We start from the raw sequence: 144,179 nt of genomic DNA, 5'->3' as shown, positions 1-144,179 counted from the left end.
CACACACACACAATGATGTACACACACACAAAGACAATGATGTACACACACACACAATGATGTACACACACACACACAGAGACAATGATGTACACACACACACACACAATGATGTACACACACACAAAGACAATGATGTACACACACACACACAATGATGTACACACACACACACAGAGACAATGATGTACACACACACACAATGATGTACACACACACAAAGACAATGATGTACACACACACACAATGATGTACACACACACACAATGATGTACACACACACACACAACGATGTACACACATACACACAAAGACAATGATGTACACACACACAATGATGTACACACACACAATGATGTACACACACACAAAGACGATGATGTACACACACACACAGAGACAATGATATACACACACAATGATGTACACACACAAAGACGATGATGTACACACACACACAATGATGTACACACACACAATGATGTACACACACACACAAAGACGATGATGTACACACACACACAAAGATGTACACACACACAAAGACCCCCGTGAAGGACCACACAGGCTGTTGGGGCAAGTGCTGTTAGCGAGTCGCACCTATGAGGCCCCGGGAACGAGGTATAATGGGGTAGGTGTGGACAGCGCTACTCCAGGCCGTCTTTATATCCCCTGTGCCGATGTTTACACACCGAAAATTTCGGCTGAGTCGATCTAGGGCAATCCCATAGCACGCGCCAACGGGTGTGAACTCAGGTCGCCGGGTTCGTAGCGCGGCGAGCACACCACCTGCACTAACACACGCCTACGCAGTACAAAGACAAAGACCCCCCCGTATAGCCTTAACAGACTGTAGGGGCAAGTGCTGTTCGCGAGCACCTATGAAAGGCGGAACGGCACACGAATGAGGTGGGTGGTCAGCACCACGCCCGACCGCCTTTGTCTCCCCAGTGGCGATGTTTACAAATCGCACCGGGTACTCATTTGAGGCTGAGTCGACCTAGGGGAGGCCCAGGCCGTGAGTGGGAATCGAACTCGGGTCGCCGGGTTCGTAGCGCTAACCGCTACACTACCGCTCCCCATTACGCAAACACAATAACACAATACAAAGACCCCCCGTGTAGCCCACACAGACTGTAGGGGCAAGTGCTGTTAGCGTGGGCCTATTAAAGCCAGAACGGCACACGATGGGGGTGGGCAAAACCACGCCTGGCCGTCTTTGTCTCCCCGGTGCTGATGTTTGCACGCCGTGCCGAGCACTCATTACGGGCTGGATGGACACTGTGAGCTAACCGCTGCGCCACCGTTCTCCACCTAGACTCACGCATGTACACCTCCACTAACACACCTGCACCAACAAAGATAAAAATCCCCCGTCTAACCTAAACAGACTGTTGAGGCAAGTGCTGTCAGCGAGACAGCATGGGATGGCAAGCATCACACCCGACCGCCTTTGTCTCCCCAGTGGCAACGTGTTTTTTTACACACCGCACCAGGTACCCATTTGCGTCTGAGTTGACCTCAGGGAGGCCCGAGACCGGTTCAGATAATCGTCACCGGTATTGGTTGTGAGCGGGAATCGAACTCGGGTCGCCGGGTTCGTAGCACAGCGCTCTACACTACCGCTCCCCATCAACACACCTACACGAACACCACTACGCTAACACACCTACACTAACACACCTACACACACAATGTGGCGGTATTGAAGGGCACTGTCACAACACCCATATATCATTTAGGATAAGCGGATCGGCAGCACCCTCCCCCCCACTTTCATCTCCTTCCCCACCCACCCACCCTCCACTTCTCCCAGCAACACACACCCCCCCCCCACCATCTCCACCACGTGTGAATACGGGAAGACAAAGGCGGCCGGACGTTCACGCGCAGCGCCGTTTCCCCGTGCAAACACGGAGGTGGCGTGAAAACACGCGGCCACACACAGAGAGGCACACGACGGTTGCTAAGCGCGAGAATGCAGGTGGCAGATCAACGCCGCTGCGCACACACAGGCAAAGACAAAGGTTCCTCCACCCCCCCCCGCCCGTATAGTCTCGCCAGTCTGAGAGGGGCAAGTGCTGTTTTCGAGAAAGCTGTGAGAGCCAACAAGGTCCATGGGGGGGGGGGGGGGTGGTTAGCGCGATCGCGACAGGTGCTCACTTGAGGCTGAGTCGACCTAGAGGAGGCCCCAGGACCTGTACAGATCATCGTGACTGGTGTTGGCCATGAGCGGGAATGGAACTCTGGATCTCCCCGGGTTCGTAGTGCCAGCGCGCTAACCGCTGCGCCACAGCTCCCCCCCACACACTCTACAAACATTACCCCGTTACAGCCCGAACAGACTTTATGGGCAAGTTTCTGTTCGCGAGCACGTGTGAATGCCGCCACGGTACTCGAGTGGATGGGTGTCACACACTCTCCTGGCACACACACAAACACTGCCCCACGTGCGTCGTGCCTCTGGCTTGCGTGCGTGTGAGTGTGTAGTGGACTTGCCGATGACTGGTACCAGGGGTGTCAAGATCGGCCTCAGTGGAGGAGGCTCGTGAAGGACGCTGCTACTGGGCAGTTGGAGGCAGTCGCCCTCCAACAACAACGGAGGGCGGAGGACGACGCTCACAACAACGAGCGGAGCGCCGGGTGGCTAAAGCACAGCAAGTTGGCACAGTAAGGGGGGCACAGATGGTGCATCAGCCAGTCATCTCGGTCATCTCAGTCAGTCGACCCGTGGCACCTGCTGGGTCTGCCTCGTGACCTCCTGCCAGCGGGCGTTCGACACTTCACGTGGCCTTAAGGTGCACATGGCCTGGCACAAGCGTCGTGGTGACGTCACCGCCACTTAGTTGTTGTGTGTAGTGGGGAGCGGTGGTGTAGCGGTTAGCACGCTGCGCTACGAACCTGGCGACCCAGTGACGATTATCTGAACCGGTCCTGGGTCTCATCTAGGTCGACTCAGCCTCAAATGAGTACCTGGATGCGGTGTGTAAACATCGCCACTGGGGAGACAAAGGCGGTCGGGCGTGGTGCTGACCACCCTCTCGCGTGCCGTGGCGGCCTTCATAGGTGCTCGCTAACAGCACTTGCCCCAACAGTCTGTTAAGGATATACGGGGGATCTTTGTCTTTGTGAGTGATGTGTGTGAGTGTGTAGTGGGGAGCGGTGGGGTTGCGGTTAGCACTACGCTGCGCTACGAACCCGGCGACCCGTGTTCGATTCTCGCTCACGGCCACCACCAGTGACCATTGTCCGAACCGGTCCTGAGCCTCCTCTAGGTCGACGCAGCCTCAAATGAACATCTGTTGCAGTGTTTAAAAATCGCCACTGGGGAGACAAAGGCGGCCGAGCGTGGTGCTGGCCTTCATAGGTGCTCGCTAACAGAAACAGCCCCAACAGTCTGTTTAATGCGATATGGGGGATCTTTGTCTTTTGAGTTTGTATGAGCGTGTGCCAACAGAACTTGTCCCAACAGGCTAGCCGGGGAACCTTTACTTTTCGAGTGATTTGTATGAGTGTGTTACGTCTGTGAGTGACGATGAGAGTGAATGTAAGTTTGTGTGCCTGTGCATTTAATGCGTGAGTTTGTGATTATTTTTTTCATGATTCTTATTTTTATGACGACGCTTGTTTACCCAGGGAAACCTCGCAGACTCTCAATCCTGTAATCTTTTTCATGATTGTGTGTGTGATGATTGTGTGTGAGTGTGTGTGTGTGATCTGGGGAGCGGTAGTGTAGTGGTTAGCGCGCTGCGCTATGAACCTGGCGACCTCGGTTCGATTCCCGCTCACGGCTAACACCCAGTGACGATTATCTGGGGAGACAAAGGCGGTCGGGCGTGGTGCTGGCCACCCACCCCCTCGTGTATCGTTCCGAACCTTCATAGGTGCTCGCTAACAGCACTTGCCCCTACAGTCTGTTAAGGCTATACGGGGGATCTTTATCTTCGTGCTCTGCCAACCCAAGTTCGATTCCATCACTGATGAATGGATATCTGAACCGGTCCTGGGACTCCGCTAAGTCGACTCGGTCTTAAATAAGTACCACGTGTGGTGTGTAGAACATCAGCGCTGAGGAGAGACAAAGGCGGCCGGGCGCGGTGTTGGCAATCCACCCCCTCCTTGGTTCTTTCGATAAAGTCACATAAAATGAAAATAATAAAATAATGTTATTGTTGTATTCCATTTTGTCCATGATGACAGTGGCATTGCCTTTGTCGGCTGAGAGGATGACAATGTCATCCCTCTTTTAGGGGACAAAATAGAATACAGCGTCTGACGCTGTCTTTCCGACAGCCCTGTTCTTCACCTGAAGAAGGCTGCTTGCGTTGTGGCCGAAACGTCGTGAGAATTATTTTATTATTTCCCTTCTACGTGACTTTATAGAAAGAACCAAGAAGATGAATCCCTGCAGTCGCGAAAGCTTTAAATCGAAACAACAACAACATTATTGTATTATTTCCCTTCTACGTGACTTTACCGAAAGAACCAAGAAGCCCTGCAGTCACGAAAGCTTTACATCGAAACCCACCCCCTCGTTAACAGCACTTGCCCCAACAGTCTATTGAAGGCTACAGGGGGAATCTTTGTCTTTGATGTTGCTAACTGCACTCCACACACACAGCCAACGTGATTTTCGACGCGTGTGTGGGCGTGTGTTTGAACTTGTGTGTGTGTGGTGTCTGTGTGTGTGTGTGCGTGAATGTGTGGGGAGCGGTGGCGCAGCGGTTAGCGCGCTGCGCTTCGATCCCGACCACCCGAGTTGGAAATCCGCTCACGGCCAACATCAGTGGCGTTTAATCACGAACCAATTTTGGGCTTCCCATATGTCGACCCAGCCTTAAATGAGCATTTGGTACGGTGGCTAAGCATCAGCACGGGGGAGACAAAGGCGGTCGGGCGCTGGGCAATACCGCGCACTCGTGCACTGTCCTGCTCGCTAGCAGAGACTTGCCCCAAAAGCCCGTGTGGGCTATACGGGGGAACTGCGTCTTTGTCTATTGCCTGCGTGTGAAAACAGTTTATCAGCCGAAAAAATGCGACTTTCTTCGACGTGTTCATCATGTTCATCAGCCAGGGCCAATCCACCGCTGGATGAAGACCTCTCCATCACATCGCTCCATCTCCGGATTGGATGTAATCCCCCACTCGCCCCCCCCCCTCACTCCCCCCCCCACTCCCTCCCCCACTCCCCCCACCTCCCCCCAAACCGCTCGCCCGCCCGCCCGCCCACCCACACGCCCCCTCGTTCCCTTTGAATCCGACATATTTGAAGGTTTCAATGTACAATAGATTTCTTTTTTGCTTTCAGACAAAAATTACAGCAAAGCAACAACAAAAAAATAGAAACACGTCAAAGCTTAACCAATGTGAAAAGTATATCGATTGTTTGTTACGTAAAATATTTTTTATTACAATATAGCACACAGTGAGTCCCCTCCGTTAACGTGTCGTGTTCCGCGACTTTGCAATTCTCTGCACGGATCGGAGAGGGGGGGGGGGTACAAAACATTCACCTTTCGAGGCTCTACCCTCTTTGGTAGCGATTAAAGCCGCACCACCTCTACATAATAATAGGCTCAGTCAACCATTCTACACAACAAAGACTCATTTCCTGACAGCGATTTCAGCCGCATCATCTCTACATAACAAAAAGGCTCAGTCCCTTTGACACGCACCTTTACATCATCCGCACCTAGTTTACACAACAAAGGCTCATTCCTAACAGCGTGCTTCAGCCGCACAGAACCTCACAAAAATAATATTCAGGGCCTACCTTGGCTCCTCCCACCCTCAACCAGTATATATACAAATACTGTGTTCTTGGAATTTCTCTCACTTGATACAGCTATCGTGCTGTGACGGTTCCACCTGAAGACGGAAGCTTGTGTTGCCTCCGAAACGTCGTGATTTTTATGTTATTTTTATTTTACTTTTATTAATTTTAATTTTTTACCTACGTGACTTTACCGAAAAAACCTAAGAATACTCATTGGTATATTTCGGTAAAGTCACGTAGGTCGAGAAACAATGCTGCTGCGGTGGTCCACTTTACCCCAGTGACCCGGGTGTTGCTACGGGGTCCACTTTCTACCCCAATTATTGCCCCCCCCCCCCACTTCGCTCTCCACCCCCCCCTACTGCCGAGGCCGATATAACCTCGTGTCACGGCAGATCTCTCGCCTACTTCAACACTATACACTACACTATACACTACACTACTATACACTACACTATACACTACACTATACACTACACACCTATACACTACACTATACACTACACTATACTATACACTACACTATACACTACACTATACTATACACTATACTATACACTACACTATACACTATACGCTACACTATAGACTACACTATACACTACACTATACACTACATTATACTACTATACACTACACTATACACTACACTACTATACACTACACTATACACTACTATACACTACACTATACACTACTATACACTACACTATACACTAAACACCTATACACTACTATACACTACACTATACACTACACACCTATACACTACTATACACTACACTATACACTAAACACCTATACACTACACTATACACTACACTACTATACACTACACTATACACTACACTATAAACTACACTATACACTAAACTATACACTATACACTACTACTTCACCCTCTCATATGTAGCGATTTTTGCTACGAGGATAATCCCGCACTTGACCTCTGCGGTGTGCCCGGCAGGATCCTCTTGACAACGACGCTTCAGGCTCAATGACTCCCCTCCCCCGGGGTACCAAATAATACAAAAGGGGCCGAGGCAATTAAATGTGTTATTTCTGGGACACTTTTTTCCCCAGGGCTGTACTTAACTCCGCGACTGGGGTAACCAATCAATCCGAAATCGGTGGTGCCACTCCACGATATCGAAACGCAGCGAGGACGATTGCGCTGAAACCCTGAATGCTCGCGGCACGCACCGTAGTGGTGCCTCATCGTGTACATCTCGTCGAGATGAGTCGATTGCCGCATCGCCGAACATCAACAGACTAAAAATGACTGCATCACGGACATAAGGTTCGTGTATTTGTTTGTCTTGCAGTCGCCAGCGCAACCCGTAATAGATCCGCGTCTGCGCGCTCCCACAGTCGCGCATTGCGAATACAAAACGACGGAGCGATACATTTCGATTTAAAGCTTTCGTGACTGCAGGGATTCATCTTCTTGGTTCTTTCGGTAAAGTCACGTAGAATGGAAATAATAAAATAATAAAAATATAAGACAGACCTGTTCTTCACCCGAGGACGGCTGCTTGCGTTGTGGCCGAAACGTCGTGAGAATTATTTTATTATGTTTTATGTTTTATTATTTTATTATTTCCATTATACGTGACTTTACCGAAAGAACCAAGAAGACGGAGCGATAGTCACACACACGCGCACGAGACTTTGCAAATATCGACGTGGGGGAGGGGGGGAGTAGCGGTTCGGTAACTCCATCTCTCTCAGGCGCAGCACTTGAAACAACGGGGGCGAGTTTCTTAAAATCCACCCAGCCCCCACCCTTTCGCCCCCCCCCCGGCCCCCCAACCGGCCACGATCTACTACCGCTTTTGTTCCACCAGCATTGAGTAAAAATTGTTTCACGGTTACATCGATCGGCAGGTCGCGTGCGGTGTGCTAACGAGTGGGTATTCGACCACGTCTTCCAAGACGGTTTTTTTGTTTTCTTGGTCGTTGGCCGGCGTGGAAGTGAAAAAGTGATTTTGTCTGGCTCAAGAGATAATCCAATTCTGTTTACATTCTCGAAGCCCCGTGGTGGGAGTTCCTCTCGCCTATGGTACTCAAAACTTAACTAAACAATTTTTTTTGCCAGGTCAAACCCACTGAGCTATGTATCTATTTTTTTCTGAATCGACCTGGCTCTATCACAAATGATAGCTCAACGAAGTGGCTTATCATCATCATCATCATCACCACGTGGAAATGTACAGCAGTTGACTCTAAATCGTGGAGGGAAATACAGGAGGACCCGGAGAAAATCCACGTGACCACGGGGAGAACACGCAAACTCCAAATATACAGCAGCAGGCGTCAGGGTCGGGATCGAACCCACGACCTCCTGTATACCAGGCGAGGTAGTTAACATCTCCTAGCCACCGTGATGATGATGATAGAGAGAGACACGCAAACTCCAAATATACAGCAGCAGGCGTCAGGGTCGGGATCGAACCCATGACCTCCTGTTTACCAGGCGAGGTAGTTAACATCTCCTAGCCACCGTGATGATGATGATGAGAGAGAGAGACACCGCAAACTCCAAATATACAGCAGACGTCAGGGTCGGGATCGAACCCACGACCTCCTGTACACCAGGCGAGGTAGTTAACATCTCCTAGTCACCGTGGCGCTCGTTTCATTAACCGGAGGCACGATGGCCTCTCAACTTCCAACCAGGATTTGAACTCGCAACGCTTCCGATTGATAGCCGCTCGCCCTACAGCCCGATATGACTCGCGGTAGCGTGGGAAGAGTAGGCCATATTTCTCCCTTAGAGGCGCACTGCAGAGTTGCCTACGGTGGAGGCCTCTATCCGCCAGCAGGGACGCGAGCGAGTAATTGCAGGCCTTGCGCCTTTAGCTGTGTACCATTTTTGTCGTCCGAGTCATTGCTTCGTGATGTCAGCCGAAGCTTCGCCCCCTCCATTGACTTCCCTTTGTACGTTTGACTTTTCAATCTCTCGTCTGTGTGTGTGTTCCTGTGTGTGTTCATGTGCCTGTGTGTGAAATTCAGTTATTCTCTGTGTGACTGTGCGTGACCCGTATCATAGCCAGGCTCGCGTGGCAGCTGGCTAGCACAATTCTTCCGTCCGCACACAATATAGTTTTGGTTTGAAATGACTTTTAAAAACGATGTTGTTATTTCTTGACGTTTTTTTCCTTCGCATTTCTCCCCTCTCCATGACGTTTTTGAACAAAATGAGCACGAGTCTATGAATAACTTCTACACGTGCGTGTGTGTGTGTGTGCGCCTGGGGCAATTGTCCAAAGTCCGTGCAAGGCTATACGGGGGATCTTTGCCTTTGTTTTGGGTGTGTTACATGTGCATGCTTGTCCGTGCAATTACTGCCTATTGTACATGTGTATGATGATAATAATATTGATTATCGTCTTCCTCTAACCCGCGGCACACCACGAAGGGGAGACGAGTCAATGATGTAATGCAATGGAGAACGAGAGAGAGAGGGGGACGGAAGAGAGAGAAGTTAAACGAACGAGAGAGAGAGAGACAGAGAGAGAGACAGAGAGAGAGAGATAATGATGAATACGAGGGAGGGGTGGAGAAGGAACCTAGAAACGGGAGCAGAGCGGGTCAGGAGGAGATACGAGGAGAGGGAGGAGGAGGAGGAGGAACCAAATACAGAGAATTTGCGTGGCACCCTTGTGCAGGGGCCATGCTAATCTTATCCGTACCAATTTTAGTAGAAGTACTGCCGGAGCAAGTGCCCAAGACAGAGAGGGTAGGGCACGGCTCAACAACCAACGCAAGAAGATCCCCGGGGGTTTTGATCTTTCCCGAAAAAAATCACGGTCCACTCTAAAACCGAATTCACTGCACAAACCGTTGCAGCAGCGGATTGGGATGATACCCCGAGATGCTGCAACGAATGGAAACGTTAAAAACTCTCCCCCGGGTAGTGGTGCGACTGTGGCGGTCTTCCGGAACAGACGGCGGACAACCGCGTAACGACGCAGTGCGCCGATCCACAAATACGAATGAGAAATCACGGCGACGGTAATGCACGACGCCGCTGTTCCTGACGCGGTTGTCTGGCTTGACCACCCGAATGTGGCGTTGTTGTTGTTGTTGCTCTGCATCCACATGGGCCGTACGGAAGAAGAAGCAGAAGGCGGCGGCTCAAGATGAGCAGCGGGAAGGAGGAAGGAGGAGAAGGAACGACGGGGCCAAGATTTTAGGGATGATGAGAAGGTGGTGATGGTGGTGATGATTAGAGGGGGGTGATGATTATGATGATGAGAGAGTGGTGATGGTGATGAGAGAGTGGTGATGATGATGAGATGGGGGTGATGATGATGAGAGGGTGAAGATGATGATGAGCGAGTGGTGATGGTGATGAGAGAGTGGTTATGATGATGAGAGAGTGGTTATGATGATGAGAGGGGGGGTGATGATGATGAGAGTGGGGTGATGATGATGAGATCGTGGTGATGATGATGAGAGGGGGGTGATGATGATGAGAGTGGGGTGATGATGATGAGATCGTGGTGATGATGATGAGAGGGGGGTGATGATGATGAAAGAGTGGTTATGATGATGAGAGAGGGGTGATGATGATGATGAGAGGGTGAAGATGATGTTGAGCGAGTGGTGATGGTGATGAGAGGGTGAAGATGATGAAGATGATGATGAGCGAGTGGTGATGGTGATGAGAGGGTGAAGATGATGATGAGCGAGTGGTGATGAGAGCGTGGTTATGATGATGAGCAGGGAAGAGAGCAGAGGTGTGGACTCGAGTCATGTGACTTGGACTCGAGTCAGACTCGAGTCATGAATTTGATGACTTGCGACTCGACTTGGACTTGCATAACAATGACTTTGTCCCACCTATGAGATGTGGACTCGAGTCATGTGACTTGGACTCGAGTCAGACTCGAGTCATGAATTTGATGACTTGCGACTCGACTTTGACTTGCATAACAATGACTTTGTCCCACCTCTGGAAGAGAGTGAGCGAGAAGGGAGAATGAAGGTGCGAGAGAATGTGAGCTGCACGATGGAGCGTCTCTCTTCACAGTGAGCCGCCAGGGAGATGGAAATGGATTCAGATTGACGGGGGCGGGGGGGGCTACAGAGAAGTCACGTGATTTACAGAAGGCTTGAGCTGATTTAAATAACAATATCACTATTGTGTGATGATTATGATAATCATTACGTGCGAAAAGGCTTCGGCGAGTCTCTGGGACGTATTTTAATGAGGGTTCCCCGTCACGTGCTCGCACCCCTTTCCACGAAGACGTTTCGCCAGCCCCAGGAGGGAGCCTCTGTGGGGGAAGAGCGAGCGAGTTTCACGAGCCCTGGTCGGGTGTCAAACTCAGCCGTGCATCCCTCCCGCGCTCCCACACTTACCCCCCCCACCACCACACGCGAAATGACCACGCTGATAATTGTGGTGCGGCTACCCATGTGTAATAAACGACTGGACCACGATGTCTGGCTCAGTGTCCTTTATTATTCGGTTCGTGCTGTACACCCACACGGCTGTCTTTACTCTGTAGCTTCTCCACGGTGCTGACTCCAATGTCGGCCCGATCCACAACAGCAGCTCCGCTGCTGTTTCTCTCACACAGCCCCCCTTGGCTGTACTCGCTGCTGCTCTTCTCCCTCCGCAGCTCTGACAGCTTCTTGCTCTCTCTCTCTCTCTCCGCAGCTCCTCCTGGCAGCCACACCGCTGCCTCTAACAAGCAGCCCCCTCTCTCTCTCTCTCCGCAGCTCCTCCTGGCAGCCACACCGCTGCCTCTAACACGCAGCCCTCCTGGCTGTCTCCTCTGCAGCTGCACACCACTCCGCAGCTTCCTCTTATCTTCGGGGTTGGCTCCCGATGGCCGTCGGCGCCCCCCCTCTCCACACTCGCCCGCGTGGCCTCACTCTTTTCCGCTCACACCCCGACTGCCTTCCCCTTCCGGTTTACCCGCTTAAGGCCCCGAACCTTCCCCCCACGTCACATGACTCCACCCCCCGTGACGTCACATCCGGAAGGTCGCTTACGCCCGCATTACACCACCCTCCCCCGTAGAAAAATCCCAGCCGACCTCGGCTGACCAATAGCAAATCGTAATGCGGCGAACCGAGCTTCCCCCCCTAAAGGACACTAAGCATACAATGTAACAGCAAGAACAACAACAACGCAATTAACATCAACGAACGTACAAAAAGCATGCAATAAATACAACTGTAAGAAGAAAATAACAAGACAACAACAATCAACGAAACGTAAGCGATTTGGAACGTGTGCGGGTCGCCGGCCCGTCCCGGACGGTCGGCGGCCCACTCGCAGAACGGGAACGCGATGAAAGTCGAGGAACGACAGGGGGTAATCCCCCTGTCGCAGCTGGAAGTCCACCGCCGTCCCGTGTCTCTAAAGAGTTAGTCTTGGGCTTGTCCTGTGACCGTGCCCGCAGCTGGGTCGGAAGGGCTGCAGGGCTCGAAGGTCCCGCAGACCTGGCAGGCGTCCTCCGAGCAGGGCCCCTCGTCCCCCGCAATGTCACGGCCGGCCTGTCTGGAACAGGTACGACAGGCGCTCTAGCAAAATCAATGGACGCAGGCAGGGGAGAGTCAGCAGCAACAGACCCCGGCAAGGCAACATTGGGGGATGACGCATCATGTAAGGGAGCAACATATGGTTTCAAGCGCGACGTATGCACAACCCAGCGACGAGACCCAATCTGGACGCGTGCTGACTGTGGGTTGGGAACCGCAATGAGGCGTACGGGACCATGCCAGGGTTTGTGCAATTTCGGCGAGGTCCCCGGACGTACCTGTGGACAATGAAGCCAGGCTAGGTCCCCAACCTTCCAAGGGCACTCCCCCTCAGACCGTCGCGCATATCGCTCGTTCCGGGCCTGGGCTTTGGCCGTAGCCACGCGGGCATTCTCCCGCGCCTCCGTGACTCGGCGAACCGTGTCCTGAATGTATTCAGGAAGTGGTTTCCGAGGTCCCTTCACCCCAGTTCCCAATTGCACATCCACCGGCGGCACGTTTTCCCGACCATACATAAGGTAAAACGGCGAATATCCTGTAGCCGCATGAGGCGTCATCCTGTACGCCGAAAGCACCCCGGGGATGTGCAAATCCCAATCTGATTGTTGTTCACTCACGGTATGGCAAAGCATGGCAGACAATGTCCTGTTCAGCCGTTCAACCATACCATCCGTCTGCGGATGGTATGGGGATGTCCGTACTTTCTTAGTCCCAAGGCCCGCGCACACTTCCGCCAATAATTTAGAAGAGAAATTCCTGCCCTGGTCCGTGAGGAGTCTCTCAGGCGCCCCCTTATCCATAATATACCCAAACAAAAAGGCGTCGGTAATGGCCGCGGCCGACTGATCGGGCAACGGCCAGGCCATCGGCCAACGGGAGAGGTACTCAACCCCTACCAGCAAATATTTATTACCCCTCGCCGATGGTGGAAAAGGTCCCAATATGTCCAGTGCCACCAATTCATTGACTCGAGACACCTGAATCGACTGGAGAGGCGGCACGTAAGGATGTTTCGGCGGCTTACGTTGTGCACACGCAGGGCACGCGCGCACGTGCCCTACGACATCTGTCGCCATGCCGTGCCAAAAATAATGACGTTGCAACGTCAACAAGGTCTTCTGCACCCCTAAATGTAAGAGAGTGTCACAATGGAGGGTTCTAATCAACTCGAACCGCAAGGACGTTGGTACCACCAGGCGCCAACGTTCCTGGAACCCCTCCCGCCACATAAGCAGACCATCTCGGAGAGCGGTTTGCGGCCCCACAGCCGTACTCGGACTCCCATTGTCCTTAGCAGACCGCTTCCGCAAGGACACCAATGACTCATCCATCATCTGTTCCCGGATCCAGACAGACCGCGGCAGATTCAAAACCCCGTCAGCCGGTCCCGGTTCCATCGGAGTGTCCGACTTCTCGACGGCCAACGTGAGCGGCTGAGGGGGGTTTGGAATCGGCGAACACCTATGCGTCCCCGACTCACATTTACAAGGGGCGCGCCGCGGTAATCTGGAAAGTGCGTCAGCGTTCGCATGGCGCACTCCCTTCCGATGTTGAATTTGGAAGGAAAATTCCTGTAGCGTGTCCAACCAACGTGCCAACTGTCCGGATGGCTGGTCAATTTTAAGGGCATATTGCAAGGCCGCATGATCCGTACGCACAATAAAAGAACGACCGTAGAGGTATGGTCGAAATTGCCGTAGGAAAAAAACAACCGCCAATAGTTCTCTGCGAGTGACACAGTAGCGGGTTTCCGCAGGAGACAAGACTCGGCTACCATACACCACGACACGCTCTACACCCCCTTTAGACTGTGATAACACCGCCCCAATACCTGTGTCACTCGCGTCCGTATCAAGAATGAATGGGTGATCGAAATCGGGATAATCCAATGTTGGGGCCGTGGCCAATAGATCACGCAGACTCCGAAAGGCCGCCTCCTCCGGCTGTCCCCAAACAAACTTCCGTCCTTTACCCGTAAGGAGATGCAAAGGCCTCGCAATCGTCGCAAAACCCGGCACGAATCTTCGGTAATACGAGGCAAATCCCAAAAACCGCCGAACATCCCCCACGGTGGCCGGAGTCGGCCAATCCCGGACGCACGCCGTCTTTTCCGGATCCGTGGACACTCCCTCAGCGCTCACAATGTGCCCCAAATAGCGGACGGACCGTTGCAGTAGGTGACATTTCTTTGGTTTGAATTTCAATTTGGCAGAACGCATCCTCGTGAACACTGTCTCCAGCCGCGTCAAATGTTCATCGAATGTGCGGCTGAAGACAATGATATCGTCCAAATATATAAGACATGTCTCCCACTGCAACCCCGTCAAAACGAGCTCCATCAATCTTTGAAATGTAGCAGGGGCCGCATTCAATCCCATCGGGAGACAGTTGAATTGAAATAACCCCTGCGGCGTACGGAATGCGGTTTTCTCCCGTGAGGACTCGTCAAGGGGAAGCTGCCAAAATCCCGAAGAGAGGTCCAGTGTGGAAAAGAACTTAGCCCCCGACAATGCGTCGAGGGAGTCATCCATACGCGGCAGGGGGTACGCATCTGCCACCGATATCTTATTCAATTTGCGGAAATCAACACAAAATCGCAATTTGCCATCCTTCTTCTTAACCAAGACGACTGGAGCGCCCCATGGGCTGTTAGATGGCGATATAATGTCCGCAGCCAACATGTCTTCTACTGCCCCCCGTACGTGTTCTCGCTCCGCAGGACTCATCCGATGCGAATTTAATCGAATAGGGGCAGCATCGCCCATCTCAATGTGATGGTAAAGCAAGGAAGTGCGGCCCAAATCCAAATCATCGGAGCTGAACACATCGGAATATGTCAACAACAATTTACGCAGCGCACCACGTTGCTCCATGGACAGGGAAGAATTTTCGTCACATAAATGAGCAACCCAACGATCATCCGAACTCCTTGGCTCGGAAACCCCAGCAACAACTCCCCGGCTATGTGGACAATCATGGGTCGCAAACGCCGTAGTGGCATGTGCCACAACCGTACCGGCCGGGACACGGACGTTTTCTCCCCCCACGTTAAGCACCTGTAAAAACGGTAATTGATCCGGCCGGACGATGGTCTGTGCCCCCACTAACGCCAACCCGGTTGTTATCGTGGCGGACGGTGACAACAAGACCCCTACTGCTCCTAGCCGATCAGGCAGGGGCTTCCGATACCGCAAGGGTATAAGCATCTGTGTACCAGGTGGGATGTCCACAGATGCGACGGACAGCGCCTGCACTTGTACGGCCGAAGCAGGTCGCCCCCAGGGCGACGGCAGAAACGAGATTTGACGGCCCCCCGGCAGTTCAATACAATTCTCATTGATTTTGATCAAAATGGGCATCTTAGCCAAAAAATCGGTGCCTAACAACAAGGAACCGCCAAAGATCTCGATATCAACACAACACCCGAGGCCGACACATCCCCAATAGATATCTTAGCATCCACCTGACCCACGATACCCATGCTACCCCCGTTCGCAGCGACGCACGACCCATAAACCGGACGCACAGCCCCCGACGGAATGCCCAACAGATGGAAAATGACATCCGATATAATAGTCGCAGACGCCCCCGAGTCGACCAAAATGCGCACGTCCACACCTTGTATGGACCCCGGTACAGTGGACGAACCCGTAGCGGCCGCGACAACTCTCCGTGCCAATTTGCGCCACTGCGTAACTGAATGACAAGGCCCCGTCGATGGCCTTTCTTTAACAACAACAATAGGATCGCGCAACACAGGTGGTGGGTGAGGTGGAAAGCCTTGCCGAGTGTCTGGTGCGTGCCGACATGCCTGTTTCGGAGGATCTTTAGCCGACTTGACCGGTGCCGAGGCCTCCTGCTGCGGCGGAGCCGGGAAGCGGGCCCAGCAGTCTCTGGCGTAGTGGCCCCTACGCCCGCAGCGGAAACATTCGGCCTCGTTGCGCCGAAGCGCAGGCCTCGCCTCCTGACGGCCCCGTTCTGGTAGCACCGCGCGCGGTCTCGGCCCGCCGCGTCCCGTCCATGGAGCGGAGGCGGCCGTCAGTTGTTGAGGGCCCCGGTCATCCGGAACATAGACGGCCTGCGCAGGGTTCCACCCCAGCGCATCCCCTTCTTTGACGGGCCCCCCCGTCCACGCCGTCACTTGTTTCCAGCGACGGAGGTTGAATTGCGCATCGAGACACTTAGCAGCCGTCCGGGAAGTTAGCTTCTCATGCCCACACACAGGCATGGGGATCCCTAGATCCCGAGACAGCTCCAACATTTTCCCTAATATGAGAGGCTCGAGCAGGTCCTGTGGCGTCTCAGGATAAGCTGCCATGGCCAGCTCCAGCACCGCACCCCTGAACGCCACGGGCGACTCCTCTGGTGCTCGTTGTCGTTGAGCGAATCGCCGATGCGCATCATCTGGTGGCTCATAAGCATCGGCCATTTCTTGAAAAACACCACATAAAGTTGCCTTCTTATCGGTCGTTATGGAACGGAAGAATCGGACAGATTCGTCGTCCAGGAGAGTCGGCAACACCTCCAAAGCCTCCGCATCGGTCCATCTTGCTGTGCGTACCGCCGCCAAGAAGCGGCAGGCGAACGCGCTCCAGTCCCCACCGACGGAAAATTCTCTAACCGTTGTAAGGTGGCGACTCCGACTCCTCTTCCCGCCGTCTTCCAATGGTGGTGGTTGTGATGGCAAATTCAAAATGGCGTCGGCCCGCGGCGTGGCCAAGATGGCGGTTTGGCGCCACGGAGCGCGCAAAATGGCGGCCTCTTGCCGCGTGGGCAATGGCGGCGGCAGGACAGGCAACGTGGCGGCCCGCGGAGCACCACTTGCATCATCCATCGTCCCTGGCGCGACGAGATGGCATAGATGCGCCAGGACGTCCTTAAGTGCCTCCAGTTGTACCGCCATCGCTTGCCATCGTTGATCCGCGTCTGATGATGTCGACGGACCCGCCACCGCGCCAACATCCTCCACTCCCGTTCCCGTGGTCGCCTCAGCCGGGCTCTCCTCCACCACCCCAACAGGATCCGCGGTTGGAGGGAGTTCGTCGTCGTCGGACGAAGAAGCCGATGCAGGCGCCGGATTAACTTTCTTCCTCACTTGTTTCGACATGCCGTTGCACTTCCGACACCAGTGTAATAAACGACTGGACCACGATGTCTGGCTCAGTGTCCTTTATTATTCGGTTCGTGCTGTACACCCACACGGCTGTCTTTACTCTGTAGCTTCTCCACGGTGCTGACTCCAATGTCGGCCCGATCCACAACAGCAGCTCCGCTGCTGTTTCTCTCACACAGCCCCCCTTGGCTGTACTCGCTGCTGCTCTTCTCCCTCCGCAGCTCTGACAGCTTCTTGCTCTCTCTCTCTCTCTCCGCAGCTCCTCCTGGCAGCCACACCGCTGCCTCTAACAAGCAGCCCCCTCTCTCTCTCTCTCCGCAGCTCCTCCTGGCAGCCACACCGCTGCCTCTAACACGCAGCCCTCCTGGCTGTCTCCTCTGCAGCTGCACACCACTCCGCAGCTTCCTCTTATCTTCGGGGTTGGCTCCCGATGGCCGTCGGCGCCCCCCCTCTCCACACTCGCCCGCGTGGCCTCACTCTTTTCCGCTCACACCCCGACTGCCTTCCCCTTCCGGTTTACCCGCTTAAGGCCCCGAACCTTCCCCCCACGTCACATGACTCCACCCCCCGTGACGTCACATCCGGAAGGTCGCTTACGCCCGCATTACACATGTAATGACATTTGTTTAAAAAAAAACCACGAGCTTTGTAGCTCATCGGATTCCTCCAGTATAAATAAATGTTCTGATTCTGATGCATGCCGGCTGGGTGGAGAGGAGGGAGGTGGGGGGGAGGCGGCTGGGGGAGGCAGATAGTAGGCATGACCGCTACGGGAGGAGGACTTCAGGATGACATCTTCACAATTCTGGCTAATCGCCTGATGAAGCTGGCTGTAATCACCAGCGAAACGTCGTACTCGAGTTGTACGTGTTGTGGGTTCACTCTCACAACGCGCAGGTGTGCAGAGGTAGCAGCAACTCATTCTGCACGTTCTTGTTTACGTGATAAACACTACCAGTTGGCCATATCGGGTGGTGGCGGGTTTAACGACACGTTCATATTTACATGATGTAACCCATATTTTGTATGGATAATATTGTTTCGCGAAAGCTTACGTGTTAAACAGGCATGCATACAGGTAGGTAGGCAGGGGAGGGGGGTGTATAGACAGGAAGGTAGGTGAGTAGGTACGCAGGCAGGCAGGCAGATAGACATTTGTATGGGTATAGGTAGTCACGCGTGCAATTAACAGGGTGCTTCAAAAAAATGTGAACACTTTTGATAATTTGCAACAACAACCACGAGAAATATGCGGCCTCGGGGCTCTGGAGACCACCTGGAGAAGATGCCAGGCACGCGTTGACGATGATGGCGAACAAGCGGAGAGACCCTTGGACTTTTTGAAGCTAATAACATCACATTTGTTATCACGTTGCAGCGTGTTATCCGTTCTTTGTCCATTAAAAACGAAAGTCCCATTTCAGTGCCAACATTTGTTTGGAAGCATCCTGTATATATATAGGAAGGTATCTGGGTAGGTAGGTAGGTAGGTGGACGAGCATACAGGTAGCTAGACAGACAAATGCATAAACACCCACCGGGCAGAGACACGCGGAGCACTGTGGAGGGCTGGGAGCCGATGGGTCCCGCGGCGAGCAGCGAGACCCCGAGACGAAGGGCGATCGGCGGCTCCCTGCCCCGGGCACCGCGTGCCCAACGCCGCAGATGCCGGGCCACGTCTCGAGCCAGGAGGCCCGACCCGCGTGGCCCGCACGCCGCGTCCACCTCGTGCCGCGGGAACGAGAGGTCGAGGTCGAGACCCGGAGTCGAACCGTTCCGACCTTCCCCGAGGGCCGGCTCTCCGGTCAGGTCGTGAAGCAAGGCCGTGCCGGCTAGCGGAGACCTCCAAACGTATGATGATGCTGCTGATGCTGCTGCTGATGATGCTGCTGCTGATGCTGATGATGATGCTGCTGCTGATGATGCTGTTGTTGATGATGCTGCTGCTGCTGATGATAATGATGTTGTTGATGATGCTGCTGCTGCTGATGACGATGCTGCTGATGATGCTGCTGCTGATGCTGCCGCTGATGATAATGATGCTGCTGATGCTGCTGCTGCTGATGATGCTGCCGATGATAACGCTGCTGATGATGATGTTGTTGTTGATGATGATGACGGGCAGCTGACTGCGAGCTGAGCCGCAATGAGCTCGGACGCATCTGCCGCAAGGCGATCGCGCAGCTCCGCGGAAACGGTGAACTCCATCGCCATCGTCACCATCAGCGAGTCGCCACTGATGCCATCACCGCCGGCATTCGACAGCGATGTCGATGACGACTCTGACGATGCCGAAGATGATGCCGCTGCTCCTGCTGACGCTGCTGATGCTGTTGCTGTTGATGTCCTTGACGCAGACGACGGTGATGATTGTGACGGCGCTGCTGCTGGTGCCTCCGACGACGCTGCTGCTGCTGATGATGATGTTGATACTGTTGCTGCTGTTGCTGCTGCCGATGATGATGAGTGGGGAGCAGCGGTGTAGTCGAGACCAACGAAACTGCGGGCCACGAGGAGTTGCGCGCAAAGGCACGCGCATCCGAAGAAGAGTTGCAGAGAACCCATCGTCCCTCCTTCGCCTCTTCCCATCGTCATCTTCATCATCCTCCACCTCCTCCACCACCACCTCCTCGTCGTCGTCAATGCGTCCGAGATCACCGAGGCTCGCGGAGCTTGCAGTTCGATACCCGGCCGAGGTCGGTCTAGGCGCGTGTGTGTGTGTGCGTGTAGGTGTGTGCGTGTAGGTGTGTGCGTGTGTGTGTACGCGTGTGTGTGTACGCGTGTGTGCTCGCGTGTGTGTACGCGTGTGTGTGTACGCGTGTGTGAAAATCAATATGTAACAGGCGTGTGTGTGTGAGGTGCTCGCTAACAGCACTTGCCCCTACAGTCTTTTAAGGCTATACGGGGGATCTATGTGTGCGCATGTGTGTGCGTGTGTGTGTGTGCGTGTGTGTGTGCGTGTGTGTGTGCGTGCGTGTGTGTGTGTGCGTGTGTGCGTGTGTGTGTGCGCGTGTGTGTGTGTGCGTGTGTGTGTGTGCGTGTGTGTGTGCGTGTGTGCGTGCGTGTGTGCGTGTGTGCGTGTGTGTGTGCGTGTGTGCGCGTGTGTGTGCGTGTGCCCCCGACCGCGTCGCACAAGTCCGTAGGCGAACGATAAAACTCAGCGCGTTCGTCAATGACGCTCTTGCTTGCGGCTTTGCAAAATGGAAAGTCTATATGTAACAGGCGACGTTTCGGGCACTGGCCCTTGTGTGTCGCGCATACATGCAATGTTTTATAAGATTATTGATCTACCCCCCCCCACCCTCCTATAATAAGGAATGTTTAGTGCTGAGCTGCGATTGTGAGTGGTTGCTGCTGCTGTTGTTGCTACAGGTGGCGTTGCTTAATGACTCAGCGTTGACTAATTAACTCATTAATTGGTGCGTCATGCTTTGAAATCGATCTGTTTTACATAAAATGATAAAATCGTGGTTTTCTGAACGCATTCGCCCGAAACTGGTCTCAAAAACGCCAAGCGGTCAGCAACAAACGTCGCTGCCAAATTGTGCAATATAAGTGACGATTGTGTTAAGATGTTTAGATGTAAGATATATCAATTCGTTAAGTAAGGGAATGCTGATGGTGATTAAGTTATTGTCGGTCTCGTGTGTTGTGTTATTGTTGCTGTGTTGTTGTGGGTGTGTTGTTGTGTTGTTGTGTTGCTATTGCTGGGTTGTTTTTAGTTGTTGTGTTGTTTTGCTTAAGACAATGGGAAGCTGACACGTTTACCCACGCAGGAACCTCCTGCGTGGGAGTCTTGAGACTCGGGCAAATCTTGCGTTGATCCACACAACACGAATGCTCTCATTATAATCACCAAATATGTATCGATATTCACTTAAGCATTTGTTTTAATTAATAACAGGGAACTAGGCCTGCTGTCATCATCATCCGTAATGATGATAATAATCGATTAATGATAATGATCATCATCATCCCCCGATACAGCTGCGACGCTAACACGTGTGCCGTGGTGACGATGTCGATCGGCGCTGCTACGCACGGAACATAAAACCCGAACGGCACTCAAGAAGAAGACATCACCTTGCTCGCCCAAAGTGACGCTGATGGCGATGCTGCTGCTGCTGGCGGTGGTGGTGGAGGTGGCGGTGCCGCTGCTGCTGCTGATGGAGACCACCGGGTCACGTGTGTCATCGTCTCGGCGCTGGAAACGCAAATAGTCCCAGAGTCGCACCTGCAGGTTGTCCCACGCGACGCTTCTGTAGCTCACGCCTTTCTACCCCCTCCTCCTCTCTCCTCCTTCCTCCCCCCGCCTCCTCCCTCCTCTTCCCTCCTCCTCCCCTCCTCCTCCTCTCACCCCCCCTCCCCCTCCGCCCTCCTCGACTTCCTCACTCCCTCCGTCTGTCCCGACCTCCTCACTCCCTCCGTCTGTCCCTCCCTCCCTTCGTCCTCCCTCCCTCCCTCCCTCCCACCAATTGACCATTAATTATTTACACACACACGCGCACACGGTCAAAGTCACACACGCGCACACAGTCCCATGCGCGCATACGAACGCGCGCGCGCGCAGTCACGCGGAGGCACACACGCACACACACGGTCATAGACACACACACACACAGTCATCGTCACACACACGCACGCACGCACGGTCATCGTCACACACACACACAGTCATCGTCACACACACGCACGCAGACAAGACAAACATCACCCCCCCCTCCACCCGTCTTGTCTGAACGCACTTTTGGGGCAAGTGCTGTTAGCGAGCAACGCCTTTGAAGGCCGGCACGGCACACGAGGGGGTGGGTGGCCAACACCACGTCCGGCCGCCTTTGTCTCCCTCGTGGCGATGTTTACACATCGCACCAGGTACTCATTTGAGGCTGAGTCGACCTAGGGAAGGCCCAGGACCGGTTCAGATATAATCGTCACCGGTGTTGGCCGTGAGCGGGAATCGAACTCGGGTCGCCGGGTTCGCAGCACAGCGCGCTAACCGCTACACACACACACATACGCACTCGCGTACACACAGACGCACACACGGGCCAATGTCGGCTTTTGTGGAGTGTTACGGGTCTGTGTGTATTGGTATGTATACGTGGGAGTGTATGGGTCTGTGTGTGTGTTGGTCTGAATGTATGTATGTGTGTATGGGTCTGTATGTGTGTTGGTCTGAATGTGTGTGTGTATGTGTGAGTGTATGGGTCTGAATGTGTGTGTGTATGTGTGAGTGTATGGGTCTGAATGTGTGTGTGTATGTGTGAGTGTATGGGTCTGAATGTGTGTATGTATGTGTGAGTGTATGGGTCTGAATGTGTGTGTGTATGTGTGAGTGTATGGGTCTGAATGTGTGTGTGTATGTGTGAGTGTATGGGTCTGAATGTGTGTATGTATGTGTGCGAGTGTGTGCGTGAGTTGTTTCACGTGGAGTGCCTCAGTAAACCCTCGTGTTGACACGGATACGGGTCAGTTCCGGGATCGCGTTTCCATTGAATTACCCCCCCCCGTGTCACCACACCACAACCATCACAATCATCATCATCATCATCACAACAGCAATCACAACAATCACAACCATCACACACCCACCTTACAAACCATCCTCACCAACCACAAGCACATATTTGATGCTTACGCACCGCACCGGTTAAAGTACACATTTTCGGCTGAGACGACGTAGAGGCGTCCCGTGCCCCAGGACCGGTGTTGGCCGTGAGCGGAAATCGAACCTCGGGTCGCCGGGTTCGTAGCGCAATGGTAGCGCTAACCGCTGCACCACCGCTCGCTCACTCTCTCTTTCGCGCGCTCTTCCATGCGAGTGGAGTCGTAAAATGCGACACGAGCTACGCGCGGAGATGGAGGCGAGAGGGGCTTGAAAGATTACAGTTTTTTTTATTCCAAACAAATCGGATTGGAGTTGTGAGGTCAAGAGACAGAGTGCGAGAGAGAGAGAGGTCGATAGGCACGCAGAGGGAGACACGAGAGATAGGGAGAAACAGATAAAAAAAGCAATAGACAGTGGACAGATAAATAAGAGACAGAAGAGGCCGGAAAGAGACTTTGACTTTTAAGCAACTTTTATTGCCGCCAGCAGTAACAGCACTGGAGGCGATCTCGATATGAAATACACAAAGTCACCAGCAAACAAATGAAAATAAACGCTACAAATCCACGCGCTGTGGCGCTAAAAGCACCGCGCACAACACGAAAGAAGTCACGTGGTGGTGGTGGTGGTCATCGCGCACGCCACGGTGACGAGTGAGCGCTTCAGAAGGTGAACACGAGGTTGCCGTCCACGCTGGTGCAGAGAGAAAGAATTGAGATGGATAAGAGAGACAGAGTTGCAGAGAGAAGGGATATAGATAGTATACAGACAGAGAGACAAAGATAAAGAGAGATTTTAACACGTAACAGGCTTTCGCGACCAATATTAATAATAACGTTTTTTTGGGGTTCGATCGAGTAAGTATAAATGTGTCGTAACCCTCCACCACCCGACACAGCCAATTAGCAAGGGATTTGTCACGTAAACAAAACGTCAATTAGTTGCTGCTTCAGCCCCCCGGTGTGTTGGAGAGTAAATCCACAACATTTACAATTTGAGTAGTAAGACGTTTCGGGGCAAATCGCCCGATGATGCTGGATTTGCATGGCTGATGATGATGGTAATGACGGCGATGATGATGATGATGAAATTTCCAACCATATTTCGCGAGTTGCGGAGTTCCAAGTAGGGGAGTGGGGGGGGGCACACTCACCTTGAAGGACCTATCCAGGAGTTAGGGGCTCCCCCAAATAATTTGTTTGTAAAGTATTCCGTCAATTCAGCAAAATGTGTGGTTGTCATTTATTCATGTTAGAAGGATATGAACGCGTGCGCGTGTGCATTCATGCCAGCCTGCGCGTAAAACACAAAACAAAGCGCACACAGACACACATACACACACACACAAACAACGCAGTCTGAATTGAAAATCAAAATTGCAATCTCAGACGCCGGAACGCAAATGTTGCGAGACAGCTGCCAGCATAATTTATTGCGGGGCTGTCCGAGCGCGCCTGTGTGTGTGTGTGCGTGATGGCACAGCAGTGCTTGGCAGCCGTTTCGAATGTCAGCCAAGGAGCAGTGGGTTTAAAGTAAGTGACAGGCGGAGATTCGACAAAGGTCCCACACCGTGGCCCGTTCGAATCACGCGAAATAATTTTTTTTCGCAGGAGAAATCCGATGAGCTACGAAGCTCAGTGTTTTTTTTTTCACAGACATCCAGCAGGAGCGGGTAGGGATGTTATGACAATTTAAAAAACACATTGTAGGAGTGCAGAGTATAGTAAAGGTAAGCCAAAAAAAATCACAAAAAATATATATACAAGTAAAACTAAACTATCGATTGTTTCTTCTTGGTTCTTTCGGTAAAGTCACGTAGAATGGCCGAAACGTCGTGAGAATTATTTTATTCTGTTTTATTTTTATTATTTTATTATTTCCATTCTACGTGACTTTACCGAAAGAACCAAGAAGATGAATCCCTGCAGTCACGAAAGCTTTAAATCGAAATTTATAGATTTTTTTTTTATCCTGCCAGGCTAAAGCCCACGGAGGTATTAACTTATTTTCCAGAAGCGACCTGGCCACAAATGATAGCTCAACAAAGTGGCCCATCATGTGGCAATTTATAGCAGCAAAATAATCTTAATAATTTCAATGCACGTTTCTAAATGTGGAGGGGAAAACCGGAGGACCCGGAGATTAAAAAAAAGTATCCACGCGACCACGGGGGGGGAGAGAGAGAGAGAGACGCGAGTTCCCAATATACAACAGGCGTTATGGTTGGGATCGAACCCCCGACCTCCTGCATACCAGGCGAGGAAGTTAACATCACACGACCTTTATGAATGCGCAGCCCCTGTAATTGCTCAGCAACTAGAGCGCTGTATGGCCGCGAGAGGGGAGCTTCAGACGTTGGGATATTTTCCATTAATGAGAGGTTTGGCTTTGTGTGTGTGGGAGGATGAGGAGAATATCAAAGACCCTGGAGAAATCCCAGTACCGCGCTGCTGAACAGTAAGTAGAATAGACGAGTTCCTGAAAAATTCCGCGCTCGGCGACAAACGCGTTAAGCGAAAACAATTTCTCCATAAATAACGTCACAATAACGATGAAGTTCGGCGAGATACGATGTACTACTACGCACACGCACGGTGAGATGGCGCTACAAATGAACGAGCGTACGCGGCCGCGTTACTGTATCATTCCGAGTACTGAATCGTACCGCTGAGCCGCGCAGGTCAAGAAAGTAGTTCGTCGTCGACCGCTCAGTAACCGCGTTATAACGGCGCGCGTTCCCCGTTATAACTGGCGCGTTATGGCGAAAACGCGTTGTGCGAACACGCGTTAAGCGAGGACTTACCCTCTTCAGTGGGGCGGGTGACAGACACTCAGCACCGTTGTCACCTCGTGCTTGCTGCGTTGCCCTCCCCTGGCCACCACCACCACCACCACCACCTTCTTACAGGGCTCGCAGCGAGTTATGAAAGTTTCACAAACGTCGACCCTGATCCACCAACCCCTTGTCTGCAGAGCGCGAGAAGAGACGGCGCGTGCGTGCGCCACGAGACCGCCGGTGCCCGGACCCGGTCTCAAAGGCCGGACACACAAGGCGACGCACGCGCGCGGAAGCTCCCATCCCGTGCAGCGAAACGTCGGACACCGTGCCGAACAACACGTGGGAGAGCTTTGTCGTGAGTTTTGTCCAACATTTTGCAGGCGTCTCTTAGCCATTAAAAAAAAACGAAATCCGGAAACTCACGACCCCCAACTTGGCTGTGCCCCCCCCCCCTATCGCCCTCTTGCTCCCCCCCTCCCCCCAGAGCCGAGAGTTGGGGTCGGGTCGAGAGTTCATGTCCTGCGAGCGCTCCCTGCTGCATGCCTCTGCGTCTCTCCCCGTTTCCTTCTCTCTCTCTCTCTCTCCTCGTCCTCCGTCCCCTGTCTCTTCCCGTCCCCTGTCTCTTCCCGTCCCCTGTCTCTTCCCTGCCTCCGTCTCTCCCCGTCTCCCTTCTCTCTCTCTCTCTCTCCTCGTCCCCTGTCTCTTCCCGTCCCCTGTCTCTTCCCTGCCTCCGTCTCTCCCCGTCTCCCTTCTCTCTCTCTCTCCTCGTCCCCTGTCTCTTCCCGTCCCCTGTCTCTTCCCTGCCTCCGTCTCTCCCCGTCTCCCTTCTCTCTCTCTCTCCTCGTCCCCTGTCTCTTCCCGTCCCCTGTCTCTTCCCTGCCTCCGTCTCTCCCCGTCTCCCTTCTCTCTCTCTCTCCTCGTCCTCCGTCCCCTGTCTCTCCTCGTCCCCTGTCTCTTCCCGTCCCCTGTCTCTTCCCTGCCTCCGTCTCTCCCCGTCTCTCCGGGGAGACTCGAGGAGGCGGGGGCGACAATTCGGAAGCGCTCGGGCGGCGTTCCGCGGATTGGGATGAATATTTGATGTCTTAAAAGGTGCAGCATCCGGGGGAAGCTGTTTGCCACATCCGTCGTGTTTGTGCGTTTGTGTGTTTGTTGTTTTGGTCCCGTTGTTGTCTACGTTGTCGTTGTTTGTTGCTGATTTCACAAAAAAATGATGATGACTTTGGACCCGAATGTCGCTTTCTGTATTTTTTTTGTCTTGGTGCGTTGCGCTTTCCCGCACAGGCAAACACACATGTCAACCCCTTATCAGTGCCGACCTTATTACAGACCAATTAAGACCTTATTGGCCACTCCGTGTCCTTATGAATCTCAACGTTCTTCCTACAAAGCCCAATCACAAGGGAGATACGTAAACAAAGAGTCACATTTTTGTGTGTGCCCGTATTGAAACGGCTGTATGCCGTACGGCCCTGAAAACCCAATTTACCTGTACAAGAATACGGGGTAAACCGTATGGGTTGACAGCTATGGGTAAAACGCGTTAACGCACAGAGGACAAGCTTCCATTGGCGGGGTGTCCCCTCGGCTAAAAGACGATTCGCTACAGTTACGGGCTCGATATACATGCGCGTGTTATCGCTTTGTACGTATGTTTGTTGAACTTCTTTCGCACCGTACGTAGCCAAACGTGCAAATCGGAGGTGCCGGGGAAGGACAACAAACTGAACACGAAAAGCAGTTTGTTTGTAACTCTGTCTCAAATATTGGACACTTTGCAACGGTCGTGGAGATGATCCGATCCGAATTCAACTTTAGTGTCGAGTTGTGTTGCCCGTCGGGTCTAGCCTGATAGAAATTTTCAAAGATTACACTCGTAATCTTAAAAAAGTCCTAAATTAATTTAAAAAGATATATAATGCATTGATGTTAATGGAATGTCAATTTAAACGTTCATTTAAATATATTTAATAGCCCTATTTGATTTGCTAAAATAAATACAATAACCCTATGTGTCCTGACATTTGGGCCACCCTGTATACAAATAATAATAATCACACTCTTAGGTTTTTTTCGGTAAAGTCACGTAAGTAAAAAAAAGAATAATAATGAAATTTTCTCAATTTTTACCTACGTGACTTTACGGAAAAAACATAAGAGTATGAATCCTTGCAGTCACGAAAGCTTCAAATCTAGAAATAATAATCACACCACCAGTTCATAGAGAATGATGTGCAACAGTGCATGAATCACCCTATCATGAAGAGCAGCAGTCATTAACTACTAAATAAAAAAAATCTTAATTCTCTATCACCTCCTGGATGAATCATCAGCATCAGCAATTGCTACCTAATGATGACAATAGTAGTAATAATAATACATTTAAAAGCAATGTGCGCCTGGCAGACTGATGCTATCCTGGCCTTGCGAGTTCTCTCACTCTTTTGTTGAAAAACTAAAAATAATCTCGATGCTGAGCGACGTCGCTTAAAAACGACGTTCTCGAAGGGCGAAAGAGCTGAACGTTGGCACGAGTCTGTTGCTTGAAACTCAAATAAAGAATAAAACCACATTCGTCGAACTTGGGACACCCCCCACCACCACGCACATAAATTATGGCGTGCAGGTTAAACCGCTTTTACTCTGGGGTCAGGAACATCTCAATTATTCATAACAGAGGCTTTTTTGGTTATATCGCGTAAATATAAACCGGCCACCCACCACCCGCCACAACCAATTAGTAGATGTGTCGCGTGAACAGAACGTGCCAATTCGTGACGAGTACAGCCACACACAGGTTGTGTGTCGGAGAGTAAATCCACAACATGTACATGTACTGTTTGGTTCTTTCGGTAAAGTCACGTAGGTAGAAAAAGAATAGATCACGACGTTTCGATCGCAACACAAGCAATCGTCTTGCTGCGGTTGTCCCACCTGATGACGATTGCTTGTGTTGCGATCGAAACGTCGTGATCTATTAATTTTATATCTTAGTGAATTTACCGAAAGAACCAAAGAGTATGGATTCCTGCAGTCACGAAAGCTTCAAATCAACATTTACATGTGTTGGGTGGTGGCGGGTTTTAACGACACATTCATATTTACGCGATCGAACCCCCAAGCCTATATTATTGATAATATTGGTCGTGAAAGCCCGACTGCGTGTTCATCTCAACGGTCATGAATCGGTTCAAAAAATTAATCGCACCTCCCCCTGGCTTTGACATTCCTCCTCCGCGGTGTAACGATCAACAGCATCGGAACGTCTTCGACAAGCCGACGCTGCACCGCAGATCCTTTACGATATGAAAACTCCGTACAGACACAAGCCACGTGAGTGCGATCTTGGCCCGTGTCACCAAAACTATGGGACCATATCGTTGACCAAATAGAGACCCGTAGATTTGCACAGAGACTCACGGAGATAAATAGAGTTACATCGAAGACAAGCTGAAGCAGGAAGGTGACCAACACAAGCTGTGGCCCACACAGTCAACCCACGGCGGTTTGCGCTCTCCTTCAACGGGGGAGGAGGAACAGCAGCTACACGACACGAACTCTGGCTGCAGAGTTTGGTAGTACATGTTGTTTAAGACGTTTATTGTGAAAATTCGGTCACAGTTCCTATGACGACTGTTTAATTCCTTTTATGGCTTTATTTTGGTGATTTTCGAAAAGTTTTTTGGTTTGGCCATGTTTGTTTGTTCTAGTACAGAGTTAGACTGATGGCCTTAATCTAAGTTGTCTTGTGGTTGTTGTTGTTGTTTGACTTGCATCCCACTGGGATATTTGCACAGGGTTGGTGTACGGTGATTTTTTCTGCAATATTTTGCTGTCTTTACTTGGGTTTTCTGTTTGCACTCAGTCACTTTAAGATGTTTTCTTGTTCATGTTTTAGTTTTTTGTTTTTTGTTTGTTGCGATTGCACCCGATTCAAGAGCCGAATGGCTCACAGGGCTATACCTAATCAATTAACTTTGAACTCTCTGTCCGCCGCCGCCGTCTCGTCGTGGCAGCAGCAGCAGCACCTCGACATTGGGGATCGAGCTCCTGAACTTATCGCCGCCACGCTCAAGAAAACAAAGAGAAAAACCGCCGTACGCAGCCGCTGAAGCGGCAACATCACGCATTTTGGTTCAACACTGGTGGGGTGGGTGGGTGAGCTTCGTTTGCGCTGCTTGCAATACGCAATCTGTCTGCCAGAGGGCGCCGCCACACCTGCCTATCCGATGCTTTCTACCAGAAGTCCGAACGATGTTATTAACCAGGTGATTTGGTGGTGCTGCTGCAGCTCAAACAACAACAACAACTCAACACGGAATGCCGGTATTCAAGCGTGCTGCACTAACCACGGCGCCACCGCTCGGTAAAAAAAAACGTTAACTAAACTTTTTACAAATTTTACCAGGTAAGGCTCACTGAGCTGCATAGCTCTTTTTGAGAATTGAACTGGCAACAAATGACGGCTCAACGAAGCTGGCTTGTATTCATGTGGAAATGTAAAGCAGCCAAATACTCCAAACGCACGTTTTTAAATGTGGAGAGAAAAACGGCAGGACCCGGAGAAAAATCCACGCGACCACGGGAAGAGAGAGACACACATATTCCACATGATGTACAGCAGGCGTCACGGCCTGTATCAAACCCACTACCTCTTGTGTACCAGGCGAGGTAGTTGACATCTCGCCACCGCGGTGCCCATATCATAACGCTCTGGATGAATTAAGTTCTGTCTCCTTGTGAAGTAGACATTAAGGGTCGCCTTCTCGCTGGGTTGAGACATAGAGGCAAGAGAGAGGGAGACCGCTGATTATGATGGTGGTTGACGATGGTTCCACTGATGAAGATGGTCTTGACCACGGCGAGGACAATTCTTTAAAAAAACAATAACCCACACCAAGACATGCAGTGTTGGTGACGAGATGTTAACTACCTCGCCTGGTGTACAGGAGGTCGTGGGTTAGATCCCGACCCTGACACCTGCTGTATATTTGGAGTTTGCGTGTCTCTCTTTCCGTGGTCGCGTGAATTTTTCTCCGGGTCCTCCGGATTTTCCCTCCACATTTAGAATCAACATCACGCGTTTAGAGTATTTGGCTGCTGTAAATTTCCACATGATGATGATAAGCCATTTCGTTGAGCTATCATTTGTGGCCAGGTCGCTTCTGAAAAAGAGCTGTATAGCTCAGTGGGCCTTACCTGATAAGAAATAAAACATAAATTTCGATTTAAAGCTTTCGTGACTGCAGGGATTCATCTTCTTGGTTCTTTCGGTAAAGTCACGTAGAATAAAAATAAAACATAATAAAATAATTATTTTATTTTTATTGTTTTATTATTTCCATTCTACGTGACTTTACCGAAAGAACCAAGAAAATAAAACATAGTTGTTCGTATTTTTTTGTACACGTACAGCCCCGTTGTCAATCCACTGCTGGATGAGGGCCTCTCCGTGCCGAGTCAGTCCCGGGGGTTTATTTGAGCGAACTTCTCGCTTGTCAGTGCGCATTGGTGAAGGGGGGGGGCATAGACGCAGGGGCATAGTACAGGACAACAATGGATATTTTTTTCTGCACTGCCCTCTGCTGACAACGTAACTCCTACACATGTTTAAAACAACAACTTTTGCGTTGAGGAAGAGCGTCTGACTCGAGTTATATATTTGCGCTGCTAAATGGACACCCAGTACGGTAATATACCTTTACAAGGCTGTTGCGAAAAGCGCCGTTTGGGAGTAGCATCCGTGAAGGCCGGAACGGCACACGAGGGGTTGGGTGGCCAGCACAAAGCCCGACCGCCTTTGTCTCCCCTATACTGGCTACTCATTTCAGGGTGAGCCGACCGTGAGTGGGAATCGAACTCGGGTTGCCGGGCTCGTAACGCAGCCACACAATGACACGCTGACATAACAACAGCAGCCGACATTCGTCACGAAGTGGCGGTGATGTTACCAGAGCGATTGTGCCAGGCTAGGTGCACTTTGAGGCCACGTGAAGTGCCGAAAGCTCGCTGGCAGGTCACAGAACAGACCCAGGTGCCCCATGGGTTGACTGACTGAGATGACGGGCAGATGCACCAGCTTCGCCCTCCACTGTCGCAACTTGCTGCGTTTTATCCACCCTGTGATCCGCCAATTGTTGTGAGCATGGCTCCTCTGCCCTCCGTTGTTGTTTGAGGGCGACTGCCTCCAACCGCCTGGTGGCATCCTTCACGAGCCTCCTCTACAGAGGCCGATCCTGACCCCGCTGGTACCATTCATCAGATAGTCCACTCTGACCCATATCCTCCTGTACCACATCAGCTCCATCTCCTCCCCAGCCCGTGCCGCGACCGTTTAGCCCCCTCAACCCGGCCAAACAGAAGCTGCTTGGGCATGCGGTGGCTGGGTACAGGGGGGTTACAATGACCCAGCCAACGCAGCATACCTAGCGCGTCCGAGTAGCTATAACTGATGGGACTCTGACCACACACAACAACAACAACAACCACCATTCGCCACTAAGTGGCGGTGACGTCACCACGACGCTTGTGCCAGGCCAAGTGCACCTTGAGGCCACGTGAAGTGTCGAACGCCCGCTGGCAGGAGGTCACGGGGCAGACCCAGGTGCCACGGGTCAACTGACTGAGATGACTGAGACGACTGGCTGATGCACCACCTGTGCCCCCTACTGTGACAACTTGCTGTGCTTTAGCCACCCGGCGCTCCGCTCGTTGTTGTGAGCGTCGCTCCTCCGCCCTCCGTTGTTGTTGGAGGGCGACTGCCTCCAACTGCCCAGTAGCGACCACACACACACACGCACTGACACATACCGTACACACACATTGACCCTTCCACTGACCCCCCCACCACCCTTCCCAGCCCCTCCCCCTCCCTCCTTGCCAAAGCTCAGTACCAAATACAACCTGTGGTGACGTTTCGATCCGCCCCCCCATATAAGGAATCTCCCCCCAACGTTCCTCGCTTTCTCACTCTCGCCCCCCCCGCCACCGCCGCCTTGCCCTAAGCGCACTAACAAATCCAACTCCATCGCTTACCCCCCCCACCACCTCTGTCACTCTCGCCGCCTTTGTCTAAGCGCACTGCGAAATACAATCGTCAGTGACGTCACGCTCAACACCCCCCTCCCCCCTATATAAGAGACCTCCCCCACCCCAGACGCGGCCGCCCGCGACGATGGCGGAGCATTGGCAGAGCGCAGAGAGACGTGAGGATCCGTGACCCCTTCCCCACGCACATCGCCTCCCTCCCGTCTTTCGCCTCGTCCTCGCAGGTAACCACGCAATGCCGGTCGCGGCGGTGCGGGCGGGCAGGAGGTCTCGCGGCCCTCCTCGTACGTGAAATTATCGCCACAACCGCCCCCCCCCCTACCCCCCTCTCCGACTGGGCGGGGTGGGCGTGGGCCACCCCGGTTGGACGGCTCTCCGCGGAGCCAGAGCCCGCCGAACGTTTAGGAAAGGCGTAAGGCTGCGGCTGAGGCCTGCTTTCTTCGGTCTTCGGTTTTCGAAGGCGGCGGCCGCTGTGTTTGAGAGTCGTCGCCGATATCGAAGCTCGCTGCGTTTGTGCGCGAAAGGGAAACTGTTAACTGGCCGTGCCCCACCGCGGGATAATGGTTTATTAGCTTTGACGAAGCGGCTCTAAAAGAAGGGATTTGTGCGGAGGGGGTACGCGATGGAGGTGGTTCGGCGGCTACTGTACCAGTTAATGATCGTCTTGCGTCCGTCGGCGTGCCGGCTCTTGGCCACCACGACGGAATGTATCAAGCTCGCTGGGTTGTGTTGCTGTTGGCAAACGATACGATGGACACTGACGTTTGTTGAGACGCACAAACACCCCCCCGCCCCCCCCCCCCGTACGACGATTTGCACGTACGGCATAAACGACCATGCCGCGCCCGTCTGGGCTACGGTCTCTCTCGATGCCGCCTCGCCGCCGCACGTGTTGTGAGCCCGCACAGTCCCCCCTCCGCACGTGTTGCGAGCCCAGTCCCCCCTCCGCACGTGTTGTGAGCCCGCACAGTCCCCTCCGCACGTGCTGCGAGCCCGCACAGTCCCCCCTCCGCACGTGTTGTGAGCCCGCACAGTCCCCTCCGCACGTGCGCAGCAGCCTCCAGGATTTCTAGCAAAGCTTCTAGTCGTGGCACCACCACGACTCGCGACTCCCACACTACTGCAGCGATACATTCGTCATTACCACGCGCGGCGATCGATTCTTATGAATATCGATGGACGTCTGCGGTTTTTTTTTCTTCATAAAATCGTTGAAGTTGCGTTAAAGATCACGGATGACGATCCGAGCCGGTAAGTTTTGTTCGGAGGCTCGCGGTATTTCTAGTGACGGCTGTGGCGGGCTTGCAGCATCACCAAACCTCCACCCCATTTGCTTCACGGTTGCACTATCGCCTGTACGTAACGAAGTGTGCATGCAGATTTTTTTTCTTCTTTTTTAAGAACCCCCTCCCCTAGGTCTACTCCGCCTTGATTGAGTGCCTGGCACAGTAGGGGGGGGGGGCACAGGTGGTGCATCGGCCAGTCCATCTCAGTCGGTCAACCCATGGCACCTGGGTCTGTCCCGTGACCTCCTGCCAGCGGGCGTTCGATACTTCGTGGCACTTAAAGGGCACCTAGCCTGGCACAAGCGCCGTGGTGACGTCACCGCTAACTAGTGGCGACTGGCGGCTGTTGTTTGTGTGTTAACATCAACATCTGGGGAGACGGAGGCGGCCGGGCATGAATATGAAGGGGTGGGGGTCTTATGTTCTATGTATGTCATTTGTGCAATGTGTCTGTTTCGCGTGTTGTGTGGAATGTGGTGAACCTTGGGCAGAGGGGAGAGATTGTACACAAGTTACGCTACAAGTTGCCTGTGTGTGTGTGGGTTAACGTGAGTGTGCAAAGTTTGCAGAGGTGGTGTAAAAAAAAGTGTCTCGGTGTGGGGTTTCCTTTTTTGAAGGTTGAGGACAACGGTCTGTCTATTACGGGGACGTCCACGTTTTTTAACACGCTAAGATACAACAACGATGACAACACACCTCTTACACTTGTCAATAAAACTGCGACCCTTAAAATAAAAAAAGTAGATGATGGTCGACGTTTCGGGCAGTTGCCCTCGTGCGTGGCGCAAAAGTATGAATGGTGTGAGAAGACGGAGGGATAAGTGCCAAGTGTGCGCATTTTAAATCTGTGTGGCTATCATTGTTTTATGAGATAAGTAAAGGTTGCATGCGGGGAGTGCAGAAAAATAAATAATTTGGTTCCATAAGATAAATGTGGCGACAAAACGTGTGTGTGTACGAGGGTACGTGAGACGTTTGGAAGTGCCCAGATGTCAACTTTGCACGTGGTGGGTTCCTCCGTGTGTTTATGGGGAGCGGTAGTGGAGCAGTTGATGCGCTGCAATGCGAACCCGGCGACCAGAGTTCGGTTCCCGCTCACGGCGAACACCGGTGACCATCTGACTCTGTCCTGGGCCTCCCCGAGGTCGAGTCTGCCTCGAGTACCTGGCACGGTGTGTAAACATCGCCACTAGGGAGACAAAGGCCGTCTGTGTGTGGTGCTGGCCTCCCACACCCCCTCGTGAGCCGTGCCGGCCTTCAGAGGTGCTCGCTAACAGAACTTGCCCCAACAGTTTGTTAAGGCTACACGGGGGGATCATTACGGGAAAGTTCGAACAGATTAATTTTTAATAAGAGACCATGTCGGTATAATAACCTCCTACAGAGGTTGTCTGATAGAAGTGTCCACAAGTGTGTGTTGCAGGTATACAATTTATGGGACGCCTTGATTTTTATAAGGTACACTTACGAAGTGTACCTTAAGACACATTTTGATCCGTACATGTGTGGAAATATATTTATTTCCTTAATGAAGTGGGAAAAAATGCAAATGCTCTAATCAAATATCTCAGAAGCCAAGGAGAGGGGGGGGGGTTGAACCTGGATTAGATGGGGGGGGGGGGGGGATGGCCACAGTCCACAACAGGTTGCTTGTTGGGCTACTTGGTGGGGCAATACAAGGCAGTGCAGCAAAGACCATTGTTGTAATGTACTATACCCCCCCCCTCCACGTTTCTACTCCCCACCTTGAACCTCAACTCACCAGCCCAGCGTCGTGAAGTATGGTTTAATAAATCCCACGACCCGCTAGATTGTGTGGAGAAGGCCCTTTGTCCAACAAGTGTGTGACATGGGGTGCTGTGGTGGGGGTAAGCCTAGTTAAGGCAGTGCTCCAGTGACCTGGGTTCAATTCCTGGCAACGATGCAACAACATCCGTGGCAGGTGATATCTTGAACCTGTGCTGGGTCTCCACAAAGTCTTCGGCCTTGAATGAGTAACCCCCCCCCCCTGGTGCATCGTCAACGGCAGCGCTGGGCATGTATGGTGCTGGGCGCGCCACTGGCCCTGTGTGCACTCCTGAGTAGGTGCTCGCTTGACATCATTGTCCTCTGCATCCTGGTAATGTCGAATGGTGCTAGTTTGTGTGCAAATGTAATGTTTATTCATGCATGCAGATTATGACACTACACATTCAAGCTTTTGCATTCTGCTTTGCATAAAGTTGTGCCATCAGTGAACATATGCAATGAATAACAGATTAATGAAAACACCTACGATAGTTACATTCTGAAGGTCCATTTTTGAAAATGTCTTTGCAATTAAACTGAATAAATTTTAACGATGTTGATTTGCATTCAGGAAAAGCTGCTTCACGCGTTCACTAGACAGATTCTAAAAAAACAGATGCATACACGGGGACCCACCGGTCAAAACCCCGGGTTCACATCTAGCTTCCTACAGCTGCCTGTTTTAAACCAGCATCTCAGAATATGTTATGCTGTAGAAATCCGATGAGCTATAAAGATGTCCAGTAGGACTTCTCATGTCTACGGAGCAGATGGCTTCAGCCCAATCACCAATGATGACACCAAAATGAAGAATATTGCAATAAAGTTGGTCCTGCGCTTTTATTTTTAAATAAAATTCCAGCTGTAAAAATATCGGCTTTTATTGTAGTGCGCTCTTGTACCAGGGTAGGTGTGAAAGTGCCGCTCAATATCATGTCGACTCAAGGTTGTCTTGAAGAGACCTCGGGCGGTAGCTCTGTGATGTCCACTTCCACGAGCAGTGATCTAACAGACTTGCTCTGCGACCGTTCCGAATGGGGTTCTTCGTCTCCTTGACGTGACGCCAACGGCAACCTCTCGCTAAAATTGGTGGAAAATTACAAACTGAAAAAAAAAGTTCTGGAACACAGCTCTAAGCAATACTGCCTGTTACCATATCGCTCAAATCTTGTCTTGTCTGCACATCCTGCATCGCTCACTGTGGAGGATGTTGCTGTTTGCTGTATTCCTGTTGCTGTATGCCCCTGTTCTGCTATGTGCGCTGACGCCTACTTTATGGGTGATATTGGAACGTAAAGTAAATATGTATTGATTTTGCCCTTCCCGTCTCCAGGTTGGCAAGCGTTTGTAACGTGCCAAACGCTACCAACTCAGCACGCCACGACGGGCCGGCGCAGTTCGTGAGCGGTGACGGCGTGGGGGCAGAGCGCGGGCGCCGGCGCTCCCGCTTCTGCTGCTGTAGCGCCGGCAGCGGAGGTGGTGGGAGCAGCGGTCGCTGCTGCTGCTGCGGCGGTGGCGCCGGCGTCTGCGATGATGTTTCGCGACCAGGTCGGCGTCCTGGCGACCTGGTTCAAGGGCTGGAACGAGTGCGAGCAAACCGTGGCGCTGCTGTCGCTGCTCAAGCACGTGAGCCGCACGCAGGCGCGCTTCCTGCAGCTCTGCCTGGAGCACTCGCTCGCCGAGTGCGCCGAGATCCACGCCCTGGAGCGCGAGGCCAACGATCCGGGTAAGCGGCGCCAGCCGCCACCGTGGCCTTGGCTCGCGTTGACACCACGCGTGGGGTTGGCGCCACGTTTGTGCCCGAGCGTCCTTACGAATGACTTGTTCTATGCACAGGTTGTCCTTCCGAAAGAGGCAGTCTTTTTTGTGCGTGTAAACCGGGTCTTTGTCCGTGATTGCACATGGCAATGTCGTCCCCTACTGTGAACTTGGCAGGATCCTCTTGAAAATGAATCTTGACACTCGGTCAGTGTTTGTGTCAACAAGCATAATGGCAAAGAAGTTGTTTTGAAAACTCCGGTCCTTGCTCCTCTGGTCCACCTTTCCGTGCTTTACCACTTGTCGTCTGGTCAAATCCAAATTTGAGTTGCGCAGTACTTGTGGCGAATTGCTAATTGTGTGGATCTCAGCAATTTTATAATCCTGAAGATGGGGTTCTTAGTGGCCTTGTTGTACTTTGTGTCCCACTTGTCATCCTTGGTCAATCTACGGCTTTGTGAAGGCCAAAGGCCTCCTTGAGCCATCGCCATCTCGCAGGCTTGTGATGTAACAGTCCGACCTAGCATCTGCAAACGAGAGCCCATTTCATGGCCCCCGCACCTCCGAGTAGCCCCAAAGCTCCGATTTTTCTTTTTTGCACGATTGGCTACGTACATTGCGAAAGAAGTTTCAAATACATACACACCTCTGCAGGGGGCCAATCTTCTTTGGTGCTTTTGCTCCGTTGGCTGCCACTGCCGTTGGTCTCGAGCACGGTTGCGCAACACTCCTCCTAACTGCTTGCCGAATACGCTGCGTGCGATGCAGAGTGCTGATTTTCAAATGGAGATGAAGGCTGGGTGGGGCTGGGTGGGGCTGGGTGGGGCTATACTCAACGTTTAACCTACTCACGCCGGCTTGTGCCCGCCCTCACAGTCGGGCACATTTGCGGAATACACCACGCCGCCGTTGACCCTGGCCATTGACCGAGCAACCCAACGTTCCTACCAGCTCCCTCCGCAGCAGGACAATGTGTTTTACAAGTGCCGGTGGCAAGTTGGGCAGCGCGGCATTTTACATTGTTGGATTTCCCGGGGACGCGTGGCGGCGGCCGAGGGATTGTACGTGCAAGATAAAGAGCTCCTTTGGTTTTTGGATTCTGCCTGCATCCAAGCTGCCTCGTGAATGACGGCGAGTTCTGTTTCTCGTGTTTATAATATGATGCATCACCGCCTGGCTCGTGTGAGCGGCTTGTATTGAGAGAGGGAACACTTTGTGAATTTTCTGGAATTTTGCAACACGGCATCGGGGCCAAAAGTGACTGCAAGTGGTCTGGTCAGAACAGATTTGTTTACGTACAAATTTAATGGTAATAATTGGCTCTCACTTTAGGGTTTTCCCTATCTTGTCATGTGTTGCGACACCTTTTTTTTTTGGGCCGTGCCTCTGGTGAATACTGCCTCCCGGGTTAGAGCTACTTTACCTGGCCCATGTTTGCGTTTTGTTTAAAATGTTGAGGTGGTATTGGGCAGGCCGCATCGCTCGATGGTGATGATGGCTTGGAGGAGACTAGTGAGGGAATAACAGCCGAAGGGGGAAGAACTTGCCAGGGTACCGCCACTGCGGAGATGGAGCGGTACAACATTTCCATTTCTTATTTTGCACATAATTGCGCAGTGTGTTCACTTGAATTTAGAATTTATTTTCGCATCTCTCTCAGTATAGTTTGTTTCCATACGGCTCTCTAAAGTTAATTCCTATAAATGAACTGGCGTGCGGTGCGTGTATAAAAAAAAAACTATCGTCACCAAAACGTGAGAGCGGTCTTGTTGTTTGGGCGTTCTTTAGTTTTGCCTTTTCTTTGGTTCGTCCTGGAATAACCCTGGCGGAGCTTTAATTTTATTTTCGTGGCTTAAACGCGAGGCGGCCGCGGTCAATGTCGCTGGAGGATCCTCCCGTCGGTGGCCTGCGGTCCGCATTGGTGCCCTCCGTCACCAGCTGATAAAGAGCCGCTTTGTTTTTGCATCGCTTCCCGCCCCCCTCCCCACCCCCAAGTCGGACTAGGGCTGTTTTTTGAGCCCCTTTGCCAGCTGCTGCTCGTGGAACTGTCGTTGCTCCAAACCAGAGGGCTGAGGAATTGAACGGCAATGGCTGGTTTGTTACGGCCGCGTCGGTTTTCCGCCGTTGTGCCACGTAGCCCTCGTTGTGTACTCCTGCGGGTCGTGCCGCGTGTTCGCGATGCCCGAAGTTTCGTTCCACGTGCCGGGAGCTTCGTTCGGTTCTTGAGATGCTGATGTGTCGAAACCGCTCCAGAGTTGTATTTCTCTTTTCGGACTAACGGTTCAAGTTTGCCTTGCCCTGCTGATGAGTCACCGACTGTCGAAACCACTGCAGAGTTCGCTTTATTTGAACCAATGCTGCTAAAATGACACGCTCAACATAGGCCATGTGGCTAATTGGAATTGTTAAGTAAAATACTATTTGTATTGTGGAGGGACTTGTATGGGGAGGTGGTGGGTCTTATGCGGTTGTGGGAATGAAATTGCCAAACTGGAGAGGTAATCAATGATGAGATTCCTCCTTCAACTAATCAGGTCAATAGTGTAGCGCGTGGACCCCTGTGCCACCACCCCTCCCTCCCCTTATCGTCTGTCTTGCCTTTTAAAAAGCAACTAGTGAGCAGCTCATCAGCTTGTCTCTAATTTATCCTTGTTTGGAAAGCACTTTTAATTTAAGAATCAAAATTAGTGCACTTTGTCTACATCGCGATTCCACCCCCCCCACGGTCAGTCTAGAAACTCCCCTGGGAGGGGCTGGTGGAGGAGGGGGGGTCAAGCCGCCATGCTTGCTGCAGATTTCACAACAAAGATTTCAAACGGTCGCAGGCGGCCAAGTGGCGGTCATGGCCCCTCTCCACGCGAGAGCCGCTCGCTCGCTGCTTGCCGTGCCAATCCACGTCGCACGCCGCCAACGTAGTTTTTTTTTTGGCGTCCCGCGCCGGGCGCTTGTGTGGCAACCCCCGCGGTTGCTGCCCGAGCACGGCGGGGTTCCGCCGATTTCCAGGTGACGGCGCGCGAAGGCTGTGACCAAACACAGTGGGGTGGGGTGGGCAATTTTCGGTCAATTTTCTACCACCGGCAATAACCGCCGGCATTGTGTTTTTCGCTATGAGAAACTATGGCAACTTTGCACGGCGGTGCCCGTGTAGTTGTCTAGCAAATGAGAACTGTTACGTTTTGTTTTAACCAGGTGAGACCTCGAGACCTGGATTCTCCTTTTGCAGAAGCTACGCGCAGTCATCTGTCGTTCGTGGTGTGCGTTAGTCGTGTCAGTGGGGGGGGGGCAATGATCGCTGCTATTGGTGCATAATTCTACTTAAGTAAATTTGCAGATAATTTTCCAACTTTGCATATTTGTCCCCTGACGTTGGCACGCTGGCCTGCTCTCGCGAATGACGTCACGGGATCTTTAACATCCAGTGCGAAGCAGACTGCGCGTAGCAATGTGGTTGATACACACGCGGCGGTAATGATCGGGGAGGTCGCTCGATTCGAACCGCGAGCCTCCACACTAAGCGGCGACACCGAGACCGCTGGGCCGCGTTCAGCGGTGATTGTCGTCAAGTGTCTCCCGACCGGTGATGTTGCTCTGCATGATATAAAACTTAGGGGTATCCACACCCATTCATTGTCTGAGTCTGACGGGAGTGCCATCCCATTTGCACACGAATGGAGGCAAGGATGGAATTGGGTTTGATTCGAGCAAAAATTCTTTGAAACTTTTTATTTTGCCAGGTAAGGCCCACTGAGCTATACAGCTATTTTTCAGAAGCGACCTGGCCACAAATGATAGCTCGACGAAGTGGGTCGCTTATGTGGAAATTGTATATTGCAGCCAAATGCTCTAAACGCACGTTTCTGTAATGTGGAGGGGAAAACCCAGTGGGCCTGGAGAAAAATGCACGCGGCCACGGGGGCACGCAAGCCCCAAATATACAGCAGCCGTCCAGGGTCTGGATCGAACCAACGACCTCTGTTGTACTTTGCGCTACAATGGTGCGACCAACGGCGGTTTACGGCAGCTGCTGCCGATTGACGGTGACATGGCACGACGCGGCCTAAAGTAAATAATGACTTTTGGCCGGGAACGGGGGATTCTCCCGAAAAAGTTCCGCTGATAATCTTTTTCTATTTTGCCGCTTGTGAAAGTAGAGCGGCTTTTTTTTTATTTTAGCCCCGTGGACTTGCAGGACATTATTGCTTTTTGAGGTTTGTCTGCCTTGGACGGTCAGTCCGTAGACATTGTTTGGTCTTGAGATCACATCCTGTTCAATTTCCCTCCGAGCTTGGAGGAAAGGAAAAAAACTAGGTCAATGTTTACATGGGAAGGAGTTCGAGGAGGGCGGGGTAGAGGCTACGTCCTCAACAGCGTGTCTCCTACATACCTCCTTTCTCTCGCTACGGAATCTTGGTGTTTTTTTACTCTACACCGTGGCGTGCCTGAGGCTTGCTGTGCGTGCGTTTTGGTACTGGGAAACCCTCCTCGAATGTGGACGTACGTTTCGAATACTTTCAAGGGGTGGCTAATCCGTTTAGTTTAATCGCGAAGTGACTTATTGTGGGGGTGGGGGGGGAGGTTTTTGATAAGGTGGCAATTGGCTCGGCCCATCATCCTTCCACGGGTAGATAAAATAGCTACCACTTTGGTGTGGGGAAATCAACAGTGGTTATTCGAGTTGGACCTGCTCCTGCCATAGTAATGTGGAACTTCCATCACTGGCTTTGGGCTGTTGACGGAAGATGAGCGCCGCCTCGATGTTAATTTGAGCAGGAAATCGCTCTGACTTTTAAGAACGTCGTCCCAAATTTGTTGACGGTTCAACCAATGTGTCCACCTTTCTTCAAAGTTGAAGTGCTGGGATGGTGACGGTGCGTTCACCTGCGAGTGCACGCGCGTCCAAACTAAATGAGGAATTTCATAGTAAAGCTTTCGATGGTTACCTTTTTATTTCACCTCCACAATGTAGTATCAAAATGAGGAGTTGTACACTTTTTTTTAGTTTAAGTAAATTTGTGCTGCACGCAAACCCTACGTGATGGATAAATGACGCGGGGTAACAAGGCGTGGTATGGCATCGCCTGGGCAGGACCGACACCACCCTCCGAGCTCTCTGCTCCTTTGCCCTCCAATAATGCAGTGCAGGAAAACTTGGTGGGGGGGACTCAACATTAACCAGCGGTGGGCAACCTGCAGGTCGCATGCGTCCCACGGACCCCCCTCGCGGTGGCCTGGTCTGAACCCGGTGACCTGACGGTTCGATTCCCGCTCCATGGTCAACACCAGCGATTATTTGAACCGGTCCTGGGACTCCCCTAGGTCGACTCTGCTTCAAATGAGTACCTGGCGCGGTGTGTAAACATCGCCACTTGGAGACAAAGGCGGCTGGGCGTGGTGCTGGCCACCAACCCTCTTTGTGTGTCGTGCCGGCCTTTATCGGTGCTCGCTAACAGCACTTGCCCCAACAGTTTGTTAAGGCTACACGGGGGATCTTGTGCTTCACCTGAGAGTGAAGGAGGGGGCTGCTCATGTGGCCCGCCAGGGTTGCCCATCGCTGCATTAAACCCAATCCCATCGGATTGCTTGAATGTGAGTTAAGTGCACTTTGTGGTTACCCAAAACGGTCCCATTGTGCAAAACCCGTAACGTGTTTTGTGTGTGTATATACATATATATATAAAACAAAAATAATCTATAAATAAAATGAGTTTCATGACATTGTTAGGTTTAGGGGTGTGACTACCAAACCGGCATGGCTGAGAAACCTGCGTTTCTAAAAATAAATTGTTAGGAAGTTGATTGGCACCTCCCACTGTGACCCTGGAAAATCAAGACTTGACTTAATTTGGCAATTGGTTAACGATGATAATTTTTAAGACTATGAACTTTTGTCGTTTGTACTTATTTTTCTCCTCGGATACCCCCCCATCTATTTGAAAACAGGAGTGGTTGTTCATGCGGTGCCTGGCTCGGTTCACCGTGGGTGTCACCGGAGGTCTGCGCGAGCTACATCGCCGTGGATTCCATGGCCTTGGGTCCATGGGCCGGGCTACAAAGCGGGGTTTTCATTTGTAAAGTGAAGCAATATGGGCCCTCAGAATGCCCTTTGGCGAGTCTGGTTCCTGTGAGTACAGTGCGTATTTAGGCAGATTTTAGTGTGAATGGCTGCAGGAACCGATGGCTTAGACCGGCTTGCAGATACAAAACTACTATTTTTTACGTATGAAGCCCACTGAGCTATTAGCTCTTTGACAGGCGACCTGGTCACACACGTTGGCTCGTCAGAGGTGGCTTTTATGATCCTTGGTGGGAATTTATAGAAGCAGCCAAATAATGTAAAACCAGAGGGCAAGCAAACTCCAAATTATACAAGCATTGGTGTTGGGGTTCGACTCACGACCTCCTGCATACCAGGCGACATATCTTAGCCACCTGGCAGCCCAGTAACTTTGGGAGTTTCCTAAATCTCAACTTGATCCACCAACGTGCTGGATCAGTGTGCGCGTAGTCACCGCCACGCACCACGGTCGTTGTTTTGGTGTTGCTCAAGTCGAGGCTGACGCATTGGGATGGAGAGCTTTCTCGCCGACAAACAGTTCACCAGCATGGGTTTAAAGCAAACCCTGACCATGCTGATGAGACGCCGAATGGCGAAACCCTGTCCGGACGTATTGCTTGTAGTGAACCAAATGCTGCCGAAAGAATGCACACGCGCAAGAGAGGGGCCGTGTGTGGCTGATGGGGTCGTGAAAGAAAATCCTTTATTTACGTGGAGGGATGCATCTGTGAAGGCAGCGGGCTATTGTCTGCCTATTTATTTTGGTTACTAATTCTCCACGACGACTATCGATTTTGTCTTTTTGAAGTTTCCCACTCGTGTGGTGTCGTAGGACCCAAAACAGATTTTGTCGTTTTTGCAAACCATTCCCCCATCCTCTTTCCAAAATGGGTAAAGCAAATGTTTCTCGAGCTGCCTTATTTGGTAAAAATGGTTCGACTGCTTCCTGTTTTTTTTGGGGGGGGGGGGGAGAGTGCGAGAGGGGTCTGTCGGAATGGGAGGCAGTGGTGGTGGGGTTGTAATGTAAAATACACCCGGCCACGCATGCGCGCCCGCGCACGGCTCCGCCGACATTCCTATCCGTTGGAGTCACCCCGGGCCCTGCCTCTTCGCAGAAAAGCCCTGCTCCAAATCTCCGGCCAGTCTCTCAAGAACCAAACCTCGACGCCCTCCGCACCCAGCACGCGCGCATCGCTCTTACCCCCCCGCCAATCCCGTCATCCAGAACCACTCCCGTGTCTCTCTCACCCAGCCAAACGTTTGCCCACCTCCTTGACGCTTACTCACTCAACCACCCACTCGCCCTCCGGTCCACTCTCGTCGTCCGCCTGCTCTCTCTTGTGTTTCCAGCCGCTCGTTCAGTCGCCCACTAGCCCAAATGCCTTTTCGTTAGCCCAACGGAGCCATACATTCGCTTACCTTCTCACTCTACACCCCCCCTCCGCCTCCAACCACTTGGCCGACATTCCCATTCATTCTCTCTCTCCTCCACCCAGCCTCCCACCACTCTCTGCATCAATTCGACACCCCCTCCCCCCCCCCCGCGGCATGCGTGGGCTCGCGAACGGCACCGTGCGTCTTGCAAAGTGCTCGCCCCGCTGAGAAAATGCGTTGGAAATTAATCTTAGTGCCCGGTGGGAAAGCCAACTTAATGAATTTCTTTGGACTCGAGCACGGGGACTTGGATTCGGACTGTTTGAATGGGCCTCCCTGTTTGCAGGCAACACTCCTTAAATGCTTGTTAATTTGTTAATGATCCTTCCCGTCATTACCACCCAGGAGATGGCAATTCGGCAATGAATTCTTTAATCCATTTTGTGCCACTGGCCTTGTTATTCTAGCCCCCCCCCCATCCCTTCCTCGTGTGTGGTTGGATATTTGGTCAATTCCAATGTAGCGGGGACCCTCCTTTTGAAAAGCAGTGAGACGCATCAAGTCTCGAGTTCGTTGCCGGGTGAAGTGTGATATTATTATGATTGTGTATGAAAACATTCAAGTAATCGTAAAATACTCTGCATCTACCCTAACAGACTGCCTATGCTCGGTAGAAGACCCCCTGCGCTTAAATAACGAACAAATGAGGATGGTAATGCCTCGTATTGCCCAACAAGCCCATTCCGTTAATGTGAGATTTGGCTTCGTGTGGGGGGAGGGAGGTGGGGAACCAGAGGCTCTGGAGAACATACCCCACCTGAGTGGGTTAACGACGCAAAGCTACACATTGCTTCAAGAATCAATTTGTGTGTCCTCTCCTAGTAACCTTGTGGCCCCAAGTTGGGCATCTGCCGCCTGTTTTTTTTTCCCCGTGCAGACGGTCTCCCGTCCACGTGCGCTAATCGGGCTCGGGGCGGGCTTATTTTTCAACTGGTTGCCTGCGGGACAGACGTGGCTTACGGAGGGAAGGCTCTTATTGTGGGCCTCTCCTCCGTGAGGATGTGCAGAGATGCAGATTGGCGATGATGGCTCTACAATGGGGAGAGACGTGCGAGCTGCAGACGAGAGCTCAAGATTAGTGGGATGACAATGCCGTTGGTGAGGATGAAAGTGAGACCTCGAGGCAGATTTTTAGCGGTTTGCCAGTACCGATCTTATGACGCCGTGACCTTCCCCCCCCCCCCCCCCCTGTGTTTGTACACGTGACATACAAAGTCACGTGGCTTGCCCATGAGCACAACTTTATTATTTGTCCCCCTGCAGAACAGCTGAATGGTCCCTCGTGTACTAGATCAGAGCTGGAGCAATTGGCCAATTTAAGTCTGTAAATAATCGATGCCCTGCCAATGAATGACCTTCCTGTACAGCGGCACACGTGGGAACGCTTTTACTTGCGTAGTCAACCGATATATAATTATCGGTCGCTAGATTTCAGTAACAATGATAATTGTTACTGAAACAGGATTGCCGTGTGCCATCTGTACAATCTGGCTGCATTCGGCGGCATCTGGTTCGTAGATGACTGCCCGTGCCGTGGTTAGGCCGGTTACACAGCAGCGGTACAGCTGCTGGGACGCGTCGCCGGCCGGCCATACGCCCGCCCGCCCGTTCTGCGTGCCGATCGGTGCGGGGTGGGGAGGGGATGCCGACTCGTCATCGGCGGAGTTCGCGGCGGCGTCGCCGTTGCGGCGGCGCCATCCCCTACGGCAGCTGTGACTCGGTCTGCGGTCGCCGCACATGCCGGGGATTTGCCGTCTGCGACTAAACGCCGCGAATCCTCGTCGAAGAGCCGCCACCACCCACCACCTTTTTGGAAGCAATCTTGCGGGAGTGAGTGGGGGGGCACGGAGAGGAGGGGGCGGGGTTGCAACCACCACTCGCCGCAGTGGCGGTGGCTGCGGGCGCGATAATCGTTCCGAAATCTCCGCGTGCAGAGCATTTGAGATGTTTGGCCAATTTACTTTTCGTTGCTCACTTGCGATGTTTGAACACTTTCCCAACGCTATCCTTCCCTGCATTTTATGTTCGGCCGATTTTTTTTTTAGCATCGTGTTCTGCGACCCTTGTTTGGCCAATTCCAAGTTGATTGTGGGGGTGTTGCGTTGACATGGTTAGCCCTGTTGCATGCAAGAGTTTCTAGCAAGCGAGAGGAGAAACGTGATGGACTGGACACAACACCATACCGCGCATTGTAGGTGGGGGGAGCAGTTGGAACTCGTTCTGTGACGTCATATTCCCAGGGTCTGTTCTCCAACGCGCGGGGCGTTGTCACACGCCGCCGCCTCTTAGGAAATTTGTGAATGGAAAAAGTCGTCTGGTTCGTGCCAGCCCCGTGCCGCTGGCACGCTGGAATGTTAATTGAGGAATGAAGGAAAAACTAAACCGCGGTGGGGGAGGGGGGGGATACAATCTAGTTTGATACAAAGTGTTTGGAGGTTGTCAATCGTTCCCTTCCTGCCCCCTCTGCCATGTGGTGGTTTGGCCACGACTGATGGACTCTACCCCGTGCCACACGGGGCTCTCGGTCATCGGCGGTCAATGCAACTGAGTCTGCCCATTTTTTTTATGTAGCCCGTTGCAAGCAATGGCGTCCATTTCTAAAGAATTATAATTCCGCAGAAGTTTGTGCAGCTTTGAAACGCTGGCAGCATAAATACTTCCTCATGGCGATGTTGATGATGATGATAATAATAAAGGCAATGGTGTCTTACTGCAATTGCATCGTCGTATTTGCACATGGCTACGCACACAACATTGCCGATAAGGAAATGCCGACGGAAACACCGTCGCGTAAGAAAGATCGGGGCTCTGCTGTGGTGGGAATACCTAATGGGATTTGCTGGCGTTGACTGCGTTCTGAACGCCCCATCGTATTTGACTTGGGACGGCGCTCTTGCGTGATGAACGATTTTTCAGACTTTGCAAGTTTCGATCGGCGGTGGATAGCGGTGAGATGGTACAATGCGGGGAGTGGTGGCGTAGCGGTTTTGCGCCCTGCGCTACGAACCCACCGAATGGAGTTCGATTCCCGCTTGCAGCCAATACTAGGTGGCGTTTTTTTGTTTTAGCTGAACCGGTCCTGGGCCTCCCCTAGGGCGGCCCAGCCTAAAATGGGTTTCTGATGTGTGTAAATATCGCCACAAGGGAGACTAAGGTGGCCGGGTGCGGTGTTGGTCACTCCACTTGCTTGTGTGTCGGCCATCACTCGCCCTGACAGTGGTAAGCGTGGAAGAGTAAAATAATATACCCTCTAAGAGTTCACTTTTGCAGAAGCCCTTTCGCCAGCAGTGGCATGAGCAGAGCAATTGCAGGGCTGCACCTTTCCCATATTCTTACCTAAACTAGCTTGTTAGGACATCCTGGGACGGAAGCTGTAATATTAAAGATGTAAATTAATATTTTTCTTTGGGTCTTTCGGTAGAGCCACTTGGGTAGAATAAAAATCTAAATCATGACGTTTTGATCGCAACAAGCAATCTTTTTTTTTACCTGAAGACGATTGCTTGTGTTGCGATTGAAACGTGATTTTGATTTTTGTTATTTTTTATATCTACGTGGCTTTACCGAAAAACCCAAAGAATATTAATTGTTGCAGTCACGAACGCTTTAAGTCAAGATGTAAATTAATGCTTTATTGTGTTTTTGTTAATTTTATTAGGAAATGTAGCACGTAAAGAAAATGCTTAACTTATTAAATGAAATGGACTTTGGAAGATTTATCGGTATACGATGTTTTGTGCGAATCTCTTATCACTGTTCAAAAGGTTTCCCTGCAGTTGGCCATCCTTGATGAAAACTTTGATCCGCTGAGAATGTTTATATCTCGACAGAGCCACATGCAACTGGCCATGGGAAAATACGGGTCCATTCAGATAAATACACACATTTTCAAAAGGCTGACTCTGCGACTTGTTCATCGTCATCGCATACGCAGGAATTATCGGAATTTGTCGTCGTTTCAGTAGGAAAGGAAGAGTGACATCACTTGGAGCTGGGTTGATTCTCGGGATGAAGACGATTTCGCCTTCGTTGCAAAGGAAAACAATCTCTGTGGCTGTATAATTTGAAAAAACACGCAACTTCACTTTAGCACTGTGTTTTAAAATCGCCTGCAGCTGTTAACTGACAAATTGATCTTCACCGATGGACGCTTGATGGTGAAGGGTGAAGAAAGTAGAGTGCTGATACTGTCTGAACTAACTTGGCAAATAACGGAGACCAAAGAAAAGCATTAGAGTTACGAATAAATTGATCAGTATAATTTTATCTTGTCTAAATGTAATGGCAGGGACTATTGAAAAAAGAATGTCGTCAAACACTTCACTGCATTTCACTGTAGCACTGTATTAATGGCAGTGAATGTTGCACCAAAAGGAAGTCTTAAAACACCTCGGCATTTGACCGCAGCACTGCATTAATGGCAGTGGTTGTTGCACGCAACTGTCATAAAACCTGACGTAATGTATTTAACAGACGTTCAATTACTTGAAATTCACCGCTTTGATACTGATATATCTTCCGCTTTCGCTCGCTGGGGTTGAAAACAATTGGAATTCGATGCAATGTCTGCAAAGTAGCAGATAAATGTTTATTGTAGCATAATTTGGAAGCGTAAAGTAGACTTACCATTTTGTTGGACGTGCCGAAGGAATAAATAAAGGCACCAAATGCACACCGATGCGGCGTAGAATTGTTTGTTTCCTTCACTTTCTATGAAGATACGTAAAATCGAAAGCAAATTTGCGTTAAAAAATTATCATAGCCGCTCGACCTTCTGCGTTTGTCAAGAAATCCAGGCACACGTGAATAATAATGGGGGGGGGGGGGGGGCACATGTGGAGTGACGTCACACGCGGGACACACACACACGGCCTTGTTTGGCTCGTTATATTAGTTGCTGCATTGACTTCTTTACTAGCTTTACTTTTCATCACCTGTTTATGGTTATTAATGACGGGGGTCCATGTGGAGGACCCCACCCTCTTCGTGATTATTAATAAGGTGGGCTGGTGGACGTGGAGTGACGTCACGCGCGTTGCACACACGCATTGTTGGCTCGTTATATTAGTAATGGCGTCAATCTCACCGCCACATTTTCGCCAGTGTTGGTCGTGGTTGGGAATGGAACTCTAGCCTCCGGGTTTGTAGCGGCGTTGTGCAAGCGACCTACTGCGTTGCTGGGTTGTACTTGTAAATCGGCTTAAGGCTGAAATGTTTGTTCGTTACCCACGTACACAAATACAATTAAATCGCCGTGCCACCCCTCTCCATTACAAACGGAGACTGACGAAGGTTCCCCGTGTGGCTCAGTGCGGGCTGTGAGGGCAAGTGCTGTTCACGAGCACCCAATGAAGGTTGGTGCATGGCACACGAGGGGATAGGTGGCCAGCACCACACTCGGCCGCCTTTGTCTCCCCAGTGGCGATGCTTACACACCCGCACCAAGTACTCATTTTGAAAGCTTTAAATCGAAACTCATTTTGAGGCCGAGTCGACCTAGGGGGAGGCCCAGGATCGGGTTCAGATAATCACTGATGTCAGTGACCGTGAGCGGGAATCTAACTCTGCCACCGGGTTGGTAGCGCATCGCGCTGACCGCTCCACACGTACACGCACAGTCGCACACAAACAGGCATCTACACACAAGGTCTTTCCCTCTCTTTAAAGTCACAACCAAAATATTTGCTGCCCCCCCCCCGTCACAGACCGGAGTCGTGTTTGACTTGGCGGTGCCAGCGTTGGGTCGCCCAGCTTTGTTCAAAAGACTCTTCTGTTTTGGGGGCCGGCTCTGCTAGGGTTGTGACAGCGGTGCCGCCGTGTTTGCCCCATCTGTTTTGCGTGTGGCCCGTGTTTTTTTTCCTTGCTAGCACTGGGAGGAAAAGTCCCTGCCTGGCTGGGTCGAACTGTACAGGAGTGCGGTGCGTTGGGCTCTCGCGGTGCGTCCTCGGCATTCTCGACCAGCGTGGCGGCCGATTCCCTCTGTAGCGTCGCCACCGCGCGGCCTGTTTTTGCGATCCCGTGTCTGCTTGCCAGACACATTTGTGACAACTCCCGCTCTGCTGTGGTTTTCTTCTTTTTAATGTTGGTCATCTCCTGGTCATCGTCGCACCGTCCCCCATCGGCCACGTGGCGTGCCCTCCGACCCCGGCACTGCAGTATTTCGGCGGCCGTTGGGTTCGGCCATCCAGTGACCAGATTTGGCCCTGCTACGTCCCTCTGTCATTCGCTCCTACTTAGAGTTGTTGCCTTCACTGTTCAGGCCGTGAGGTTGCATGGGGGGGGGGGTTGCCGGTTTGGGAAACGGAGGGCGGTGGCATTTTTATGAATTTTTTTTGTTCCTTGCTGCTATTCCTACGCTGCGTTTATTTCTGACTGTCCCATGGTTTTTCGGTGACTTTATTTCTGTAGGCATTTTTGGAATAAATAAAAAAAATATTCCAGATTTGCTCGAACCCTTTTTTTAAAAAGTGACTCACTTATTGTGCCAAAACGCGTGCCTTCTCCATTCCCGGAGATGTTGCGGAGGTCGGTATTTCTAACGAGGGAAATGCTAAAAATGGAAGGATGAATGCGTGAGGCTGCGTTCGTAGATTACAGAGTTGGTGTGGCAGGGGGCGGGGAGGCGTGCTGGGGCGCTGGCTGGTGTGGTGGCGTTGCTAGCATCACTAGTTTCTAGCATCAACCGCAGTGCAAATAGTTTTTGTTTTTGAGGTGGCTCTGATTTGGGTGGGCGTGTGTAAAATGATGGTGTCGAACAACAGACCCGGGACACCTTGAGTTGCGGAGTTTAAGTCTAGTTTTTGGCTTGCTGTGATTTTTCTTTAGCAAGTTGATGGGTTTTTTTCAGCCTGGCCACTGGTTGTATCCAAGGATAAAGATCCCCCCCCCGTATCGCCTTAACAGGCTGTTGGGGGGGAAATGCTGTTCGCAAGCACCAAAAATGAAGGTGGACATGCCACACGAGTGGGTGGGTGGCCAACACCACTCCTGCCTTGGCTGCCTTTGTCTCCCAAGTGTGATGTTTAAACACTGCACCAGGTAATCATTTGAGGTGGAGTCAATCTCTTGGAGGCCTGGGACTGGTTCAAACAATCGTCGCTGGTGTTGGCCGTGAGCAAAAATGTAAACGCTGGATACCAGGTTCGTAATCCAGCGCGTGCTATAACCTCCTAGACTTCCGCTCCCCATGTGTGTGTTTTATGTACGTGCGTATAATACACTGTCAAGGTGATTTCTTGCTCGCATGAGCATTTATGTGGTGCTCATCTCCTGTTTGCAAGTAGTAGAAATGTGAAATGCCGCGAGGAAAGAAATGTGGATTTGGGGGGGGGGGCGGTAACTGAACTTTTCTTTTGTTTCTTTGCCACGGACACTTGGCGCCGATTTTTTTTTTCTTTCTTAAAAGCCACAGATTCTTCCAGGAAACTCCCTGAAAGGGACGACTAACCCGTTCCACATGTGAACAAGGCCGAGCTTTTCACGGAGCACTACCAGATCTCCCGTCGTTATTTCTCTCACTCTCGTGCTCTGATAACATTTTGTTCCTTCAGGGAGAGAGGCGAGGCCTTTGGTACGAATGGATTTCGCTGCAGCGCTGGTGTTGGCCAACGTAAGAAGCTAGTCCTTCGATTACTTTTGAATTGTATAATATAAGAAATAAAATAAAAAATTGTGAGTGGGGGCCTTTTATCCAGCAGTATATTTATCACAGATGATGAATCTTGCCATGTGGTGTAGTGGTACTCAAGTACTGTGGCTTGTAATTTGGATGGTCGTGAGATCAAATCCCTGGGCTTAGATGTTGGCTTTGCCCATCCCTAATCCAGAAGTCACTATGGGTGTTCTGGCTCCGGCCGTAGGACCGTTACCGTTGCTACCATGATGTCACGGCTGTAAACGGGAGTTAATAACTCTGCCCACACTTCGTTAGCAGGGAAACCCCGTGTGTCGACCGGTTCTTTAAGTAATAAAATTCGTGCGTGATTGCAATATTTAAATGTTATTGATGCGCATTGAACCCACTCTATTACAGCTGACGGTATTGCACGGTATTTGACATCCTATTTTCATTGGCGAACTGCACACTTTTTGTAATTTTTCCCTGGGGTAGATTTTATTGGACTGTTATCGTGTAAATTGAACTGTCGTGAACTGATGGAGCAAGGTCGTGCTTTAACCAGTCCTCTGTTGGGACTGCAAATTAAGTTTCCGAATGAAAAGGATTTCCCTCACCTCTACCTTATACCACCCCCCACAATCGGCTGTTTATAAATCAATAAGATCAAGAAAACTAAACAAATTTTTTTTTTTTTTTGCCGGGTACGGCCCACTGAGTTATATAGCTCTTTTTCGGAAGCAATTTGGCCACGAATGATAGCCCAACGAGAAGTGGCTTGTGGACAATTAGAGCAGAAAAATACTCTAAACACATGTTCATTCTAATTGGGTATAGAAAACTGGAGGAACCGGAGCGATCTATGCGACCATGGGGAAAGCAACATGCAAACTCCAAATCATACCAGGCGATTGTAATATGGCCAAAGCTTTGACACCATTGGTACCTCATTTGCCAGTAAAAAATATGATAATTGTTTTTTTACCCTTTTATCTGGCAACAAAACTGACACGTTTTTTTACGAGGAGTCATGTTTGCATAGACCACAATACCTGCAGTCCTAATGCAAACAGAAAAACATCACTGATAATGTATGCACTGTCCTTGAAGTTGATTGGTCCACACCCGAGACCGCTTTCCTTAGAGCTTAGTCTCACATGGTGTTGGACCAGATGACGCCAAAAGGCCTTTTGGCGTCAGTTTTGTTGTCAGATAAAAGGGTAAAAAAACAATTATCATGGCCAAAGCTGTTGATGCAGCCTCGTCTCGCCAACGTTTTCACCCCTCTGGAGCAGCTGCGAGATGTGACGGAGTCGACGCGCTCACCTCCAAGATTGCCCTGACACTATCTTAGCACCTGGCCCGGAGGCCTTCCTCCCCTTGGGTCCGCCGGACTCGTGGCGCTTGCTGCAGTCCCCGTCTCGGCGATGGGTCTTTACCCCCATCCATCCTTCCCGTGTGCCACCCAACACAACCGTTTCCGTCTTCTACCTACAACACTCCTCCTCTTCCTGACTTTCTGCATCGCTCATCCTGTCCTGCCACGGAATTCCCAGCATCTTTCTCGCACGCCTGGTGTCACATGGCAGCAGCTTATTTTTTGAGTTGCTTAGTTGTTTTTCTGCTCTCTCTCTCTCTGATCCATGCAGTTATGCTACGGACAGCGCCGTGGATTGTTCTCTCGGCATCTTCTTGTGAGACAAGAATCAATTTCCGACCTCTCGCAGAGCGGTGCAAGATAACGGCCAACAGAAGCGGATATCACGGCTACCACCTGAGCTCCCCTTTCCCAAGTCGCCTCTGGCCCACACAGTTGAGGGGTGGGGTGGGGGGTAGCACTTTGGCACTCGCTCTGCATGTGAGAATGTTCATTGCATTGCCGTCAAACCGATATTTGAATTCTTGGAGCAGGAATTTGGCTGAACGTCGTGCGGGAACCACTTTGTTGTGCGGTCAGTGGTGACCCGATTTGAGACTTCGGACTCGCTCTGGTTTAATCGTAATCGCACGTGGCCGAGCCCTGGATTAGAACCGATGACGGATGTCGGCAGTGCCGGATGGGCCCTCCAGAGCCACCCGGCCACTTCCAAGAATAATTTTGTCCTGAATCTTTATGCATTGCATCATCAGCCTTGGTGGTTTGACACCACACCGGTAGGTTATTGCTATATTATTAGGCTTGTTTACCCAGCAAAGCCCATCTCAAATGTCTCCCTTTAGGAGGATCTTGTCAACGGTTTGGCAGTCGGGGGGGGGGGGGGGGGGCTATGCTGCTGTGTAATCTCAATTGAGTAATTTACAGGTCATATTTCAGCATTGGGATGCATGGTCAATACGAGGTGTGTTTTTGTGTTTTCCCCCTTTTCACCTAATGGGAGGAACTGGAGAATCCGGCGGAATCCCATGCCAGAGCCAGGGGGAGAAACCTACAAACTCCGCACGCCACGCGTCTGGAATCGAACCCCAAGGCCCTTGTCGCCGTGGGGCACGAGCGGCCTGCCACCTGCGCTTGCCCCCCCCGACCCCTTCCTGCCAAAGCGCTTCTCGCGGGCGAGCGAAGAGAAGCTCCTGCGTCGTCTCTCTCCCCTCCCGTGAATATAACCATTTAAAGGGGCCGGCGTCCCTGCGACGACGGCACGATGTCGAGGTCGTATTTTTAGGTCGACCTATTCCTAGCGAGAGCCGCCCTTTTAAATTCCCCTTTTTTTTGCAGGCCGCCCCCACCCCCTCCTCTTCACTAAACATAGCCATTCCGCAAATAAAATACTCGCCGTTTGCATGCCTCTGGCTATAATAAAAGGCTGCTCGGGCGTCCTGTAAACCGGCGCACGGCAAGCGAGTGTGCTCGAGAGGCTTTGTACTGTACGCGCGCGCTCTCCTGCTACCACGTCCTCGCTCCCTCTCCTCTTCCGCCTTTGTCTCCTCCGCGGTGTTGACGATGGGGGGCGCCCCCAGAGTTTGATCCCTGTTGTGGGAGCACCGGCCTGCACATGCGGTTGTGGGTTCAACTCTGAGCCTAACACTGGACATTTTGAGTTTGCATCGTGCTCTCTCTCTCTCCCCGTGCTCGCATCCTCCGGGTTTTCCCTCCGTTTTCGAATCGACATGCCGTCTTAGAACATTTGGCTGCAGTAAATTTACACATATGCCACTTTGAGCTATTATTTGTGACTAGGTTGCTTCTGAAGAAAATAGTTACATACCTCCTGGGTCCTCCCTGGTAAAATATAAAAAAAGTAGCATGGTGTGTGGCAAAGCAGCCAAAAGACGGAGAACACGGACATTGTCATTGCCATGTGCCGATACTACGACTGGGGAGCGGTGATGCAGTGGGTGCATTGCACTCCAAGCCCGGCAACCCGCGTTCGATTCCTGCTCGCGATCAATAACGGCGGTGAAACGTTTAAACAGGTCGTGGACGCCTCCATCGTGTGTAATGTAGGTTGACTCGGCCGTTTAAATGGGTACCCGATATTGTGCGTCTGTTTTAACATCACAGCTGGGGAGATGAAGGTGGGCCGGGCTTGCGTAGCGCTGACTGCACCACTCCCTCCTGTGCCGTGCTTGGCCTTTTTAACAGTTGCTCCACCGACACCACCACCACCACTCCCCAAGCGAGTCGTCTGTTAAAGGTTGCTTGCTCTTTGTTGTTTGAGACTTGAGAGTTGCTATTCTCGAGCCGACCATTGTTACGCAAGACGAAGGGCGAGGTGATAGAGAGAAATGGGCCTGCGGTTGAGGCGTTCTGTTATTTTTTTTAACCAACGTAGCTCTCCGGGAGTGCTGTGCTGCTTCGTCGGAATCCCGTTGAATCCCGCCTGTAGGCAACGCCCCAATACAGACAGAGAGAAAGGAGAGGGCACGGTGTGAGTGTTTTGGCCAAATGTTAAATTATAATTATTTCCACAGGATTCTATGTACGTCTCCTTGCGTTCTTTTTTTTCCCCCTCCTGATTTTTTTTTCTCTCGTTTTTCAAGCGTTGCATCGTCCGCACGATGTCGGCGGCGGAGTTCCCGCTCCCGAGCTCCCACCTAGCTCCCTCGCGCTGCGCGTGTACACCACCTTTTTGTGGTCGCCGAGTAGCTCGGGAAGACGATGCCGTAAAACCACATCTGCAGTCCCGTTCACGAGGCCACTTAATCCACACTAGCTGTGCCATCTCGGATATAAAGTGCTGCCCTCTACCATGTGTGGACTCTAGGTCAATGGAAAGATCTTGACTGTAGCTCTGTTATATCTGCTTCCATTCGCCCTTCTCCAAGAGCTTCACTTTTATTATTGGAAGCGATCTAATATCTGCCACTTGCCACCGAGTGGCGACGACGTCATCATCACGGCGCTTTGCCAGGCTCGGTGCACTTTCAGGCCACGTGAAGTTGCCTGTGGCTTGCCGGCAGTAGGCCAAGGGGGACAGACCCCCAGGTCTCATTGGATGACTAAGATGTCATGATATGAAGTGTATAGCACATTAATTCCGTGATGGGCGCCAGCCCGAAGGCTTGAACTTGGCATCGCAGCAGTGGTGCTCCGGCTGCGTCGCTGGCACGACGAACCCCCTCTAATCCACGACGCCACCGTGGCAATCGAGTTTTGCAGCTCTATGGAAGTGTGCCGGCGGGTGACGGATGCGTCGTTTTCGAAGCTCGTCGCGCTTGACAACAAAAACGTATTTAAAATTCAGATTTGTCCATAGCGTCGTATGTATTTATGCTATGGGAAGCAAATGAGACTAACTAGGATTTTAGCGCGATTGGCTACGTACGGTGTCAAAAAAGTTCGTCCTACCTACAGATGAGATGACAAGTCCTTTAATGACACTGACGGTTTGGACGACGAGGCCATACCGATGACGCTGACGGCACGCAAGGTGGCACCCGGACGGTAATCAAAGCGAGACCCCCCCCCTCTCCCGGTGGTATCGACGACTCTTTCCCACTGAACGGCGATCGTGAATCGCAACGCCGAATCGAGGGTCGTCGCGGGTGATGTGTGTGTGTGTGCGTGGCGAATCGTCACGAGGCCGAATTGGACGGCCGCGGGGGCTGGGATCTGCTCCAGAGTAAATAGTTTTGTTCCTCGCGTAAAGCCGCGTGTGCGCAAAAGGGGGGGGTTGGGGGCAAATTATTCCGTCGCCGTAGGATTTTTACCGTTTGGAAATCTCTTGCGGCAACATCCTGTTATCATCCAAGGGGGGTGGGGGTAGGCGTGTACAATTTTTGCCAGAGAGCAGCCCACGCACGCGTACACAAATTGGCAGCGTGTCGTTTTGAGCTTTCCAAAAAAATACATGAAGCTTTCGAATGCACGTGCTTTATTTTGATGCACTTTATTTTTGAGGAGGTGTATTGTGGCTGTCGTTGACGTGTGATGCAATGTTTAGTGGCGAGGGGTGCGGGTGATACTATCAAAAACTAAACTTTAATTCTAGATTTGAAGCTTTCATGACTGCAAGGATTCATTTCGGTAAAGTCACATAGGTAAAAAATAATAGTAAATGAAAATAAATCTATTAAATCACGACGTTTTGGGGGCAACACAAGCTTCCTTCATCAGGTGTAAAAAAGGGCACTATTTCTATTTTACCAGGTAAGGCTCTTTGTATTCAGAAGCGATCTGGCCACATGATCGCCCAAATAAGCGGCTTGCGTGCAAATTTATCGCAGCAAAATACTCTCTAATGCATGTTTCTAACCGTGGAGGGGAATAACTAGAGGACCTGGAGGAGAATCCACGTAACCATGGAGGGAGCACACTCAACTCCAAATATACAGGCGTCAAGCTTGGGATCGAACCCACAACCTCCTGTCTACCAGGCGATGTGGTTAACATCTCGCCACCGAGCGAACCGTTTAACGAATTTCATTTTTCAACCCAAAGCATGAGGGCAATTTCCTATTCCCAGCGATTTGATTGAAAGTGTTTGTCTTTTTTTTCTGTCGCATTTGCTTTTGTGTTTGTTTGTTTGGTCTCGTTTGTCTCGATTTTTGTGTACTCCCTTTAGCCTAAAACACAAGCGTTGGCATCTCTTCAGGTGTGTGGCTGTGGTAGAGCGAGATGAGGCGAATTAACCCCCCCCCATCATCCCTCCTGGCAATTTTTTTTATCTAAACATCTCCGTTCGTATTCATTGCACGCAACGGGTTCAGTTGACCGCCCCCTCGGCCACTGGAGGTATTCGCAACAATGCATTAGCAAATGTTACCAATGGAACAAGTGTGGGGTAGATGCGAGGGAACCGTGGAAATAGGGCATGGTCTTGTTGGGAGGCCTTCACCTGTTGATCGATTGACAGTGGTTGTTCCAGAATAATAATAATAACTTTTATATATAATATTTAAATGGCCAACGCTGTTATGCCATCCCGACCCAAAATTCCACAGCACCTCCGCCGCGCGGAAATAATTCCAGGAAGCGTTTTTTGTTACGTGGGCTTATGTAAAATAAAGTAATAAAACAAAAATAAGTGAAAACTTAGCAAGTAAAAATAACAAAAACACAAAACGTTCCGTTGCGGCCGGCACGCGCAAGTCCCCATCGTCGTCATCGGCACCGCCGGTTCAATTGTTCCCGTGCCGGGGGGGTGGGGGGGGGGCTCCTTGATAACAAAGGGGGGAAGGTGTTCCCCGCTCACACCGACTCTTGGCACGGCACTCTCTCAGCTCGGGAATACTCGAGGATTCGCGATTGCCCAGAGATGGATTAACGCACTCGCCCACCCCTCGCCTGCCCCTCCCAACCGTGGCTCACGCCTCCCCTCTGATGATGATGACCGCGTGAGACTGGTGGTGGTGTTCACCGGTTGATGGTGGTGGATCCAACCAGGGAGGGTTAATCGCCTCCCCTGTTGCCCGCCCGCCCAGCACCCCTCCCACCTGCGATGTTCTTAGTCCTCACCTCCCCCCACCAACTGCACACCCCTGGCCCAAAGCTGTTGTGACCCAGGAGATGGCAGCAGGTTCAGTAAGTCGGTTCGTAAACCTGGCTGTGTAACCACCTCTTCGTTTCCAGCCACCTCCTTCCTGATGACGTCTCTATAACACGCTCCTTGCTGTACAGCGTTCACTTTCATTCTGCGCTCGTTTAGGAACGAAGGGGGGGGGGTCGGTGGGAGTGAGGCGAACGCAGGACGTTCGCAGCGCGCGATTATCCGCAGCAGTCGCTTGGCGTTGTTGAAACTTTCCGCGAATCGTTCTCTAAACATTTGTTTTATTGTTGTATTTAAGATTTTTATTTGGCCAAAAAGTGGTGTGGTGGGGGTGGGGGGGCTTCTCTTACCGTGATTTCCTATATGCCGATTTTAAGGGCCCCCATCTGGATTGTAAAAAAAATGATTCCCCTCCCCGACCTAGGTCGCATTTTTCTGTGGTTTTTCGTTTTCCTGTTTTGAGGGTTTGAGAATTGCAATGGAGTCCGCACTTCAAGTTCAAATTGTGCGTGTCCCTCGCTGGCATCCTTGGCCGCCTCCCAAAGTCTCGCTACGTCCTCTGGAATCCTGACGCGTTACTCCCCCCCCACCTCTTGCCATCTCATTTTCATTTGTGGAGGGCGAGGGCGGCGAGCCTGAGATTCCTTTACACGTGTCTGTCCATTGTAGGATTTTGAGTGGGTTTCTCGTTGCCGATGGATTCACCCACCCACCCCTCCTGCCCCTCGCCACGGTGGCTCACGCCTCCCCCGAGCGTTCCTGGGCTTGCCTCATGATGATGATGACGACGATGTGAGTGGCTTGCAAGGGGTGGGGAGGGAGGTGTTTCGTACAGCATTCTAAGCAGTGCAGGGCCAATGAGCTGAAGTATCAGGTCCTACAGGGTTTTGGTTTTATTAATTTTTAACTGCTCCATAGTCTTTCAAAAAAACGTCTGGCCATTTTGGAAGAGTAGGCCAACATACTCTCCTCGCCAGGGCTCTAAAACTCTCTCCTCGTGGTGGGGAGAAGTCTAAACTTTGAACGTCTGCATTGAATGGGAATTGCAGAAAGTGCCGGCTCCTGATATCCCATCTGGTATCCTCGGCTCTGGCGTCTTGAGCCAGGGGGGCATTTCCCAATGAATCCCAAGAATGCCGAGCCACCCACCGCCAGCTCCCACCTCTCCCCTCCCCTCCCCTCCACCCCCACCCCCGCAGCAGCACTGCTCTAGCCGCTTCCCACCAGCCAAGCCCTCCGAGCCAACCTTCGCTCCTCGCTGCCTCCCGCACCCCTCCCCCCTAACCCCGGCAGTCTTTTCCACCGAATCCATGAGTTCGACCTTTACGCTGCGCTGGGCCAGTGTGCATTTCTAACCTCGGTGCGTTTTGATTTTGAAGTCTGGTGATGACGGTTCGTGCATCGTTTGTTTTGTGTGATTGGGGAGAAGTGAGTGTCGTGCTCTGCCCATGGTGGACGTCTGTGCAAAAAAAGCTTCGTAGCTCATGGTATTCCTGTTCCAGTCTAAGATAAAATGCTGATTTGTGAAGCGGGGGGGGGCGGGTGGGGGTTCCTGCTCGCAGCCAACGCCAATTAATTCCATGCACCGGGCCCCATGGCAGCCACGCTAGGCCAACGTGTTAGTGCGTTTAGGTGTGTAAAAACTTGCGGTACACGAGACGGTGCAAGCGAGAAGTACCAACAAACTCGTTGTGCCTCCGTAACAATCGACCCAGACGGATGACGGACTTTTTACAAACGAAATGGCATTACGCCACGCGACCAAGAAACGGCAACAATAGGTTTCAAGGACTCGCACCCGAATCTTCGAGACGGAGCGTGGGAGGGGAGACGTGAATTTGCTCCTCGCTCTGCTAACGCAGAGCCCAGGCGCTGCGCAAAAACGAAACTCGCTCCACATCTGCAAACGGTTTTTGTCTCCCCCCCCGCACCCCACTCTCTCTCCTCGCTCTCTCGCTCTCTCTCCCATCGGCATTTTTTGGCAATGCCGCCGTTTCCGCCCGGCCTCTTGTCAAATGCAAAAAAAAAGAAATGGGAGCTGTGCTTTGTGGTTCTGGGGTAGGGGTAGGAGGAGGAGAGTTGTTGATGATGATGATGTTGATGGGAGGGTTGGTGGTGAAGGGAGCCGAGGTGTTACCGTTGGGTGAGCGCAAGTTGGAAAAACTGCCACGCACGTCATTAATGATGCCCTTTGCCTTTCATGATTAAAAAAGTGTATCCAGTTTATCCAAACCCTCGTGCATAAATTTGAATTGAAGGACTCTCGGCCACCTGTAGGGGCAACCATGGTCATGCGGACGTTAAAGATGCCGTGACGTTTGTTTTGATAAAGTGTAGTAGGCCACGTGTGCTGGCGTTGTGGTCTAGATTTGCTAAATTAGAAAAAAAATCGCTTGATTGAAAGAACCAATAACATCCCCTGCCGGCAGACTAATGCCCGCTTGCAGGCCAGTGCTGCGTCGCCTTGTGCCGCACAGGATGCCTGCCATGAGGGGGGGGGGTCAGTCCCTCTAGGCTAAAACGTGAGTAGATACAGTTGGGCATTGGAACCGTTAACTTGAACGGCACTTTGAAATTGTGGGGAATATTGCGGAGGCAGTAAAGTGCCCTGGTATATGCAAATCTACATTAATAAATAAAAAAAATAAAAAAATGAATCCATGTCCATGGAGAAATAATTCACAACAAAAATAAGCCCAACTCTCGCCTCTTTCACATCTGTCCCTCCGCTTAAAATACATTTATTCTCGTACGTCCCATCGGCCGCGTGGAGTATCTAATTATTTATTAGCGTGTAAAGTTGTCAATCCTCACGTGTGGTGGTGGTGGTAGGCAGGGGTGGGTAAGCGAGAGGTTTTGACAGAACAAAACCTTGCCTTCACGCCTAGCTGCTGGCTCGCAGTGGAGGTGGAGGGGGGGGATGGTCTCCCCTTCCCCCTCGACGTTCCCCTGCCACCCAGTGATGGATGGAAAATCTCGCAAGGCTCTCTCTCTCTCTCTTTTGAAGCGTACCTTGCCAAGGGTCGTCGTGTGCCGAGGCACTCGCAAGTCCGCACGGCGAATTAATCTTCTTAATAATGAATTGCGCTTTGGAATAACGTTGAGACCTGGGAAGAGGAACTCGTGAATTGGAGAACGTGCTCGCGTTAATAATACTGCTAAACTTACAGCTTTTTTTTTTCATCAGGCAAAGCCCACTCTGCCGTATAGTTCTTTTTCAGACGTGACCTGACCACAAATGATAGCGCAACGAAGTGGCTTATGTGGAAATGCTCTAAACGCATGTTGATTCTAAATGTGAGAAATCCACACCACCGCGGGGAGAACATGCAAATATGCAGGCATTCGGGGTCGATCAAACTCACGACCTCCTGTATACCACGTGAGGTAGTTGACCTCTCACCACCATGGCACCACAAGTGGCAAAATTTGGATTGTTGGGAAAGGTGGACTTGGGCAGGACCCGTGATGGCCAGAAGGGATGCTGGATGGACAAGACTAATAAAGGAGTGGCAGCCAAGGAATGTTGAACTCCTGGTGAGAGGGACGTCTATCCAGGAGAAGGAGAAGATGCTGATGAATGACAGATAATATAGTATAAGTTATCGGTTACTGAATAGGTCCCTTCGGGGCACAATGCACGAGATGACCATAAACGTACAAAAGATCGCATGTACACGCCTCTGAGGCTTTCGCGTGCGGTTGTAGTTTGGCATTTGTTTTGCAGGTTGTAGTATTTGCATTTTATGATTATTTTTTTTCCCGACAATCCCCGACACATTCAGAATTTTTCCTGCACGGTATCCATGCCGCAGCCTGCACCCCTGAGTAGTAGGTTTTTACCCTTTTAAACTGGTACAAAACTGACACCAGTTTAAAAGGGTAAAAACCTACTACTATATGTTGCCACTGGTAAAAGAGATCTCATAGTGTAAATGCTTACCCCGAGCTCTCAATACTCTGATATTGCACTGTGTTTGAGTTGTACGCCTTCTGGTGTCATCTGGTCCAACACCAATGGGGACTAGGCTCTAAAGAAAGCTGTCTCGGGTGTGGACCAATCAACTTCAAGGACAGTGCATATTATTATCATTATCAGAGTTGCTTCTTTTTGTTTGCTTTTTTGACTACTTGTGTTGTGGTTATTCCAAACATGATGCCTTGAATAAAGGTGTCAGTTTTGTACCAGTTTAAAAGGGTAAAAACCTACTACTACTGGAATTGGCCCGTTGTTTAAATGGCTGTACACACCGCCGATGTTAATGCCTTGGCCTCTAGTCGGGTGGCTAGCCCAGAAATCGATTCCGTCCCATAATAGTGCTTTCCCAAACCGACGTGTAAAAAGAATCTCGTAAAAAAACATTCCTGACGGCTCATGAATACGTTACTGTGCAAGGAGGCTCTGAGCGGCGCGGTCTCTGCCGTCCCACGGTGGAATTTGTCGCTCGAGTGGGGTCGGTGCACCCCCCTACCCCCCCCCACTAACGGCTCGTTGGCTGTGCAGGAGCACGGGATATCGCGCGGCGGTCACAGATGCCTCGGGGCTCCGTGCGCCCCCCCCCCTCGCGTTCCCGTTCTCTCGCGCGAAATCCGGAGCCTGGCAAGCCCGTGACTATAACCAGACCACGTTGGTGTTTTTTTTATCGATGTCACCGTCTGGCGGCGGTGGTGGTGGTTATTCGTAAGCTCATTTTCTGTCGTCGGCACGAATCTGAGTGCAGAGAGGGAGCGCTTTTTTTTTAAGGCGGGGGGACGCTCTGTCCGGCCCCTGTCGCCTCGCTTCTCTCGGCCTGCGAGGAATGAGCCCTTGGCATTTAGCGCACGTATGTCAAGGTGCGAAGTTCGCGGGCGAGATGGTAGCAGTAAAAGAGCCACGGGGAGGAGACCCTAAAATGATGCTGCTAAATCCACTGTAGTGACCCGGTGAAAGCAGGATCATCTGATAATGACAAGCCAATTAAACCACTGGGGCATTATCGCACACGTGAAAATGCCTTTGCAACGTTGGAGTTTTCTGTTTTTACCGTTGTCCGTGCACGCGTCCCTGTGCTCTGATTTTGTTAGCTTTTTTTTCCCGGTTATTAGTGCGTAGGGCGTTTGCCGTGCCGTCACGTTTGTGTTTTTACATGCTCGCTGCCCACCTGAATAGATGCTCTCTAGCATCACGGTTTGCCGTGAGTAGAGCCAGGCTGGAAAGAATGATGTGTGTGTGGTTATGGGTACAGATGTGAGAGCTGGTGTGGGGTCAGACTGGTGTGTGGTGCCACCACGTTGTTTGTACGCGAGGTGTTTGTGCTGCGGGGCTGGCTGGGTAGGGCAGAGGTCGTCGTGTAGCGGTTAGCGGGCTGAGATACGAACCTGAGGGTTCGATTCCCGCTCACGGCCAACACCAGGTGACCTATTTTACGTGAACTGGTCCTTGGGCCTCCCTTAGGTCGACACTGCCTCACGATGACCTGCCGTGGTGTAAAACAAAAAAATACCACGAGGGAGACAAAGGCGGCCGGGCGTGGTGCTGGCCCACCCACCCCCTCGTGTGCCGTGCCGGCCTTCATCGGTGCTCGATAACAGCACTTGCCCCAACAGTCTGTTTATGCTATATGGGTGATCTTTGTCTTTATTGTGTTTGGCTGGTAGGGTCTAAGATGGCACGAGGGGTGATGTCAGCTGCTGCTGAAAGATTTCTGATTTTGGAAAGAGGCCAGAAACCACTTTAACATTGTCAAAAGATTTCCATTTCACCTCCAGTATTTGTTTTTTTTAAATAACTATGTACATACAGGAGCGTGGCAAATGAGGAAATGGTGGTAGCACATTGTTGCCAGGCTACACACACGCGCTCGAACAAACTAGGATGAGCTTGCGTGTGTGTGTGTGCGCGTGTCGTGTGTCGTGCTTGTGTACTTTGGCGGACACTTAAGTTTAATGTTTTGTGTCACTGCTCAAGTTTATGGGCGTGAACATCGCCGTGTGTGTGTCGTGGTTGCCGCGCTGCACCTACGAACCCGGCGACCCAGAGTTCAATTCCCGCTTGCGGTCACCAATAATATTTCATGATTATCTAAACCAGTCTTGAGGCTCCCCCCTAGATCGACTCAGCCTCGACTCTCAAATGAGTACCTGGGGCGGTGTGTGTGTGTAAAACATCAGCACCTGGAGAGTCAAAGGCGGCCAGGCATGGTTGCTGGCTGCCTACCCGTTTTCAACCTTCATAGGTGCTCGCTAACAGCACTTGCCCCAATGTTCTGTTAAGGCTATACGGGGGGGGGTCTCTTTGTTTTTGTGCGTGTGCCTGTTTCCGTGCATACGAGTCTGTGCGCTCACGTTTCCACGTTTCACTTGTGTGAAGGTGAACCCCATCGAGTGCTTTGCTGATGATGGTTGTGTAGGAGGGGTGGGGGGGGGCTGTTGACAGAAAATTGCGAATGTGCGCCAGAAAAGACAAAGGATTCTTTAGCAAGTGTGTCCTTAACTCAAAGTGGTGATGCATAATATAACGGTGTGGGCGGGGGGGAGCCTGCCCCCCACCCCTCCCCCAGAAGTGGTATGGCCATCACTCACCACTGGTGTGTTAGCTGTGGTTGGTTTGAGAGTCAAATTTGAGTCACCTGGGTTAAGGGGCCGTCCATAAATGACGTCACGCACCCGGGGGGGGGGGGGGGGTTGAGAAATGTGACGTTACATCAAAATGCGCAACTTTAAATAAATAGACACGTTCTACTTAATTAAATAGACTTTTTTTATAAATGTTTTCTCCTGCAACATCAGAGTGCAGCGCCACATTAAATACGCACTACAATGACAATAGTTTAAAGCGATTGGCAGCAAGTTTTTTTTATTTTTTGGGGGGGGGGGGGCAGAGCTTTGTGACGTCTTTGGGGGGGGGGGGTCTGACTTTTTGTGACGAAGGGGGGGGGGGGTCAAAAATCTTCCAAAATCGCGTGACGTCATTTATGGACGGCCCTAAGAGAGGGCAGTGTGCTCAACCAAAGCAGCAGCACCACCACTCCGTGCGATGTCCTCATGCAAACGGGGATTTATTCTGCATTTGCCACAAATTGATTGATCGAATTCCATTTCAAAAATGGAATCTGAGTTCGATGTTGGTTCAACAGTGAGGTTTATTAGATTCGAAGCTTTTGTGACTGCAGGAATTACTTATTTAATTTAATTTATTATTTTATCTTTAGACGTGACTTAACCGAAAGAACCAAATAATAATTCCTGCAGTCACAAAAGTTCTAAAATTAAGATTGCAGGAATTACTCTTTGGTTCTTTCGGTAAGGTCACGTAGAAAGAAATGTAGTAATATTAATAGAATACGACGTTTCGATTGCAACACAAGCAACCATCGTCAGGTACAAATGAATGAGAATACAAACATGGTAAACTCATTCATTTGTACCTGGTGATTGTTGCTTGTGTTGCAATCGAAACGTCGTAATCTATTATTATTTAATTTCTATCTACGTGACTTTACCGAAATATTGTATTGCCGCAAGTTGTCATTGGCCGACAACACGAACAATTCAATATGCATCGTCCGTGAATCTGTTACACCAGTAATGCAGAGTACACACCAGGCATTTAAAAATGTATAACCGTTCATAACGTGCCTTGTAATGACCACCTGTGTGGAAGTATGACTGTCTAAAGATTGCTGCCCTTGTCTGTCTCTCTCGCAAACGCACGCGACCACACTCCTCATATGCGCGTACCCCCACCCCCGCCATGAACCTACATACCCATCCCACCTACCTGCACATGCCCACCCACATACCTGCGTGCACGCATCCAACCGCCCATGAACGCACATTCACACCCGCCCACGCATCCACCCACCCACCCACTCGCACGCCTACTCCTCGCCCACATGCGCCCCCCCCCCCCCCACGCACGCACCACTCGCCCGCCCACCGTCACCGGCGCGCGCTCAGCCTGCGTAAGCCAGTGGTGGCAGGAGCCCAAGGAGAAGGCGCTGGCGCTGCTGCTGACCCACTTCCCGCTGCTCAAGCCGCGCAACGCCGAGGCGAAGGCCGAGTACATGAAGCTGCTGCCGGGGGTGCTGGCGCACGCCATCGAGAGCGGCCACCGCGTCGAGGAGAGCCGCCAGCTGCTCTCGTTCGCGCTCATCCACCCGGCCGTCTCGCTCGAGGACCGGGGCTCGCTCGCCGGCTGGTTCTCGCACCTCGAGGAGCGGGTGGCCGTGCCGGGGCCCGTGACGTCGTACAGCGGCGGGAGCGGTGGCGGTGGCGGCGGTGGGAGTGGACACGATCATCCCGCGGTAAGTTCGCTTGTGGGTTTCCGGTTCCACGGGGGCCATCCAGCCCCCCCCCCCCCCCGGGGTGGTGGTTAAACTCGCCCCGCTTTTGTGAAGTGGCCCAATGACAAATTTGCGTTTGTGCACCACCACTGTCAACGTAGCAGTGTAACGCCAAATAAATACTCCAATAATTTATTATCGTTTCTCGCGGTTGTACGTATCTCTCTGCCCCCCCCCCTCCCCCAAGCAGTCGACGGCATCAAGCTTCACCTTCGAGCCGCACCACCAGAGGCAAAGCTCTGGTGGCAGCAAACTCAACGGGTGGCAGCAGCAACAGCAGCCGCAGCAGCAGCAGAGAGAGTTCGGCGGCGGCTGGCAGGACCACGGCGGGCTCGGTGAGAACGGGCATCACCAGGCTGCGCCGGGAACCAACTCCCCGTCGTACAACAGCCTGGGCATCAACACCACCAACCCTGGTGAGCGCCACGTGGCTGTCGGAGACAGAAGCGGAGCCGCTGATGTTGCCGTGTCGAGACGCGAGTTTGAAATCGTTTCGACCGTCGCCAGAGTGCTGTGGTTTCACTGTGTGTGTGCGTGTCCAAGGGGAGCAGTCGTGTAGTGGTTAGCGCACCGCCCTACGAACCCGTTTACCAGAGTTAAATTCCCGCTCACGGCCTACACCAGTGACGATTATCTGAACCTTTCCTGGGCCTCCCTTAGGTCGACTCGGCCTAAAAAATGAGTACCTGGAGCAGTGTGTAAACATTGCTACTAGGGAGTCAAATGCGGTTGGGCGTGGTGCTGGCCATCTCCCCCACCCCCTTGTTGTGCCGTTCCAGCCTTTATAGGTGCTCTGTAACAGCACTTTCTCCAAGTCTGTTGAGGCTAAACAGGGGGGTCTTTGTGTGTATCGCAGCTCTGTCGGGACAGACCCAGCACGGCTCCCTGAAGCGCTCCGTGTCGCTCACCCCACCCATTTCCCTGTCCACCGTGGGCCTCTCCAACGAGTGGCTCTCCCACGAAGACCTCCGGCCTCCGCGCTCGACTGGCAGCGGCATCTCTCCCTCCTCCACAATCTCGTCCTCCTCCACGCAGCAGCACTACGTCTCCTCCGACCACCACTCCCTGCCGCACCACCACCATCACCACCACCACCACCACCACCATGGGCCTCCTCCGCCGCCTCCGCCTCCTCCTCCTCCTCTGCCGCTGCCGCACGGCCACGGCCACCACCACCACGCGCCGCTCTCCCCGCAGAGCAGCGTGGCGTCGTCGGGCAGCGGAGGTAGCGAGCACCCGGAGGATCTGATCCTTCTGCCGGGGGCATCGAACAGGAACACGTTCCACGAGGAGGGCACGGGCATGAGGGGTGAGAGTGCGGGCGTGCACGGCTTTCCGCTGAACCACGCGGTGTGGACTGCTTTGGGAGGTTTGGAATGAAATGGTTAAGTGGATCTTGTTGGTGTGTGTGTGTATGCACGTAGAACTTCTTTTTCACCGTATGTAGACAGCTGTGATAATCGGAGGTGGTGGGGGGGAAGGACCACAAACTGAAAAAAGTTATGGCACGGAGGAGGCGCGCGGTACTTGATGCGTCCGGCTGAGCCAGCATCGCGGATAATCCCGAGGTTCGGGGTTTCTTTTTGGCCTTCCGTGGTTTGTACGTCCTACGGGTTCGCGTGAGACCCTTGCAGCCACTCGGCCCCCTGCGCTGACCACGTTTGCAACGATGTTGGGCAAGTGGCTCGGAGGATTAGAGCGCTTGGGCCATCACCGCGGAGAGATCCAAAATTCGAATCTGGGTTTTGTTGTCCTTCCCCCGCACCTCCGATTTTATCACGGTTGGCTTCGTACGGCGCGAAATAAGTTCTCCATGTTAACTACCTCGTCTGGTATACAGGAAGTCATGAGTTCAATCCAGACCCTGACGTCTCACCGTGGTTGCGTGGATATTTCTCCCGGGCCCTCCGATTTTTCCCATTTTTAGAAATGTTCGCTTTAAGTATTTGGCTGTTCTAAATTTTCCCAATGATGAGCCACTTGATTGAGCTTTATAGCTCGGGGTGGGCCTTACCTGGCAACAAAAATAAAATGGTTTGGTTTTTAGTTTCGTGTGCTTCGTAGGGACGGACTCCCTAACTATTGGCCGTATGGTGCCTCCCTTGTTTCTTTTGTCACAGATGTTCCCGCCTGGCTCAAGAGCCTGAGGCTGCACAAGTACGCGAGCCTCTTCTCTCAGCTCAACTACGACGAGATGATGGCCTTGTCCGAACAGCAACTCGAGTGCCAGGTGAGTTTATTTGCTGTCTTTACTGCGGTCTGGTGGGGCGGTTGGGGTGGAGGAGTTGCTGCCGATTGTGTTTTTCTGTGTCGATGTTCCCGTCCACGGGGATTTCTTTGTTTTTAAATCCTTTATATTAAGTTCGCTTGCTTGCTTGCGTGCTTACGACCGTGCAAATCTTTAGGTCGTTTTTTAACCCACTTCCCGTGATCCAATCGAGCTGACATTTTGCACACAGACTCGTTGTGCGTGACAATTTATTTTCGTGAAAAAAATTTTGCTACATTTTACACTTTTTAGGATTTTTTTTTTAATTTAATTACCAATTGCTTAATGCTGCCAGGCAATCATCTGACCCATAGGTGGCAGCCATCTCAAGCCAGAGGACGAGAGGACTCTAGCCGCCACGCATATAAATGATTTATAGTGAAAAACTTTGTTTTTACGGGTTAATTTTTTATCGTTGCGTTTCCACAGGGCCATGAGCGTGTAATGCAGTCTTCGATTTTGGTGCCCATTCCTGCCATCTGATGTACCCCGCCCTCTACCCACAATCCCACGCGTGTCGGCTAAGGCCCCACCCTTTGACCCTGATGCTTATGAAATGTGCAACAGAAAAAAATAACAATATGTGGCGGTGAAAGGACAAAGGGCATGAAACTTAATGGGAAGTGTCGATTTTAATAACGCTTGTCATGCTCTCGATACGTGCATCGGACCGCAAGTGTAAATAATTTTTTGTTTAATTCTACATCTGTGTGCGAGACTGAAGGAGGCTAGGACAAGTTGCAGGTTTGGCGTCATTTAAACCTTCTTCTTGGTTCTTTCGGTAAAGTCTACGTGACTTTACCGAAAGAACCAAAAAGATTAATCCCTGCCGTCACGAAAGCTTTAAATCGTCATTTAAACCGTTAGCAGAAGTGTGGGCTTTGGCAGTAACTCGTCATTGACCACAATCTTAAACATATCATCGATTCTTGCATGGAATCACGACCCTGGGCAGGGATGCCCCTTTGTCTTTTTGGCTCTACCCAGAAGCCTCAGCCAGCTTTCGTCTGTTAGCAATTGAATGGTGTCAAAATCTCCGTTCGCTTGACTGGGATGCTAGCAGGCTGAGTGCGCCATCTCGTGGCGATATTTAGAAATTCCGTTCGCTTGAATGAAGAGGTAGGAATTGCCATTTTCAACCGTCAAAGAATTCCCCTCCTCCCCAATTCATTCCCATGGTGGAGGGGGGGGGGGAATGTGGCAATAGTCCCATCCTTCGTAAAACTGGCAGATCACCACTGGAGGTGTACTACCCTCGCCCCTGTGAGAGTTCCCTGAGACTCGTAGCTGCCGTCCCTGTGGCTCTCCATCGTCGGTGCCGGGCCTTGGTTGCTTTGTCTCCCCCATGTTTCCCTCCCCGGAACTGCTGCCCCCTTTCCCCCAACGCCCAACTTTCTTACCCCGCTCCCATATTTATAAAGGGTCTTGAGTTGAAAACTTAAATTTGCCGCCGCCTTTCCGCGAGGAATCCCTGCGTTGCGGTCTTCAGCACGGTTGGCTACGTTCGGTGCGAAAGGGAAGATCTACCAACATACGTGTAACGTACATTGCAGAACGTGACAAAAGGAGCACGGCACAAGATCGTTCTCAGCATACAGAAGCTCAAGGACCGGCAGAACACACTGCGGGCGCTGGAGAGGGTATGTTTGTTGCCCACGTGTGTCCGTGCCAGCTGGTGCTGCCGTTCACACTTTTTTTTTTTTTTGCCGGAAGACCGCGAAACCGTCTGGGAGACTCGCGTAGAATCGGCCCATTGAGTCGCCGCGTGACGCGCCTGCCGGTGATGCCGTGGTGCTACCGACAGGATGTGGGCTACTTGGCCCCTGCCTTGACGCGTTCCTGCAGCGGGGATATGATTTTGTGTTCTGGGCAAACAAACGTCTACCTGTTTTTAAAAAGTTGTACATGTGTCTGTCCACCTTCCGGCCACCCACCAATTGATTAATTTATCTGTCCTATCCATTTGCCTGCCCTTCCATGAACACACCAGTCCACCCACCACTTTACCCACTCAATCATCCACCAATCTTCCACGTCAGCCCTTCCCCCACCCATGGTGCGTTTTAGCCGGCGTCGTCCACTATTTTAGGGCAGTGATTCGGCCCAGCAGTAGCGAGTTTGTCTCTCTTTCCAGAGGTTCACAGTTCGATTTCGGTGGTCTCCCCGAGTTTTAATACTGTGCCATCAGCTTCGCAGTAGATGGTCGGCTACGTACGGTGCGAAAAGGTCTGCGATATCATTCGTAAGAGTCGGCCATTGTGCTGGCGTGCTATGGTAGCAAATTGGCCACGAATTAATCGATGAGGATTATACACACACGGCAAATGTTGCTCCTTACTGAGAATTTGGCAGGGACCCTCCTTGGGGGGGGGAAAAAAAGTAGTGAGACTCGGCGAGGCCTTCCGACGTAAACGAGCGGAATTAATTTTCTTGGTTCTTTCGGTAAAGTCGCGTAGAAGGGAAATAATAAAGTAATATAAATAAAACATAATAAAATAATTCTCACGACGTTTCGGCCACAACGCAAGCAGACTGTCTACTCGACAGACCTGTTCTTCACCTGAGGACGGCTGCTTGCGTTGTGGCCGAAACGGCGTGAGAACTATTTAATGATGTTTTATTTTTATTATTTTATTATTTCCATTATATGTGACTTTACCGAAAGAACCAAGAAGATGAATCACTGCAGTCACGAAAGCTTTAAATCGAACGGAATTAATTCAAATAATCGTAATGACAACAACGCATTGTATTTCTGCGTGCGGGGCAGGAGGTTCTGGAGACTGGAAACCTACGCAACGCGCTGTCGGAGCTGCACCAGACGATCGTCACGCCGATCCAGCCGTTCAGGCCACACCGCGCCGACCAGGGGCCCGGCACGGCCGGTGGCCTCCTTTCCGTGGAACCGCCTGGCGACGGCAAAGAGGTGGGTGCTGTGGTGGAGGTGGGCGGAGCTACGGTTCAGTATGTGATTTATTTATTTTTATGTCTCGACCACTGTGGGTGGGCGGCTGTGATTTACACGACTGGTGACGTTAACATTTCAAAACCGTTCGTGCGTCTTGGTGGATTGCAGTTCCTTCGACTCTCAAATCTCATTAAACTTTCACGTACATTTTTTTTCCCTTTCAAATAAAACTTATTGAAGAGAAGGGGTTAATTGTTAGGCAATTTGAAATTACGTTTGGGATTTTTATTCACCTGGAGTATAATAATAATGACGATAATCGCAACCGCTGTGCGCGTAACGATTGTGCCACGCAGCCCGCGGGTGTTTTGCATGGTGGGGGGCGGTGACTGACGTGCGTGGTTGTGGCTTTGTCCGCACAGGTCCACCAGACGCCCGGGGGGGAGGTGGAGTCGGTGGCGGCCCTGATCGCCGAGGGGGACATCCCGGGACAGTTCACGCGTGTGCTCGGGAAAGGTGATGATGATGGCGGCAGTGGCTATGATGGTTCCATCTTCGGCCGTTATTGTCTTGAATTAATCGACCAGTTGGATAACGTGGATGTATAGTGTTTTTTTTATTTTGTTGCTGTGATTTTTTCACACCTGATGACGATTGCTTGTGTTGCAGTCAAAAGGTCGCGAGAATTTTATTGTTTTATATTTTTATTATTTTATTGCTTCCCTTCTACGTGACTTTACCGAAAGAACCAAGAATATGAATCCCTGCAGTCACGAAAGCTTTAAATAAAAATTTAACATGGATGTAGTTGCGCGTGAACGAGACGTACGTGTGTCTCTCCCGGCGTGCACAGTCTCGCGGTGTGTATGTACGTTGAGCTGCCTTCCCGCACCGTACGTAGCCAACCGTGGTAATCGGAGGCGCGGGGGAGGGGAAGGACAACAAACTAAACACAAAGCAGTTAAAAAGAAATGTCTCTCTCTTCCCCCCCCTCTCCCGCTGCCCCTCTCAGCTTGCACGCAGCTGCTCGTGTCTCGGCCCGACGAGGAGAACGTGAGCTCCTACCTGCAGCTCCTGGACAAGTGTCTCACCCACGCGGTGAGCGAGGGGCGGAGGGCGAGCGCCATGCCCTGCGGGCCCCCGCAGCTCTGCAGATGCCAGACGGCGACCGGACCGAGTCGTCGCGCGCGCACGCGCGCGCACCCTACCCACGCCGCAGCGGGTTTTGTCAAATCCACTGACTTTACTTCACCATGCTGGTCCGTGCATGTTGGTTAAAGTGGGTGGGACGTTGGGGGGTGTGGGTGCCCATTGGCACGGTGGGGGGGGGCACAGGTGGTGCATCTGCTCGTCATCCCAGTCGGTCAACCCATGGCACTTGGGTCTGTCCCGTGACCTGTCTGATGCCACGTGAGGTGTCGAAGGCTCTCTTAAGTGCACCTGGCGTGGCATAGGCGCCGTGGTGACAATCACCCTCGCCTTGGTGGCGAATGGCGGGTATTAGTATTGGAAGGGGGGGGGGCGTAGAATTACAGTAACAGGACCCTGCGGGGTGGGCTGGTAGGAATAATACTAATACCGGTACAGGGATATCGACCGGGTATAGAGGAGTTAAAAAGAAAATGATTTGTGCATGGGGGGTGAGCGATGACGTCCACACCCCCCTCCCCACTGACTCGCGCGCCCACAGAGCAAGGATTGCAACGGGCGATGTCATTGGCTGCGCCGGATGCGACGGCCATCTTGTTTAGTTCATGGATCGCAGGGGGAGCGGACGGCCATCTTGTCGGACGGACGGACGGACACATTAATCTATTGGTGGTCTGGTCCACTTCGTTCCTACCAGTATAACGATGTGTTTAGCTGCCCTCTGCTGATAACGTGGGCCTGCAGCAGCAGCCCGTGATGACAAACGCGTAGGTTTCCACGGCCGACGACGTCATGGTTCGTATTTGTTTTGCGAGGGTTCGATCGCTAAAAGTACAGAGCCGTTGCCTGAGCCGTTGCCTGGCTTCTTTCAGCAGAGCCGCTTTGCTGTAAACAAACACCAGTGGCCACGTGGTTTTTGTTCATGTGACCTACTAAACGCGATTTTTGTTTGGCCGTGTCGGCTAGAGGGGTGTTGTACCACACCTATTTGGCTTTGTGTGTGCTCATTCACAAGCCCATTGATTGCAAGTCGGCAGATTTTTAAAGAACCTGTCGGTCCGTGCACTGTCCCAGGCTCCAACCTGCATGGCTTCTGAGCGCATTCCGGATGATTTGGCCATGGGCTCATAGCTTGGGGGAAAAAAACACAAGTCGTGTTCCTTTGAAAAAGCACTTGATACTCCCTCCCCCAGCCCAGCCACGCGTTCATTTGCCTTGCAAAGCAATGCCACCGACTGCATTCTTCTCCGCGTGTAACGCCGCATTGCGTCACCTCGCGTCGGGGTGGAGGAGGGGGTGCTGGGGGGGGGGGGACAGAGTTGTCGCGCGGTTTGTGTTTTTGGCGGCATCGCCAGCAGCAGTGCGAACATCTTAATGGCAATACGCGCGGATGGGGGGGAGAAGGCCGCGTGCATTGGAGAGCACGCGAGAAGACGCCGCCATTTGGCTGTTGGGGAAGGAGCGCGCGCTTGCGTGATGCTTGCCGCTAGAAGGGGGGAGGGGCTATGGTTGGTAGTCAAGACGAATGGTGGCGATGTTATTTCCCTCGCCGGGTAAGCAGGAGGTCACGGGTTTGATCCCGATCCTTGCTGTATGTGGCGTTTGCATGTCTCTCTTCCCGTGGTGGGTGGGTTTTTCCTCCTGGGTCGTCCAGTTATTTCCTTCATTTAGAATCGACATGCGTTTTAGTTTATTTGGCTGCTATATAAATGATGAGCCACTTCGTAGAGCTATAATTTGTGGCAAAGTCGCTTCTGAAAAAGGTCTGTCTTGGTGGGCTTTACCTGGTGAAACATGTTTTGTTATAGTTTAGTAGTATTTTTCCCGTGCCTGTTTCCATCCATCTTTTAACACCTGTTGAACAGGACGAAGAGGGTTGACTCCACGGAGATGAAATGATGAAATTGGCTTCGTTGCCGCATTGCGCGCTTTCCGATGTGCTTCTACGGCCGTCTGGAATGCGCTTGCCTACCTTCCGATTATTAGGAAGCCACTGGAGCTATGCACTTTCAAAAATAATCTAGATTGAAAACTCTATTTAGAACTTCGTTTTGTTTAATTTGAACTTCCTCTGATTAGCAAGTTGGCTACGTGCAAACCAAGTTCAACAGAGTAAAATAATGAGGCGGTAACAGCTTGGGGAAGCCTTCACACAGCAGTGGCTAAATCGTGTCTGATGATTATGATGATGAATGTGGGTGATGAGACAATGGCATTGGGGGGAAGCTTTTGTCCAGCACCAGATGGATCATATCTGATGGTCAAAAGTCAATGCCTTAATTTTCCATTGAGGCATTGGTTTCTCATCTGTTTATGTCCCCGATGCACTGGATGGAAAATCCACATTCTCATGGCGGGGATTAATTTATCCACAGCAAAATCGCTGACCTACCCACAATGTTGCGAAGCTTAGTTACTCCAAAGGGCTGATGGACAGAGTAAACACCCACCACCCCCACACAACCAGGAGTTGAACGCGACATTCTGATTTGCGAGCTCCTTGCTCATAACCACCAATCTGCCTGGCTGCGTTTGGCCGGCGTGGTGGTAATCTATAGTTTATTTTTAAGAGGTTGGCCGACCCAATTTTGCTGATGGTCGATTTTTTTGTGTGCTTTTTAGGCCTTCACCGAGACCCAGAAGAAGAGGATTCTCTCCTGGAAGCAGCAGGTGCAGAAGCTCTTCAGAGCCTTTTCCCGGAAGCCCATCATGGAGATGCAAGCCTTCCGGCAGCAGGGACGCGGGTGGGTACCGCACACGGCGACAACGGCGGCCACCACCGAGCGACCGGTGACGTGAACCCGCCACCGTTTATCGTCATCTTCCAGGGCCGTTCTCGACACACGGGGTGATGCGCTGCTAGCCACGAGTGTTCGGAATGTGCCATGCCCCCCCTCCCACCCTTTACGTGACCCTGATACAGTCACGAGGTTGGCGTGAGACCTGGCTTAAGGAAATGAAATTGTGTGGGAGTGGGGGGGGGGGGGTACCCTATTTCCAATTTCTTTCCCTCGCCCCCTCCTTGTATGTGTAGTTGAATATTTGGCTGATTCCAATGTAGCAGGGACCATCCTTTTGCAAATGAGGTAAGACGCTCGTCAAGGTCATTGCTGGGCGAAGTGTGTTTTTATTATTGATTGCATCGAAAGATTAAATTTTTGATTTGAAGCTTTTGTGCCTGCAGGAATCCATACTCTTTGATTCTTTCGGTAAAGTCACGTAGGTAGGTATAAAATAAATCGCGACGTTACTATTGCTGCAACACAAGCAATCATCATCAGGTGGGAAAACCACAGCAAGAACATTTTTTGTTTTGCTGAAGTGGGAGAGATATGCCTTGACGGGAGGTTATATAGGCGAGAGAAGGGGGGAGGAGCAAGGGAGGGGGTGGAGGGGGAGGGGAGCGTTGCGTGGACGCTGGGGGAGAGAGTGGGCGGCGGGGCTGCAGCCTTTCCGCGGAAGCCCATCTTCTCTGACTGGCGATGCTCAGCAAGTTGTAGCCTGTCCTCCGCCACAAGCCCCGTGGGCCCCGATGCACCTGCACACTTGATAGCGGCCCACCCCACTGTGTGACACTTGGACAATTTGGAATTTAAGTTGACGAACCGTTCCCAATTCTCGTCGACCTTTTTTTTTCCCCCCCCCCCCCCCCCCACCTCGTTGCCTTCTCCCTGCAGGTGGGGAGGAGTATTTGGGCAGCCCCTGCCCCTTCCTCCTGGTGCCTTGGCCAGTGGCCTGAGTCTGCCCTGGAGGCCACAGCGCCCCTTCCCGCTGGGCGCCCGGGGCCTTCCTGCGGCGCCACAAGGGACCCGACTGGGGCTGTTGGGTCCGACGCAGAGAGGTGTGGCCGGCACCATGCTGGGAACCTCGGCCGTGCTGAGCAAAGGACGTCAGGTACTACAACGGCCGCCGCCATGACTTCTCCACGGCGCGTGTGCCAGGCTAGGTGTGCTTTGAAGCCGTCGCGTGAAATGTCGAAGGCTCTCCTGCTAGCAGGAGGTCACGGGATAGGCCTGAGGTGCCACGCGCATGCATGGCGCTTCTCTTGATCCACTTCTGGACGGTGGCTTCTCGTCACATCGTTGCAGGTCATCGGAATTGCTGTTTGGTACACGAGCAGAGAAACATCACCATTGGAACCTCATTTGCCAGTAAAAAATATGATAATTGTTTTTTTACCCTTCTATCTGGCAACCAAACTGACACCTTTTTTACAAGGAGTCATGTTTGCATTGACCACAATACCTGCAGTCAGAATGCAAACAAAAAACACAACTCTGATAATGTATGCACTGTCCTTGAAGTTGATTGGTCCAGACCCGAGACGGCTTTCCTTAGAGGCTAGTCTCACATGGTGTTGGACCAGATGACGCCAAAAGGCGCACAACTCAAAGACAATGCACCATCAGAGTATGAGAGCTCGGGGGTAAGCATTTACACCATTGGAACCTCATTTGCCAGTAAACCAAGGACAGTGCATATATTATCAGAGTTATAGTTTTTTTATGTTTGCATTATGGCTGCAGGTATTGTGGTCTCTGCAAACATGACTCGTTGTAAAAAAAGGTGTCAGTTTTGTTGCCAGATAGAAGGGTAAAAAACTATCAGAGAAACATCGTTGCATTGCAATGGGAAGTGAGAGACGGCTGGCGGTTGCATGCTCCTCTCACAATATTCCTGTACTTGGAGCGCTAAACATAATCTGCCAAATGCGCTGTGATCATGTGTATTGTGAGATGGTTTTTAAAAACTAATATTTTGTGGCAAAGTGTTCATATTAAGAACACAAATTGAAAAGTGACAGCAATGATTTTAAATGATCTGGTCCCAGTCTCCTGTATTTGTTACGCTATCTATGATGTGTGTGTGTGTGTCTCGTGGTGGCAGTGGTGTGGCCTGCAATGTGGTGCGGGATCTTTGCGTGTTGTTATTTGATGGCTGTTGTTGCTGTTTGATGCGTGTGCAGAACATCTGGTTCGGTGCCGGCGGCGGCAGTAACAGCATGCCGAGCCGCACCCACAGCTCCGTGCAGAGGACGCGATCGCTGCCCGTGCACACCTCCCCACAGGCCATGCTGCTCTTCCAGCAGCCAGGTGAGATGGGTGAGTTGGGGGGGGGGGGCATTGCTCACACACTTGAGGCCGAGTCGAACTCGTGGGTTGCCGTGTAACTGGTTAAGCCGTGGCTGGAGATTGTGGGGACCCAAGTCGGCGTTTTCCGTGGCGGTGCGGTTAACGTCGCCATTGCTGCCACGCGCCGCAACTTGTGGCAGCGCCAGCGAAAATGCCCGTCCCGTCGTTTGCCGATGAGGTGGTGGAGACGTTGTCGCGGCACGCTTGTGCCAAGCTAGGTGCACTTTGAGGCTCTCTGAAGTGTAAAAAGGCTCTGGTCGGAGGTCGTGGCACAGACCCAGGTGCTACGGGTTGACTAGCTGAGACGACTGGTACCTGTGGGTCTCCACTGTGCCCACTACACAGTGACGCATACTACACAACAACAACAACACCCGCCATTTGCCTCCTAAGCGGCGGTGACAATTCCACTGCGCTTGTACCAGGCCAGGCCACGTGAAGTTTCGAAGGCTCGTTGACGCGAGGTAACGGGACAAATCCAGATGCCATCGGTTGACTGGCAGATGCATCAGCTGTGCCCGCTGTTTGCTATACAATCGCATACACATGTAATGACGGCTTGACCCACTTCTCTTGAGATGGCACTTTGTTGACGACACATTCACTTGACATCGGGCGGAGATCCCACTGCAACAGCCCCGAGTCTCCCTCACATCTCCTCCATTGTATGTCAACACGAGGCCACGCGCCCCCCTTCTCAATCCTTCTCGCTGACTCTGGACGCTCGCTCCACTGGCAGACTCGACCCGACCTCTTCCGTCACCTGACCGCGCTCCCTGCTCGAACATTCCTGTAGCCACCAGTCCCTTAGCGCTCACAGCTGATGCCCCTGCTGTCATTAGCTCCTGTGGCCACTAGTCCCCTCACACCGCATGCAGGCTCCACTGTCATTACACACACATGCAGTGCCACATCCTCGCACACAGCACATCCCGTATACAGCTCCTGTGACCTCTTTTTGGTTCTTTCAGTAAAGTCACGTAGAAGGGAAGTAATAAAATAATAAAAATAAAACATAATAAAATAATTCTCACGACGTTTCGGCCACAACGCAAGCAGCCGTCCTCGGGTGAAGAACAGGTCTGTCGGAAAGGCAGCGTCTGTGACCTCTCCCCGCCATGCAAGTTATACCTCATAATCTAGGCGTCCGAGATGTATGAGCTTATATGTATTTCGGAATCGGCTCCAAGAGCTGAGTTCAGCGCCATGAATGATCTCCTCCTCCTGTTGCAGAGTTCCCGGTTCCCGTGACGGAGCCCGAGATCAACAACCGGCTCGAGTCGCTGTGCCTGCGCATGACGGAGCACGCTCTCGGAGGTGAGCGGCACACCCCCTTCTCAGCGTGATCCGCCAACCCCACCCCCCCAACACACGATCGATCACTACTACACGCTTGCTGCCAAACGGACTACTAATGAGCATCGTTATGTCATATGGAAATAAAGACAAAGATCCCCCGTATAGCCTTAACAAACTGTAGGGGCAAGTGCTGTTAGCGGGCGCCTATGAAGGCCGGAACGGTACACGAGGGGGGGTGGGTGGCCAGCACCACGCCCGACCGCCTTTGTCTCCCCAGTGGCGATGTTTACACGCCGCACCGGGTACTCATTTGAGGCCGAGTCGACCTCGGGGAGGCCCAGAACCGGTTCAGGTTATTAATCGTCACTGGTGTTGACCGTGAGCGGGAATCGAACTCGGGTCGCCGGGTTCGTAGCGCAGCGCACTCGCCGCTCGTACAGAAACGAGCGCGTACCGACGCGCACAAGACAAAGATCCCCCATCGCCTTAATGGACTTTGGCCAAGTGCTGTTAACAAGTGCCTGTTAACACCGCTACGAAACACCGCCTAACATTTAATACTGCTGCACTTGCGCTGCCGCACGTACTGGCACTATAACAGCCGCCACCTGCCACTAAGTGACGGTAACATCAGCCCCAGCGCTTGTGCCAGTTTGGGTGCAGTTTGAGGCCACGTGAAGTGTCAAGGCTCGCTTGGCAGGCGGTCACGGCGACATCCAGGCACACACAGACACACACGGACGCTGGCACACACTACTGCCCCCCACCGTTGTATACTCGCTATGACGCTTGCTCTCAAACGCACGCACTTATGCTCGCTATCATATCCAGATATTATCACCGTTGCATGTTTTTTTCCCCCAAATTGTAAAAATTTTTAAGTGCGAACTTATTCCATGAACATACCTCCTTGTATGTTAAAAACAACACTTGGCTTGAGATTTGTGAACGCATGGGTAGTTTGTTGTCTTTCCACTGCACCTCCTGATGAGCACGGTTAGCTACATATGGTGTAGAAGAAGTGCCACATACACACAGAACATGTTACCCGTGGCGTACTACAGGAATGGAAGTGTAGTTGGGGGATGTGGTGGTGGTGGGGCGGGGAATGGGAAGCGGAAGGAACGGGAGGAGGAGGCTGTGACTGAAGTCCACCAAGATGGATTGAGAGGAGGTGACAGGTCAAGACGAGCAGCACGGAGAGGAGAGGGGGGGGAGAAGAAATGACCAGGCCATGATGTCGGATGTTAGAGGGGGAGCGGTAGAAGCAAGGAGTGAGCTGTGCAGAGGAGCAGTCTTTTTTTTTTCAGTGGGCTGCGGGGAGAGGGCGGATTAAGAGTTGGGGTGGCCACATGCAAATCGTGGTTTTTATTTTTGTTTTATTTTAACGGGAGGATGAAGCTGATTTTTAGAATCGACACTCGTTTAGAGTCTTTGGCTGCAGCTGTAAGTTTTTGCTTGATAAGCCACTTCTATAAGCGATCATTTGTGGCCAGGTCGCTTCTAAAAAAATCTATATAGCTCCAGTAGCCCTTAACCTGCTAAAATACAAAACGGTTTAGGGTTTAGAATTGAGTTTATCTTTAAATTATTTCCTTTTGAAAGCTCGCAATTTGAATCTCCGTTTGTTTTTCATATCTCTGCCCACAGATGGAGTGGACCGGACCTCGACGATTTGAGAGCTCCGATTTTTGTTGCCGAGTTTTTACCGAGAGGGGACGGGGGCCGCCACCGCTCCCTTCCCCCCCCCCCCCACTTCCCGACCCCATCTCACTCAAACTTTCATGGCTCAGCCAGCTTGGAAAAATCAAACTTCTCTCAGAAAGGACACTAATGGGATCTTGTGTAAGCTATGGGTGGCGGCTAATGGGCCTTGAGTGGTTTGTTTGGTTTTGTTAAAGTTCTAGAATTAATATTTTGACTTTTATTCGGTTACGGCTGCGCGTGCGTTTTTTTTTTCTTTTTCAAATCGCCAGTTGTGGCTTAAGACACACCGGGGGTGTGGGCAAGGATGGTGCTTTTTGAGCCACGACTGGCGATGACGATGATGATGGCGCGCGTGCAGTAATGCCCGAATGACGTTGAAATTTGTAATCGTCGCTGCGGGGGCAACTGCTGCGAGTAGTTTTTAACGTTTTAACCTCTTATCGGGTTCGTTCCGTTCTTATCAAGATAAATGAACGCGCTCCACCATTCGGTCCACGTAATTCTCTTCTTCAGGTCTGTGTGTTAAAATTTCGTTGGTTCTCGGTAACGTTACCAATTTTACCATCTTTTTAAAAATTTTAATCGACTCGCTCTTTCGGTGGCGGGGCGCGAGTGGATTTGTGCAGAGGTTGACCGCCCCCCGTGTCGCTACATTCCACGCCGCTCCAGACGACCCGTCCTCGCTTCCTCCGCGTGGGGAGTTTCCCCTTCCGACATTGCGGGGGTCGCGCTCGTCAACTCCCACAGTGCTCGCGAAACGCAGTCGCCGCCTCCTCCGTGCTGTTTTGCGTTTCGAACACTAAATATTATTATTTTGTTTCAATATAATGTTGCTTTTCCTTCCCCTTGGCTTGGAGCTCACGTTTTGAAATATCACGGAATATTTAACGGTCACTTTACCCTCCATTGAGTGCACAGCGGTGGATTTCTCTCACGGGTGTTATTTTTCTCTGTGGTGGTGGCGTTTTTAACGTTTGCGTTTCTCTGCACGTTTGGGTGCATTTGTTGTGAATGGTTTTTTTTCACTTAGCACACCCCCCCCCCCTGCACCTCACCTTTTTTTGTTTTGGTGAAAACAGCACAAAAGGAATCGGCAACTTTATATTTTTACGTTCGACATTGAGCACAAACGGCACATAGGACGGACAAAGTTGTCTGTGAGACTGGCAGGCCTACAGCAATACCTCCCTCGCCTTTTCCACTGGCACATGTGTGCCGTGCTGGGGTTGGGACCAGCCCCAGTGTGGCTTGTATAAGGTGCCAGTGGCAACGGGGAGTTATTACTAGCCCCACCAAGCCCCCCCCCCCCCTGCTCTCTATCCGATAAATGATTAATTTGCCGGGTAAAATTTACGGGGGCAGCTGTATTTTGGTGGCCGTCTTTAACCATCCAAAACGTGGAGAAGGTTGCCAAATCTCTCCCCAATGCAAACCGGAATCAGAGATTGGCCTGGTTTTTTAAAATCTTCTCAGATTTTGTAGGCACGACTTGACAAAAGGCTGGCGACTCAAATCTACGCAACGAGCGTCATCGCGACCGCTACCTGCAGCTCGTGCGTGTGTGTGTATACACACACGCGCCGTGGTGCCGTGGTGCCCGGTTCGAGTGTTGTCCGCTTGATGCGCGACGCCGCTTGACCTTGGAGGCGATGGGGGGGGGGGTTAAAGCGAGCGACCGGTAACCGCGGCGCTCCAAATATTTTTCTACCGAAACCAAATATGGCTGTACAGGCTTGCGGGGACGTCCATCGTTTAAAATGTTTTGTAAAGATATTTAAAAGTTATCGCTTTTTTGTTTGTTTTTAAATAGTTTTATTTCTTGTCTTTAAGTTGTTGGCGAGCTTGTTTTGCGTTTTTTAAGGATGGCCCGGGAAAATGCCGGGGATCTGTGCTGGCCCGGAGTGTTTGGCTCTCCTCCTCTTCCTTCTTGTCTTGTAAAATCAAGTGGGGTTTTCCAAAAGGGGGGGCAGAGGATGGTGGGGAGTGGGGGACGGTCGCAGCAGATGGAGAGAAACCCCTGTAGAGTGGTGTGGGGGGAGTGGGGGGGAGCCTTGCGTGATCCGCGCTGGCGATTGTCGTCGTGTGGGTGCTTAAGGGAAAGTTTATAAGGAAATATCAAGAGGAGGCTGTGTTTTGAAGAAGCGAGGGATTAAGTCGTTGAACGGGGTTCTCGGTGCGTGTGGGATCTTCAGGACGTGTTTTTATGTTTTTTGCTGTTGTTTTTAAGAACGGAGGGTCCAGGGTAGCGTCGGGGTTTATTTAGACGTCCACTCTGTTTTTTTTGGTGGAGAGGGGGGAGTGAGTTTATCGTCATCCCCCTCTCCCGCACGTTTTTAAAATTAGATACATTTTTTTAAACCCGAAATTCGCTCCCATTTAATCCAAGCAAAGCCATTTTCATTTCTGATCGAATGACGTTCACGAATAACCTCCTCCTCCCTGCCTCCAATTTCTTTCCCCGCTTGAAACTTTGGAGATGGCCATAATGAAGTGTTTGTTTTCGTTGCGATGGTGGCGGTGTCACTTTGGAGAGCGATTGGCGTAGCGGCGTTGAGGGGTTGTCTTGTGGTGTGGTTGGCTGATGGGGGTGTTTGGGCATGTCGGAGTTGGCCGTGTTGCGGTAGGTTAATTCTGTTGGCGTTTGGTGTTGGAACGAGATCAGCACGTTGCCATGAGGCGCTGTGAATTTGTACAAAGATGGCAAATGAGTATTTACGTTTATTTTCAAACTTGTGCAAACAGCAGTGTTTTTTTTATTCTCTTGGCCAGCTGTGCTGTTCACTTTTGAAAAATGCAGTGTTGGATAACAAAAAAAAATTCTTAATTTTTTATTCTTTATTTTTTAAACGATGGCATCGGATTCCAAAACCGCACTTCGTGTTTCCTGGCAGATTTATTACGTTGGGGAATGTGGGTTTTTATCTAGTTTTAGGATGCGCACGTTTCAAAAATGCTAAATCGGGCATGGTATTATTGGGGGGGGTGGGAGGGGGGGAAGTGCGTGCGTGTGTGCGTGCGTGCCGGGACCTAAGCCAACAAAAGTTTGAGCAACTGCACACGCACAACAACCTCCCCGCACCGTGGCAGTTTTTTGTTCCCCCCCCGTGCGGGCGGAAGATGCGACCGGCGTGCTGCTGGCACCGACATTTTACGGATTGACAGCGGCCAAACTGGACCGTGAGCGCGGTGCCCAGCGTGGCTGAGTTTTTATCCACGAACATCTTTGCAGACCGGGATAAACTCCCGTCTCTTGCTTCAACACCGGCACGCAAATCTTCCCGCACGCTAGAGCCCCCCTCCCGCCTTCTCCCCACCGGCGGTCGGGAAGACAAAAGTGCGTGAACTTGTCCCATCTCCTCCCGTACACTTTGACGCTAAGCTTACAACTTTTTTTTAGACTAATTTTGTACGAACTAAGTTTTTTTTTTTGGTCATTTGCTTAAACCATATATATAAATATATATTTCCCCTTTACCCCAATTTTAGATTTTTATGTTCATATTTATTGCATTGTAAACACCCCAAAACCCCCCCGCGCCTTCCTGTTTTTTTCGGGCAGATTTTCGTCGTCGAATTTTTTCCATTACTATTATTATTTTCCTCTTTCTCCTGAACGACGCAGAACAATGGTAAATGGCTGGCAACCATTTGTAGTAGTTTTTGTTTTCCCCCGTTAACAAATTTTTTTTTTTACGTACGCAAGAAATAAATGCAGAAAAATGTAAGAAAATATAAAAAATCGTATTTTCATAGGAAGAAGCATAAAAAGGAATGCTACAATATAAAGTTTGTTACCCACGCAAGAGGGTCGGTCGTGCGTGTCGTCGGTGCGTTTGTACTGCGGATGCAACGTTGGGTTTATTTTTATTTTTGCAAAGCGCTGCCCCACTCTACGCCCGGTGGTTTTGTGTCCGTCGACGTTCGTACACTAAAAGCGATGAGGGGAGATGGCGTTTAAAGTATATACAAATAACCAATTGTTTTAACGTCAAGAGATTTAAACAAAACATATATTTAAAAAAATTACTTGAGCCACGGGGCAATTTTTGTTTTGTACGACTCCAAAATGCATCGGCCGATGCTCGGCCAAAGTTGTGTTCCTGCACTCCTCCTCACTCACGCGCGTCGCATACGATGGAACATTTTCAGACTTCACGTTCGTTTTTTTGTTTCTAAAAAGCTTGCAAGGACAATGGATGTACCGTGTTGAGTGCGTGTAGAAGAGTCCTCTCCTATATGAACGATACGTGTGCGTGTGTGTGTCGTAACTCGTATTTGTTAACATTACATTGGGCTGCCCTTGTCTTATGCCGTGCAGGATTTGCAGCAAGCGGCTTGTTTGTCCAGTGGGGCCGAGGGGATGGGGGCAATGTGCCTGGGGATGCCCTCACTGGCCCAGAGGATGATCGATCGATCCCTCCTAGAAGCCTTACTGACGTTTGCTGTGAAGTTTGGTTTTCACCTAAAGGGCTTTTAACTCTCTTAATAATGCTGCACTTAATTTTTCACTTATATAATTCTCTTCTCACTTGTAGTTCTACGTTATCATTTATTGTTACTATTATATAACAAAAGCGCAAGCCAACCTGTAAACGTTTCTCGGTAACGCCCTGGCGACGAAAGTTAAACGTCAAATAGTGGTGGCCGTTTTGTGGAATGGTCCTAATTCATAGCACGTGTAAACTAACCCACAACTTGTTAACTTAAAGGCCTCCCCACGGTGTTATTGACGGACGAGTTGTTGTGTTCGTACACCACTGCCAACACAGCAGTCTCACCAAATACTTTGTTTAGCCATTATTACTACCACCGTTGCTATTGTTTAACCTTTACAACAACAGCAAAAACGACTCCAATTCTTTCAGACACTTTCACAGCCGGTTTGTCGGGACGTTTTGTTTTGGATATTTCGTTTATTTTCGTCCACCCCCCCTTTTCTAATCGCACGTCTGTGCACCCAGGACCAAAATGGGCTTTTAACTCCCCTATACGGGGGGGGGGGGGGTGTTGTGTGTTGGGAGCAGCGCTCCCTGGGTCCGCCCCCCCCCCGCTCTGCGCACAGTCTTGCCCGCCACGTCTGCCCGTCCACGGTGCTTTCACAATCGGCTTGAGAGAGCCAAGGGTCCTGCCACCACCGCCGCCGCCGTGCCAGGCGTTGGCCAGGTGCCCAAGTCGCAGCGGTTTACCTCCTAATGTCGGAATCGCGTCGCCCAACCCACTGGTTATTTCTCTAAATCCAGCACCCCCCCCCTCTCCCACTTCGTCACCACTCCACCATCCATCGAGAAGCCATACCCACAAACTAAATATCGCTCCTCGAGCGTGGGGCAAACGCGTGGTTTTATTTTAATTGTAAAGATATTTTAGGGAGTGGAGGTGCGCGTACAGGATGGGTGGGACGGTGGGATTGCTCGCAAGAGCGCACGTACGTCTGGTTTATTCTTCTTAGTCCCGTTGAGTTTCTTTTCCCGGCTCCTCCCCTCTTTTTTTGTGTATCGCGACGATCTCAAAATTCAAGTGACGGGAGGAATTTCTCCCACGTACGTCCCCGTGTTGACACGACAGCGGTGATCTGCGGTGCTGTCAACATGCACGGCGGTGGTTGACGTTGGGGTTTCTTGTTGGTTTATTGGGGTGGAGGCGAGTCGGTGTGGTATTTGACGAACTATTGACAAGCTGGCAAATATAAAATTGTTGTAAAGCCTCCGATTTTTTTTTATATGCGTACTTTATCACCCAGATGTTTCCGATTTTATTTCCCAGAGGCGCGTGAAAGCAAACGGAGGCTGGTTTAAGTCAATTATAGCTTATTATTTAAAATTAATCTGCACATCTCATCGCCGATTCTAGTTACCCACTGGTGTACCGCGCCTCCTTTTACGCTTGACACGCCCAGAGCCCTCCCTTCACGATGTGGTTGAATTTTTTAAAAAGGATTTTTGCAGCATGCTTTATTTTATAGAAAAGTTTTCATAAAAATACTAAAAAAATTAAACTTGCGCAATTTGGGGTTTTCAATGAGAAAATGTGTGGGGGGGGGGTGTTGGTACCACAGCCGATTGCAGCATCATCGGCCGCAAAAATACATTTTAACAAAAGGCCTAACTTTTGGCCCGTCGCACCGTTTTTTAAAATAAAATGTTATTCTTAAAAAGCTCAAACCACAGGGTTTTGCCGACCGATATATAAAAAAAAAATATGCAGTTCTGCACATTTTTCGAATAAATCTTTACAGCATGTTATTCTTGTTTAAGTGTTTACCTTTTGGCTATTGTTTTAAACGTGTAACACGGTATTTGTTACCGAGAGAATGAATGGAGAGCGGGACATGTTGGAGATGCCGAATAAAAACCTTGTATAACCTCCGGTTTGCCAGTTTTTTTTTGTCTTTCGTACAGCAGTGATCCGTCAAACAGAGGGAAATATATTAAGAAGGTGCAGGCCTGCTATTGCATGTTACACTTCTTTTGCACCATATGTAGACAACAAACTAAACGCAGGCAGGTCCTCCACCAGATCACTTGAACCCCACTTCGTTGGCATGTCCTGTTTACTACACTCAAAACGTTCTACAAATACAATACATTGTTTATCCATGAAAGCCACACCGACCCTCTTGAACTTTTTTCAAGAGGGTCCTGCTTCATTGGGTTTTTAATTAGATAACTTTACGGGCATGTCTTCCGGTCATAACAAGTGCCGTGGCTCCCAGGTGCGAGATGCGTGTGTGTGGCAGTTTGGTGCCGGATATCATAGAGTGTGGTCGTGTCGCTACAGTTCTATGCGGTGAGTACAATGTCTTTTTAGTAACGGTGCTGCTACTGCTCTAAATAAAATTGAAGCCGAGTTGTTTTATACACGATGGGGAGGAAACCCCAGGCCTTGCACGAGGGGGGGGGGCACCAACATGCTATGCCCATAGATATTTAGTTGACTTGCCATCATACCTTTGGTGACCTCTGCACCCGTGGGAAGGATGTTTCGCAGCATTGTGTGATCCACCAGCCCTCTTCTCCACTGCTGGATCACAGGCATGTGCCATGACCAAGTCCCTCGGAAGAAGTGGGAGTAACCCAAATGCGAGCTGCCGATCGACTGGTGCACACACTTGGGTGGACAGGTCGGCAGAGGATTTGTGTATGAACTTTTGCGGCATACGTAGCCAACTGCTAATCATAGGTGCAGGGGAAGGACCACAAACTAACAAGTATAACCAGTAAAAACAAAGTTTTTCACTATAAATCCTTTATATGCGTGGCGGCTAGTCATCTCGTCCTCTGGCTTGATGTCCACCTATGGGTCAGATGATTGCATTGCACCATTAAGCAATTGGTAATTAAATATAATATTTTTGTTCTAAAAAGTGTTAAATTTTGGAAACAAATTTTCACGAACATTAATTGTCACGCACAACGAGTCTGTGTGGAAAATGTCAGCTCGATTGGATCACGGGAAGTGTGTTAAAAAACGACCGAAAGATTTGCACAGTCTTAAGCAGCAAGCAAGCGAACTTAATATAAAGGATTTAAAAAGCTGAAGCATGTCGATTTGTTCAACAGCGCTGGGAGAAGGATTGGCCTGTGGATGGCAAGCCCTGGTGTGCCGTCACCCTGTGGTAGCAGCATTTCAATTTCAGTACCCACCCCCCAATTAAAGGGATGTTTTCCCAGACAAACACAGGATGGCTTTGCATGGCTTAAAACAATTTTTATTAAACTCTCGGCACAAGTTAAAAATATAGACAGGCTTGGTATACACGAGAAACTTGAATGGTCAACTCTACATAAAAAAAAAAGTCCTAGCAATCACTCGCCCACTAAGTCGTTGACTTTGCGTAAAGTAACATCAACATTTTTTTACACCCCTCTGCTCCTTGCCAAGCACACGCCTTGCCGGCTGGTTCTGGTCACGTTCACTCGTGATGGCGCCAACACGCGCCGAGTGAGCAAGCGACCAGCCTGTGCAACAGGTCAACTGGAACCCCGAGCCCGTACGTAGCACACCGTGCTAATCGGAGGTGCGGGAAACCTTCGAGGTTTCTCTGCACCTATCCTTGCTCTGGGTGTTAATAGACCTAATGAAGGTGAACAATTTTAAGGATATGGGGCCCTTTAAGACAGTAGAAAGACCTACATAGAACTGCTTAACCCCAACTAGTAAGGCTTTGGTGGTTGCTTTGTGTGTTTGCCTCTTGGTGTCATTTGGTCGGTAGTACTTCGACCAGCTCATAAAATAAGACACTGGTCCAGGCCATACCTGTTTCAAGGACCGTGCATTGTCAACGCATATTTCTTTGCACGGTTTATCAAATGCACGTGGTTAATGCACACTCGGTGCCTTGTGACAGGTCTCCCTTGGTGGGTTGGAACATCTAAACACCTCCCTGTTTCTGCCAAAAAGGGGTAAAGCCTTTGGTTTTTCCATCATTCAATGCTTTCACGACCTGTGAAAGTATGGTGGCAACTGCATTGGCCTCTGACCGGTGATGGTTAGACGCGATCTCCTGCAATTAACCGATTTTGTTTCTAATTAAGCATTTTCCACATACGCCCTCGGAGCATGACGTGGCAACTCAACGCACGGAGGGGAAAGGGGCACCCCCCCCCAATCCCCAGAGGTGGCAGCTGTCCCTGTGCAGCACGAGGTGACTGTGCAGCAGTCTGCCAGTGGGGGGGGGGGGGGGGATGATTGCTTGCTTTGGTGTTACCCCAAATTGAGTGACAGGTGTTCACTTAATTAGTGTAGACGTCAATGAATGCGATTGGTGGTTTTCACAGTGGTGACAAATAGTTATCGATTCAATAGTGAATGTGGTCCAAATTTAATGCAGTTTTTGTTATTTATCAGCCACGCTTTATCCACTGTTGGATGAAGGCCTCCCCAACTCTTCTTGGAGGCTATGGTTAAGCATAATGGGAGCGGCCAGCCGAGGAATGGAGCGTGTCCGGAAGTACTCCTGACAAGGAGATGGAGCGTCAATCTGCTCGTGCAGGTCAGATGCTGGATGTGTCGTTACATCGCAGGACCGTCGGAGGTGGCGGCATCTTGGGGAGGAGGGGGAACCTTAATCCAGCAGTGGATCGATCATGGGCGATGCGCTGCACATTTAATGTTTATCAACACGCGTGGCGGTCTGGCCCTAGACTTTTGAAATTGAACCAACGATGACCACCATGACTACGTTGACGTTCAGACAGGAGACGTAGCTAAACTTTTTCGAATCTAAACTGCCTCCGTTTTCATTTGCAGTAGGTTAGAGGTGTTTTGTTTTTATCCTCCCAAAACGCAGTGGTTTCTGGTTAATGGCCACCACCACCTGCGTGGTGATTAGATCGTTTTTGTTAACAGTTCTGTTTCGAATAGCTGCAATCAAGATCGATGGATTGGCCACGGAACGTACTTTGCCAAAGCACGGTCAAACAACGCCATAATGACTCGCGTGACATCGAGAGGGCCCCCCCCCCCCCTCCATCCAGAAGCAGATCGAACGAAGGGGGCTGCAAGTGAATTTTAATCCAGTTCGCGAGTCGGACAGGTTTTCTTCGAAACAACCCTTCCCAACCGGTTTTCATTTTGCCCGCGACCTTTATCCAGAGCTACCCTCAATAGACTTAAAAAATGGTGAACTAGAAACCACCCTGCAACGATTGTGATGGGCTCTCCCCCCCCCCCCCCCCCCCCATTCTGACACGCGCTGTAGACGGAACGCACGTGCCGCCGTGATCCTAGCGTGTTCCAACATGGGCTGCGTTGGGCGTCGCAGCTACGCTCGATGGCGAAGCAAATCAACAATAGTCCACCGAGCCAGAGCAGAAATCGGTACCAACACCAAGTTAACAAAGCGCGAGTGGTACCCATTTACTACTCTAACGCCCACTCATTTCCAGTGGTTATCGCGCACAATTCGCCGTTACCGTTTCCACACAGAATGAAAGCAGCACCGCGAAAGTTGCGCCACCCCGGCTGGTAACGTCCGGGCTGACGGGCGGAAGGAACGGTGCGCTGTCGGGCAAGGTGTGCAGGCGGTGCGACTGCACTGCCAGGGTGCGGCTCGGCACGCCGGGGGACTCTCGGTGCCGTCAACCTGCGGATGACGGCGGCCTCTTCGTGACGACGACGATGAGGATTGTCGAGCTGCCCTTAGTTGTCGTCATCGTCGCTTGCTTCGCTGGCATCCGACCCCGCCTCGCTGCTGCTGCTGCTACTACCGCTGCTGCTGCTGCTCCCGCCGCCGCCGCCGCTGTTGTTGTTCGCTCCGCCGCCGCCGCCGCTCCTCCGAGTGTCTCCGCCGGCTCCTCCGTCGCTGTCGCTCCCTTGTCCGCTCTCAGCCCCTGTTCCGGCGCGCACGAGACGGACAGAGCGAGAGGGATTCAACGTGCTGTGCTGCCAGAGGACATGGCGACCACGACGGCCACGGGAAAGGGAATGAAGTGCAGAGGCATTCGTGACCCGTCAGCCCTTGCTGCTGGATTATAGGCCGCGTGCGTATCGATCGCACCTCCGATTGGCACGGTCAGCTGGGTACGGTGCGAAAGCAGTTGTTACCATGCACGTACAGCAACAGGACCGGCTCACGTAATTGTCAAGTGTTGGTCGTGAGCGGGAATTGAACTCGGGTCGCGGGGTTTGAAGCGCAGTGCGATCACCACTTCCATGAAGAAGGAAAATAATCCCCCGTTATAGCCTTAACAGACTGCTGGGGCAAATGCTGTTAGCGAGCACGATGAAGGCTGAAAGGCACCTGATGGAGGTGGGTGGCCAGCACCACACCCAGCCACAGTTGTCTCCCCAGTGGTAATGTTTTCACATCACGCCAAGTACTCATTTGAGGCCGAGTCGACGTAGAGGAGGCTCAGGATCGGTTCAGATAATCGTCACTGGTATTTGCTGCGAGTGCTACCATTGCACAACCGCTGCCCACACACACGCACACACATGCAGACCAGACAAAGAACCCCCTTATAGCATTAACAGACTTTCGGGGCAAGTGCCGCGAGCCAGCACTTATGAAGGCCAAGACAGTGCATGAGGGAGCGGGTGGCCAGCACCACGCCCGGCCGCCTTTGTCTCCCCTAGTGGTGATGTTTACACGCCGCACGCACGAGGTACTCATTTGAGGCCGTATCAAACCCAGCAGAGGCCAAGGACCAGTTGAGATAATCGTCACCGGCTGTAAGCGGGAATCAAACTCGGGGTCGCCAGGATTCGTAGCAGTTAGCGCGGCCGCCATTCCGCGCAACACACAGGCGCTCACGGCCTCGTGTGTCGTTCCCCCCCCACCCCCCTCCCCCACACCGACCTTCGTCGCTGTCGCTGTCGTCGATGCCGCTGCCGAAGATCTCCTCCTCGTCTCGCGCCTCCCTCGCTTGCCGGTCGTCTCCGCTCTCGCTGCTGCTGCTGCTGCTGCTCCTCGCCCGCCCCCCTTCCTCCTCCTCGCCCTTCCTGCCCCCCGCGGGGGGCGTCCCCCTGCCCGCTGCGGCCCCCTCCGCGTCATCCTCGCGGTCGCTGTCAGATTTCTCGTCGCCGCTAGCGCGATCCTCCGCGCCTGGGGAATCGCCCCCCCCACACATCATCAATATGGTTGATGTTATCATCTTGGTTGGTGTTACGAATGTTATCAACACCATGATCACAAATATAACCAATAATGTCACAACCACCATCCCCCCCACCACAACCATTATCATCATCACAATCACCATCATTACCACCATCAGCATTACAATTATCACCGTCATCATTATCACGACAATCATCATTACAATCACCACCGTCATTATCACTGTCATCATTATCACCACCACCATCATCACCACGATCACCACCATCATCATCATCACAATCACCACCATCATCATCATCACAATCACCACCATCATCACAATCACCATCATCATCACAATCACCATCATCATTATCACAATCACCACCATCATTATCACAATCACCACCATCATCATCACAATCACCACCATCATTATCATCACAATCACCACCATCATTATCATCACAATCATCACAATCACCACCATCATCATCACAATCACGACCATCATCATCATCACGGTCACGCACCTGATTCGCGATTCTCCTTGTCGGGCTCGATTTCCTCCTCGTCCTCCTCCGGCTCGTGGTTCTCCAGCTGCGCTTTGCGCGCCTCCTGCACGGAGCAAAGGGGCGCCAGCGTCAACACTCCACGTCACACCAACGCTCCACTAGAGGGCGTTCCGGAAGGTATTGTAACTCTGAACCTTATAACCCCCCTCCCCTCTCACCCCGTGTACGAATAGTTTTATTTGAATATGCAATTTAATTGAGACACCGCGTGTTGTGTTGTCTTGCTGTGGTCTTGGATTGTTGCTATTTTGCCACCTTGCCAAAATCGGCATGAAATTATGTATGACTTGCGTGCCCTTTCTCCATTTTGCACTCCAATCGTTTGTTTGTATTGTTTGTTGTTGTAACTTGCTGACCCGCCCCCACTGGACATCTGTGAATCAGAGCTGCATAGCTCATGGGATTCCTCCAGTCGAGATAAAGATTCTGATTCCGCATGCGGCCCACTTGCAACACTGGCTAGAGGTTTTGGAAGACGTGGGCGGGAATACCCCCCCACACTTTAGCCCACCACACGTGACCTACCGACCGTAGACTAACTGTGGTGTAGCAATTTATACTGCTGGGTGCGGAGACTAAAAACTTGCAATTATTGTTTCAACAGCCACGCCGGGAGAGATGGAATCGAACCGGCGACCTTTGGGGTTGCAAGTCCGCTGTGCGAACCATTACTCCCCGCAATGGCAGCGTCCCCAGGAGGTCTACTCGCGGCGATGCCGCTGCGGCGCTTGTGGTGCCAGGCATTCGCGCCGAGTGCTGAAGTGCTCACCCCGCTGTCACGAGGTCACAGGACTGACAATGACCTTGACTGACCGAGACGACCAGCAGATGGCACCACGCACAGTGAGCGCAAGAGAGCCGCTTCTCAACGACGACAACTCTCACCCCGAGCCCAAAGCCTTCACTCACCGTTCTCCCACCCCTCCCCTCCACCCACGCACCTGCCCCCACCCCTGCCCACGCACCTGCCCCCACCCCCGCCCACGCACCTGCCCCCACCCCTGCCCACGCACCTGCCCCCACCCCTGCCCACGCACCTGCCCCCACCCCTGCCCACGCACCTGTGCCTCGAGCTCCTTCTCGTTCATGTGTCGGTGCCTCACGCCGAGCACCGTGTTGGCGCTCGTCTGCGCGCTCTGCCCGGCCTTCGCCCTCCGCTTGCTCAGCCGCACTCTGCACGAAGCAACAAAGCCACACGCTTTCCATTAGCACAACCACGGAAATCCACACCCCCCACCCCACTATAGCCTGAACAGACTGTTGGGGGCAAGCGCTGTTCGCGAACACCTACGAAGGCCGGAACGGCACACGAGGGGGTGGGTGGCTAGAACCACGCCCCGGCCGCCTTTGTGATGTTTACACATCGCACTGGGTACTCGTTTGAGACTGAGTTGACCCATGGGAGGCCCAGGACCGATTCAGAAGATCATTGCTGGTGTTGGCAACGAGTGAGGAATCAAACTCGGGTCTCCCGAGTTCGTAATGCAGCGCGCTGACGGCTACACTGTGACCCCATTAACACACACACACGGACGCGTGGACAGATGAGCAGACAGGCAATTAGGCACACGTACAGAGGGATGGACAAACAGATGGGCAGGCAAGCAGACCAGACAGACAAAGGGGCAGACAGAGAAGGCAGGCAGGCAGAAGACAAATTGACGGATGTAACGGTGGACAGACAGACAACCTGGCAAACAGGCAGACGGACGGGAAGACACGCAATGGGTTTCCATGAACTGGCAGGCAGAGGGGACAGACATACGGACGCAGAGACAAACAAGACGGGGGAGGGGGGGGGGGGATTCGTGCTCGCCTGGTCTCGAGCTCGTTGTAGTAGACGCCGTCGCCCTCCCGGAAGATGAAGAAGTAGTTCTCCTCGTAGCCCTTGCTCGCCTTGTTCTTCACGTTCCAGTTGTACTCGCGCGCCATGCGGTACTCGTAACTGCGGGGACACGGCCGCGAAGAGGAGGGCGTCATTGCTACGACGACTGCCACCACGCTCGTTAAGACGTTCCGACACCAACCAGACACCTATTGCAAGGCATCATCGAGTCTGCTTTAACCGCACATCATGCTTGCGGTTAAACACGCATTGCCCTTGAGACTGATTGGGGTAGACCAGAGACGGCTCCATTTGTGGCCTTGCCTTCAACACTGTTAGAGCAGAGAACGCCAAAAGGCGAACAAGCACAAAGGCAATTTTTTCAGTTTTTAGTGGTGTTGGGGTATTTTCGTCTGTTTTTAGTTGTTTTGGGGTATTTTTTTCAGTTTTTAGCGATTTTTGGTAATTTTTTCAGTTTTTAGTGATTTTTGGTAATTTTTTCAGTTTTTAGCGATTTTTGGTAATTTTTTCAGTTTTTAGTGATTTTTGGTAATTTTTTCAGTTTTTAGTGATTTTTGGTAATTTGTTCAGTTTTTATTAATGGCCTGGAGTTTCATTCTTATCGGATCGTTTACTGAGAGTTATCATGCACTCTCCACCCTCCACCCTCCCTGCATTACAAAAAGACAGAGACGGACGGAGTTAATGCACCAACGCTTTTTAACCGTGCTTGGAAAGCACGAGTAAAAGTAAAAAAACGAAAATATCCTTACTCCTCTTCGGCCATGAAGTCCAGCTCCTCGTCCAAGTCGCGCTTGCGTTTGCGCATCGTGTCTTCCGACGGCAGGAAATACGCCACAAACTGGTTTCCCTCCTCGTCCATCATGCCCCTGGGGAGGTCAAGGCAACGGTCAAGGCACGACGGACGGCTCGACGATCAACGCTCGGCGAGAAACGCTGCCGACGGGGTTAGCGGTCGACTGCCCAATGCAGGAGATGGAGAGCGCTTCGTTACCGAGGGGCGTGTAGGAATCCACCACCCCTACTACTGCCACGACCATTACGGCCGCCACCATTATCACTTTGACCAGCCCCATCACCACCCCCCCCCCGCCACCCCGATCACATCTTCCACGACCAACAATTAACTCGCAGCCACAACTTGCTTTTGTTTTTTTTACATCTTAAACAACGAAAATTAGTATGTAGATATACATATATACACATTTTCTCATTGTTTTGAAATTTCAGATTTTGTGTTTCAGTATGAATGTGATGGCGCTTTGAGTGGCAGACTTGTGCCAGAAAGGTGGTGCATGTGTAAACAAAAATAAACTTGCTTTGACAGCATCACAACCGCCATCATCACCACCCCCACCCCGATCACATCTTCCACCGCCACGCACTACGGATCAACACGCGGCGTACCTGATCATGGCCTGCGACATCGTTTCCACGGCCGTCGTCCCGGGCATGTCCTTGGGTGCCGGGTCCGAGTCGAAGATGACCTGAGCGCACGGGTTGATCCACATCTGCAGGAGGTGGGGCGGGGGGCGGCAAACACAGACATTAATTATTGCATAAATGTATTATTGTTATAATTGTATTAAACGACCCATCTATACTGAAACGCTTTGTCTTCTTCCCTGTCACGACGATTCTTCTAGCTGTCGCGTCATAAGAAGAAGAATCCGTTGATAAATCTGGCAGAGCAAGCACGACTCCCATCGTGTTAAGAGAATGGCCCGCACAAGCGGACATCACAGAGTTACCTCTGAGATCCCGTCTTTGGGCAACCTCTGTTTCACGCATACGGGGGCAGCAGTTTACTCACCCGCCTTGCTAACAGGAATACTGTTCGCCGGACAACAGTCAAACCGGCATTTTTTGCAAGATTTATCGCAGGACCGCGCCACCGAGTCCCAGGCCATCTTTGGTGGTGGTGGTGGTGGAAGTAGTGCCGGGGCTCGTTCCCCGAGGGTCACACTGCGGGTGTGTAAACGTTCTCGCGCGGTCTCAATGCAAATTAACTCTTCCACATTCATCACGCATCGTCAGCGAAGGACCGTTTCGCCAAACGTGTGACCTCTTGCGACAGCATTCGCATCAACTGCTCTTGCTGCCTGCCATCCAGTACCGGTGTCTCAAGCGGTTTGTTTGATCCGCAGATCTCGAGGGTGGGGGGGCGGGTGGCGACCATGGGAGCGGCACCATTCCTTTGAGGGTCGCACTTCGAACGTTGACCCCGAACCAAAGTGCGCAATCTGCTGCTGGAGTTTGCGTGTCGAGACGGGGCGACGTATCCGCAATGTGACAGCCGTCTCCTCCCTCGACCGAAGCTCTCGATCGCGAGGAGACCGGTAGCAGGTGCAACCGTCACATTTCTGACCAAGTCGAACCATCGGCTGCCAACAAGGCCGTCTGTGGCATCGCTCGAAGCAACGTCCAGGCCTCCCCGCACCACCGTACAACGAAACTGACAAAACACAGCACATCTCTCTTCCACAACTTGCCTTGAAATCCGGGAATACTGGCATGACCTCCACAGGGACGACCCGCGGCTTGCTGTAATGCGCCTCGATCTGTGAGGGCGAAGGAGAAACAGGAGGGAGATCAATCTCAAATGGAACGAATGCGTTACTCCGTTAGTTTCCAAATCGCTCTCAATCGTCGCCAGCGACGTGGGGGGGTGGGGGGAGGGGGCACAGCACCTCCTTCTTGGCGTCTTCGAAGGTCTTCTCGATGGCGGAGATCTGGCTGTCGCGATCCTTGTATATGTCGTCCTCTGTGAACTGCTGCTTGACGGATACGCCGATTCTGCCGTCACGGGAGGGAGGGCAGGTTAGCATAACGCATGGATGTATGTACAGTAATCCCTCGCCACTTCGCGGTTCAAGTTTCGCGGCCTCAGTGCATCGCGGATTTTTCGAACTGATTTAAAGGCCTCATTATACCTGTGCAGTAACACCATCATCACCATCATTCATCATCACATTTATCGAACTGCACAGGTCTGTCATCATCGTCATCGTCATTGTCATCGTCGTCGTCGTCATTACTGGAGTCAAGTCTCAAGATACTACTGTCATTGGTGAGTGTAGAACACCATAATACGTATGGTATGAGAGAGAGTGAATGTATAATATTAAGGTTTTATAATTAAATAGATTTAAGTAAAATATATATATAAAGTATAAATATACATATTTTAAACATTCTGGTACCCACACACACATATACGGAAATTCCTAGGGGGCCAATCCTACTTCGCGGATTTTCACCTATCGCGAGGGGTTCCGGTCCCCATTAACCGCGATAAACGAGGGATCACTGTATGTTGAACTTCTTTCGCACCGTACATAGCCAATTGTGCTAATCTGAGGTGCGAGGGAAGGACAACAAACTAAACACAAAAAGCAGTTCTAAATAAAAACCGTTTTCAGTTTAGATTTACAAGTGCATAGCTCCAGTGGCTTCCTCATCAGAAAAGCGTTCCAGACGGCCGCAGAGGAACATCTGAAAGCACGCGATGCAGTGTCCATCTTTGTTCGACGGTTTGCCAAAAGCCGCTGCGAGGATTACCCGAGTATGCGTGATGGTTTATGCTCCTTGACGAGATCAGCCAGGTATTTTGGTTAATTTATGGCAAGCACTTTTGCGTGTAACGAGCGCGACCTTACAATGTATTCGTTCAGCAATCGGAAGCCAATGCAGCTCAAACGGAGTCGAACAAATTATCCGGCGGCATTGTTGCTGCATTGGCGGTGCGCTGCACAAAGCACGAGCAACACAAAAACTCCACACGCACGTCAAGAACAACAACAACCGCTCATCAGGATAATATTCTTAACACTGATTCTTAGGTTTTTTCGGTAAAGTCACGTAGGTAAAACATTTAAATTAATAATAATAAAAATCACGACAGCTGTATCAAGTAATACAGCTGTCGTAGCTGTGACGGTTACACCTGAAGACGGAAGCTTGTGTTGCCTCCGAAACGTCGTGATTTTTATTTTATTTTTATTAATTTTAATGTTTTACCTACGTGACTTTACCGAAAAAACCTAATAATATGAATCCTTGCAGTCACGAAAGCTTCAAATTTAGAATTAACACTGATTTCTCATCCAGGCCCAATGGTGTAAAGGGCAGTCTCCAACTGTTGTCCACTACATCTCTGGCCTCTCTAATTCATGTGCTATGAAGGGCCCTCTCTATCACTGCTATGATCACTGTTACATTGATTTTATGGCTTTATTTGGGTGATTTCGAAAAGTTTTTTGGTTTGGCCATGTTTGTTTGTTGTAGTACAGAGTTAGACTAGTGGCTTTAATCTAAGTTGTCTTGTGGTTGTTGTTGTTTGACTTGCATCCCACTGGGATTTTTGCACACAGCGTTGGTGTACGGTGCTTTTTTCTGGAAGATTTTTGCAGTTTTTTCCTGGATTTTTCTGTTTGCGCATAGTCACTTTAAGATTTTTCCTTGTTCATGTTTTTGTCTGTTGCGGTTGCACCGGATTCAAGAGCTGAATGGTTCACAGGGCTATACCAAATAAATGAAACTGAAACTTTGTTTGAAACGTCGCCTGTTCTATACTTTTCTTTTTAAGCACACAGTATCACTGACGAATGTGTCAAATAAAATAATTTAGCCCACGGGCCAAGAGTGTTGGTCGGTACCACCTGCCAGTATACAGGACATCAGACAAAAAGAGCTTCACAGCTCATCGGATTCCTCCAGGATAAAGATTCTCATTTTGATATAACTACGCGATGCTTCAGCATTTTATACGGAGGAGCAATGATCATCTTTCTAGCCCTTTCCAGAACCTTGCTGGACAAGCCACTCACTGTGTCAGTCCGTCACGACCCTCTACGTGTATCAGTGAGTTTTACGCCGGGGAGCGGTGCGCGTGTCGGTGTGTGTCAGTGTGTGTTTCGGTGTGTGTCGGTGTGTGTCGGTGTGTGTCGGTGTCTGTGTGTGAACCGAGAGCCTGTGAAGGGGCAGCAGAAACTCACTTGATCTCGGGCTTCTCGTTGCTGATGCCGTAACGGTTGAACTCGGTGGAAATGTACTCCGTCTTCCTCATCCACGGCACCACCTTCGCATGCTGCTGGGATCTGCAAAGTAGAAACAGTTCACTGCCGGGTGAAGCCATCACCATCTCTCATGAACCTGCGATGCAACGTTTAACCTAGCACCCACATGATGGAAGAAGGAATGGACTTTACCCTTTCCGGAGAAGAATACAGGTGTTAAGATGTTCAATCGCCAAATAGACACCTATCGCAAGACATCAAGTTAGCATTAAACCACACATCTCCCACCATCACCACCACCCCTATCACAGGTTCCACCAAACATGCAAACCAACGCGCTTTTCTCACGTATGCACTGTCCTGGAAAGAGCGTTTTATAAATCCGAAATAGAATAGTCCTTGAAACTGATTGGCCCACACCAGAGACGGCCTCCTTCATGGCATTGTCTTAACAATGTCAGACCAGAACACGCCAAAAGGTGAACAGCACAAAAACAATGCGAATATCAAAGCATTAATGGTTCGGGTCGAGGAGTTATATCTATGGGACCCTTGATACTGGCAAAAAAGAGTCCTATAGAAACAAGATTCTTCGCACGAGCTGATTTCACCTCGGTGGACATCCCCTCTGGCCCCCGTTCCCTCCTCCCTTGGCTGCCACACTGCCGCTAGCCTCGCCCACCGTCCATCATCCCTTTGTAACCGTGACGTGTTCTAGCCAAGCCCACACGCTGTCCTCAAGTCCCTACGATGGCTCTAACTTGTGCACGTTCTGGTAGTAGTAGTTAGCAGTCGCTAAGCCATCAACGGGGCTGTTTTGAATGTTTCTCCAGGTGTTGCGAATCCATCGTCCCTTGCCAGGCCGCCTGAATAAGCATGGTCCGCATCATCGAGTGCGATGATCCGTGGGCAGCACCAGGTTGAGCGGGGGGTGTCTCCTTGGGCGAGCCCACGTATGGCCAGGCTAAGGTCGAAGAGCTCTTATCTCGTTGCCGTGTTGCGTCTCGATACGAGTTGCATCTTACTTCACGACTTCAACAGTGGCACGCATGCTCAAACTGTGTAAATTAGATATTTAATTTCAGTCTGATTTTGTTTTTTCAGATGAATAAAGACTCCCGGGGCCTCTTTACCTCCGCGATCCCTGTGGTGTTGCGATCTCTTCCTCCAGAAGCTTCTCATCAGCTGGGTCCAGGTACGCTGCATACAGAATAGGCACACTTGCATCACGTGACCACATCTAACACACAACATGGTACACTGCTCACTTGAAAGTTTAAATGTAATTTTGGGGGAAAAGGGCAGGAAAATATGAACAAAAAATGGCATTGTCTGAGAAATATTAAAAATAACGGCTGGATTGATTTCACTATTTGTACTTATCCTAACAATTAAATCTGTTGATTTTATACAACCGCTGCATACCATTGGGGTCAATCTTGTAGGTGTCAGGGTTGATTAGGTCGATGGTGACCCCCAGGTCCGGCTCTGTGAGCAGCTCATGCTTGTGCTGCTTCTCCAGCGACGTCGCCTTGTACTGCACGAACCTGCAGCGGACGCCAGTTACAATTCCTGCTTATTCTTTTATGTATCAGAATATGTATTTATACTGGAGGAATCCAATAAGATATAAAGCTCTTTTTCAAAGATGTACAGTAGGGGCGGGTCAAAACGTTACAACAATACAAAAACACGATACGAGTGCAGTGTTATAAAGGTAAACAAATAACTTTAAAAATACACACACACAAGAAAGTCTTTCCATGTAAAGCCCATTAGCTTATTTTTCAGAAGCAACCTGGTCATAAATAACAGCTCAACAAAGTGTATTATAATTTGAAAATTGAAAGCAGCAAAATAATCTAAATGCACGTTTGTTGAACCTCTTTGCACCGTACACATAGCCAACCATGCTAATTGGAGGTGCGGGGGAAGAACAAACTAAACACAAAAAATCCACCGCCACCTCCCATGATGTAATAATCCACGAAGCACATGGGACATGAACCGATTTCATTGCTCCATCTCCTCGGTAGTCATCCTCTAAGAAGCATTCCATTCCTTGGTGACCACTGCATAATGATTATTTTTACAATTCTTATTCTAACCATCCGTCATTATTGCCCTTGAGTGACATGTATTGCCCAAGCCCACTTTTCTTTATAGTTTTAAAATCATTAACCTCTATTTAATCCATGCGCTCCTCTTTCTGTCTTTCCATGCAATTGCAAGCAAGTATCACTCCATGTTTCTTTGCACACTTTTCAGTGTTTATTGTGTTTTTTATAATTATTCTTCACTGTAAATTAATTTTATTATTCAAATCAATAACTTTATTATTCCATTGGAACCTCCTTTGCCAGTAGCAAAATATGATAATTATTTTTTTTACCCTTTTATCTGGCAACAAAACTGACACCTTTTTTTTGCGACGCCTTTTGGCGTCATCTGGTCCAACATCATGTGAGACTAGGCTCTAAGAAAAGCTGTCTCGGGTGTGGACCAATCAATTCCAAGGACAGTGCACACATTATCAGAGTTGTGTTTTTTGTTTGCATTCCGACCGCAGGTATTGTAGTCAATGCAAACATGACTCCTTGTAAAAAAAAAAGGTGTCAGTTTTGGTACCAGATAAAAGGGTAAAAAAAACAATTAACTTTATTATTGATTTCTGGTTATGATTATTACATACAGTAGAGTCCATTATCAATCCACTGCTGGATGAGGGTCTTCCTACTCCTTTCAGTCATGGGGTTGCTTGGCCATACTTTCACACGTTGGACAGTGTGGGTTGATGACAGTGCACGATAGGGTGGTGTGACCAACAACACGTTACACCAGATCAAGGCCGTAGCCATGGAGTCAACATTGGGGGGGATGTGTCCCCCCAAATATCTCCATATATATAAAAGGCAAAGTTGTGAGTATGTGTGTCTGTTCCAAATGTTTAGCGTACTTCCCAACATGCAACACACTTGAAATTTGCAATGTGGGTACTTTCCAGACTGTACACCATGCTAAAATTATAAACACACACTTTTGTCTTTTTTTGGGGTGAGGGGGGGGAGCTCAATAATGCATATATTTTTTGCACGGCAAGTGAGCTGTGATTTCAAATCAGTCATGTGACCGGCGCATGTAGAAGCATAACGCATTGTAGTGTCGTGGTTAGCGCGCTGCGCTACAAACCCGGCGACCCGAGTTTGATTCCCGCTCACGGCCACCACCAGTGACGATTATTTGAACCGGTCCTGGGCCTCCCCTAGGTCGACTCAGCCTCAAACGAGTAAGTGGTGTGGTGTGTCAACATCGCCACTGGGGAGACAAACGCGGCCGGGCATGGTGAATCCAAGTCCCGGGCGAAGCCGGGTAGTAAAGCTAGTATATTATAATTACGGCCTTGCACCAGATAGTAATTAACGGTCGAGTCGAACTCATCGTGTCCTTGGACCGGTCCAGATCTCACTCACCACTCGTACTAGCAGTGGCCAGGGATCAAACGCAAGCCGCCCAATGTACATCGCAATCTGCTAACCACTGCACCCACACCTATGAGTACAATTAATAAGGGATGTGATGCTGTGTGAAACTGGTGTTAAGACTTCACCTGTTCGCCTCGAATGGGTAGGTGATGAACTTGGGGTCAAAAGGGATGTCGGGAAGGGTGTTGCAGTATTTGACTCGGCATACCAACCCGGACCTGGAGATTTAAACACAACAACCGCGATTACTACTGATGTATATAGACAGGCGTGTGTCAATCCACCGCTGAATGTCATACATTTCACAAGTGTCACTGCAGTGACCTCACTGGATTGACCACCAAGAATCACTTTCATGTGGACGCAAAAAGACGTGATGTGTAGCGACTAGAAATTAATCACGGATGTTTGTTATTTGTGTAGGTTGAGTGTGAGGAAGTGGTGAACTTACCTCTCTGGAGTTCCTCTGTGTGAACTCGACCTACTGAACACAACAAGGACAGAGTCAACAACAAAACTGCACAGGTGTGTAGCCAGGACATCACATCCACTCTCATCAATTTGTGTACTGGATTAAAACATTTGATTTAAACACGGACTCTATGAGGTGAATTTAACAGAGGCTTTGATGACCAACATTGTCTAATAATGCATTTTTAGGTCAAATCGTGTAAGTGAAATGTGTTCATGTGACAACTCTATTCATTGGCTTGGTCAGGTGGCGGAGGGTTTACAGCACACATTTTACTTACTCGATTTGACCCAAAATTCAACTATGAATCTAAATTTGCCACTGCCAAGAACCTGGGTTTAAGTCCAAACAACCATCTTGTAATTAAAACAGGGCCTCACGTATTGTGAACTGATGGTCCCAGCTCCACAACAAAATGAGCGAGATGTAAAAATATCGGTGTTGATGTCATGCATCACACACTACCCTCTCTGTAGCAACGCGGGTGTTATAGGTCGCTTAAAATGACCTCAAGAGATATCGGTTTAAGGCGGGCTTGTTTTCCAACGCGAAGGGTTGGAATTATCTGCCAGAGTTCCGACTTGATTCTTAGTCTCGTTAAATAACACCGCGCGGATGTCCTCTCTCACGCGTTCTATATTCCTTGGCTGCCACTCCTGTCACGAGTCTTAACTATCGGCCATCATTCCCTTCGAGCAACGTGTCCTGTGACGAGGTGCACTGACTTTCTACTAACATTCTAAATTGTCTAGAACCTGCGTATGTTCTGCAATCCGTATTTTCCCCTGGCAGTCTCTCAATTACAATGCCGTCGTTTGAGCTTTTGTTACACTCTGTTTTAGTTCATTAAAGTATTTCTAAAACCACGTCACAGCAGGCAGTACGCAGCGCTAGGGGGACATCCATTTAGTAGGTACGCAAACATCTGTCAAAACTTGATCCCTCTCCCCTCTCCCTGTACACCCCCCCCCCCACCTGCGTACGTCCGCCTGACGCACCCCCCCCCCCCCGAATCCTATAGAACGGCCGATATTTAATCCACGCAAAAACGATCAAGGATTAATAATATTAACGTGTTTAAGCAAACAGATAGTCCACCGCCGGACTAACTAACTCATTTGAAGGCCAATGTAGACAAATTATTATCGAGGTTTCACCCCCCCTCCATGCGTACGTACTAAAAGGATGGCCCCTAAGTAAAACCCGTTTGTTCTCGAGGCACAATGGGACATTACTTTTCATTGTCAAGTTCCCATCACTTGCCAGTTCCCGTCCACACGTGTCATAATTTTCATTCCGTTCCGCCTATAACTGCGATCCTAGATAGCGACCTGATGATGATGATTGCTTGTGTTGCAATCGAAACGTCGTATACTATTATTTAATTTATAAGTTTCTCTTTCTACGTGACTTTACCGAAAAAACCAAAGACTAGACAGACGCGTCTCCAATTGTTGCGCGAACTTATTGCAATACCGTTCACAACCTTCGCTGTGTTGACGTTTAAATCCTCAGCCCAACTTTCTCCATCATTCTCGGCACCAGCCGACCCACATTTAAAACAACACAAACGCCACCACTGCTAAGCCGCAACTTAACAATCGCCACACACGCAACCCTGCCGCGATACCGACATCGCCACACAACCTCCCCTGCCAAAATAAAACCACATCAATTATATCGACGCGAAACGATACAATTAAAAATAAAGAACAATAACTGCGACACCGAAAAAACGGGAGCGTGCTCGCCTAGTCTCCCCGCCGGGATCGCACATCGGAAAGCGGCAGCGATTCTAGGCCAGCAGCGCCTCGCCCTCAGTCCCCGTAGGCCGAGTCGTTATTTATACCCCGTGAGACCGCGACCCCGGGGAAGTTTTAGGTTATATCCCCAATGCGGGATCCCCGAGCACCGGCGAGAGGCGTCCCCCTCGATTTTGGGTTTCGGGGGTTTGGGGAATTCTGGAGGGGAACCAAACCTGGACTCAGCGTCTCTCTGTGCACTCTGGATGGTCGGCGCCATTGCTGGCTGTGAAGGTGGGGGGGGGCGTCACGTGGGACCGCAAGCAACACGGATTCGATATCGACCGACGAATCGATTAAGAGTAATCGATTATTATCGATTATTATCATCGATTACTCGGTGATTGACTGCAAGTGGCGCACAAATGAAGCGTTGATTAACTTTACGCTGCCTTAAAATGAAACGTGTGTGTAATACTCAGATTGTAAATGTTGTGGATTTGCTCTCCAACACACAACCGGTGTCGCTGTACTCGTAACGAATTGGCCACGTTCTGATCACGTGACAAACCTTACTAATTGGCTGCGTCGGGTGGTGGCGGGGTTAACGACACATTTATATATTTACGCGATCGAACCCCCAAAACCCCCCCTATATTATGGATGGATGTAATAGGCGACTTTTCGGGAAATGGTCCTTAACAAAACGTTTGTGTACCATGAAGAAGGTCCATTGGCCGAAACGTCCGCCTTTTGTTCTGTTTATATGTTTCACTTCTTGACTGAATGTGAGGGTTTTTTCTCTCCCAATATTGTACATAGATCGAATGGCGTGCCAATTAAACGCTGAACTGCACAAGGTTCACATATCAATCGATGGCTACCTATTAAAATCGAGTACTTGATCTCGAAATACATGGATCGAATCGCGGGTGAAAATAATCGATTGATTTTGATGCGCGTGTTTGTTTATGTGTGTGTCGTATCGTGGACAGCACTGTAATGAGTTGATCACATCAGCCACCAGAGGCCGCTACATTGGCCACAGTATTTGTTTTAATCGATTATTGAGTGGAACCGTGATCTTAAATTAAGGAAATTAGTTGAATTACGAGATGCCTGTAAATATCTGTCGATTATTTTATGCTTAAGTATCATCGAATCGTACGTGTAAGAATCGATTCTTTATTTACAACGCAATTTATACTACTTTTTAGTAATTTATACTACTGCTAAGTATAAATTACACGTATTACTGCAGGGTATGCAATCAATGATTTCTTGTTTGTATCGTTTCTACGTCTCATTGTATGCGAGGTGGTAGTACAGCAGTGGATTAATTAATCTATCTGTGCGGAGATGTGAGCGTTGATCCCCCTCGATTGAGTTGTTGGTTTTCCTGGATTCTCTTCAACTTATTCCAAACAATTCCTGCATATTATTTTCATTGGACGCTATTTTTAAAAAAATTATTCCGCTGTTTACCCAGGAAAGCCTCACAGAATCTCAAGACTTTCGTTGCAGGAGGGTCCTGTCAAGTTGTCGCAGTAGGGTGACGATGTTGCTGCTGTGTGTGATCTCAATTGAGTAATCTGCGTGTACTTTTTCAGCATTGGGATGCATGGCCAATACTAAACCATTTTTTTTATTTTACCAGATACGGCCCACTGAGATCTAGCTATCAAAAATAATTGCTCAAGGATAGTGGCTTATCACGTGGAATTTTATCGCAGCCAAATACTCCAAACGCATGTTTCCAAATACCAGTTACATTGCAGGGATATGTTGTGCAGCTATGGGAGGAAACCCAGAACAGCGGGGGGGGGGGGGGGGTGAACATACAAACTCCGCACAGGAAAGCGCCCGAGTCGGCGATCGAACCCATGTCCTGCTTGCTGTTATACAGCACAAGCGTCACCACTGTGCAATCCTACCCGCCCTCAAATTTTTATTGTGTCCATTTATATATTTGCGATGTCACTCGCCACTGATGCGAGCCGTGGCTTGTTAATCGAAATTCACAGGGGCAGCTTGCGCAGTGCGCCTACCACTGCGCTACCGCTCCCAACAATTTATGAACACAACGGACACCCTATTTGACTTGACCCGTCAATTAACGGGCACAATTAGCTGGCCAATTACCTCGCCAAACTTGAACAATCGATGTTGAACATTTGAATGGGCAGACATTTGAATGAACGGTGAATGAAGGATCGATGATTGAGCGAGCGAAATCCCCTAAGTGTTGAGGGGATTGCAAGGGGATTGTACTGGGGCCCGGGTCTGGTGGTCCCATTTCCCATCTCTCTGCGCGACGCCAACCCCTGATTCTCTGGGGGTTTCATCCCCGTGCCTGTGACAGATGTTCATTGGCTTCCCCGCTCCTCTGCACAAAGACCCCCCGTGTAGCCTTAACAGACTGTTGGGGCAAATGCTGTTAGCGAGCACCTATTAAGGCAGTCACGGCACACGAGGGGGTGGGTGGCCAGCACCACGCCCGACCGCCTTTGTCGCCCCAGTGCTTACTCACTACGCCAGGTACTCGATTTAGGCTGAGCCGACCAAGGGGAGACCCAGGACCGGTTCGGGTATTCGCCACTGTTATTTGGTCATGAGCAAGAAATCGAACTCGGCGTCGAGTTCGTTAGCGCGAATTCCGCTCACATATAGCCTCGAGTGCTGTTAGCGAGCACCTCACGAAGGCCGGCACGGCACACGAGGGGGTGGGTGGCCAACGCCACGCCCGGCAAAAACACACACATACACTCACGCACGTATACACGCCGCCTCTGGACCGCATCCACTCGTTAGGGGACGGATGAGCACACAATAAAGGCTGAGTTAGTCGCAATTTTCCGCTTAATTAGAAGCTATTTAACGAGCCTCCGCTCGTACTGATTTTAACAAAGACAAAAATCCCCCGTGCAGCCTTGACAGACTGTTGGGGCAAGTGCTGTTAGCGAGTAGCACCTATAAAGGCCGGCACGGCACACGAGGAGGTGGGTGGCCTGCACCACGCCCGGACTGATTTTAACACACACACACATATACACACCACCAGCCGTGTACGTGTGCGTATGTCTGCATGTACAGCGCCTTCGTTAATCCACTGCTTGATGAGTGCTTCAGATGAAGTTCCATGTTCACTGACACAGATACAGACAAAAATCCCCCGTATAGACTTTAATAGACAGTTGGGGCAAGTGCTGTTTGCGAGCACATATGAAGGTCGGCGCAGTAGACAAAGGGGGGTGGGGGTTGCCAGCACAATGCTCGTCCGCCTTTGTTTCCCCATTACTGGTGTTTAGAAATCGCACCAGGTCCTCTTTAGGCTGAGTCGACCTAGAGGAGGCTAGGGACAGGTTTAAATATAGCATTCGCCAGTGCCAGCTGCTATTGGCCATGCATCAGTTTGGGTCGCCGGGTTAGTAGCACAATATTCAAAATAGATTCCTGTTTATATGATTGTGGTTATGGTTGTACTGTACTTTATTAATCCCTAATCTCTGCTATTACATGCAATGAAACAAGAAAAGAAAAGAAAGAAAGAAACAGAGCAATGTAATACAATACACTATTATACATAATTGTAAACAAAAAAAGTCCATCCTGTGTGTTAGTGAATTTTTTAATATTTTAGGCAGGAAATTCGTTTTCAAATTTATATTTTTTTTCTGGGGGGGGGGTCCCAGACACCCTGGAAGATTTGGTCCCCCCAATGTTGACTCCATGGCTACGGCCTTGTTATGAACACAGAGACTCACGAAAACAAAGCCACATGAGTGCGACTGTGGCTATGCAACCCAAACTATTGACCGCACAGTCAAGACCACGGTGGCCTTCGCTCCTTCAACGTAGGAGGAGGAACAGCAGATCTACACGATCTCTCTCTCTCTGCTCCAGCTCTCTCGGCGTGGCAAACAGCAGCAAACCTCGACATTGTCATCGACCTCCTGGACAACAACATCGCTGCCATTCGCAATTACGGAACGGAACCACCAATACTCAAATGCCACCAGCGGCTCCCAATCAAATCCCTGATACGTTTTAAGATCTCAAAACACAAAAAAACAACAACAACAACCCCAGAATTCTAATGTCCTCTCAATCTATTCATTCTGCTTCGTTCAGCGAAATTATCCGACGCATCTCCAGAGGGCCGCCGCAATGAGATCGCGTTAGCGGGCCAATCATCTCGTACCGCCAGCGGTAACAAGATTACAGTCGGCAGGTAATCGGCAGACCGACCGCTCCTCGCCTTAGATATTAATTAACCATGAATAATTTAAGGGAATTCGTTAATTCGGACCGCAACACACAACGGTGTAGCCTTTAGCATGCATGGCCTGTTAACCACAGGGCAGCGGAGAAGGCAGTGCACGCAATGCTATTATAAATGAAAGTGCAGCAAGTAGGATGTGGTGAGGTGTGTACGACGGATTATTGAGGATCTTTTTGTCTAAGTGTGGTGGGGAGCTGAGTGTCATCGCCGACGACCGGTACCAGCGGTGTCACGATCGGCCTCTGTGGAGGAGGCTCGTGCAGGACGCTGCTGCTGCTGGACAGATAGAGGCAGTCGCCCTCCAGCAACAACGGAGGGCGGAGGAGCGACGCTCACAACAACGAACGGTGCGCCGGGCGGATAAAATACAGCAAGTTGGCACAGTAGGGGGTACAGGTGGTGCATCTACCGGTCATCTCAGTCAGACAACCCATGGCACCCGGGCATGTCCCGAGACCTACTTTCAGCGAGCCTTCGACCCTTCACGTGGCCTCAAAGTGCACGTGGCCTGGCACAGGCGCCGTGGTGACGCCGCCGTCACTTAGTGACGAGTATTGGTGGGGAGCGGTAGTGTAGCGATGAGCACGCTGCGCTACGAACCCGTACGCGTGTATGAGTGCGCAATGTAGATGCGTAAGCGTGTGTGTGTGCGCCTGTGTGTACCTGTGTGTGTGTGTGTGCACCTGTGTGCACCTGTGTGTGCCTGTGTGTGTACCTGTGCCTGTGTGTGCCTGTGTGCACCTGTGTGCCTGTGTGTGTGTGCCTTTGGGCGCCTGTGTGCGCCTGTGTGTGTGTGGCTGTGTGTGCCTGCGTGCGCCTGTGTGTACCTGTGTGTGCCTGTGTGTACCTGTGTGTGCCTGTGTGTACCTGTGTGCGCCTGTGTGTGTGTGTGCGCCTGTGTGTACCTGTGTGTACCTGTGTGTGCCTGTGTGTGCCTGTGTGCGCCTGTGTGTGTGTGTACCTGTGTGTACCTGTGTGTGTGTGTGCCTGTGTGTACCTGTGTGTGCCTGTGTGTGCCTGTGTGTACCTGTGTGTGTGTGTGCCTGTGTGTGTGTGCCTGTGTGTGTGTACCTGTGTGTGTGTACCTGTGTGTGCCTGTGCGTACCTGTGTGTGTGTGTGTGTGTGCCTGTGTGTGCTTGTGTGTGCCTGTGTGTGTGTGTGTCTGTGTGCCTGTGTGTGTGTGTGCCTGTGTGTACCTATGTGTGTGTGTGCCTGTGTGTGTGCGTGCGGGGAGCAGCAGCAGCGCAGTGGTCCGCGTGCCGCGCTACGAACCCAGAGCCTCGAGTTCTACTCCCGGCCACGGCTAAGATCACCAGTGCTCGAATGATGCGTGAAGAGGTCGTGGGTCTCCTTACCACTAGGTCGACTCAGCCTCAACACCCCCCGCTCGCCCCCACCAAGCGACCTTCCACACCCTTCCAGAGTCTTGTGGGAGACGCATTCTAACGGGAGACGAAACCCTCGTGAAGCTCATACAAGGGCTGAAGGACGGGGGTGGGTGGGGGGGGGCATTGATTTGCATCGATAGGACCTGCAGATCCCTAGGGTTAGGGACTTGGGACGGTTCCTATATATATGGGGGGAGTAGTGAGTGGGAGCGTGTCCTGGCGCCGGCTAGCCTGAGCTAGTGTGGGCTCGTGTAGGCGAATGTGTGATAGCGCATGTTAGTGTGATGGTGGTTGTTCGTGTGCGTTGGTGTGGGCTAGCGTGGGATAGTGTGGGACCAGACGTGTACAACATTTAAAACACACGCGTATCTAATGCGAAATAGAGAGAGATCCATGCATGTACGTTCTAGAACACAGTGATATTATAGACAATATAATTTGATTTATGTTGATTCTATAAAAAAATAGAAATATCGTCCTAGGCATTGATTAATTTCAGCCGGAGGAAAAAGTACGGAACGCTCATCCAGGAATTAACTTTGCCACCCACTGACACGCAACGGTGAGTTTACAGGCATCTACAATGTGCACGGACATATGCATCCGATTCTAGTAATACTACGGGGTACAATAGTATCGGATTATTACAGAGAGGCGGAGAGCTCGCAAGTCCAGTGATAGTGTGCCTTACGCCCGTGATACCTGTCAATTCCAAGCCCAGTCCAGCAACAACAGCAGCAGCAGCCTTTGGTAAATTATCGCGTGAGAAATTAAGACCTGGTTATACACACATGAGTACATATACAATGTATATATATACACAATACATACAGTATATGTACTATAGAGAATAGTTAGTAGGTAATCACGTAACGTCGATTTGTATCCCGGAAAAGGGATGTGTCAGCATGGGCAATCTAAAAAGCTGGCCGGGCTTGGTAAGGGCGCAGCCCTGCAATGTCTTGCTCCCGTCGCTGCTGGCAGAAGGTGCTTATCAACTTAAAGGGAGCTCCAGAGAGCACCCGGCGAGAGGGGGGGGGGTGGTGCCTTCGAAACCGCTCTGCCATACAAGCGAGGCCGTCTTGCAGAGGTGAGCATCATGTAATAATGTATATATATACATAGAGAACATTTATATATGTTATAGATAAGACACAGTCATACACAATGCGTGTATTGCCTATGTGTATATATACAGAGCATGCGTATTTGTTATATAGAGAAAACGCATTGAGAGAATATGGATATATTGTCTCGGACTGGCATAGACAATCTGTGCATTGTCTACGACTTTATATGTATATATGTTAAAGATAAGACAGAGTCATAGAGAATGCATCTATTTCGATTTAAAGCTTTCGTGACTGCAGGGATTCATCTTCTTGGTTCTTTCGGTAAAGTCACGTAGAAGGGATGCATCTATTGTCAATGACTGTCCACGTATATATACAGAGCATACGTATATGTATTATATCCAAGGCACAGTCATATACAATCTATGGTTTGTCTATGGATTGTCGATTACTGTATATATACAGGGAATGTAGATGTGTTATAGATAACAGGAAGTCATAAGCAACGCATGCATTATATAATCTAGAGAAGTCATAGGCAATGTAATAGGCAAGGTAATACAGAACGAGAATGTCTACCCAGTACACACACACAGGTTGAGAGAGTGGGGAACGTCTGAGCGTGAACATATACAAACTATACCGGGGCCGGGGGAGGCAATGTTCATTTAACTATTTTTTTTATTGTACCAGGTAAGGCCCTCTGAGCTATACGGCTCCTTTTTCAGAAGCGAACTGGCTACAACAAATGATAGCTCGACGAAGCGGGCTTCATCACCGTGTGGACATGTTCAGCAGCCAAATGTTCGAAGCGCGTGTTTCTAAAAGTCGAGGGGAAACCCCCCGCAGTAGGCGGAGAGACGCCGCAAAAAATCCACAAATGCATCAGGCGTCAGGGTCGCGATCGAACTCACGGACTACCTGCATGCCAGGCGAGGGAGTTAACATCTCGCTCGGCGGTTGAGCTGGGCAGGCGGGGGGGGGGGGGGTTTGTACACATAAGGTCGATATTCTTAGGTTTCAGCAATCGTGCTGTAACGGTTCCACCTGAAGACGGAAGCTTGTGTTGCCTCCGAAACGTCGTGATTTTTATTTTACTTTTATTAATTTTAATTTTTTACCTACGTGACTTTACCGAAAAAAACCTAAGAATATGAATCCTTGCAGTCACGAAAGCTTCAAATCTAGACATAAGGTCGAAATTATGCTGACAAATAAAAGTTCCGTAATTTAAAAAAAACAATACGAATATTTTGGGCCCCCCCCCCCCCCAGAAATTAACGGCGCCGCGTGCGCTGATGAATGATTTAAGTCACGGAGCCGGCTCAGGCTAAAGTCAAAACAACCCGTTGCGTCGCACGCTCAACGCCCTCTACCACCACCCATCATCGTTCAGGGTGAACCGAGTAATTCGCCACGCTCGGAGCCCGACGCTAAAGCCCGCGCGGTAAGCTCGCAGCGGAGCTCGCGAAACCGCTGCCACTTTCCCTTCGAGCGCGCGGTCTCGTGTTCACATCGGCTGTGGTTTGGAGAGCGGTGGCCGCACTGGTTAGCGCACTGCGCTACGAACCCATGCGGAACCCAGCCTGGTTCGATATGCCCGGCCGCGCGTAACATCAGCGGTACATCGCAAAATCGCAATCTGGAGACGCGTCCCATGCAGTGTGGTGTGTGCACAGCGTACGTGCAGCGTGTATGTTGAACTTCTTTCGCACCGTACGCAGCCAATCTCGCCACATCAGAACTATGGAGACAAACGCCGGCTGCTATATTACTCAACTAGGGCGGCCTACCGGCCTGCAAGGGTGATCGTTAAAAGCACTTGCCCCAACAGTCTGTGCAGACTACACGGGTGACCTCTGTCTCTATTTTAGTTTTAAGTTCTAGCCGATTGTCGAGTCTCGTGTCGAGCGGCTTAGACATCAGTTGCACTACTCACGACATCAGCACTGGGGAGACAAAGGCGGCCGGGATACAGCATAATTTAGACATTATCTTCATGTATATGTCGATATGCATGTACACACATTTTATATAGAAAAAACAATCTTACGCAGCTACTTACGCCACCCAACTCATCGCCACTAATCGACGTCAAGGTACAATTGTGTGTGTGTTTAAATGTAGGTACATGCGTGTGTGTGTTTAGATGTATGTACATGCGTGTGTGTGTTTAGATGTATGTACATGCGTGTGTGTGTACGTGTGTGTTTAGATGTATGTACATGCGTGTGTGTTTAAATGTATGCACATGTGTGTGTGTTTAGATGTGTGTACATGCGTGTGTGTGTTTAGATGTATGTACATGCGTGTGTGTGTGTACGTGTGTGTTTAGATGTATGTGCATGGGTGTATGTTTAAATGTATGCACATGCGTGTGTGTTTAAATGTAGGTACATGTGTGTGTGTTTAGATGTATGTACATGTGTGTGTGTGTGCACGCGTGTGGTGAGCGGTAGTGTAGCGGTTAGCGCGCTGCGCTACGATCCCCGGCTCGCCGGGTTCGATTCCCGCTCACGGCCAACACCGGTGACGATTATCTGAACCGGTCCTGGGCTTTCCCTAGGTCGACTCAGCCTCAAATACGTACCTGGTGCGGTGTGTAAACATCGCCGCGAGGGAGACAAAGGCGTACGGGCGTGGTGTGTTGGCCACCCACCCCCTTGTGCGCTGTGCCGGCCTTCATATAGGTGCTCGCTAACAGCGCTTGTCCCAACAGTTTAACACGTAGGCTTTCGCGACCAATATCATCAATAATACATTTTTTTTCAGCCTCAACAGTCTGTTGCAGGCTATACGGGGGATATTTATCTTTGCCTATCTGCTGCGATTTGCGAACATAAGAACTGGAGAGACAAAGGCGGCCGGGCGTGGTGCTGGCCACCCACTCCTCCGTTCGACGTACCGGCCTTAATAGGGTCTCGCTAACAGCACTTGCACCCACAGTTTGTGGCAGGCTACACAGTGGATCTTTGTCTTTGTATATTTATATAGTTGTTGCGTGTGCACCTGATACTTGTATTCAGGCATCGCGTGTATTGTATCTGCGTGCGAGTGAATATGTATGTGCGAACTCCATCTCAGTCAGACAACCCATGGCACCTGCTGGGTCTGTCCCGTGACCTCCTGCCAGCGGGCGTTCGACACTTCGCGTGGCCTCGACGTGCACCTAGCCTGGCACAAGCGCCGTGGTGACATTACCGCTACTTAGTGGCGAATGTCGGTTGTTGTTGTTGTGTACTACATTTGTGGAGAGCGGTGGTGTCGTGGTTAGCGCGCTGCGCCACAGCACCTAGCGACCCGAGTTCGATTCCCTCTCACGGCCAAACACCGGTGACAATTATCTCAACCGGTGCTGGAACTGCCTAGGTCGACTCAGCGTCAAATGAGTACCTGGTGCAGTGTGTAAATATTTCCACTCGGGGGACAAAGGCGACCGGGCGTGGTGCTGGCCACCCACCCCTTCTTGTGCCGTGCCCGTCTTCATAGATGCTCGCTGACAGCACTTGCCCCAACAGCCTGTTGAGGCTATACGAGGGGGATCTTTTGTCTTTGTATACTTCGCCTTAATCCCAGTGGCGGCTCCTGCAAAATCTCTCAGGGGGGGCAAATGTCTGGATGATTTATAAGGATAAGGTCCACCCATGCAAAGGAAAAATTAACAGCTTAAGCATGTAAAGGCAACTTCACTTCTTTAATATTAATGAAAAATAAAGTGACTCTTACAATACATCTTGTTTGTTTCTATACTCACTATTAAAACAAACCACTCAAGTTTATTTTATTAAAGATTCCACTAGGTGGCGATAAATAATATTGTTGGATGAAACGTGCTTACGTATGATGACGTAAGCACGTTAGTGCGAGCCCTCCCGGAAGCCATAGAGAATGCATTGCAGCGCCCCCCGTTCGAAAAAAAACATCTTTGAATGTAAGTCTATGGGGCCACTCTGAGCGATTCTCAGCCAGAGTGAAATCGCCCAAAAAGAGGCGGTACTCCACAGAACGTGACATGACGCTGATTGGACTATATCCAGAGGCTGACAGTGACGGCTCGCGTGACTCTGTGGTTGAATGACATTGGTGGTGCGTCGCCCAATCGCCCTAATGAAGAAACCGCCCCTGCTTAATCCCACAAACCACGTGGGATTCCACCCCTTCAAACAAAGTCGGTGGTTCCTCTCACATCTAAATCACCCTGTGATTTTAACACGTTGGCTTTCGCGACCAATATCATGCATAATATAATTTTTTTGGGTTAGATCGTGTAAATATAAACGTGTCGTTAAACCCGCCACCACCCGACACAGCCAATTCGTAATGTTTATCACGTAAACAATACGTGGCCAATTCGTTACTAGTACAGCAACACCGGTGTGTTGGAGAGCAAATCCACAACGATTACAATCTGAGTACGTCGTTTCGCCAGTAATTAGAACGAGCTTCATCAGGCCACAGCCACCCTGCGATGGTCAACTGTCGATTGTGTGATCATTTCACGTGAGGTTCCATTCTGACGGCGTATGATCAATCAACGTCTGTTTACACGCTCGTACAATGGTCAACCCCCTCCCACCTCTCTATTCGTTTAGCGTGTTCGTAACTTAATGTCCCAATCGTGCTGTGATCGGTCTGACTGAGAATCTATACCTCGGCTACTCACGCGACAGACAGAGTGTCGCACTTGAGAGGATCGAATTTGTAACTTCCTGAGAAATTTTCAACTTCTCAAGTTACTTGGCCTAGCAGTCTGATGTCCATTTGCTTCGTTTATTTTGAGTTGTTTTGATTTTTTCTTTCGTCAATTTCATGAGAACCGAGGTCACTCGTGGTTCCTACCCTGGTCTCGTGACTTCTCACTCCGTTTAAACAACAAAAACAAAAACGAACAACCACCACCACCACATTGCTATCGATAAATGAATGCCAGTTTAACACGTAGGATTTCGCGTCCAATATTATTCACAGTAAAGGTTTTTGCTTTAGATCGCGTTATTTATAAATGTGTCGTAAACCCTCCACCACCCGATAAGGCCAAACAGTAAAAAATGTGTCACGTTTACAAAAAAGTTCACTACTTTAGCCCACCGGTGTGTTGAAGAGTGAATCAACATCATTTACATGTTTGAGTCCGGCGTTTCGCTGGTATTTACATCCAGCATCATCTTCATTATGAACGAATGCTATTCTCACATGTGTAGCGACTGTCCTTGTCACTGTGTGCACCTCACGAGTGATAAGTACAGTCACTACAAATGCATGGATTGCGTATATACACGAATAGTGGTGGCACAGTGGTTTGCGTCTGGTTCGTGTGATAAAACCATCAGTAGCGGGGATACAAAGACGGTCGGGACTAATACTGGCCACGCCACGTCCGTCGTTCCGCCCTTAATAGATGCTCGCTGACAGCACTTGGCCTAGCAGTCGATGAGGATAAAAAAGGGGGGGGGGGGGCGAGGAGGAGAGGGTGGGGGAGGGGATGCTTTGTGTATGTGTGCTGAATATATGTATGTATGTGTTTATGTATGTAATGTATGTGTTTATGTATGCAATGTATGTGTTTGTGTATGCAATCAATGTGTGCATCTGTGTGCCGACCCATGCATATTCAAAGCGCAGAGGTTTCTCGCAGCCCCGCACGCGTACACCGATCCATATGTTGTAAGGTCACGTGGTATTATTGTCGTGAACCCTCCACCACCGGACAAGATTGCCACGGTCACAACGATATTATGAATATGTTATGTAAAGTGCAATTCTATTGAGGGACCGTGTATTGTTATCTTGCTGTGGTCTGTGACTGTTGTTGTTTTGCTGCCTTGCCCAAGCTTGCATTTATTGTTGAATAATCAGCAGGAATTGATACACTTTAGCAATTTATACTTTATTTTTATTTATGTATTTTAGTGACATGCTCACTCTGCACTCCCGTCGGTTTTTGTGTCGTTGTTGTTGCTGTAACTTTCTGACTCGCCCCTACTGAAACATCTGAAAAAAATAAAAGCTTCATAGCTCATCGGATTCCTCCAGTCTAAATAAAGAGTCCGATTCTGATTAATGCTCATACCGTGCCAATGTATTGGTCAAATTCTGACCGTCGTCAATCTTGATTCTCCGAGCTCACCGCCTGATGATGACCATGTTGTTGTTGTTGTTCAATTCAGTCGTGAAAGGTTCGAATATGAGCCGGAGCCGTATCGCTCACAATTTGATCAATGCCTTGGGCAACCTATTAACAACAACAATAACAACAACTGTGTGAACCTAGCATTCGTGTCGGGTGGTGGAAGGCTAACGACAAGAAATTTGGAATACAACGAGTACCACGTGGCCTAACCCAAGAGCACGTGTCAATCGCGCACGTACACATGGGGTGGTCACGTGGCATAGCGGCCGCGCGTTCGCCGCTAGTCGCAGGGCTTCACGGTTCGAATTAAGCGGCCAACCCCGGTTAATACTGCGCTGTGTGTATTGACCATCGTGTTAATAATAATAACAATATTGCGCTCCGTCTGATTCACAGTGCACGTCGAAGATCCCGTGAGGTCGTTCGAAAGTGTATTCTCATTGTGTGCCGGCTTGCGTTATGGTTACCAAATTTGCCAAAATTCGGAAAATCACACCGGAGATTGCTCCATTTGGAATTACACGCGCACACAGCAGCAACAGTCATCGCCCTATTCTGCACAAAAAAAAGACAACAACACATCGTGCACAAGTGCAGGGTGCTTTAAAATTTTGTTTTTAACACTTCTGAGAATTTGCAACAATACTGCAAGAAATGCGCCTCGGGGCTCTGGAGATCACCTGGAGAAAATTCCAGGCAAGCGTTGACAATGATGGCGAACAAGTGGAGACTCTTTGGATTTTTGAAGCTGTTACTGGTAGGAACCTCCTGGTTACACCAGCCCACAGGGGATTATTGTGTCCGTCGTGCAGGGAGGGGCTGGGTGGGGGGCGAGGGAGGGGCTGGGTGGGGAGGGTGGGGAGGGGCTGGGTGGGGAGGGTGGGGCTGGGTGGAGAGGGGAGGGTGGGGAGGGGCTGGGTGGGGAGGAGCTGGGTGGGGAGGGACTGGGTGGGGAGGGTGGCGCTGGGTGGGGGTGGGAGGGGTGGGGCTGGGTGGGGAGGGGCTGGTCACCCCGTGGTGCCCTTATAAAACTCAACGTTTGACCTACTCACACCGGCTTGTGCCCGCCCTCACAGTCGGGCATATTTGCGGAATACACCACGCCGCCGTTGACCCTGGCCATTGACCGAGCAACCCAACGTTCCTACCAGCTCCATCCGCAGGAATATGTTAACATACATTTGTTATCACGTTGCAGCGTATTATCCGTTCTTTTTCCAACAGAAACGATAGTCCCATGTAAGTGTTAACATTTTTTTAAAGCACCCTTTATAAAGAGCCATGAGACTCAGCGAGGACTTTCCTGTGTAAAGAAGCGTCATAAATAATAACGTGAACCTGTGCATGAAGGAGCAAGGGCTTTTATTTCAAAAGCCTTCTGCACTCTAGCAGGGGTGAAGGCGCAACCCTGCAATTGCTCGCTCGCCCTACCTGCTGGCAGAAGGTGCCTTCACTCTGACTAGCCGCTCTTAGAGTGATATCCGAACCGGTCGCCAGGGGCTTACCCCCCCCCCCCTATAGGCCGACTCAGTGTTTGATGAGTACCTCGCGCGGCGTGTGAAACCACCACCTAGCCACCGTGATGATGTTCTCTGAGACACGTGTTAATCTACAAACTAAATGATTACTAAACGTGTATTCTTTATTTTAGCAGGTAGGGCTCACTGAGCTACACAGCGCTTCTTCGGAAGCAACCTAGCCACACATGATAGCTCAACGAAGTGGCTTATCACGTGGACATTTATAGCAGCCAAATACTCTCCAAACGCACGTTCATTCTAAACGTGGAGGGAAAAACCCGGAGGACCCGTAGAATAATCCACGCGACCACTGAGAGAGCGAGAGAGAGAGAGAGAAAGCATGCAAACTTCACATATACAGCAGGCGCCAGGGTCGGGATCAAACGCAACGACCTCCTGTATATCAGCCGAGGGAGTTAACATCTACGCCACCGCGTTTTGCCCAATGCCGCTAACGTTGGATCCACGTGTGCTCTGAGCCACGTGATACAACGACTCCTCCTGGCTCCCAGCGGAACTCCAAGGTGACACGGAGTTAAGTCTCCGCAAGCGAATTCTCTTCGCTCGAGCGCATCGTCGTCGCCGTCGTCGCGAGACGCACATCGGAACATGTGGACGAAGGGGGGGGGGGCATTTGCAGAGGGGGGCACCGGGTGTGGAGGTAGAGGGAGGGGGGGGTAGCGAGAGCAGAATGCGAGATAAACAAAGCAGATCGTATAGCCGCCACTCTTTGTGTTGATCGTTTAACATAAAGTTTGTTTACCATGCACGCTGTCGTGCCATGCATCTTTTATGAGACTCGCTTAATAGGGTCGCTCAATTGGCCTGCTTTGCACCGGTGATTCCGTTACCGTGCCAAAGGTCCCCCTCCCTCCCCTCCATCCCTCCACCGTCAGAGCGATGGTGCAGTGGTGATGAGCGCGCCTCGCTGTGATGCTGACCACCTCAGTTAGACTCCCGTTCAACGGCTAACAGCAGTGGCCAGTGATTTCCAAACCGGTTCTGGGTCATCCTGGCACAGTGTAAACTGACATCTCCAAACACCGGCCAGTTAATTTTCCTGCCCCCCCCCCCCCACCTCTTCTCTGCTCTGCAAAAGACTGCTTGCCCGAAACGTTCTGTACATGTTATCCGTAACGATGCAATCACGAACAGCATTGAACCAATGCTGTTCGCTAGCACGAGTTCAAGCAATGATACAGTGAATGTCGAAATCAGCCCTTGCTTATAAACTGATCGTGAGGTTTTGCTCGTCTTGGATCGATGCAGCTGGAATTACGCACTCCCCGACGGCCGTGCAGCTGATAGGTTGGGTGAGAATCACTTTGTTTAGTTTTTTTCTTGAAGTGTAGAGACGGAGTATATGGCAGGGAGACTGACGGATGGGTGAATTGCGATCTTTGACAATCATCGTCGTTGTCCAACTGTTGATGTATTCGTGTAAAGAACGTCGCTGCGCGCTTTGGGATGCGCTTCTGCGGCCGTCTGGAACGCTCTTCCTTTCACGATATTAAGACGCCGCTGAAGCTATGCACTTTTAAATCACCTATATTGACAAACTAATTTATTTTCGAACTGCTTTTGGTGTTTAGTTTGTGTTGTCCTTCCCCCGCACTTCCGATTAGCGCGGTTGGCTACGTACGGCGCCAAAGAGGTTCACAACATACATACGTTTCGATGTAAAGCTTTCGTGACTGCAGGGATTCATCTTCTTGGTTCTTTCGGTAAAGTCACGTAGAAGGGAAGTAATAAAATAATAAAAATAAAACATAATAAAATAATTCTCACGACGTTTCGGCCACAACGCAAGCAGCCGTCCTCATTCTTCACATGAGGACGGCTGCTTGCGTTGTGGCCGAAACGTCGTGAGAATTATTTTATTATGTTTTATTTTTATTATTTTATTACTTCCCTTCTACGTGACTTTACCGAAAAAACCAAGAAGATGAACATACATACGGCACGTGTGTTCATTCCCACCGCAATCATCATCGTCATCATCGTCGTCTTCGTGCGCTAACCAGGCTAACGATGTCGTTACCCAGATGTTCCTGCACGCCAAGCTGGAGGAGCCGGGAGGCACTTCGCTCCACGAGAAGCCGAGCGGCAACGAGGAGCCTCCGGGAGCCGAGTTCACGGGCGAGGGGGGCCGGGGGCAAGTGGGGGGCTCGACTCTGGGTATGAGATGTCATCGTGAGAGGGCGGTGCGCGCGCGCGTGTGTGCGCGTGTCGGTGTGGGGAGCGGTGGTGCAGCGGTCAGCGCGCTGCGCTGTGAACCCGGCGGCCCGGGTTCGATTCACGCTCACGGCCAACACCGGTTACGATTGTCTGAGCCGGTCCTGGGCCTCCCCTAGGTCGACTCAGCCTCAAATGAGTAACTGGTGCGGTGTGTAAACATCGCCACTGGAGAGACAAAGGCGATCGGGCGTGGTGTTGGCCACCCACCCCCTCGTGTACCGTTCCGACATTCATAGGTGCTCGCTAACAGCACTTGCCCCTACAGGCTGTTAAGGCTACACGGGAGATCTTTGTTATCTTTTGTGTCGGTGTGTGGAGCGGTAGTGTAGTGGTTAGCGCCACGCTGCGTTACGAATCCGTACACCCGGGTTCGATTCCCACTCACGGTCAACACCAGTGACTATTATATGCTCCGGTCCTGGGCCTCTCCTAGGTCGACTCAGCCTCATATAACTACCCGGTGGCGTGTGTTAAAATCACCATTGGGGAGACAAAGGTGGCCGGGCGTGGTGCTGGCCACCCACTCCTCGTGTGCCGTCCTTCATAGGTGCTACTCGCTAACAGCACTGGCTCCTATAGCATGTTAGAGCTATACGGGGATACGGGGGATCCTTGTCTTCGTGTGTGGGGCGCCACGGTGGCTAGGAGATGTTAACTACCTCACCTGGTATACAGCAGGTCGTGGATTAGATCCAGATCCCGACGCCTGCTGTATATTTTCAGTTTTCGGTGTCTCTTTCTCATCATCATCATCACGGTGGCTAGGAGATGTTACCTACCTCGCCTGGTATACAGGAGGTCGTGGCTTCGATCCCGATCCCGACCATGACACCTGCTGCTGTATGTTTGGAGTTTGCGGTGTCTCTCTCTCTCTCTCTCGCCGTGCTCGCGTGGATTTTCCTCCGAGTCCTGGCCACCCACCCCCTCGTCTGCCGTCGTAGGTGCTCGCTGACGGCACTTGCCCCCCCACGTGTTTTTTGTGTCTGTTGTTGTTGAAGGCTCTAACGGCGGGGATATTTGTCTTTTGTGTGCGTGTATCGCGTTTCATTGCAAGTATGCGAACAGTCGCGGCCGCCACCAAACATACAACTCTGCCCCTAATTAATTACCTCTCTCTGCTCAAATCCGACAAAGATTTCAGGCAGCCTCGCACTTTCATTCTTTATTTAATTGCTTTTTTTTTCTTCTTCTGCTTCTTCCCTTCCGCGCTCAGAGAACAGGATACCAGACCACCCGGCCTGTACAGGTGTGTGCGCACCTGAGCACACACCTGTACAGGTGTGCGCAGGTGCAAACGAGTACGCCGGCGAATAAATCTCCCGAGTGCGCTCGCTGCGTGTAGCGTACAACAACAACAGCACTTGCCCCAGCAGTCTTGCAAAAACAAAACAAATGCTACACGGGGTGGGGGGGGGTCTTTGTCTTTTTCGTGCATCGGAGTGGTTAGCGCGCTCGTGCTACGAACCCCGGCGACCCGAGTTTGAGTTCCGCGCACGGCGATGTCTGAGCCGGTCCTAAGGCCTAGCCACGAGGTACGGGGTTCTAAAAAATGTTTTGTTGTTGTTGACACTTCCGATAAATTTGCAACAAACACCACGAGAAATGTGCTGCGTGCACGCGGTAACAATGATCGCGGACAAGCGGGAGACTCTTTGGCTTTTTTGAAGCCGAGAATAGGTTTTCTGGCAACAAAAACCCGTCTTTTACAAGGAATCATGTCTGCATTAACCACAATGCTTGTGGTCAGAATGCAAATCAAAAACACACTCTGATAATATATGCATTGTCTTTAAAACTGATTGGTTCGCACACTAGAGACAGCTTTCTTTTGAGCCTCATCTCAAACGGTGTTTAGACCAGAGGACGCCAAAAGCCATTAACGTACATTTGTTATCACGTTCCATTGTTATTTTCCCATTCAAAAAACGATAGTCCCATAAAAGTGTTAACATTTGTTTTATTATTGGAGCGCCCCGTATCATAATCGCCGTGCGGGTGTTTCAGCATCGACGGACCTCGTTCACTGTAGGTCCAGCGGTGACGCAGTAATCGCTTCGCTCCAAACACGATCGCCCGGGCTCCCCTGGAGATTGCAGAAACGCGTGGCCACCGGCGCCTCCGATGAGCGCGGCTGGCTACGAACGGTGCCCAAACAAATTCAACGCGCGCACAAACTCGGCCACCAGCATCATGTGGCGATTATCTGAATCCGTCCTGCACCCCGCCAGGGTCGACTCAGCCCCAAATGAGCATCCTGGCGCGGTTGTGGTAGACGTCAGCACTGGGGAGACAAAGGCGGTCGCGCGTGGATTCTTGCCGCACCCACCCCCGTCGTATGTGCCCTACGGGCCTTCAAAAGGTGCTCGTTAAAGAGAACTTGCCCCCAACGCTCTGTGTAGGCTACACGGGGGGTCTTTACCTTTTGTGCCCGTGTGTGTGTGTGGCTCAAGGGGGGCGGGCGTCTGAGTTAATGCTGTGGCTTTTCTCTCTCTATGGCCCCTGACAGAAGCATGAACGCCGAACAGAGCCCGGCAACATTCCCTCTAATGCGGGGGAGATTCCGTGTTGATTAATTTGGGTCGTGGGATTGTTTCCCTCTCGCTCGCTCGCTCTTTTCGTGAGAGGAGAAGGAGGAAGAGGAGGGCGAGATTGGCTCAGAGTGTGTGCAGTGCGCCCCCATTCAGCTGCATCGAGCTCCATTATCCTGGGTAGACCTCGTTAGGTCTCATAGAGACCTGTGGGCTACAGAGACCTCCACTCGCTCTCATAGAGACTTGTGAGCCACAGAGCCCTCCACTCGCTCTCATAGAGACCTGTGAGCTACAGAGACCTCCACTCACCTTCATAGAGACCTGTGAGTTACAGAGACCTCCACTCACTCTCATAGAGACCTGTGAGCTACAGAGACCTCCACTCACCCTCATAGAGATCTGTGAGCTACAGAGACCTCCACTCACCCTCATAGAGACCTGTGAGCTACAGAGACCTCCACTCACTCTCATAGAGACCTGTGAGCTACAGAGACCTCCACTCACCCTCATAGAGACCTGTGAGCTACAGAGACCTCCACTCACTCTCATAGAGATCTGTGAGCTACAGAGACCTCCACTCACCCTCATAGAGACCTGTGAGCTACAGAGACCTCCACTCACTCTCATAGAGACCTGTGAGCTACAGAGACCTCCACTCACTCTCATAGAGACCTGTGAGCTACAGAGACCTCCACTCACCCTCATAGAGACCTGTGAGCTACAGAGACCTCCACTCACTCTCATAGAGATCTGTGAGCTACAGAGACCTCCACTCACTCTCATAGAGACCTGTGAGCTACAGAGACCTCCACTCACTCTCATAGAGACCTGTGAGCTACAGAGACCTCCACTCACTCTCATAGAGACCTGTGAGCTACAGAGACCTCCACTCACCCTCATAGAGACCTGTGAGCTACAGAGACCTCCACTCACTCTAATAGAGACCTATGAGCTACAGAGACCTCCACTCACTCTCATAGAGATCTGTGAGCTACAAAGACCTCCACTCACCCTCATAGAGACCTGTGAGCTACAGAGACCTCCACTCACCCTCATAGAGATATGTGAGCTACAGAGACCTCCACTCACTCTCATAGAGACCTGTGAGCTACAGAGACCTCCACTCACTCTCATAGAGATCTGTGAGCTACAGAGACCTCCACTCACTCTCATAGAGACCTGTGAGCTACAGAGACCTCCACTCACCCTCATAGAGATCTGTGAGCTACAGAGACCTCCACTCACTCTCATAGAGACCTGTGAGCTACAGAGACCTCCACTCACTCCCATAGAGACCTATGAGCTACAGAGACCTCCACTCACACCTGTTAATTAAAGAGACATCCATTGATGGCGATGACGAGTCTATCCATTGCACAGCAACGTGTCACAGCTTGTACGCGCGCAACCGTTTTTTCACTCTACTGCTGGATGAGCGCCTCCCCACGCCGTGCGGGTCGTGGTGGATTATTGGACCATACTTCACCACGCCGATCAGTGCGGCTTGATGATGGCGGGGAAAATGGCCGTGGGAGCATAGAGGTGCAGTACAGCGGCGTGCCACACTGCGCTCCGCGACCCGCAGAGCCGCAGCAGTCCGTGACACCGCTTATGCGTGACCATCACCCATCCAGGCATCGTTGTGCCGCGAAGGGAGAGCTGCCCCTTAGCCCCCCCCCCCCAAGGCTGCTCGTAGAGACGAATGCCATAGTGCACGAGATTTTTGATAACTGTGGTTGAACTTCCACGCCGCCGACTGGGGTGGAGGCCTGTCAGACGCCCCCCTTTTCGGCGTCGACCCGCTCCCCCGGACGTGGACAACAGCAGCCGCGGGCGATTGCGATCAGTTGCGCGATGAATCGAGACCTCGTTTGGCCGACCAGTGGGCCCGACTCGCCAACGTGAAATGAATCGTTCGTCGTTTGTGCAATTATTGATTTGACGTATCGATCGAACAATGCACAGTAGTCATCGCCTAATTATCCGACGCATCTTCTCGTTCCCCTCTGCAGGGCTCGAGGTGGCATTCATCAAGAAGCCTCTCCTGGCGGCAATTGCTCCGTGTTGCGACGGACAGCAGCAAGAGCAGCAGCAGCAACAACAACAACAACAGCAACAACAGCAGCAAGCGGCCACGCAAGGCGACGCAGCCGGTCGCTATCCCTCCACGCCGGCTCGGCGCCGTCACCGCACCACCTTCTCGGCCGAGCAGCTGGGGAAGCTGGAGAGCGCGTTCGGGAGGAACCACTACCCGGACATTTACCACCGGGAGGAGCTCGCCAACGACACGAAACTCAACGAGGCCCGCATCCAGGTGACGACGTGATTAGGTGTGCGCGGTTCAGCATAAACGAACCCAAAAAAAATGATTATTCACGGAATAACAAAAAAATATCTGCGTCGGAAGGAGGAATTTTTTATTATTTGGTTCTTTCGGTTAAGTCACGTCTAAAGATTAAATAATAAATTAAATAATAGAATACGACGTTTCGATTGCAACACAAGCAATCATCATCAGGTATAATGAAATAGCGACATAATATCTAACCAGAAAACTATAGACAGACATATTAGCAGACAGATATCACAAGATACATACATAGCGAGAGCAACACAGGTGACAGAGAGGGGTGATCGTCTCTGTGGGGTGGCCTTAAATAGACAGAGGGGGGGCGGAGGCAGAGAGAGGGAGGGGGGTTAGAAAAATTAGCATATCAAGTTCTAAAATTAAGATCGGAAGGAGGAGCAGGGTTTTAATCTTGATTTGAAGTTTTCGTGACTGCAGGAATCCATACTCGTTGGTTCTTTCGGTAAAGTCACGTAGCTATAAAAGAAAAGAAAAACATATTTGATTTAAAAAAAAAATATTTAAAATTTGTTTTATTTTATACCTACGTGACTTTACCGAAAGAACCAAAGAGTTGGGTTTTGTTGCTGTTGACAGGTGAAGTTGCCAAATATGCTAACCACTGCGCCACCGCTCCCCACGAAAACACACGCACACGGCATGCAACGCGCTCACGTTCATGCCCTGTAATGCAACAAAACAAAGACACTTATCCCCCGGTATAGCCTTGACAGACTTTTGGGGCAAGTGCTGTTAGCGAGCACCTATGAAGGCCGGCACGGCACACGAGCGGGTGGATGGCTAGCACCACGCCCGACCGCCTTTGTTTCCCCAGTGGCGATGTTTACCACAACGCACCAGCTACTCATTTGAGGCCGAGTCGATCTAGGGGAGGCCCAGGACCGGTTCAGATAATCGTCATCGGTGTTGGCCGTGAGCGGCAATCGAACCCGGGGCGCCGGGCTCGTAGCGCAGGGCGCTAACCGCTGCATACCACAAAGACAAACACACATAGACACTGGCGCACACACTACGAGCTACAGTCATATGTGTACACGTGTGTCGGCTAGAGAAGAGATGGGCTGATGCGGTACAGAAAGATGTGGAGCTAAGCGGACTTGCCGATAACTGATTCCAGCGATGTTATTATTGTTGTTGTTGTTGTTTCCAGGTGTGGTTCCAAAACCGCCGAGCGAAGTTTCGCAAGCAGGAGCGCGCCATGAATAAAATCGTCCCTCCCTGCGCTGGAGTTGTTCCACCAATCTACCCACACCCGCACCACCATCACCACGCACACCACCATCACCCCCCACACCACCACCAACAACAGCACCACCAACATCACCCCCACAACCACCAGCAGCAGCAGCAACAACCACCACACCACCTCCTTCATCCGCACCATGCTCATCACCACCACCTGTACCCACCTCCTCTCTCCACCACCGCCACCACCACCACTACGGCCACAACACACACTTTGCCGCGATACAATCACGGCTTCAGCGCCCACGCCGTGGCCTCCAGCCCGGGAGCTCAGGTGTCATTCCACGCCAGGGTGTCGGGAGGGCAAGAGTGGTACAGGGGAGGGCATGGCCTTCTGTCCATGCATCACACGGCCCTGCAACAGCAACCCCAACAGCAGCAGCAGCAATCGCACGCGGTGGATGCTGTAGCCACGATTTGGCCATAGGCAGGGCTGGCCAGGTGTTGTAGGTTCGGGGGGGGGGGTGGGGAGAGGGGCTTTCTGCAAGGTGTGGCCAGTAGTTGTTGAGTCCGGTGACCGAGTCGGGGCGGGGGGAGAGACGTGAGACCGGGGGTGGTGGGGAGACCGCCAGGGCCAGGGGTTGCCACCAGTATGGGACAGGGCCGCTTTCTTGTCACACCGGTGGCAACAGGAGGTGATTTGTACCCATGTTGCTGCGCTCAATCCCATTGCAGTCTTCTTCTTTCGCATGGATTAATAGTGGGCAGATGAAAGATGTAATTTTAGATGTTGTTGTCCACTCTATTGTCTGTTCAGCAGCGGAGTGGGTGGGGTGGCGTCTCGTCCGTTCTTTCTTTAGAGGAGCTAAAGCAGCCGCGGCGGCGGCGGCGCGTCTACAATGTGGTCCCGATGGTTTTGGGATTTTGTGTCCGCACACTCGCAGTGCTGCCGAATCTTTGATGGCGCACTTTGTGGCATCGGGTTGCCGCGACTGCCACGTGGGGCCCCTGTCCCTGCTTGGGTCGATGGTCGACGATTGGAAGGTTGGAAAACCGAGCAGGGGAGGGGGGGCGGGGTGAGCTTCAACGGTAGGCTCCTGTGTGAGACGTTTGCCGCAGTCCAGACTTTCGCTTCCATCTCTCGCCTCCGTTTGTATTCGTGGCGTGGAGTGAGGGCTGCTGCTGCTGCTGATGATGCTGCGGTGATCCAGAAGGGCGCGGCGTCGATTGTGGGCGAAGAGGCGGCGCAGTGAAGTTTCGTGGTTCTGATAATGGACCTCGCGCTGGTCGAGTGGTGTGGCCCGGTTTGGTCCACTGGGAAAGGTGGCATCTCAGTCACCAACTCACCCACTCGTTCATTCGTCTGCCAAGTCACTCAGTAATTCAACCCACACTCGGTTTAACATGTAGGCTTTCGTGACCAATATTGACCACGCAGGCAATGGCAATTCTGACGAATCGCCCGATGAAGCTGGTTGTAATCACCAGCGCAATGTCGTACTCAAATTGTAATTGTTGTGGGTTTAAATTTAGATTTAAAGCTTTCGTGACTGCAGGGATTCATCTTCTTGGCTCTTACGGTAAAGTCACGTAGAAGGGAAATAATAAAAAAAACATAATAAAATATAATTCTCGTCTGAATTCAGACGCTGTCTTTCCGACAGCCCTGTTCTTCACCTGAGGACGGCTGCTTGCGTTGTGGCCGAAACGTCGTGAGAATTGTATTTTATTATGTTTTATTATTTTATTATTTCCCTTCTACGTGACTTTACCGTAAGAACCAAGAAGATGTTGTGGGTTTACTCTCCAACACACCCACTCATCCACCCCCTTGGGTTGCCACCTGTGCGGGTTTGAACCGCGCAGTTTTGGGATCGGTATCTGTGACCGATAAATAAGTCTCGGTTTAATCTGCGGGAAAGGTGGCAGCCCTGGTCAGGGCAAGATGTTGGGAGGTCGTCTCTCAGCTGTGCAGCAGTAGCAGCAGCTGTGAGATCTAGCGTAGGACGGGCGCCACGGTGGCTAGGAGATGTTAACTACCTCACCTGATATACAGGAGGTCGTGGATTCGATCCCGACCGTGACGGCTGTTGGATATTTGGAGTTTGCATGTTCTCTCTCCTCGTGGTCGCGTGGATTTTCCTCTAGGTCCTTCGGGTTTTCCCTCCACATTTATAATCAACATGCGTTTAGAGATAATTTGGCTGCAATACATTTCCACGTCATAAGCCACTTCGTTGAGATATCATTTGTGTCCAGATCGCTTGTAAAAAAAAAAATATATATATATATTTCTCAGTGGGCCTTACCGAGTAAAATAAAACGTTTCATACTCTTTGATTTTTGGGAAAAGTCACGTAGGTAAAAAAACTAAATAAAATAAATGAAAAGAACTAAATTAAATCACGACGTTTCGGAGGCAACACAAGCTTCCAATAACTGTAGTAAGTGATTTTGGCTGTAACGGTTCCACCTGAAGACGGAAGCTTGTGTTGCCTCCGAAACGTCGTGATTTAATTGAGTTGTTTTCATTTATTTTACTTTTTTACCTACGTGACTTTACCGAAAAGAAAACAAAGAGTATGAATCCTTGCAGTCACGAAAGCTTCAAATCTAGAATACAACGTTTCGTTTATAGAGGCATCGATGACGTGTCAGAATCTGAATATTATTTTTTTTTACCGGAGAAATCCGAAGAGCTATAAAGCTCTTTTTAACAGATGTCCAGTCGCGTGGTGGCTGCGCATGTGCCTGCCTCTTCACCCGGCACTGTGTGGAGACAGCAGCCATGGTTGGTGGATCACGGCACCGCAGATGTCGCGAAACTCTCTCCCTTCCTGCGAGTGTCGTGGACGTTTCATACCCGGACGCTGCCGTGACAAAGACAGCACGGCACATGTGAGGACTCCATCTTCTTGGTTCTTTCGGTAAAGTCACGTAGAAGGGAAATAATAAAATAATAAAAATAAAACATAATAAAATAATTATCACGACGTTTCGGCCACAACGCAAGCAGCCGTCCTGCTTGCGTTATGGCCGAAACGTCGTGATAATAATTTTATTGTTTTATTTTTATTATTTTATTATTTCCCTTCTACGTGACTTTACCGAAAGAACCAAGAAGATGAATCCCTGCAGTCACGAAAGCTTTAAATCGAAGGACTCCATCTGTTCCATCTGCGCGGGATCGAGTGTTGCCTCCTCGCACGCGTGCATTTTGAACACTCATTCATTGGGTGCAAACATCTTTATATATCGAGGACTGTAGTGCTTGGGCAATTGTTGGTAGCCGCGGCGGCGGCGGCGCCTCGCACCGTCTTCCAGCGTTGTCCTCGGCGACTGGACATCGGTGAATAAAGAGCTTAATAGCTCATCGGATTCCTCCAGAATAAATATTCTGATTGTCGGAGATGCAATTCGCACGAACCACAACGCCGCTGTAGGTTTAAAAAATCCCAACCCACAACGCTATCGTAATTCTATGGGTCTTTCGGTGAAGTCACGTCGATGGTTCAAAGAAAATAACAAAAAACTACGACGTTTCGATCACAACACAAGCGATCGTCATCATTCCTCCTGATGACGACCGCTTGTGTTGTGATCGAAACGTCGTAGGTTTTTGTTATTATTTTTGAACCATCTACGTGACTTTACCGAAAGACCCAAACAATATGAATCCCTGCAGTCACGAAAGCTTTAAGTGAAGATTTAACGCTATCGTTACTCATATCACCACCACCGGCTTCGGTGACGATGACAGATCGTGTCGGATACTTGGCTCCTTATCGCCACAATTTGCGCGGCGGAATTTCTCCCCGACGTCTCCGTATCCCTTGCAACCACGTGCAGCCAACAAACAACAACAACAACAACAAAAACCACCGTCGCATTAATTACGAATGTCTCCGGGCCAGACATCCCAAGTGTAGCCACACAGCGGCCCTCTTGACAAGCAGTCTTGAGACTCGGTGAGGAGTAGTTGGGGGGAGGGGGTGGTGGTGGTGCTGGTGCTGGTCGTGTGTTGTTGTTGTTGTAAATGTCTAGAACACTGGGGCACGAATGAATGCTCCACTGGGTGGCGAGCGATGCTCGGCCACGCGAGGCGGCGGATTGCTCGCGAAGGGACAGAATCCCCTCCACGCACGCGGCTGCCTTCCGGGGGGCGGGGGTGGATTTAAATTGTCGGCGCTCGAGGGGGTGGGGGGGAGGGCGAGCAAAACAAACAAAAAGAGAGGCACGTGACTGCGAATTTGCACGTGCAGCACTCGCACGTGAGGACTGCGCCTGTCCCCGTGAGGGTTGCACGCCTGGGGGTGACCGCGTTCGCGACTCAACGCGTCCGGTTGCGTCTCCTTAGGATGAGAGCCCTCCGCCCTCCCCCCTCCCCCAAACGGCAAGGCAACTTTATAGTGCAGTTTCACTTCTTCTTGTTGTCGTCGTCGTCATCATCATCATTATTGTTGTTGTTGTTCGTGGTCTTTCTTTTTCTCCTCGTCGTGTCCCGTCCACCCAAACGTCCGATTGTCCTTCCCAGCGGCGAGGAGGACGCGGCGACCTGAGAGCCCTCGTGGCTGTCGGCGCGCTGCGAGACCTCTCGCTGGGGTGCCAGGCGGGGCGGGCAGGGCCGGCAGCGAGGGGGCGCCACGCGACCCGCCTCCCGTGCCGCCACAAGCCCCCCTAACAGCAGCAGCAGCTGCAGCGGCTCTCTGGTCTTGAGTGGCACGGGCCCGAGAATATATGGGGCTCGTGGGTGGGTGAGTGGATGGGTGGGTGAGTGAGTGGGTGGATGAGTGCGTGAGTTGAGTGCATGCGTGAGTGCGTGAGTGGGTACGAGTGGGTGAGAGTCGGTGCGTGAGCGAGTGGGTGCGTGAGGATCAGGATCGGCCTCTACGGAGGAGGCTCGTGAAAGACGCTGCTGATATTGGAGAAATTGGAGGCAGTCGCCCTCCAGCAACAGCGGAGGGCAGAGGAGCGACGCTCACAACAACGAGCGGAGCGCTGGGCGGATAAAAGCCAGCCAGTTGGCACAGTAAGGGGTACAGTTGGTGCATCTACCGGTCATCTCAGTCGGCCAACCCATGGCATCACCTGGGTCTGTCCCGAAACCTCCTGTCAGCGAGCCTTCGACACCTCACGTGGCCTTAAAGTGCACCTAGCCTGGCACAGGCGCCGTGGGGACGTCACCGTCACTTAATGGCGAATGGCGGGTATTGGTGAGTGGGTGCGTGAGTGAGTTGTGCGTGAGTGGGTGCGTGAGTGGGTGAGAGAGTGGGTGCGTAATTGGGGGGGCGAGTGGGTGCATGAGCGAGTGGTTGAGTGGTGCGTGAGTGCGTGAATGGGTACATCAGTAGGTGAGTGTGTGAGTTGGTGGGTGAATGAGTGGGTGAGAGCATGCGTGAGTGCATGCGAAATTGGGTGAGTGGTGCGTGAGTGAGTGAGTGGGTGCCTGAGTGGGTGGGTGGGTGAGTGAGTGGGTGACTGAGTGAGTGAGAGCAGTGGACAGACCAAGAGGAGTCGCGCGCCTGCTCTCGTATCTCCGTCGCAGCAGCAGTAGCAGCAGCCACAGCAGCAGTAGCAGCAGTAGCAGCCGCAGCAGCTGCAGCAGTAGCAGCTCTCTCTGGCTTCGCTCAGCTTGGGGTCATCTCTCCCCGCGTGTTACGCTGCCCCCAATCGCCTCCATGGGTTCACCGCACACAGAGCCGTCGCGCTCCCACCCTCGGCTGCACGGAAACACTCAAACACGCTTAAAATAAATAAATATGCAATTGACGACGTTTCGGCCAACGGGCCTTCTTCATAGCACGCGCATTGCCCGAAACTTCGCCTGTTATATACATATATTTCTTTATTTTAAGACAACACTGTTATTTACAGACTTTGTTGAGTGTTGTTGTTATTGTTGGCCGTGCCTGTGCACCGATGCCAACGCAGCAGCAGCACAGGCAAATCAAGGCGGTACAGAGGGATGTGGAGCTGAGTGGACTTGCCGATGACCGATACCAGCGGTGTCAAGATCGGCCTCTGTGGAGGAGAAGGCTCGTGAAGGACGCTACTGGGCAGTTGGAGGCAGTCGTTCTCCAGCAACAACGGAGGGCGGAGGAGCGACGCTCACAACAACGAGCGGAGCGCCGGGCGTATAAAACGTAGCGAGGTGGCACAGTAGGGGGTACAGCTGGTGCATCGGCCACTCATTTTAGTCTACCCATGGGCACCTGGGTCTGTTCTGTGACCTGCCAGAAACGAACCTTCCACACTTTTAAGGTGCACCTAGCCTGGTACGAGCGTCGTGGTGACGTCGTCACCGCCACTTAGTGGCGAACGTCGGTTGTTGTTGTTGTTGAGCTAAAACCTAAACTTCCACTGCACGTGCATGTTTAACGATCGGTGACATATATACGCCATAGCTGCCGCTGTGCTGTTAATGAATAAATGATACACACACTTGGACCACAACAATGCACAGTGTTTTTGATGTGTTGATTCAGACTCTCCCCGTGTTCTAACAATCATCGCTACCCCCCTCTCCTGCCCAGCACCTACTGCTGTGAAAACGTGGCAAGACCCCCTCCTGTAGACGAGTGGCGAGACTCAGCGAGGCCTTCCCAGGTGCAGCACGCTGCTGTTACCTGGGCATTGTCCGAAGCACTTCCAAGGGTCTGGGAGAATCGGAGCCCAGCAGTCATCTGAGATCAAATCGAACAGAATGTGTGTGTTTTAATTTTTGATTTAAAGCTTTCGTGACTGCAGGGATTCATATTCTTGGTTATTTCGGTAAAGTCACGTAGAAGGGAAATAATAAAATAATATTAATATAAAACAATAAAAAAAAGTTTTATTGTAAAATATTGTATATTTATTTATTTTTCTTTTTCTATTATTTTATTAAAACAATATAAATATAAAACAATAAAAAACTTTTTTTTATTGTTTTATATTTATATTATTTTTTGTTGTTTTATATTTATATTATTATTTCCCTTCTACGTGACTTTACCGAAAGAACCAAGAATATAGAATGTGTGTGTGTTGCTGCGTCGGGGCCTGTAGCATATGTTGTTATAAAGGGGCCCTAAAACAACCACGTAAATATAAAAACACACGTTTTTAACTTGCATAGTAAAGTAATTGCATTTTGTCATTTGCTATACAGCCAGATAATGCCACAAATCGCTAACCTTAAACACCCAGTCGTTCACAAAAGTTGAAGGCGGTATAGTACTATAGTAATAGAGCAAGTGCAGAATCACTGAACAGGAATTAATAGCTTGAAAGCATTTAGCGCGGAGCCTTTAAAAGTGCGGGGCCCGTAGCTACATATGTAGCTACTTTTGCTACTAGGATCATCCGGCACTGTTCCCTCTCGCGAATAACAACAGCGATGAATGTCTGAACCGGTCCTGGGCCTGCCCTAGGTCGACTCAGCTTCAAATGAGTACCCGGTGCGGTGCGTGTACGTCGCCACTCAGGGAGACAAAGGTGGTCGGGTGTGGTGCTGGCCCACCCACCCCCCTCGTGTGCCGTGCCGGCCTTCATAGGTGCTCGCTAACAGCACTTGCCCCAACAGTCTGTTAAGGCTATACGGGGGGGTTCTTTATATTTGAGGCCGTCCATTAATGACGTCACGCACCTAGGGGGGGAGGGGGGTCAGACATTTGTGACGATGTGTGACGAGGGGGAGGGGGGGTTTGAGAAATGTGACGTCACATTTCTCAAACCCCCCCCTCACACTTTAAATAAATATTAATTTAATATTATTGTTATAACAACACTAATTTTGATTAATTTTCATTATTAACTATTTTATTATTTAAATTTACTAAGGTCACCTTTTATTTATTCCATGAAGGAGCATTTTGCTTCTCCATGGGAGAATGGAGAAGCATAAATTTAGTAAAAAAAAAATTATGATTGTTATTAAACATTTTGATTCTAATGATTCTACCAGGGCTTTTCATTCTGTGAAATGAATATGTCATTGCTATAATTGTACTCTTCATTTTTGCTTCGTTCTACTACACAGTTTCAAGTATTTTTTTATGGTAATAATAACTTTTTATATTTAATAATTTTCAGATAATTTCAATATAATATTCAGAACATCTGCAGTTTTAGTTAGACGTTAAATATTTCAGCTTTCCAACGCCTCCTTTTTAATACATGATTTCTCCTACAACATCAGAGTGCAGCGCCACATTAAATACGCACTACAATGACAATAGTTTAAAGCGAATTGAAGCATGTTTTATTTTAAAAATGGAAATATGGTTTTGGGGGGGGGGGCAGAGCTTTGTGATGTCATATTTGAGGGGGGGGTCTGACTTTTTGTGACGCCGTGTGACAGAGGGGGGGGGGGGGTTCAAAAATCGGCCAAAATCGCGTGACGTCATTTATGGACGGCCCCTTTGGTGTTGGTCAACTCACGTCCGTGCACTTTTTCTACACGGCCACTGGGTGGCAGCAACACCGCGCGAGTTGCAGGGAACTTTGTCGCGCGCGAGTTGCTGAGCTTGCAAAAAAAACGTGTTTTTGTTGTTACGTTTCAGCAGCAACGCGTCTGTTTGCTTAAACAATCGGCCAGAGTCCGTGTGATGTTCTGCTCCAACGAGCGCTGATGAGACGACTACGTGGTTGTTCGCCTCCTGTTGTTTACAACCCTGATGAAGCCAGTGGTGGAAATTCCACATTCATATGGCGGGGGGGAGGGAGGGTGCGAATCTCTCTCCATAGGAGACGAAACAAAAGACTATTGTTTGAATTACTCACCACAAAGTGGTAAGATATTTATCGACCTCCCCCCCCCCACCGTTGTGATGATGGGCTGAGTCGACCCCCAACACCCCACGCCCTTTCCCCAACCAGGAATTGAACTTAAAATTAATAAAATAAAAATAAAAATCACGTCTGATTATAATTTTTATTTAATTTTACTTTTATTAATTTTAATTTCAATTTTTTACCTACGTGACTTTACCGAAAAAACCTAAGAATATGAATCCTTGCAGTCACGAAAGCTTCAAATCTAGAAGGAATTGAACTCGCAAGCCCAGCCGCTACGGCAGGAAGCCGTCTGTCCAGCTGGAACAAACGCTGCTACCGATGTATGTTGACCGACGTTGAACTTCTTTCGCAACGTACGTAGCCAACCGTGAACAATCGGAGGTGCGGGGGGAAGGACTACAATTAAACAACAACAACAACAATTGGCCTGCAAGGCCAGTAGACCGATGGCTTGCAACGTCCCCGTCCATGAAAGGAAAATTAAAACCAGAGAAGGTAGTGCGATTTGTGGTACATGCCTAACAACAACAAAACACTACAAGCAGTAGGGCTTTCGCGACCAATATTATCCACGAGAGGTTTTTGTTCTGTGTGGGTTAAATCGCCTAAATATCAATGTGTCGTTAAATCCGTCACCACCCGACACAGCCAATTAGTGAGGTATGTCGCGTATACGTTGTGGGTTTACTCTCCAACACACAAGCGGTGTGTGCTGAACTAGTCACGATTTTGTTTTCGTGAAAGACCTTACTAATTGACTGTGCCGGGTGGTGGCGGGCTTAACGACACACTTCCATTTACGCGATAAAAACCCCCCCAAAAAAAACCTCGATTATGGAAAACAAAAAAACTACGGACCGCGCAGTAAACTCGCAGAGACCCACGGTGATCGATACACCGAGACGCCCACGTGCAGCGCTGGTGAGTGGGCGCCGCGTACTTAATCGTGTGGAACAGAGAGAGGGGGGGGGACGAGGGGAGAGATGCTTGAAGATCGGATCTCAGGGCTAGTATGTAGCCCTGTGGTATCCGCTTCCGCGGGTCGCGTTCTCTCGCAGGGATCCTTCGGCTCTCGCGACGATGCCGATAACAGCACGAGCGTTGATAGAATTGGTTGGGGGGTTGTGGGGGGGGGCGTGGGGGTGGCACAAAGATTTGTTTTCGACCAGATATGTTTTCAAACATGCCGCTGAGATGCTGCAGCAGGAGGCAAGAGCCATCCACCTGCACGATGCCCCCCCCCCTCCACCCCCCCCCCTCCCCACCCTACGTGTTCCACGACACGGCCCCTCAATCCGGTCGCGTGATTGTTCAACGCGGAGGCGAGCAAAGGGCAACCAACAACACACACACACAGACACACAGACACACACACAGACACACACATAACCCCTACACCAACAACACACACACAGAGACACAGAGACACAGACACACACACAGACACACACAGACACACACAGAGACACAGACACACACAGAACCCCTACACCAACAACACACACACAGACACACACAGACACACACACAGAACCCCTACACCAACAACACACAGACACACACAGAACCCCTCCACGCGGAGTTCGCTTCACAATGAGTAGCACTGACACTGGGTGCCCCCTGGGCGGCCATTCATTATGGGGAGGGGGGGGCGGGGCGGGGGGCCCACGCCGCCCCCCGCACCCCCGCCCCCCTCTTCCTCGGACAAGAATTCCAGCCCCGGCCCGGTACACGGCGTGCTGATGAACACCTTGATTGATGATGACACCCACCCAACCACCAGCCACCTCCTCTGCCTGCACCGTTCCCTCCTCCTCCTCCACCTCCTCCACCTCCTACACCTCGTCCTCACTCTCACCCTCCCTCCTTCACTGCCCCCCCTCCCACCCTCCTCCCCCCCCCCCACTTCACCGCTGCCCCCTGCACCCAAACTCCCTCCCACCCTTCCCCCCCCCTCATCTCTACTTCCCAAACCACCCCCAACATCGCCCCCACACCCTGCCCACCCCTCCTCCCCTCTTCCCCCCCACTCCAGACTTGGATAAATAAAGATTGTCACCTTGCCCAGGTGTGTGTGTGTTAGGGTGTGTGAGTGTGTGAGTGTGTGTTACTGTGTATGTCTGTGTGTGTGTGTTAGGGTGTGTGTGTGTGAGTGTGTGTTACTGTGTATGTCTGGGTGTGTGTGTTAGGGTGTGTTAGGGTTTGAGTGTGTGTTACTGTGTATGTCTGTGTGTGTGTGTTAGGGTGTGTTAGGGTTTGAGTGTGTGTTACTGTGTATGTCTGTGTGTGTGTGTGTCTGTCGGTGTTAGTGAGTGTGTGAGTGTGTGTTACTGTGTATGTCTGTGTGTGTGTGTTAGGGTGTGTGTGTGTGAGTGTGTGTTACTGTGTATGTCTGGGTGTGTGTGTTAGGGTGTGTTAGGGTTTGAGTGTGTGTTACTGTGTATGTCTGTGTGTGTGTGTTAGGGTGTGTTAGGGTTTGAGTGTGTGTTACTGTGTATGTCTGTGTGTGTGTGTTAGGGTGTGTGTGTGTGAGTGTGTGTTACTGTGTATGTCTGGGTGTGTGTGTTAGGGTGTGTTAGGGTTTGAGTGTGTGTTACTGTGTATGTCTGTGTGTGTGTGTTAGGGTGTGTTAGGGTTTGAGTGTGTGTTACTGTGTATGTCTGTGTGTGTGTGTGTCTGTCGGTGTTAGTGAGTGTGTGAGTGTGTGTTACTGTCTATGTCTGTGTGTGTGTGTTAGGGTGTGTTAGGGTTTGAGTGTGTGTTACTGTGTATGTCTGTGTGTGTGTGTGTCTGTCGGTGTTAGTGAGTGTGTGAGTGTGTGTTACTGTGTATGTCTGTGTGTGTGTGTGTGTCTGTCGGTGTTAGTGAGTGTGTGAGTGTGTGTTACTGTGTATGTCTGGGTGTGTGTGTGTCTGTCGGTGTTAGTGAGTGTGTGAGTGTGTGTTACTGTCTATGTCTGTGTGTGTGTGTGTCTGTCGGTGTTAGTGAGTGTGTGAGCGTGTGTTACTGTCTATGTCTGTGTGTGTGTGTGTGTCTGTCGGTGTTAGTGAGTGTGTGAGTGTGTGTTACTGTCTATGTCTGTGTGTGTGTGTGTGTCTGTCGGTGTTAGTGAGTGTGTGAGCGTGTGTTACTGTCTATGTCTGTGTGTGTGTGTGTGTCTGTCGGTGTTAGTGAGTGTGTGAGTGTGTGTTACTGTCTATGTCTGTGTGTGTGTGTGTGTCTGTCGGTGTTAGTGAGTGTGTGAGCGTGTGTTACTGTCTATGTCTGTGTGTGTCGCTGTTGGTGAGTGTGTGAGTGGGGGGGCGGTAGTGTAGTGGTTAGCGCGCTGCGTTGCGAACCCGGCGACCCGAGTTCGATTCCCACTCACGGCCAATCACAGCGGCGCATATTCGCTCCGATGTCCGCGATGTCGACTCCGCCTCAAATGAGTACCTCGTGCAATGTAGAAAGTGGGAAGACAAAGGCGGTCGGGCGTGGTGTTGTCCACCCACCCCCCCATGTACCGTGCTGGCCTTCATAGGTGCTCGCAAACAGCACTTGCCCCAACAGTCTGCTACAGGCTACACGGGGGATCTTTATCTTTTGTTGTGGCTTACCTATCCGTCCGTCTCAACATCCTCTAACGCTCCCACCCCCCCCCCACGTCTGCCCCGCCCGCCTGCCCAAACACCGCGCCCGTCACGAGCGCAAAACCCAGCACGTGTCATTGTTTCCACTCACGTGCAGAGGCGTGCGCGCTGGGAGTGAGGGCTCGCTCAGAGACACCTCGAGACTCAGCCCGGCCATCGCAGGAGGCCGCTGAAGCCCGCGCGGCCCACCCCCTGAAGGGCCATCAACACCTGCACCCCCCCCCCCCCACACTATAGCCCGTAATCACCTTACACCTGAGCTGACCACGTGAATTGTCTAGACGCCCGCTGTGATCATTACAAACACCGGATCGATTGACGGACCTTTGGATTGACCGCGCGGCATGTGACACGCAAGACACAGACGCGCAAAGGTCGAGACCTCACGCACCCAGGACATCGCTGAACAGGCAGTGCTATAAACGAGTATTTATCGATTTAAAGCTTTCGTGACTGCAGGGATTCATCTTCTTGGTTCTTTCGGTAAAGTCACGGAGAATGGAAATCATAAAATAATAAAAATAAAACATAAAATAATTCTCACGACGTTTCGGCCACAACGCAAGCAGCCGTCCTCAGGTGAAGACCAGGTCTGTCAGAAAGACAGCGTCTGAATGACGCTGTCTGAATGCAAGCAGCCGTCCTCAGGTGAAGACCAGGTCTGTCAGAAAGACAGCGTCTGAATGACGCTGTCTGAATGCTGTCTTTCTGACAGACCTGTTCTTCACCTGAGGACGGCTGCTTGCGTTGTGGCCGAAACGTCGTGAGAATTATTTTATTATGTTTTATTTTTTTTATTTTATTATTTCCATTCTACGTGACTTTACCGAAAGAACCAAGAAGAGTATTTATCAGTCAAAGCTCAATGAAGGCCGGCACTGGACACGGGGGAGTGGGGGGAGGGCCGCCTTTGTCTCCCCAGTATTCCCACGTCGCACCAGGTACTCATTTCAGGCTGAGTCGACCTCGGGGAGGCCCAGGACCGGGACCGGTGAAGACATTCGTCCCCACATACACAGACAAGCACACACATGCACAGTCTGATACAAACACACACGGACATAACATACACACACAGCCACACCCAAACAAAGACAGCATACGCCCTTATAGCCTGCACAGGCAAGTGCACCAGGAAACACGAATACGCACACACACACATATACATCATCACGACATCCGTGGTGGCAGGCTAGGTGCGTTTAGAGGCCGTCACGTGGAGTGTGAAAGTCTCGCTGCTCGCAGGAACGTCACAGGACAGACGCAGATGTTGTGGGTGAACCGACTTAGATGAATGACGCGATGAAGGACCACCTGTGCCGTCGACAAAGACAAAAGCGTTCCACCCGTACAGACTTCCCAGGCTGTTGGGGCAAGTGCTGTTAGCGAGCACCTATTAAGGCCGGCCAGTCGTCTTTGTCTCCCTAATGGCGGTGTGCGCACACCGCCCCAGGTGCGACAACCACAACCCCACCGCTCCCCGCACGCACACACACAGTGACAAACACATCACACACTCAAAGACAAAACAGGCAAAGCTCTCCCGTGTAGCCTTAACAGAATCTTAGGGCAAGTGCTGTTAGCGAGCACCTATGAAGGCCAGAACGGCTCTCACGAGGGGGTGGGTGGCTAGCACCATGCCCGGCCGCATTTGTCTCCCCAGTGGCGATGTTTTTACGCACCTCACCAAGGTACTCATTTGAGGCTGATTCGACCTAGGGGAGGCCCAGGACCGGTTCAGATAATCGTCAGTGTTATTGGTCGTGAGCGGGAATCGAACTCGGGTCGCCGGTTCGTAGCGCAACGCGCTGACCACTGCGCCACCGCTCCCAACAAACACGACTCACACACACATTTACATACCCATACACACTGACATACACACTCACATACACACACTCACATACA

General features: G+C 50.8%; 3 protein-coding genes and 1 pseudogene across 7 annotated transcripts in view; 1 reads left to right on the top strand and 3 right to left on the bottom strand.

Annotated features, from left to right (window-relative positions):
• Positions 1-20,341, bottom strand: part of LOC144941761 (uncharacterized) — a 92,122-nt gene extending 71,781 nt beyond the window's left edge. The window contains exon 1 of the mRNA XM_078868183.1: positions 18,929-20,341. Within this exon, the coding sequence (XP_078724309.1) occupies positions 18,929-19,994 (1,066 nt within the window). The 5' untranslated portion in view covers positions 19,995-20,341. The remainder of the gene's footprint in view (positions 1-18,928) is intronic.
• On the bottom strand, positions 9,414-9,504 carry LOC144941920 (U6 spliceosomal RNA; annotated as a pseudogene).
• Positions 20,342-32,929: 12,588 nt separating the features above from the next.
• SAMD4A (sterile alpha motif domain containing 4A) lies at positions 32,930-84,428 on the top strand. 5 transcript variants are annotated; one of them, XM_078868181.1, is made up of 15 exons: positions 32,930-33,045; positions 37,229-37,621; positions 67,622-67,968; positions 68,198-68,423; positions 68,864-69,316; positions 70,128-70,237; positions 71,830-71,916; positions 73,047-73,202; positions 73,607-73,700; positions 74,197-74,282; positions 76,956-77,077; positions 78,011-78,227; positions 79,300-79,426; positions 80,699-80,782; positions 82,415-84,428. In XM_078868181.1, exons 2-15 carry the CDS (start codon positions 37,426-37,428, stop codon positions 82,441-82,443), a joined length of 2,334 nt encoding a protein of 777 aa, XP_078724307.1. In that variant the 5' UTR covers positions 32,930-33,045; positions 37,229-37,425; the 3' UTR covers positions 82,444-84,428. The 5 variants fall into 5 exon arrangements, with proteins under 5 accessions (XP_078724307.1, XP_078724305.1, XP_078724306.1 ...); XM_078868179.1 differs by having other exon boundaries at positions 79,300-79,435; XM_078868180.1 differs by having other exon boundaries at positions 68,195-68,423.
• Positions 84,429-90,163: 5,735 nt separating this feature from the next.
• PAF1 (PAF1 component of Paf1/RNA polymerase II complex) lies at positions 90,164-107,434 on the bottom strand. Its single transcript, XM_078868177.1, has 15 exons — positions 107,385-107,434; positions 105,386-105,418; positions 105,060-105,152; positions 102,878-102,999; positions 102,586-102,652; positions 101,432-101,533; positions 99,125-99,230; positions 98,927-98,995; positions 97,842-97,945; positions 97,187-97,303; positions 96,405-96,533; positions 95,650-95,761; positions 94,547-94,631; positions 93,771-94,016; positions 90,164-92,802 (listed from the first exon to the last, which is right to left on the bottom strand). Exons 1-15 carry the CDS (start codon positions 107,426-107,428, stop codon positions 92,612-92,614), a joined length of 1,620 nt encoding a protein of 539 aa, XP_078724303.1. The 5' UTR covers positions 107,429-107,434; the 3' UTR covers positions 90,164-92,611.
• Positions 107,435-144,179: the final 36,745 nt, after the last annotated feature.

Source organism: Lampetra fluviatilis, chromosome 25 (assembly GCF_964198595.1).
Source record: "Lampetra fluviatilis chromosome 25, kcLamFluv1.1, whole genome shotgun sequence".
Taxonomy (NCBI): domain Eukaryota; kingdom Metazoa; phylum Chordata; class Hyperoartia; order Petromyzontiformes; family Petromyzontidae; genus Lampetra; species Lampetra fluviatilis.
This window is presented reverse-complemented; position numbering and strand designations above follow the sequence as displayed.

What these genes read in the sequence shown, in the direction of transcription:
- SAMD4A (XM_078868178.1), top strand. Translation starts at nt 37,426, where the DNA reads ATGATGTTTCGCGACCAGGTCGGCGTCCTGGCGACCTGGTTCAAGGGC. An exon ending in GGAGGGCACGGGCATGAGGG is followed by an intron (nt 69,317 to 70,127) that starts GTGAGAGTGCGG and finishes CTTTTGTCACAG; the next exon opens with ATGTTCCCGCCTGGCTCAAG. An exon ending in AACAGCAACTCGAGTGCCAG is followed by an intron (nt 70,238 to 71,829) that starts GTGAGTTTATTT and finishes CGTACATTGCAG; the next exon opens with AACGTGACAAAAGGAGCACG.
- PAF1 (XM_078868177.1), bottom strand. Translation starts at nt 107,428, where the DNA reads ATGGCGCCGACCATCCAGAGTGCACAGAGAGACGCTGAGTCCAG. An exon ending in TACCCATTCGAGGCGAACAG is followed by an intron (nt 103,000 to 105,059) that starts GTGAAGTCTTAA and finishes CGTCCGCTGCAG; the next exon opens with GTTCGTGCAGTACAAGGCGA. An exon ending in GACTTCATGGCCGAAGAGGA is followed by an intron (nt 96,534 to 97,186) that starts GTAAGGATATTT and finishes GTGTCCCCGCAG; the next exon opens with TTACGAGTACCGCATGGCGC.